At 60.1% G+C, this 125,076-nt stretch overlaps 2 protein-coding genes and 1 long non-coding RNA gene across 12 annotated transcripts in view; 1 reads left to right on the forward strand and 2 right to left on the reverse strand.

Moving 5' to 3' along the window:
• Nucleotides 1–46,862: 46,862 nt before the first annotated feature.
• SLC12A7 (solute carrier family 12 member 7) lies at nt 46,863–118,993 on the forward strand. Of its 10 annotated transcripts, none has more exons than XM_081280717.1 (26): nt 72,725–72,928; nt 85,487–85,639; nt 90,166–90,260; nt 90,694–90,816; nt 93,283–93,429; nt 94,473–94,527; nt 95,930–96,060; nt 97,746–97,987; nt 98,645–98,856; nt 99,615–99,782; nt 100,477–100,575; nt 101,162–101,219; nt 101,741–101,915; nt 102,713–102,831; nt 103,207–103,305; nt 103,610–103,729; nt 104,303–104,407; nt 105,521–105,689; nt 108,767–108,962; nt 109,317–109,486; nt 110,452–110,583; nt 112,350–112,457; nt 113,201–113,379; nt 113,922–113,936; nt 116,400–116,533; nt 117,559–118,993. In XM_081280717.1, exons 1-26 carry the CDS (start codon nt 72,805–72,807, stop codon nt 117,648–117,650), a joined length of 3,420 nt encoding a protein of 1,139 aa, XP_081136843.1. In that variant the 5' UTR covers nt 72,725–72,804; the 3' UTR covers nt 117,651–118,993. The 10 variants fall into 10 exon arrangements, with proteins under 10 accessions (XP_081136846.1, XP_081136847.1, XP_081136852.1 ...); XM_081280724.1 differs by having other exon boundaries at nt 72,799–72,928; nt 85,492–85,639; XM_081280720.1 differs by lacking the exons at nt 72,725–72,928; nt 85,487–85,639 and adding an exon at nt 46,863–47,100.
• LOC308642172 lies at nt 70,216–72,645 on the reverse strand. The gene is made up of 3 exons (XR_014020492.1): nt 72,081–72,645; nt 71,342–71,486; nt 70,216–70,304 (listed from the first exon to the last, which is right to left on the reverse strand). It is a non-coding gene; the product is annotated as an uncharacterized lncRNA (long non-coding RNA).
• Nucleotides 118,994–122,772: 3,779 nt separating the features above from the next.
• NKD2 (NKD inhibitor of WNT signaling pathway 2) overlaps nt 122,773–125,076 on the reverse strand; it is a 57,964-nt gene continuing 55,660 nt past the window's right edge. The window contains exons 6-7 of the mRNA XM_081280806.1: nt 124,167–124,294; nt 122,773–123,537 (exon numbers count right to left, since the gene is read on the reverse strand). Coding sequence (XP_081136932.1) covers nt 122,951–123,537; nt 124,167–124,294 — 715 coding nt within the window. The 3' untranslated portion in view covers nt 122,773–122,950. The remainder of the gene's footprint in view (nt 123,538–124,166; nt 124,295–125,076) is intronic.

The raw sequence follows: 125,076 nt of genomic DNA on the forward strand, positions 1-125,076 counted from the left end.
CTGTCCTGAGGGACTCTATGGTGTGTAGGACAGCATTCCTCAGACTGTCCTGCCCTGAGTGACTCCATGGTGTGTAGAACAGCAGTCATCAGTCTGTGCCTGCCCTAGTGACTCCATGGTGTGTAGAATAACAGTCCTCAGGCTGTGCCTGCCCTAGACTCCATTGTGTGTAGAACAGCAGTCCTCAGGCTTTGCCTACCCTAGTGACTCCATGGTGTGTAGAACAGCAGTCCTCAGGCTGTGCCTGCCCTAGTGACTCCATGGTGTGTAGAACAGCAGTCCTCAGGCTGTGCCTGCCCTGAGTGACTCCATGGTGTGTAGAGCAGCAGTCCTCAGCCTGCGCCTGCCCTAGTGACTCCATGATCTGTAGAACAGCAGTCCTCAGGCTGTACCTGCCCTGGTGACTCCATGGTGTATAGCACAGCAGTCCTCAGGCTGTGCCTGCCTTGAGTGACTCCATGGTGAATAGGACAGCAGTTCTCAGGCTGTGCCTGCCCTGAGTGACTCCATGGTGTGTAGGACAGCAGTCCTCAGCCTGTGCCTGCCCTGAGTGACTCCATGGTGTGTAGGAAAGCAGTCCTCAGGCTGTGTCTGCCCTGAGTGACTCCATGGTGTGTAGAAAAGCAGTCCTCAGACTGTGCCTGCCCTGAGCGGCTCCATGGAGTGTAGTACAGCAGTCCTTAGGCTGTGACAGCCCTAGTGACTCCATGATGTGTAGAACAGCAGTCCTCAGGCTGTACCTGCCCTAGTGACTCCATGGTGTGCAGGACCGCAGTCCTCAGGCTGTGCCTGCCCTGAGTGACTCCATGGTGTGTAGAACACCAGTCCTCAGGTTGTGCCTGCCCTGAGAACTCCATGGTGTGTAGGAGAGCAGTCCTCAGGCTGCACCTGCCCTGAGTGACTCCATGGTGTGTAGAACACCAGTCCTCGGGCTGTGCCTGCCCTAGTGACTCCATAGTGTGTAGAACAGCAGTTCTCAGGCTGTGCCTGTCCTGGTGACTCCATAGTGTGTAGAACAGCATTCCTCGGGCTGTGCCTGCCCTAGTGACTACATAGTGTGTAGAACAGCAGTCCTCGGGCTGTGCCTGCCCTAGTGACTCCATGGTGTGTAGAACAGCAGTCCTCACGCTGTGCCTGCCCTGAGTGACTCCATGGTATGTAGGACAGCAGTCCTCAGGCTGTGCCTGCCTTAGTAACTCCATGGTGTGTAGAAGAGCAGTCCTCAGGCTGTGCCTCCCCTGGTGACTCCATGGTGTGTAGAACAGCAGTCCTCAGGCTGTGCCTGCCCTAGTGACTCCATGGTGTGTAGAACAGCAGTCCTCAGGCTGCACCTGCCCTGAGTGACTCCATGGTGTGTAGAACAGCAGTCCTCAGGCTGTGCCTGCCCTGAGTGACTCCATGGTGTGCAGAACAGCAGTCCTCAGGCTGTGCCTGCCCTAGTGACTCCATGGTGTTCAGAATAGCAGTCCTCAGGCTGCAACTGCCCTGAGTGACTCCATGGTGTGTAGGACAGCTGTCCTCAGGCTCTGCCTGCCCTTAGTGACTCCATGGTGTGAAGAACAGCTGTCCTCAGGCTGTGCCTGCCCTAGTGACTCCATGGTGTGTGAACCGCAGTCCTCACGCTATGCCTGTCCTGAGGGACTCTATGGTGTGTAGGACAGCATTCCTCAGACTGTCCTGCCCTGAGTGACTCCATGGTGTGTAGAACAGCAGTCATCAGTCTGTGCCTGCCCTAGTGACTCCATGGTGTGTAGAATAACAGTCCTCAGGCTGTGCCTGCCCTAGACTCCATTGTGTGTAGAACAGCAGTCCTCAGGCTTTGCCTATCCTAGTGACTCCATGGTGTGTAGAACAGCAGTCCTCAGGGTGTGCCTGCCCTAGTGACTCCATGGTGTGTAGAACAGCAGTCCTCAGGTTGTGCCTGCCCTGAGTGACTCCATGGTGTGTAGAGCAGCAGTCCTCAGCCTGCGCCTGCCCTAGTGACTCCATGGTGTGTAGAACAGCAGTCCTCAGGCTGTACCTGCCCTGGTGACTCCATGGTGTATAGCACAGCAGTCCTCAGGCTGTGCCTGCCTTGAGTGACTCCATGGTGAATAGGACAGCAGTTCTCAGGCTGTGCCTGCCCTGAGTGACTCCATGGTGTGTAGGACAGCAGCTCTCAGGCTGTGCCTGCCCTGAGTGACTCCATGGTGTGTAGGACAGCAGTTCTCAGGCTGTGCTTTTCCTGAGTGACTCCATGGTGTGTAGGACAGCAGTTCTCAGGCTGTGCCTGCCCTAGTGACTCCATGGTGTATAGAACAGCAGTCCTCAGGCTGTGACTGCCCTAGTGACTCCATGGTGTGTAGAACAGCAGTCCTCAGGCTGTGCCTGCCCTGAGTGACTCCATGGTGTGTAGAACAGCAGTCCTCAGACTGCGCCTGCCCTAGTGACTCCATGATGTGTAGAACAGCAGTCCTCAGGCTGTACCTGCCCTGGTGACTCCATGGTGTATAGCACAGCAGTCCTCAGGCTGTGCCTGCCCTGAGTGACTCCATGGTGTGTAGGACAGGAGTTCTCAGGCTGTGCCTGCCCTGGGTGACTCCATGGTGTATAGCAGAGCAGTCCTCAGGCTGTGCGTGTCCTAGTGACTCCATGGTGTGTAGGACAGCAGTCCTCAGGCTGTACCTGCCCTAGTGACTCCATGGTGTGCAGGACACCAGTCCTCAGGCTTTGCCTGCCCTGAGAGACTCCATGGTGTGTGAACAGCAGTCCTCAGGCTGTGCCTGTCCTGAGTGACTCTATGGTGTGTAGAACAGCAGTCCTCAGACTGTGCCTGCCCTGAGTGACTCCATGGTGTGTAGAACAGCAGTTATCAGGCTGTGCCTGCCCTAGTGACTCCATGGTGTGTAGAATAACAGTCCTCAGGCTGTGCCTGCCTTAGTGACTCCATGGTGTGTAGAACAGCAGTCCTCAGGCTTTGCCTGCCCGAGTGACTCCATGGTGTGTAGAACAGCAGTCCTCAGGCTGTGCCTGCCCTAGTGACTCCATGGTGTGTAGAACAGCAGTCCTCAGGCTGTGCCTGCCCTAGTGACTCCATGGTGTGTAGAACAGCAGTCCTCAGGCTGTGCCTGCCCTGAGTGACTCCATGGTGTGTAGAACAGCAGTCATCAGGCTCTGCCTGCCCTAGTGACTCCATGGTGTGTAGAATAACAGTCCTCAGGCTGTGCCTGCCTTAGTGACTCCATAGTGTGTAGAATAGCAGTCCTCAGGCTTTGCCTGCCCGAGTGACTCCATGGTGTGTAGAACAGCAGTCATCAGGCTGTGCCTGCCTTAGTAACTCCATGGTGTGTAGAAGAGCAGTCCTCAGGCTGTCCTGACCTAGTGACTCCATGGTGTGTAGAACAGCAGTCCTCAGGCTGTGCCAGCCCTAGTGACTCCATGGTGTGTAGAACAGCAGTCCTCAGGCTGCACCTGCCCTGAGTGACTCCATGGTGTGTAGAACAGCAGTCCTCAGGCTGTGCCTGCCGTAGTAACTCCATGGTGTGTAGAAGAGCAGTCCTCAGGCTGTGCCTGCCCTGAGTGACTCCATGGTGTGCAGAACAGCAGTCCTCAAGCTGTGCCTGCCTTGAGTGACTCCTTGGTGTGTAGAACAGCAGTCCTCAGTCTGTGCCTGCCCTGAGTGACTCCATGGTGTGTAGAACAGCAGTCCTCAGGCTGTGTCTGCCCTGAGTGACTCCATGGTGTGCAAGAGAGCTGTCCTCAGGCTGTGCCTGCCCTGAGTGACTCCATGGTGTGCAGAACAGCAGTCCTCAGGCTGTGCCTGCCCTGAGTGACTCCATAGTGTGTAGAACAGCAGTCCTCAGGCTGTGCCTGCCCTAGTGACTCCACAGTGTGTAGAACAGCAATCCTCAGGCTGTGTCTACCCTAGTGACTCCATGGTGTGTAGAACTGCAGTCCTCAGGCTGTGCCTGCCCTGAGTGACTCCATGGTGTGCAGAAGAGCAGTCCTCAGGCTGTGCCTGCCCTGAGTGACTCCATGGTGTGTAGAACAGCAGTCCTCAGGCTGTGCCTGCCCTGGTGACTCCATAGTGTGTTGAACAGCAATCCTCAGGCTGCACCTGCCCTGAGTGACTCCATGGTGTGTAGAACAGCAGTCCTCAGGCTGTGCCTGCCCTGAGTGACTCCATGGTATGTAGGACAGCAGTCCTCAGGCTGTGCCTGCCTTAGTAACTCCATGGTGTGTAGAAGAGCAGTCCTCAGGCTGTGCCTCCTCTGGTGACTCCATGGTGTGTAGAACAGCAGTCCTCAGGCTGTGCCTGCCCTAGTGACTCCATGGTGTGCAGAACAGCAGTCCTCAGGCTGTGCCAGCCCTATTGACTCCATGGCGTTCAGAATAGCAGTCCTCAGGCTGCACCTGCCCTGTGTGACTCCATGGTGTGTAGGACAGCTGTCCTCAGGCTCTGCCTGCCCTTAGTGACTCCATGGTGTGAAGAACAGCTGTCCTCAGGCTGTGCCTGCCCTAGTGACTCCATGGTTTGTGAACCGCAGTCCTCAGGCTATGCCTGTCCTGAGGGACTCTATGGTGTGTAGGACAGCATTCCTCAGACTGTCCTGCCCTGAGTGACTCCATGGTGTGTAGAACAGCAGTCATCAGTCTGTGCCTGCCCTAGTGACTCCATGGTGTGTAGAATAACAGTCCTCAGGCTGTGCCTGCCCTAGACTCCATTGTGTGTAGAACAGCAGTCCTCAGGCTTTGCCTACCCTAGTGACTCCATGGTGTGTAGAACAGCAGTCCTCAGGCTGTGCCTGCCCTAGTGACTCCATGGTGTGTAGAACAGCAGTCCTCAGGCTGTGCCTGCCCTGAGTGACTCCATGGTGTGTAGAGCAGCAGTCCTCAGCCTGCGCCTGCCCTAGTGACTCCATGATCTGTAGAACAGCAGTCCTCAGGCTGTACCTGCCCTGGTGACTCCATGGTGTATAGCACAGCAGTCCTCAGGCTGTGCCTGCCTTGAGTGACTCCATGGTGAATAGGACAGCAGTTCTCAGGCTGTGCCTGCCCTGAGTGACTCCATGGTGTGTAGGACAGCAGTCCTCAGCCTGTGCCTGCCCTGAGTGACTCCATGGTGTGTAGGAAAGCAGTCCTCAGGCTGTGTCTGCCCTGAGTGACTCCATGGTGTGTAGAAAAGCAGTCCTCAGACTGTGCCTGCCCTGAGCGGCTCCATGGAGTGTAGTACAGCAGTCCTTAGGCTGTGACAGCCCTAGTGACTCCATGATGTGTAGAACAGCAGTCCTCAGGCTGTACCTGCCCTAGTGACTCCATGGTGTGCAGGACCGCAGTCCTCAGGCTGTGCCTGCCCTGAGTGACTCCATGGTGTGTAGAACACCAGTCCTCAGGTTGTGCCTGCCCTGAGAACTCCATGGTGTGTAGGAGAGCAGTCCTCAGGCTGCACCTGCCCTGAGTGACTCCATGGTGTGTAGAACACCAGTCCTCGGGCTGTGCCTGCCCTAGTGACTCCATAGTGTGTAGAACAGCAGTTCTCAGGCTGTGCCTGTCCTGGTGACTCCATAGTGTGTAGAACAGCATTCCTCGGGCTGTGCCTGCCCTAGTGACTACATAGTGTGTAGAACAGCAGTCCTCGGGCTGTGCCTGCCCTAGTGACTCCATGGTGTGTAGAACAGCAGTCCTCACGCTGTGCCTGCCCTGAGTGACTCCATGGTATGTAGGACAGCAGTCCTCAGGCTGTGCCTGCCTTAGTAACTCCATGGTGTGTAGAAGAGCAGTCCTCAGGCTGTGCCTCCCCTGGTGACTCCATGGTGTGTAGAACAGCAGTCCTCAGGCTGTGCCTGCCCTAGTGACTCCATGGTGTGTAGAACAGCAGTCCTCAGGCTGCACCTGCCCTGAGTGACTCCATGGTGTGTAGAACAGCAGTCCTCAGGCTGTGCCTGCCCTGAGTGACTCCATGGTGTGCAGAACAGCAGTCCTCAGGCTGTGCCTGCCCTAGTGACTCCATGGTGTTCAGAATAGCAGTCCTCAGGCTGCAACTGCCCTGAGTGACTCCATGGTGTGTAGGACAGCTGTCCTCAGGCTCTGCCTGCCCTTAGTGACTCCATGGTGTGAAGAACAGCTGTCCTCAGGCTGTGCCTGCCCTAGTGACTCCATGGTGTGTGAACCGCAGTCCTCACGCTATGCCTGTCCTGAGGGACTCTATGGTGTGTAGGACAGCATTCCTCAGACTGTCCTGCCCTGAGTGACTCCATGGTGTGTAGAACAGCAGTCATCAGTCTGTGCCTGCCCTGAGTGACTCCATAGTGTGTAGAACAGCAGTCCTCAGGCTGTGCCTGCCCTAGTGACTCCACAGTGTGTAGAACAGCAGTCCTCAGGCTGTGTCTACCCTAGTGACTCCATGGTGTGTAGAACTGCAGTCCTCAGGCTGTGCCTGCCCTGAGTGACTCCATGGTGTGTAGAACAGCAGTCCTCATCCTGCGCCTGCCCTAGTGACTCCATGATGTGTAGAACAGCAGTTCTCAGGCTGTGCCAGCCCTGGTGACTCCATGGTGTATAGCACAGCAGTCCTCAGGCTGTGCCTGCCTTGAGTGACTCCATGGTGAATAGGACAGCAGTTCTCAGGCTGTGCCTGCCCTGAGTGACTCCATGGTGTGTAGGACAGCAGCTCTCAGGCTGTGCCTGCCCTGAGTGACTCCATGGTGTGTAGGACAGCAGTTCTCAGGCTGTGCTTTTCCTGAGTGACTCCATGGTGTGTAGGACAGCAGTTCTCAGGCTGTGCCTGCCCTAGTGACTCCATGGTGTATAGAACAGCAGTCCTCAGGCTGTGACTGCCCTAGTGACTCCATGGTGTGTAGAACAGCAGTCCTCAGGCTGTGCCTGCCCTGAGTGACTCCATGGTGTGTAGAACAGCAGTCCTCAGACTGCGCCTGCCCTAGTGACTCCATGATGTGTAGAACAGCAGTCCTCAGGCTGTACCTGCCCTGGTGACTCCATGGTGTATAGCACAGCAGTCCTCAGGCTGTGCCTGCCCTGAGTGACTCCATGGTGTGTAGGACAGGAGTTCTCAGGCTGTGCCTGCCCTGGGTGACTCCATGGTGTATAGCAGAGCAGTCCTCAGGCTGTGCGTGTCCTAGTGACTCCATGGTGTGTAGGACAGCAGTCCTCAGGCTGTACCTGCCCTAGTGACTCCATGGTGTACAGGACACCAGTCCTCAGGATTTGCCTGCCCTGAGAGACTCCATGGTGTGTGAACAGCAGTCCTCAGGCTGTGCCTGTCCTGAGTGACTCTATGGTGTGTAGAACAGCAGTCCTCAGACTGTGCCTGCCCTGAGTGACTCCATGGTGTGTAGAACAGCAGTTATCAGGCTGTGCCTGCCCTAGTGACTCCATGGTGTGTAGAATAACAGTCCTCAGGCTGTGCCTGCCTTAGTGACTCCATGGTGTGTAGAACAGCAGTCCTCAGGCTTTGCCTGCCCGAGTGACTCCATGGTGTGTAGAACAGCAGTCCTCAGGCTGTGCCTGCCCTAGTGACTCCATGGTGTGTAGAACAGCAGTCCTCAGGCTGTGCCTGCCCTAGTGACTCCATGGTGTGTAGAACAGCAGTCCTCAGGCTGTGCCTGCCCTGAGTGACTCCATGGTGTGTAGAACAGCAGTCATCAGGCTCTGCTTGCCCTAGTGACTCCATGGTGTGTAGAATAACAGTCCGCAGGCTGTGCCTGCCTTAGTGACTCCATAGTGTGTAGAACAGCAGTCCTCAGGCTTTGCCTGCCCGAGTGACTCCATGGTGTGTAGAACAGCAGTCATCAGGCTGTGCCTGCCTTAGTAACTCCATGGTGTGTAGAAGAGCAGTCCTCAGGCTGTCCTGACCTAGTGACTCCATGGTGTGTAGAACAGCAGTCCTCAGGCTGTGCCAGCCCTAGTGACTCCATGGTGTGTAGAACAGCAGTCCTCAGGCTGCACCTGCCCTGAGTGACTCCATGGTGTGTAGAACAGCAGTCCTCAGGCTGTGCCTGCCCTGAGTGACTCCATGGTGTGCAGAACAGCAGTCCTCAGGCTGTGCCTGCCTTGAGTGACTCCTTGGTGTGTAGAACAGCAGTCCTCAGTCTGTGCCTGCCCTGAGTGACTCCATGGTGTGTAGAACAGCAGTCCTCAGGCTGTGTCTGCCCTGAGTGACTCCATGGTGTGCAGGAGAGCTGTCCTCAGGCTGTGCCTGCCCTGAGTGACTCCATGGTGTGCAGAACAGCAGTCCTCAGGCTGTGCCTGCCCTGAGTGACTCCATAGTGTGTAGAACAGCAGTCCTCAGGCTGTGCCTGCCCTAGTGACTCCACAGTGTGTAGAACAGCAGTCCTCAGGCTGTGTCTACCCTATTGACTCCATGGTGTGTAGAACTGCAGTCCTCAGGCTGTTCCTGCCCTGAGTGACTCCATGGTGTGTAGAACAGCAGTCCTCATCCTGCGCCTGCCCTAGTGACTCCATGATGTGTAGAACAGCAGTCCTCAGGCTGTACCTGCCCTGGTGACTCCATGGTGTTTAGCACAGCAGTCCTCAGGCTGTGCCTGCGCTGAGTGACTCCATGTTGAATAGGACAGCAGTTCTCAGGCTGTGCCGGAACTGAGTGACTCCATGGTGTGTAGGACAGCAGTTCTCAGGCTGTGCCTGCTCTGAGTGACTCCATGGTGTGTAGGAGAGCAGTTCTCAGGCTGTGCCTGCCCTGAGTGACTCCATGGTGTGTAGGACAGCAGTTCTCAGGCTGTGCCTGACGTGAGTGACTCCATGGTGTGTAGGACAGCAGTTCTCAGGCTGTGCCTGCCCTGCGTGACTCCATGGAGTATAGCACAGCAGTCCTCAGGCTGTGCCTGCCCTGAGTGACTCCATGGTGTTTAGGACAGCAGTTCTCAGGCTGTGCCTGCACTGAGTGACTCCATGGTGTGTAGAACAGCAGTCCTCAGGCTGTGCCTGCCCTGAGTGACTCCATGGTGTGTAGAAAGCAATACTCAGGTTGTGACTCTCCCCAGTGACTCCATGGTGAATAGCACAGCAGTCCTCAGGCTGTGCCTGTCCTAGTGACTCCATGGTGTGTAGGACAGCAGTCCTCAGGCTGAGCCTGCCCTGAGTGACTCCTTGGTGTGTAGGACAGCAGTTCTCAGGCTGTGCCTGCCCTGAGTGACTCCATGATGTGTAGGACAGCAGTTCTCTGGCTGTGCCTGTCCTGAGTGACTTCATGGTGTGTAGAACAGCAGTCCTCAGGCTGTGCTGCTTTAAGTGACTCCATGGTGTGTAGAACAGCAGTCCTCAGGCTGTGCCTGTCTTGAGTGACTCCATGGTTTGTAGAACTGCAGTCCTCAGGCTGTGCCTGCCCTAGTGACTGCATAGTGTGTAGAACAGCAGTCCTCAGGCTGTGCCTGCCCTGATGACTCCATGGTGTGCAGAACAGCAGTCCTCAGGCTGTGCCTGCCCTAGTGACTCCATGGTGTGTAGGACAGCAGTCCTCAGCCTGTGCCTGCCCTGAGTGACTCCATGGTGTGTAGGAAAGCAGTCCTCAGGCTGTGTCTGCCCTGAGTGACTCCATGGTGTGTAGAATAGCAGTCCTCAGTCTGTGCCTGCCCTGAGTGGCTCCATGGAGTGTAGAACAGCAGTCCTTAGGCTGTGACAGCCCTAGTGACTCCATGATGTGTAGAACAGCAGTCCTCAGGGTATACCTGCCCTAGTGAATCCATGGTGTGCAGGACAGCAGTCCTCAGGCTGTGCCTGCCCTGAGTGACTCCATGGTGTGTAGAACACCAGTCCTCAGGTTGTGCCTGCCCTGAGAACTCCATGGTGTGTAGGACAGCAGTCCTCAGGCTGCGCCTGCCCTGAGTGACTCCATGGTGTGTAGAACAGCAGTCCTCGGGCTGTTCCTGTCCTGGTGACTCCATAGTGTGTACAACAGCATTCCTCGGGCTGTGCCTGCCCTAGTGACTCCATAGTGTGTAGAACAGCAGTCCTCGGGCTGTGCCTGCCCTAGTGACTCCATGGTGTGTAGAACAGCAGTCCTCAGGCTGTGCCTGCCCTGAGTGTCTCCATGGTATGTAGGACAGCAGTCCTCATGCAGTGCCTGCCTTAGTAACTCCATGGTGTGTAGAAGAACAGCCCTCAGGCTGTGCCTCCCCTGGTGACTCCATGGTGTGTAGAACAGCAGTCCTCAGGCTGTGCCTGCCCTAGTGACTCCATGGTGTGTAGAACAGCAGTCCTCAGGCTGCACCTACCCTGAGTGACTCCATGGTGTGTAGAACAGCAGTCCTCAGGCTGTGCCTGCCCTGAGTGACTCCATGGTGTGCAGAACAGCAGTCCTCAGGCTGTGCCTGCCCTAGTGAATCCATGGTGTTCAGAATAGCAGTAATCAGGCTGCAACTGCCCTGAGTGACTCCATGGTGTGTAGGACAGCTGTCCTCAGGCTCTGCCTGCCCTTAGTGACTCCATGGTGTGAAGAACAGCTGTCCTCAGGCTGTGCCTGCCCTAGTGACTCCATGGTGTGTGAACCGCAGTCCTCAGGCTATGCCTGTCCTGAGGGACTCTATGGTGTGTAGGACAGCATTCCTCAGACTGTGCTGCCCTGAGTGACTCCATGGTGTGTAGAACAGCAGTCATCAGTCTGTGCCTGCCCTAGTGACTCCATGGTGTGTAGAATAACAGTCCTCAGGCTGTGCCTGCCTTAGTGACGCCATGGTGTGTAGAACAGCAGTCCTCAGGCTTTGCCTGCCCGAGTGCCTCCATGGTGTGTAGAACAGCAGTCCTCAGGCTGTGCCTGCCCTAGTGACTCCATGGTGTGTAGAACAGCAGTCCTCAGGCTGTGCCTGCCCTGAGTGACTCCATGGTGTGTAGAACAGCAGTCCTCAGCCTGCGCCTGCCCTAGTGACTCCATGGTGTGTAGAACAGCAGTCCTCAGGCTGTACCTGCCCTGGTGACTCCATGGTGTATAGCACAGCAGTCCTCAGGCTGTGCCTGCCTTGAGTGACTCCATGGTGAATAGGACAGCAGTTCTCAGGCTGTGCCTGCCCTGAGTGACTCCATGGTGTGTAGGACAGCAGCTCTCAGGCTGTGCCTGCCCTGAGTGACTCCATGTTGTGTAGGACAGCAGTTCTCAGGCTGTGCTTTTCCTGAGTGACTCCATGGTGTGTAGGACAGCAGTTCTCAGGCTGTGCCTGCCCTAGTGACTCCATGGTGTATAGAACAGCAGTCCTCAGGCTGTGACTGCCCTAGTGACTCCATGGTGTGTAGAAGAGCAGTCCTCAGGCTGTGCCTGCCCTGAGTGACTCCATGGTGTGTAGAACAGCAGTCCTCAGCCTGCGCCTGCCCTAGTGACTCCATGATGTGTAGAACAGCAGTCCTCAGGCTGTACCTGCCCTGGTGACTCCATGGTGTATAGCACAGCAGTCCTCAGGCTGTGCTGGCCCTGAGTGACTCCATGGTGTGTAGGACAGGAGTTCTCAGGCTGTGCCTGCCCTGAGTGACTCCATGGTGTATAGCAGAGCAGTCCTCAGGCTGTGCGTGTCCTAGTGACTCCATGGTGTGTAGGACAGCAGTCCTCAGGCTGTACCTGCCCTAGTGACTCCATGGTGTGCAGGACAGCAGTCCTCAGGCTTTGCCTGCCCTGAGAGACTCCATGGTGTGTGAACAGCAGTCCTCAGGCTGTGCCTGTCCTGAGTGACTCTATGGTGTGTAGGACAGCAGTCCTCAGACTGTGCCTGCCCTGAGTGACTCCATGGTGTGTAGAACAGCAGTCATCAGGCTGTGCCTGCCCTAGTGACTCCATGGTGTGTAGAATAACAGTCCTCAGGCTGTGCCTGCCTTAGTGACTCCATGGTGTGTAGAACAGCAGTCCTCAGGCTTTGCCTGCCCGAGTGACTCCATGGTGTGTAGAACAGCAGTCCTCAGGCTGTGCCTGCCCTAGTGACTCCATGGTGTGTAGAACAGCAGTCCTCAGGCTGTGCCTGCCCTGAGTGACTCCATGGTGTGTAGAACAGCAGTCCTCAGCCTGCGCCTGCCCTAGTGACTCCATGGTGTGTAGAACAGCAGTCCTCAGGCTGTACCTGCCCTGGTGACTCCATGGTGTATAGCACAGCAGTCCTCAGGCTGTGCCTGCCCTGAGTAACTCCATGGTGAATAGGACAGCACTTCTCAGGCTCTGCCTGCCCTGAGTGACTCCATGGTGTGTAGGACAGCAGTTCTCAGGCTGTGCCTGCCCTAGTGACTCCATGGTGTATAGAACAGCAGTCCTCAGGCTGTGACTGCCCTAGTGACTCCATGGTGTGTAGAACAGCAGTCCTCAGGCTGTGCCTGCCCTGAGTGACTCCATGGTGTGTAGAACAGCAGTCCTCAGCCTGCGCCTGCCCTAGTGACTCCATGATGTGTAGAACAGCAGTCCTCAGGCTGTACCTGCCCTGGTGACTCCATGGTGTATAGCACAGCACTCCTCAGGCTGTGCTGGCCCTGAGTGACTCCATGGTGTGTAGGACAGGAGTTCTCAGGCTGTGCCTGCCCTGAGTGACTCCATGGTGTATAGCAGAGCAGTCCTCAGGCTGTGCGTGTCCTAGTGACTCCATGGTGTGTAGGACAGCAGTCCTCAGGCTGTACCTGCCCTAGTGACTCCATGGTGTGCAGGACAGCAGTCCTCAGGCTTTGCCTGCCCTGAGAGACTCCATGGTGTGTGAACAGCAGTCCTCAGGCTGTGCCTGTCCTGAGTGACTCTATGGTGTGTAGGACAGCAGTCCTCAGACTGTGCCTGCCCTGAGTGACTCCATGGTGTGTAGAACAGCAGTCATCAGTCTGTGCCTGCCCTAGTGACTCCATGGTGTGTAGAATAACAGTCCTCAGGCTGTGCCTGCCTTAGTGACTCCATGGTGTGTAGAACAGCAGTCCTCTGGCTTTGCCTGCCCGAGTGACTCCATGGTGTGTAGAACAGCAGTCCTCGGGCTGTGCCTGCCGTAGTGACTCCATGGTGTGTAGAACACCAGTCCTCAGGCTGTGCCTGCCCTAGTGACTCCATGGTGTGTAGAACAGCAGTCCTCAGGCTGTGCCTGCCCTGAGTGACTCCATGGTGTGTAGAACAGCAGTCATCAGGCTGTGCCTGCCCTAGTGACTCCATGGTGTGTAGAATAACAGTCCTCAGGCTGTGCCTGCCTTAGTGACTCCATGGTGTGTAGAACAGCAGTCCTCAGGCTTTGCCTGCCCGAGTGACTCCATGGTGTGTAGAACAGCAGTCCTCAGGCTGCACCTGCCCTGAGTGACTCCATGGTGTGTAGAACAGCAGTCCTCAGGCTGTGCCTGCCCTGAGTGACTCCATGGTGTGCAGAACAGCAGTCCTCAGGCTTTGCCTGCCCTAGTGACTCCATGGTGTTCAGAATAGCAGTCCTCAGGCTGCAACTGCCCTGAGTGACTCCATGGTGTGTTGGACAGCTGTCCTCAGGCTCTGCCTGCCCTTAGTGACTCCATGGTGTGAAGAACAGCTGTCCTCAGGCTGTGCCTGCCCTAGTGACTCCATGGTGTGTGAACCGCAGTCCTCAGGCTATGCCTGTCCTGAGGGACTCTATGTTGTGTAGGACAGCATTCCTCAGACTGTCCTGCTCTGAGTGACTCCATGGTGTGTAGAACAGCAGTCATCAGTCTGTGCCTGCCCTAGTGACTCTATGGTGTGTAGAATAACAGTCCTCAGGCTGTGCCTGCCCTAGACTCCATTGTGTGTAGAACAGCAGTCCTCAGGCTTTGCCTATCCTAGTGACTCCATGGTGTGCAGAACAGCAGTCCTCAGGCTGTGCCTGCCCTAGTGACTCCATGGTGTGTAGGACAGCAGTCCTCAGCCTGTGCCTGCCCTGAGTGACTCCATGGTGTGTAGGAAAGCAGTCCTCAGGCTGTGTCTGCCCTGAGTGACTCCATGGTGTGTAGAAAAGCAGTCCTCAGTCTGTGCCTGCCCTGAGTGGCTCCATGGAGTGTAGAACAGCAGTCCTTAGGCTGTGACAGCCCTAGTGACTCCATGATGTGTAGAACAGCAGTCCTCAGGCTGTACCTGCCCTAGTGACTCCATGTTGTGCAGGACAGCAGTCCTCAGGCTGTGCCTGCCCTGAGTGACTCCATGGTGTGTAGAACACCAGTCCTCAGGTTGTGCCTGCCCTGAGAACTCCATGGTGTGTAGGACAGCAGTCCTCAGGCTGCACCTGCCCTGAGTGACTCCATGGTGTGTAGAACAGCAGTCCTCGGGCTGTGCCTGTCCTGGTGACTCCATAGTGTGTAGAACAGCATTCCTCGGGCTGTGCCTGCCCTAGTGACTCCATAGTGTGTAGAACAGCAGTCCTCGGGCTGTGCCTGCCCGAGTGACTCCATGGTGTGTAGAACAGCAGTCCTCAGGCTGTGCCTGCCCTGAGTGACTCCATGGGATGTAGGACAGCAGTCCTCAGGCTGTGCCTGCCTTAGTAACTCCATGGTGTGTAGAAGAGCAGCCCTCAGGCTGTGCCTCCCCTGGTGACTCCATGGTGTGTAGAACAGCAGTCCTCAGGCTGTGCCTGCCCTAGTGACTCCATGGTGTGTAGAACAGCAGTCCTCAGGCTGCACCTACCCTGAGTGACTCCATGGTGTGTAGGACAGCAGTCCTCAGGCTGTGCCTGCCCTGAGTGACTCCATGGTGTGCAGAACAGCAGTCCTCAGGCTGTGCCTGCCCTAGTGACTCCATGGTGTTCAGAATAGCAGTCCTCAGGCTGCAACTGCCATGAGTGACTCCATGGTGTGTAGGACAGCTGTCCTCAGGCTCTGCCTGCCCTTAGTGACTCCATGGTGTGAAGAACAGCTGTCCTCAGGCTGTGCCTGCCCTAGTGACTCCATGGTGTGTGAACCGCAGTCCTCAGGCTATGCCTGTCCTGAGGGACTCTATGGTGTGTAGGACAGCATTCCTCAGACTGTCCTGCCCTGAGTGACTCCATGGTGTGTAGAACAGCAGTCATCAGTCTGTGCCTGCCCTAGTGACTCCATTGTGTGTAGAATAACAGTCCTCAGGCTGTGCCTGCCCTAGACTCCATTGTGTGTAGAACAGCAGTCCTCAGACTTCGCCTACCCTAGTGACTCCATGGTGTGTAGAACAGCAGTCCTCAGGCTGTGCCTGCCCTAGTGACTCCATGGTGTGTAGAACAGCAGTCCTCAGGCTGTGCCTGCCCTGAGTGACGCCATGGTGTGTAGAGCAGCAGTCCTCAGCCTGCGCCTGCCCTAGTTACTCCATGATGTGTAGAACAGCAGTCCTCAGGCTGTACCTGCCCTGGTGACTCCATGGTGTATAGCACAGCAGTCCTCAGGCTGTGCCTGCCTTGAGTGACTCCATGGTGAATAGGACAGCAGTTCTCAGGCTGTGCCTGCCCTGAGTGACTCCATGGTGTGTAGGACAGCAGCTCTCAGGCTGTGCCTGCCCTGAGTGACTCCATGGTGTGTAGGACAGCAGTTCTCAGGCTGTGCTTTTCCTGAGTGACTCCATGATGTGTAGGACAGCAGTTCTCAGGCTGTCCCTGCCCTAGTGACTCCATGGTGTATAGAACAGCAGTCCTCAGGCTGTGACTGCCCTAGTGACTCCATGGTGTGTAGAAAAGCAGTCCTCAGGCTGTGCCTGCCCTGAGTGACTCCATGGTGTGTAGAACAGCAGTCCTCAGCCTGCGCCTGCCCTAGTGACTCCATGATGTGTAGAACAGCAGTCCTCAGGCTGTACCTGCCCTGGTGACTCCATGGTGTATAGCACAGCAGTCCTCAGGCTGTGCCTGCCCTGAGAGACTCCATGGTGTGTAGGACAGGAGTTCTCAGGCTGTGCCTGCCCTGAGTGACTCCATGGTGTATAGCAGAGCAGTCCTCAGGCTGTGCGTGTCCTAGTGACTCCATGGTGTGTAGGACAGCAGTCCTCAGGCTGTACCTGCCCTAGTGACTCCATGGTGTGCAGGACAGCAGTCCTCAGGATTTGCCTGCCCTGAGAGACTCCATGGTGTGTGAACAGCAGTCCTCAGGCTGTGCCTGTCCTGAGTGACTCTATGGTGTGTAGGACAGCAGTCCTCAGACTGTGCCTGCCCTGAGTGACTCCATGGTGTGTAGAACAGCAGTCATCAGGCTGTGCCTGCCCTAGTGACTCCATGGTGTGTAGAATAACAGTCCTCAGGCTGTGCCTGCCTTAGTGACGCCATGGTGTGTAGAACAGCAGTCCTCAGGCTTTGCCTGCCCGAGTGACTCCATGGTGTGTAGAACAGCAGTCCTCAGGCTGTGCCTGCCCTAGTGACTCCATGGTGTGTAGAACAGCAGTCCTCAGGCTGTGCCTGCCCTGAGTGACTCCATGGTGTGTAGAACAGCAGTCCTCAGCCTGCGCCTGCCCTAATGACTCCATGGTGTGTAGAACAGCAGTCCTCAGGCTGTACCTGCCCTGGTGACTCCATGGTGTATAGCACAGCAGTCCTCAGGCTGTGCCTGCCCTGAGTGACTCCATGGTGAATAGGACAGCACTTCTCAGGCTCTGCCTGCCCTGAGTGACTCCATGGTGTGTAGGACAGCAGTTCTCAGGCTGTGCCTGCCCTAGTGACTCCATGGTGTATAGAACAGCAGTCCTCAGGCTGTGACTGCCCTAGTGACTCCATGGTGTGTAGAACAGCAGTCCTCAGGCTGTGCCTGCCCTGAGTGACTCCATGGTGTGTAGAACAGCAGTTCTCAGCCTGCGCCTGCCCTAGTGACTCCATGATGTGTAGAACAGCAGTCTTCAGGCTGTACCTGCCCTGGTGACTCCATGGTGTAGAGCACAGAAGTCCTCAGGCTGTGCCTGCCCTAAGTGACTCCATGGTGTGTAGGACAGGAGTTCTCAGGCTGTGCCTGCCCTGAGTGACTCCATGGTGTATAGCAGAGCAGTCCTCAGGCTGTGCGTGTCCTAGTGACTCCATGGTGTGTAGGACAGCAGTCCTCAGGCTGTACCTGCCCTAGTGACTCCATGGTGTGCAGGACAGCAGTCCTCAGGCTTTGCCTGCCCTGAGAGACTCCATGGTGTGTGAACAGCAGTCCTCAGGCTGTGCCTGTCCTGAGTGACTCTATGGTGTGTAGGACAGCAGTCCTCAGACTGTGCCTGCCCTGAGTGACTCCATGGTGTGTAGAACAGCAGTCATCAGGCTGTGCCTGCCCTAGTGACTCCATGGTGTGTAGAATAACAGTCCTCAGGCTGTGCCTGCCCTAGTGACGCCATGGTGTGTAGAACAGCAGTCCTCAGGCTTTGCCTGCCCGAGTGACTCCATGGTGTGTAGAACAGCAGTCCTCAGGCTGTGCCTGCCCTAGTGACTCCATGGTGTGTAGAACAGCAGTCCTCAGGCTGTGCCTGCCCTGAGTGACTCCATGGTGTGTAGAACAGCAGTCCTCAGCCTGCGCCTGCCCTAATGACTCCATGGTGTGTAGAACAGCAGTCCTCAGGCTGTACCTGCCCTGGTGACTCCATGGTGTATAGCACAGCAGTCCTCAGGCTGTGCCTGCCCTGAGTGACTCCATGGTGAATAGGACAGCACTTCTCAGGCTCTGCCTGCCCTGAGTGACTCCATGGTGTGTAGGACAGCAGTTCTCAGGCTGTGCCTGCCCTAGTGACTCCATGGTGTATAGAACAGCAGTCCTCAGGCTGTGACTGCCCTAGTGACTCCATGGTGTGTAGAACAGCAGTCCTCAGGCTGTGCCTGCCCTGAGTGACTCCATGGTGTGTAGAACAGCAGTCCTCAGCCTGCGCCTGCCCTAGTGACTCCATGATGTGTAGAACAGCAGTCTTCAGGCTGTACCTGCCCTGGTGACTCCATGGTGTAGAGCACAGAAGTCCTCAGGCTGTGCCTGCCCTAAGTGACTCCATGGTGTGTAGGACAGGAGTTCTCAGGCTGTGCCTGCCCTGAGTGACTCCATGGTGTATAGCAGAGCAGTCCTCAGGCTGTGCGTGTCCTAGTGACTCCATGGTGTGTAGGACAGCAGTCCTCAGGCTGTACCTGCCCTAGTGACTCCATGGTGTGCAGGACAGCAGTCCTCAGGCTTTGCCTGCCCTGAGAGACTCCATGGTGTGTGAACAGCAGTCCTCAGGCTGTGCCTGTCCTGAGTGACTCTATGGTGTGTAGGACAGCAGTCCGCAGACTGTGCCTGCCCTGAGTGACTCCATGGTGTGTAGAACAGCAGTCATCAGGCTGTGCCTGCCCTAGTGACTCCATGGTGTGTAGAATAACAGTCCTCAGGCTGTGCCTGCCTTAGTGACTCCATGGTGTGTAGAACAGCAGTCCTCTGACTTTGACTGCCCGAGTGACTCCATGGTGTGTAGAACAGCAGTCCTCAGGCTGTGCCTGCCGTAGTGACTCCATGGTGTGTAGAACAGCAGTCCTCAGGCTGTGACTGCCGTAGTGACTCCATGGTGTGTAGAACAGCAGTCCTCAGGCTGTGCCTGCCCTGAGTGACTCCATGGTGTGTAGAACAGCAGTCATCAGGCTGTGCCTGCCCTAGTGACTCCATGGTGTGTAGAATAACAGTCCTCAGGCTGTGCCTGCCTTAGTGACTCCATGGTGTGTAGAACAGCAGTCCTCAGGCTTTGCCTGCCCGAGTGACTCCATGGTGTGTACAACAGCAGTCCTCAGGCTGCACCTGCCCTGAGTGACTCCATGGTGTGTAGAACAGCAGTCCTCAGGCTGTGCCTGCCCTGAGTGACTCCATTGTGTGCAGAACAGCAGTCCTCAGGCTGTGCCTGCCCTAGTGACTCCATGGTGTTCAGAATAGCAGTCCTCAGGCTGCAACTGCCCTGAGTGACTCCACGGTGTGTAGGACAGCTGTCCTCAGGCTCTGCCTGCCCTTAGTGACTCCATGGTGTGAAGAACAGCTGTCCTCAGCCTGAGCCTGCCCTAGTGACTCCATGATGTGTAGAACAGCAGTCCTCAGGCTGTACCTGCCCTGGTGACTCCATGGTGTATAGCACAGCAGTCCTCAGGCTGTGCCTGCCTTGAGTGACTCCATGGTGAATAGGACAGCAGTTCTCAGGTTGTGCCTTCCCTGAGTGACTCCATGGTGTGTAGGACAGCAGCTCTCAGGCTGTGCCTGCCCTGAGTGACTCCATGGTGTGTAGGACAGCAGTTCTCAGGCTGTGCTTTTCCTGAGTGACTCCATGGTGTGTAGGACAGCAGTTCTCAGGCTGTGCCTGCCCTAGTGACTCCATGGTGTATAGAACAGCAGTCCTCAGGCTGTGACTGCCCTAGTGACTCCATGGTGTGTAGAACAGCAGTCCTCAGGCTGTGCCTGCCCTGAGTGACTCCATGGTGTGTAGAACAGCAGTCCTCAGCCTGCGCCTGCCCTAGTGACTCCATGATGTGTAGAACAGCAGTCCTCAGGCTGTACCTGCCCTGGTGACTCCATGGTGTGTAGAATAACAATCCTCAGGCTGTGCCTGCCTTAGTGACTCCATGGTGTGTAGAACAGCAGTCCTCAGGCTTTGCCTGCCCGAGTGAATCCATGGTGTGTAGAACAGCAGTCCTCAGGCTGTGCCTGCCCTAGTGACTCCATGGTGTGTAGAACAGCAGTCCTCAGGCTGTGCCTGCCCTGAGTGACTCCATGGTGTGTAGAACAGCAGTCCTCAGCCTGCGCCTGCCCTAGTGACTCCATGGTGTGTAGGACAGCAGTCCTCAGACTGTGCCTGCCCTGAGTGACTCCATGGTGTGTAGAACAGCAGTCATCAGGCTGTGCCTGCCCTAGTGACTCCATGGTGTGTAGAATAACAGTCCTCAGGCTGTACCTGCCTTAGTGACTCCATGGTGTGTAGAACAGCAGTCCTCAGGCTTTGCCTGCCCGAGTGACTCCATGGTGTGTAGAATAGCAGTCCTCAGGCTGTGCCTGCCCTAGTGACTCCATGGTGTGTAGAACAGCAGTCCTCAGGCTGTGCCTGCCCTAGTGACTCCATGGTGTGTAGAACAGCAGTCCTCAGGCTGTGCCTGTCCTGAGTGACTCCATGGTGTGCAGAACAGCAGTCCTCAGGCTGTGCCTGCCCTAGTGACTCCATGGTGTTATGAATAGCAGTCCTCAGGCTGCAACTGCCCTGAGTGACTCCATGGTGTGTAGGACAGCTGTCCTCAGGCTCTGCCTGCCCTTAGTGATACCATGGTGTGAAGACCAGCTGTCCTCAGACTGTGCCTGCCCTGAGTGACTCCATGGTGTGTAGAACACCAGTCCTCAGGTTGTGCCTGCCCTGAGAACTCCATGGTGTGTAGGACAGCAGTCCTCAGGCTGCACCTGCCCTGAGTGACTCCATGGTGTGTAGAACAGCAGTCCTCAGGCTGTGCCTGCCCTAGTGATTCCATAGTGTGTAGAACAGCAGTCCTCAGGTTGTGCCTGTCCTGGTGACTCCATAGTGTGTAGAACAGCATTCCTCGGGCTGTGCCTACCCTAGTGACTCCATAGTGTGTAGAACAGCAGTCCTCGGGCTGTGCCTACCCTAGTGACTCCATGGTGTGTAGAACAGCAGTCCTCAGGCTGTGCCTGCCCTGAGTGACTCCATGGTATGTTGGACAGCAGTCCTCAGGCTGTGCCTGCCTTAGTAACTCCATGGTGTGTAGAAGAGCAGTCCTCAGGCTGTGCCTCCCCTGGTGACTCCATGGTGTGTAGAACAGCAGTCCTCAGGCTGTGCCTTCCCTAGTGACTCCATGGTGTGTAGAACAGCAGTCCTCAGGCTGCACCTGCCCTGAGTGACTCCATGGTGTGTAGAACAGCAGTCCTCAGGCTGTGCCTGCCCTGAGTGACTCCATGGTGTGCAGAACAGCAGTCCTCAGGCTGTGCCTGCCCTAGTGACTCCATGGTGTTCAGAATAGCAGTCCTCAGGCTGCAACTGCCCTGAGTGACTCCATGGTGTGTAGGACAGCTGTCCTCAGGATCTGCCTGCCCTTAGTGACTCCATGGTGTGAAGAACAGCTGTCCTCAGGCTGTGCCTGCCCTAGTGACTCCATGGTGTGTGAACCGCAGTCCTCAGGCTATGCCTGTCCTGAGGGACTCTATGGTGTGTAGGACAGCATTCCTCAGAAGGTCCTGCCCTGAGTGACTCCATGGTGTGTAGAACAGCATTCATCAGTCTGTGCCTGCCCTAGTGACTCCATGGTGTGTAGAATAACAGTCCTCAGGCTGTGCCTGCCCTAGACTCCATTGTGTGTAGAACAGCAGTCCTCAGGCTTTGCCTATCCTAGTGACTCCATGGTGTGTAGAACAGCAGTCCTCAGGCTGTGCCTGCCCTAGGGACTCCATGGTGTGTAGAACAGCAGTCCTCAGGCTGTGCCTGCCCTGAGTGACTCCATGGTGTGTAGAGCAGCAGTCCTCAGCCTGCGCCTGCCCTAGTGACTCCATGATGTGTAGAACAGCAGTCCTCAGGCTGTACCTGCACTGGTGACTCCATGGTGTATAGCACAGCAGTTCTCAGGCTGTTCCTGCCTTGAGTGACTACATGGTGAATAGGACAGCAGTTCTCAGGCTGTGCCTGCCCTGAGTGACTCCATGGTGTGTAGGACAGCAGCTCTCAGGCTGTGCCTGCCCTGAGTGACTCCATGGTGTGTAGGACAGCAGTTCTCAGGCTGTGCTTTTCCTGAGTGACTCCATGGTGTGTAGGACAGCAGTTCTCAGGCTGTGCCTGCCCTAGTGACTCCATGGTGTATAGAACAGCAGTCCTCAGGCTGTGACTGCCCTAGTGACTCCATGGTGTGTAGAACAGCAGTCCTCAGGCTGTGCTTGCCCTGAGTGACTCCATGGTGTGTAGAACAGCAGTCCTCAGCCTGCGCCTTCCCTCGTGACTCCATGATGTGTAGAACAGCAGTCCTCAGGCTGTACCTGCCCTGGTGACTCCATGGTGTATAGCACAGCAGTCCTCAGGCTGTGCCTGCCCTGAGTGACTCCATGGTGTGTAGGACAGGAGTTCTCAGGCTGTGCCTGCCCTGAGTGACTCCATGGTGTATAGCAGAGCAGTCCTCAGGCTGTGCGTGTCCTAGTGACTCCATGGTGTGTAGGACAGCAGTCCTGAGGCTGTACCTGCCCTAGTGACTCCATGGTGTGCAGGACAGCAGTCCTCAGGCTTTGCCTGCCCTGAGAGACTCCATGGTGTGTGAACAGCAGTCCTCAGGCTGTGCCTGTCCTGAGTGACTCTATGGTGTGTAGGACAGCACTCCTCAGACTGTGCCTGCCCTGAGTGACTCCATGGTGTGTAGAACAGCAGTCATCAGGCTGTGCCTGCCCTAGTGACTCCATGGTGTGTAGAATAACAGTCCTCAGGCTGTGCCTGCCTTAGTGACTCCATGGTGTGTAGAACAGCAGTCCTCAGGCTTTGCCTGCCCGAGTGACTCCATGGTGTGTAGAACAGCAGTCCTCAGGCTGTGCCTGCCCTAGTGACTCCATGGTGTGTAGAACAGCAGTCCTCAGGCTGTGCCTGCCCTGAGTGACTCCATGGTGTGTAGGACAGCAGTTCTCAGGCTGTGCCTGCCCTGAGTGACTCCATGGTGTGTAGGAGAGCAGTTCTCAGGCTGTGCCTGCCCTAGTGACTCCATGATGTGTAGAACAGCAGTCCTCAGGCTGTACCTGCCCTGGTGACTCCATGGTGTATAGCACAGCAGTCCTCAGGCTGTGCCTGCCCTGAGTGACTCCATGGTGTGTAGGACAGCTGTTCTCAGGCTGTGCCTGCCCTGAGTGACTCCATGGTGTATAGCACAGCAGTCCTCAGGCTGTGCCTGTCCTAGTGACTCCTTGCTGTGTAGGACAGCAGTCCTCAGGCTGTGCCTGCCCTGAGTGACTCCATGGTGTGTAGGACAGCAGTTCTCAGACTGTGCCTGCCCTGAGTGACTCCATGGTGTGTAGGACAGCAGTTCTCTGGCTGTGCCTGTCCTGAGTGACTTCATTGTGTGTAGAACAGCAGTACTCAGGCTGTGTCTGCCCTAAGTGACTCCATGGTGTGTAGAACTGCAGTCCTCAGGCTGTGCATGCCCTGGTGACTCCATAGTGTGTAGAAAAGCAGTCCTCAGGCTGTGCCTGCCCTGATGGACTCCATGGTGTGTAGGACAGCAGTCCTCAGGCTGTGCCTGCCCTGAGAGACTCCATGGTGTGTAGGACAGCAGTCCTCAGGCTGCACCTGCCCTAAGTGACTCCATGGTGTGTAGAACAGCATTCCTCAGGCTGTGCCTGCCCTGGTGACTCCATAGTGTGTAGAACAGCATTTCTCAGGCTGCACCTGCCCTGAGTGACTCCATGGTGTGTAGAGCAGCAGTCCTCAGCCTGCGCCTGCCCTAGTGACTCCATGATGTGTAGAACAGCAGTCCTCAGGCTGTACCTGCACTGGTGACTCCATGGTGTATAGCACAGCAGTCCTCAGGCTGTTCCTGCCTTGAGTGACTCCATGGTGAATAGGACAGCAGTTCTCAGGCTGTGCCTGCCCTGAGTGACTCCATGGTGTGTAGGACAGCAATTCTCAGGCTGTGCTTTTCCTGAGTGACTCCATGGTGTGTAGGACAGCAGTTCTCAGGCTGTGCCTGCCCTAGTGACTCCATGGTGTATAGAACAGCAGTCCTCAGGCTGTGACTGCCCTAGTGACTCCATGGTGTGTAGAACAGCAGTCCACAGGCTGTGCCTGCCCTGAGTGACTCCATGGTGTGTAGAACAGCAGTCCTCAGCCTGCGCCTGCCCTAGTGACTCCATGATGTGTAGAACAGCAGTCCTCAGGCTGTACCTGCCCTGGTGACTCCATGGTGTATAGCACAGCAGTCCTCAGGCTGTGCCTGCCCTGAGTGACTCCATGGTGTGTAGGACAGGAGTTCTCAGGCTGTGCCTGCCCTGAGTGACTCCATGGTGTATAGCAGAGCAGTCCTCAGGCTGTGCGTGTCCTAGTGACTCCATGGTGTGCAGGACAGCAGTCCTCAGGCTGTGCCTGCCCTGAGAGACTCCATGGTGTGTGAACAGCAGTCCTCAGGCTGTGCCTGTCCTGAGTGACTCTATGGTGTGTAGGACAGCACTCCTCAGACTGTGCCTGCCCTGAGTGACTCCATGGTGTGTAGAACAGCAGTCATCAGGCTGTGCCTGCCCTAGTGACTCCATGGTGTGTAGAATAACAGTCCTCAGGCTGTGCCTGCCTTAGTGACTCCATGGTGTGTAGAACAGCAGTCCTCAGGCTTTGCCTGCCCGAGTGACTCCATGGTGTGTAGAACAGCAGTCCTCAGGCTGTGCCTGCCCTAGTGACTCCATGGTGTGTAGAACAGCAGTCCTCAGGCTGTGCCTGCCCTGAGTGACTCCATGGTGTGTAGGACAGCAGTTCTCAGGCTGTGCCTGCCCTGAGTGACTCCATGGTGTGTAGGAGAGCAGTTCTCAGGCTGTGCCTGCCCTAGTGACTCCATGATGTGTAGAACAGCAGTCCTCAGGCTGTACCTGCCCTGGTGACTCCATGGTGTATAGCACAGCAGTCCTCAGGCTGTGCCTGCCCTGAGTGACTCCATGGTGTGTAGGACAGCAGTTCTCAGGCTGTGCCTGCCCTGAGTGACTCCATGGTGTATAGCACAGCAGTCCTCAGGCTGTGCCTGTCCTAGTGACTCCTTGCTGTGTAGGACAGCAGTCCTCAGGCTGTGCCTGCCCTGAGTGACTCCATGGTGTGTAGGACAGCAGTTCTCAGGCTGTGCCTGCCCTGAGTGACTCCATGGTGTGTAGGACAGCAGTTCTCTGGCTGTGCCTGTCCTGAGTGACTTCATTGTGTGTAGAACAGCAGTACTCAGGCTGTGTCTGCCCTAAGTGACTCCATGGTGTGTAGAACTGCAGTCCTCAGGCTGTGCATGCCCTGGTGACTCCATAGTGTGCAGAAAAGCAGTCCTCAGGCTGTGCCTGCCCTGATGGACTCCATGGTGTGTAGGACAGCAGTCCTCAGGCTGTGCCTGCCCTGAGAGACTCCATGGTGTGTAGGACAGCAGTCCTCAGGCTGCACCTGCCCTGAGTGACTCCATGGTGTGTAGAACAGCAGTCCTCAGGCTGTGTTTGCCCTGGTGACTCCATAGTGTGTAGAACAGCTGTTCTCAGGCTGCACCTGCCCTGAGTGACTCCATGGTGTGTAGAACAGCAGTCCTTAGGCTGTGCCTGCCCTGGTGACACCATAGTGTGTAGAACAGCAGTCCTCAGGCTACACCTGCCCTGAGTGACTCCATGGTGTGTAGAACAGCAGTCCTCAGGCTGTGCCTGCCCTGAGTGACTCCATTGTATGTAGGACAGCTGTCCTCAGGCTGTGCCCGCCTTAGTAACTCCATGGCGTGTAGAAGAGCAGTCCTCAGGCTGTGCCTGCCCTGGGTACTCCATGGTGTGTAGAACAGCAGTCCTCAGGCTGTGCCTGCCCTGAGTGGCTCCATGGTGTGTAGAACAGCAGTCCTCAGGCTGCGCCTGCCCTGAGTGACTCCATGGTGTGTAGAACAGCAGTCCTCAGGCTGTGCCTGCCCTGGTGACTCCATAGTGTGTAGAAGAGCAGTCCTCAGGCTGTACCTGCCCTGAGTGACTCCATGGTGTGTAGGACAGCAGTCCTCAGGCTGTGCTTGCCTTAGTAATTCCATTGTGTGTAGAAGAGCAGTCCTCAGGCTGTGCCTGCCCTGGTGACTCCATGATGTGTAGAACAGCAGTCCTCAGGCTGTGCCTGCCCTAGTGACGCCATGGTGTGTAGAACAGCAGTCCTCAGGCTGCACCTGCCCTGAGTGACTCCATGGTGTGTAGAACAGCAGTCCTCAGGCTGTGCGTGTCCTAGTGACTCCATGGTGTGTAGGACAGCAGTCCTCAGGCTGTGCCTGCCCTGAGTGACTCCATGGTGTGCAGAACAGCAGTCCTCAGGCTGTGCCTGCCCTGAGTGACTCCATGGTGTGTAGAACAGCAGTTCTCAGGCTGTGCCTGCCCTAGTGACTCCACAGTGTGTAGAACAGCAGTCCTCAGGCTGTGTCTACCCTAGTGACTCCATGGTGTGTAGAACTGCAGTCCTCAGGCTCTGCCTGCCCTGAGTGACTCCATGGTGTGTAGAACAGCAGTCCTCATCCTGCGCCTGCCCTAGTGACTCCATGATGTGTAGAACAGCAGTCCTCAGGCTGTACCTGCCCTGGTGACTCCATGGTGTATAGCACAGCAGTCCTCAGGCTGTGCCTGCCCTGAGTGACTCCATGTTGAATAGGACAGCAGTTCTCAGGCTATGCCTGCCCTGAGTGACTCCATGGTGTGTAGGACAGTAGTTCTCAGGCTGTGCCTGCCCTAAGTGACTCCATGGTGTGTAGGAGAGCAGTTCTCAGGCTGTTCCTGCCCTGAGTGACTCCATGGTGTGTAGGACAGCAGTTCTCAGGCTGTGCCTGACGTGAGTGACTCCATGGTGTGTAGGACAGCAGTTCTCAGGCTGTGCCTGCCCTGAGTGACTCCATGGAGAATAGCACAGCGGTCCTCAGGCTGTGCCTGCCCTGAGTGACTCCATGGTGTGTAGGACAGCAGTTCTCAGGCTGTGCCTGCCCTGAGTGACTCCATGGAGTATAGCACAGCGGTCCTCAGGCTGTGCCTGCCCTGAGTGACTCCATGGTGTGTAGGACAGCAGTTATCAGGCTGTGCCTGCACTGAGTGACTCCATGGTGTGTAGAACAGCAGTTCTCAGGCTGTGCCTGCCCTGAGTGACTCCATGGTGTGCAGGACAGCAGTCCTCAGGCTGTGCCTGCCCTGAGTGACTCCATGGTGTGTAGAACACCAGTCCTCAGGTTGTGCCTGCCCTGAGAACTCCATGGTGTGTAGGACAGCAGTCCTCAGGCTGCACCTGCCCTGAGTGACTCCATGGTGTGTAGAACAGCAGTCCTCGGGCTGTGCCTTCCCTAGTGACTCCATAGTGTGTAGAACAGCAGTCCTCAGGCTCTGCCTGTCCTGGTGACTCCATTGTGTGTAGAACAGCAGTCCTCATGCTGCGCCTGCCCTGAGTGACTCCATGGTGTGTAGAACAGCAGTCCTCAGGCTGTGCCTGCCCTGGTGACTCCATAGTGTGTAGAACAGCAGTCCTCAGGCTGCACCTGCCCTGAGTGACAACATGGTGTGTAGAACAGTAGTCCTCAGGCTGTGCCTGCCCTGAGTGATTCCATGGTATGTAGGACAGCAGTCCTCAGGCTGTGCCTGCCTTAGTAACTCCATGGGGTGTAGAAGAGCAGTCCTCAGGCTGTGCCTCCCCTGGTGACTCCATGGTGTGTAGAACAGCAGTCCTCAGGCTGTGCCTGCCCTAGTGACTCCATGGTGTGCAGAACAGCAGTCCTCAGGCTGTGCCTGCCCTAGTGACTCCATGGCGTTCAGTATAGCAGTCCTCAGGCTGAACCTGCCCTGAGTGACTCCATGGTGTGTAGGACAGCTGTCCTCAGGCTCTGCCTGCCCTTAGTGACTCCATGGTGTGAAGAACAGCTGTCCTCAGGCTGTGCCTGCCCTAGTGACTCCATGGTGTGTGAACCGCAGTCCTCAGGCTATGCCTGTCCTTAGGGACTCTATGGTGTGTAGGACAGCATTCCTCAGACTGTCCTGCCCTGAGTGACTCCATGGTGTGTAGAACAGCAGTCATCAGTCTGTGCCTGCCCTAGTGACTCCATGGTGTATAGCACAGCAGTCCTCAGGCTGTGCCTGCCCTGAGTGGCTCCATGGTGTGTAGAACAGCAGTCCTCAGGCTGTGCCTGCCCTGAGTGACTCCATGGTGTGTAGAAAGCAATACTCAGGCTGTGCCTCTCCCCAGTTTCTCCATGGGGTATAGCACAGCAGTCCTCAGGCTGTGCCTGTCCTAGTGACTCCATGGTGTGTAGGACAGCAGTCCTCAGGCTGTGCCTGCCCTGAGTGACTCCATGGTGTGTAGGACAGAAGTTCTCAGGCTGTGCGTGCCCTGAGTGACTCCATGGTGTGTAGAACAGCAGTTCTCAGGCTGTGCGTGCCCTGAGTGACTCCATGGTGTGTAGAACAGCAGTCCTCAGGCTGTGCCTGCCCTAGTCACTCCATGGTGTGTAGAATAACAGTCCTCAGGCTGTGCCTGCCTTAGTAACGCCATGGTGTGTAGAAGAGCAGTCCTCAGGCTGTGCCTGCCCTGGTGACTCCATGGTGTGTAGAACAGCAGTCCTCAGGCTGTGCCTGCCCTAGTGACTCCATTTTGTGTAGAGCAGCAGTCCTGAGGCTGCACCTGCCCTGAGTGACTCCATGGTGTGTAGAACAGCAGTCCTCAGGCTGTGCCTGCCCTACTGACTCCTTGGTGTTCAGAATAGCAGTCCTCAGGCTGCACCTGCCCTGAGTGACTCCATGGTGTGTAGGACAGCAGTCCTCAGGCTCTGCCTGCCCTGAGTGACTCCATGGTGTGACGAACAGCTGTCCTCAGGCTGTGCCTGCCCTAATGACTCCATGGTGTGTGAACAGCAGTCCTCAGGCTGTGCCTGTCCTGAGTGACTCTATGGTGTGTAGGACAGCAGTCCTCAGACTGTGCCTGCCCTGAGTGACTCCATGGTGTGTAGAACAGCAGTCATCAGGCTGTGCCTGCCCTAGTGACTCCATGGTGTATAGAATAACAGTCCTCAGGCTGTGCCTGCCCTGAGTGACTCCATGGTGTGTAGAATAGCAGTCCTCAGGCTTTGCCTGCCCTAGTGACTCGATGGTGTGTAGAACAGCAGTCCTCAGGCTGTGCCTGCCCTAGTGACTCCATGGTGTGTAGGACAGCAGTCCTCAGACTGTGCCTGCCCTGAGTGACTCCATGGTGTGTAGAACAGCAGTCATCAGGCTGTGCCTGCCCTAGTGACTCCATGGTGTATAGAATAACAGTCCTCAGGCTGTGCCTGCCCTGAGTGACTCCATGGTGTGTAGAATAGCAGTCCTCAGGCTTTGCCTGCCCTAGTGACTCGATGGTGTGTAGAACAGCAGTCCTCAGGCTGTGCCTGCCCTAGTGACTCCATGGTGTGTATAACAGCAGTCCTCAGGCTGTGCCTGCCCTGAGTGACTCCATGGTGTGTAGAACAGCAGTCCTCAGCCTGTGCCTGCCCTAGTGACTCCATGATGTGTAGAACAGCAGTCCTCAGGCTGTGCCTGCCCAGAGTGACTCCATGGTGAATAGGACAGCAGTTTTCACGCTGTGCCTGCCCTGAGTGACTCCATGGTGTGTTGGACAACAGTTCTCAGGCTGTGCCTGCCCTGAGTGACTCCATGGTGTGTAGGACAGCAGTTCTCAGGCTGTGCCTGCCCTGAGTGAATCCATGGTGTGTAGGACAGCAGTTCTCAGGCTGTGCCTGCCCTGAGTGACTCCATGGTGTATAGCACAGCAGTCCTCAGGCTGTGCCTGCCCTGAGTGGCTCCATGGTGTGTAGAAGAGCAGTCCTCAGGCTGTGCCTGCCCTGAATGACTCCATGGTGTGTAGAAAGCAATACTCAGGCTGTGCCTCTCCCCAGTGTCTCCATGGGGTATAGCACAGCAGTCCTCAGGCTGTGCCTGTCCTAGTGACTCCATGGTGTGTAGGACAGCAGTCCTCAGGCTGTGCCTGCCCTGAGTGACTCCATGGTGTGTAGGACAGAAGTTCTCAGGCTGTGCGTGCCCTGAGTGACTCCATGGTGTGTAGAACAGCAGTTCTCTGGCTGTGCCTGTCCTGAGTGACTTCATGGTGTGTAGAACAACAGTACTCAGGCTGTGTCTGCCGTAAGTGACTCCATGGTGTGTAGAACTGCATTCCTCAGGCTGTGCCTGCCCTAGTGAATCCATAGTGTGTAGAACAGCAGTCCTCAGGCTGTGCCTGCCCTGAGTGACTCCATGGTGTGTAGAACAGCAGTCTTCAGGCTGTGCCTGCCCTGAGTGACTCCATGGTGTGCAGAACAGCAGTCCTCAGGCTGTGCCTGCCCTAGTGACTCCATGGTGTGTAGGACAGCAGTCCTCAGGATGTGCCTGCCCTGAGTGACTCCATGGTGTGTAGAACTGCAGTCCTCAGGCTGTGCCTGCCCTAGAGACTCCATAGTGTGTAGAACAGCAGTCCTCAGGCTGTGCCTGCCCTGAGTGACTCCATGGTGTGTAGGACAGCAATCCTCAGGCTGTGCCTGCCCTGAGTGACTCCATGGTGTGCAGAACAGCAGTCCTCAGGCTGTGCCTGCCCTAGTGACTCCATGGTGTGTAGGACAGCAGTCCTCAGGCTGTGCCTGCCCTGAGTGACTCCATGGTGTGTAGGACAGCAATCCTCAGGCTGTGCCTGCCCTGAGTGATTCCATGGTGTGTAGAACAGCAGTCCTCAGGCTGTGCCTGCCCTGGTGACTCCATAGTATGTAGAACAGCAGTCCTCAGGCTGGGCCTGCCCTGAGTGACTCCATATTGTGTAGAACAGCAGTCCTCAGGCTGTGCCTGCCCTGAGTGACTCCATGGTGTGTAGGACAGCAGTCCTCAGGCTGTACCTGCCTTAGTGACTCCATGGTGTGTAGAACAGCAGTCCTCAGGCTGTGCCTGCCCTCGTGACTCCATGGTGTGTAGAACAGCAGTCCTCAGGCTGTGCCTGCCCTGGTGACTCCATCGTGTGTAGAACAGCAGTCCTCAGGCTTCACCTGCCCTGAGTGACTCCATGGTGTGTATAACAGCAGTCCTCAGGCTGTGCCTGCCCTGAGTGACTCCATGGTGTGCAGAACAGCAGTCCTCAGGCTGTGCCTGCCCTAGTGACTCCATGGTGTGCAGAATAGCTGTCCCCAGGCTGCACCTGCCCTGAGTGACTCCATGGTGTGTAGGATAGCAGTCCTCAGGCTGTGCCTGCCCTGAGTGACTCCATGGTGTGTAGAACAGCAGTCCTCAGGCTGTGCCTGCCCTCGTGACTCCATGGTGTGTGAACAGCAGTCCTCAGCCTGTGCCTGCTCTTAGTGACTCCATGGTGTGTAGAAAAGTAGTCATCAGGCTGTGCCTGCCCTAGTGACTCCATGGTGTGTAGAACAGCCGTCCTCAGGCTGTGCCTGCCCTAGTGACTCCATGGTGTTTAGAACAGCAGTCCTCAGGCTGTGCCTGTCCTAGTGACTCCATGCTGTGTAGGACAGCAGTCCTCAGGCTGTGCCTGCCCTGAGTGACTCTATGGTGTGTAGGACAGCACTCCTCAGACTGTGCCTGCCCTGAGTGACTCCATGGTGTGTAGAACAGCAGTCATCAGGCTGTGCCTGCCCTAGTGACTCCATAGTGTGTAGAACAGCAGTCCTCAGGCTACACCTGCCCTGAGTGACTCCATGGTGTGTAGAACAGCAGTCCTCAGGCTGTGCCTGCCCTGAGTGACTCCATGGTATGTAGGACAGCAGTCCTCAGGCTGTGCCCGCCTTAGTAACTCCATGGTGTGTAGAAGAGCAGTCCTCAGGCTGTGCCTGCCCTGGTGACTCCATGGTATGTAGAACAGCAGTCCTCAGGCTGTGCCTGCCCTAGTGACTCCATGGTGTGTAGAACAGCAGTCCTGAGGCTGCACATGACCTGAGTGACTCCATGGTGTGTAGAACAGCAGTCCTCAGGCTGTGCCTGCCCTGAGTGACTCCATGGTATGTAGGACAGCATTCCTAAGGCTGTGCCTGCCTTAGTAACTCCATGGTGTGTAGAAGAGCAGTCCTCAGGCTGTGCCTGCCCTGGTGACTCCATGGTGTGTAGAACAGCAGTCCTCAGGCTGTGCCTGCCCTAGTGACTCCATGGTGTGTAGAACAGCAGTCCTGAGGCTGCACCTGCCCTGAGTGACTCCATGGTGTGTAGAACAGCAGTCCTCAGTCTGTGCCTGCCCTGGTGACTCCATAGTGTGTAGAACAGCAGTCCTCAGGCTGCACCTGCCCTGAGTGACTCCATGGTGTATAGAACAGCAGTCCTCAGGCTGTGCCTGCCCTGAGTGACTCCATGGTATGTAGGACAACAGTCCTCAGGCTGTGCCTGCCTTAGTAACTCCATGGTGTGTAAAAGAGCAGTCCTCAGGCTGTGCCTGCCCTGGTGACTCCATGGTGTGTAGAACAGCAGTCCTCAGGCTGTGCCTGCCCTAGTGACTCCATGGTGTGTAGAACAGCAGTCATCAGGCTGTGCCTGCCCTAGTCACTCCATGGTGTGTAGAATAACAGTCCTCAGGCTGTGCCTGCACTAGTGACTCCATGGTGTGTAGAACAGCAGTCCTCAGGCTTTGCCTGCCCTAGTGAATCCATGGTGTGTAGAACAGCAGTCCTCAGGCTGTGCCTGCCCTAGTGACTCCATGGTATGTAGAACAGCAGTCCTCAGGCTGTGCCTGCCCTGAGTGACTCCATGGTGTTCAGAATAGCAGTCCTCAGGCTGTGCCTGCCCTGGTGACTCCATAGTGTGTAGAACAGCAGTCCTCAGGCTGCACCTGCCCTGGTGACTCCATAGTGTGTAGAACAGCAGTCCTCAGGCTGCACCTGCCCTGAGTGACTCCATGGTGTATAGAACAGCAGTCCTGAGGCTGCACCTGCCCTGAGTGACTCCACGGTGTGTAGAACAGCAGTCCTCAGGCTGTGCCTGCCCTAGTGACTCCATGGTGTTCAGAATAGCAGTCCTCAGGCTGCACCTGCCCTGAGTGACTCCATGGTGTGTAGGACAGCAGTCCTCAGGCTCTGCCTGCCCTGAGTGACTCCATGGTGTGACGAACAGCTGTCCTCAGGCTGTGGCTGCCCTAATGTCTCCATGGTGTGTGAACAACAGTCCTCAGGCTGTGCCTGTCCTGAGTGACTCTATGGTGTGTAGGACAGCAGTCCTCAGACTGTGCCTGCCCTGAGTGACTCCATGGTGTGTAGAACAGCAGTCATCAGGCTGTGCCTGCCCTAGTCACTCCATGGTGTGTAGAATAACAGTCCTCAGGCTGTGCCTGCACTAGTGACTCCATGGTGTGTAGAACAGCAGTCCTCAGGCTTTGCCTGCCCTAGTGAATCCATGGTGTGTAGAACAGCAGTCCTCAGGCTGTGCCTGCCCTAGTGACTCCATGGTATGTAGAACAGCAGTCCTCAGGCTGTGCCTGCCCTGAGTGACTCCATGGTGTGTAGAACAGCAGTCCTCAGCCTGCGCCTGCCCTAGTGACTCCATGATGTGTAGAACAGCCGTCCTCTTGCTGTACCTGCCCTGGTGACTCCATGGTGTATAGCACAGCAGTCCTCAGGCTGTGCCTGCCCTGAGTGACTCCATGGTGAATAGGACAGCAGTTTTCACGCTGTGCCTGCCCTGAGTGACTCCATGGTGTGTAGGACAGCAGTTCTCAGGCTGTGCCTGCCCTGAGTGACTCCATGGTGTGTAGGACAGCAGTTCTCAGGCTGTGCCTGCCCTGAGTGACTCCATGGTGTGTAGGACAGCAGTTCTCAGGCTGTGCCTGCCCTGAGTGACACCATGGTGTGTAGGACAGCAGTTCTCAGGCTGTGCCTGCCCTGAGTGACTCCATGGTGTATAGCACAGAAGTCCTCAGGCTGTGCCTGCCCTGAGTGGCTCCATGGTGTGTAGAACAGCAGTCCTCAGGCTGTGCCTGCCCTGAGTGACTCCATGGTGTGTAGAAAGCAATACTCAGGCTGTGCCTCTCCCCAGTGTCTCCATGGGGTATAGCACAGCAGTCCTCAGGCTGTGCGTGCCCTGAGTGACTCCATGGTGTGTAGAACAGCAGTCCTCAGGCTGTACCTGCCCTGAGTGACTCCATGGTATGTAGGACAGGAGTCCTCAGGCTGTGCCTGCCTTAGTAACTCCATGGTGTGTAGAAGAGCAGTCCTCAGGCTGTGCCTGCCCTGGTGACTCCATGGTGTGTAGAACAGCAGTCCTCAGGCTGTGCCTGCCCTAGTGACTCCATGGTGTGTAGAACAGCAGTCCTGAGGCTGCACCTGCCCTGAGTGACTCCATGGTGTGTAGAACAGCAGTCCTCAGGCTGTGCCTGCCCTAGTGACTCCATGGTGTTCAGAATAGCAGTCCTCAGGCTGCACCTGCCCTGAGTGACTCCATGGTGTGTAGGACAGCAGTCCTCAGGCTATGCCTGCCCTGAGTGACTCCATGGTGTGACGAACAGCTGTCCTCAGTCTGTGCCTCCCCTAATGACTCCATGGTGTGTGAACAGCAGTCCTCAGGCTGTGCCTGTCCTGAGTGACTCTATGGTGTGTAGGACAGCAGTCCTCAGACTGTGCCTGCCCTTAGTGACTCCATGGTGTGTAGAACAGCAGTCATCAGGCTGTGCCTGCCCTAGTGACTCCATGGTGTGTAGAATAACAGTCCTCAGGCTGTGCCTGCCCTAGTGACTCCATGGTGTGTAGAACAGCAGTCCTCAGGCTTTGCCTGCCCTAGTGACTCGATGGTGTGTAGAACAGCAGTCCTCAGGCTGTGCCTGCCCTAGTGACTCCATGGTGTGTATAACAGCAGTCCTCAGGCTGTGCCTGCCCTGAGTGACTCCATGGTGTGTAGAACAGCAGTCCTCAGCCTGTGCCTGCCCTAGTGACTCCATGATGTGTAGAACAGCAGTCCTCAGGCTGTACCTGCCCTGGTGACTGAATGGTGTATAGCACAGCAGTCCTCAGGCTGTGCCTGCCCAGACTGACTCCATGGTGAATAGGACAGCAGTTTTCACGCTGTGCCTGCCCTGAGTGACTCCATGGTGTGTAGGACAGCAGTTCTCAGGCTGTGCCTGCCCTGAGTGACTCCATGGTGTGTAGGACAGCAGTTCTCAGGCTGTGTCTGCCCTGAGTGACTCCATGGTGTGTAGGACAGCAGTTCTCAGGCTGTGCCTGCCCTGAGTGACTCCATGGTGTATAGCACAGCAGTCCTCAGGCTGTGCCTGCCCTGAGTGGCTCCATGGTGTGTAGAAGAGCAGTCCTCAGGCTGTGCCTGCCCTGAGTGACTCCATGGTGTGTAGAAAGCAATACTCAGGCTGTGCCTCTCCCCAGTGTCTCCATGGGGTATAGCACAGCAGTCCTCAGGCTGTGCCTGTCCTGGTGACTCCATGGTGTGTAGGACAGCAGTCCTCAGGCTGTGCCTGCCCTGAGTGACTCCATGGTGTGTAGGACAGAAGTTCTCAGGCTGTGCGTGCCCTGAGTGACTCCATGGTGTGTAGGACAGCAGTTCTCTGGCTGTGCCTGTCCTGAGTGACTTCATGGTGTGTAGAACAACAGTACTCAGGCTGTGTCTGCCGTAAGTGACTCCATAGTGTGTAGAACAGCAGTCCTCAGGCTGTGCCTGCCCTGAGTGACTCCATGGTGTGTAGGACAGCAGTCTTCAGGCTGTGCCTGCCCTGAGTGACTCCATGGTGTGCAGAACAGCAGTCCTCAGGCTGTGCCTGCCCTAGTGACTCCATGGTGTGTAGGACAGCAGTCCTCAGGATGTGCCTGCCCTGAGTGACTCCATGGTGTGTAGAACTGCAGTCCTCAGACTGTGCCTGCCCTAGTGACTCCATACTGTGTAGAACAGCAGTCCTCAGGCTGTGCCTGCCCTGAGTGACTCCATGGTGTGTAGGACAGCAATCCTCAGGCTGTGCCTGCCCTGAGTGACTCCATGGTGTGCAGAACAGCAGTCCTCAGGCTGTGCCTGCCCTAGTGACTCCATGGTGTGTAGGACAGCAGTCCTCAGGCTGTGCCTGCCCTGAGTGACTCCATGGTGTGTAGAATAGCAGTCCTCAGGCTGTGTCTGCCCTAAGTGTCTCCATCGTGTGCAGAATAGCAGTCCTCAGGCTGTGCCTGCCCTAGTGACTCCATGGTGTTTAGGACAGCAGTCCTCAGGCTGTGCCTGTCCTGAGTGACTCCATGGTGTGTAGAACAGCAGTCCTCAGGCTGTGTCTGCCCTAAGTGACTCCATGGTGTGTAGAACAGCAGTCCTCAGGCTGTGCCTGTCCTGAGTGACTCCATTGTGTGTAGAACAACAGTCCTCAGGCTTTGCCTGCCCTAGTGACTCCATAGTGTGTAGAACAGCAGTCCTCAGGCTGTGCCTGCCCTGAGTGACTCCATGGTGTGTGGAACAGCAATCCTCAGGCTGTGCTTGCCCTGAGTGACTCCATGGAGTGTAGAACAGCAGTCCTCAGGCTGTGCCTCCCGTGAGTGGCTCCATGGTGTTAGAACAGCAGTCCTCAGGCTGCGCCTGCCCTGAGTGACTCCATGGTGTGTAGAACAGCAGTCCTCAGGCTGTGCACGCCCTCGTGACTCCATATTGTGTAGAACAGCAGTCCTCAGGCTGTGCCTGCCCTGAGTGACTCCATGGTGTGTAGGACAGCAGTCCTCAGGCTGTGCCTGCCTTAGTAACTCCATGGTGTGTAGAAGAGCAGTCCTCAGGCTGTGCCTGCCCTGGTGACTCCATAGTGTGTAGATCAGCAGTCCTCAGGCTGTGCCTGCCCTATTGACTCCATGGTGTGTAGCACAGCAGTCCTCAGGCTGTGCCTGCCCTGAGTTACTCCATGGTGTGTAGGACAGCAGTCCTCAGGCTGTGCCTGCCTTGAGTGACTCCATGGTGTGCAGAACAGCAGTCCTCATTCTGTGCCTGCCCTAGTGACTCCATGGTGTGTAGGACAGCAGTCCTCAGGCTGTGCCTGCCCTGAGTGACTCCATGGTATGTAGGACAGCAGGCCTCAGGCTGTGTCTGCCCTGAGTGACTCCATGGTGTGTAGAAAAGCAGTCCTCAGGCTGTGCCTGCCCTGCGTGGCTCCATGGTGTGTAGAACAGCACTCCTTAGGCTGTGCCTGCCCTAGTGACTCCATGATGTGTAGAACAGCAGTCCTCAGGCTGTACCTGCCCTAGTGACTCCATGGTGTGCAGGACAGCAGTCCTCAGGCTGTGCCTTCCCTGAGTGACTCCATGGTGTGTAGAACAGCAGTCCTCAGGTTGTGCCTGCCCTGAGAACTCCATGGTGTGTAGGACAGAAGTCCTCAGGCTGCACCTGCCCTGAGTGACTCCATGGTGTGTAGAACAGCAGTCCTCGGGCTGTGCCTGCCCTAGTGACTCCATAGTGTGTAGAACAGCAGTCCTCAGGCTGTGCCTGTCCTGGTGACTCCATAGTGTGTAGAACAGCAGTCCTCAGGCTGCGCCTGCCCTAGTGACTCCAAGTGTGTAGAACAGCAGTTCTCAGGCTGTGCCTGTCCTGAGTGACTCCATGGTGTGTAGAACAGCAGTCCTCAGGCTGTGCCTGCCCTAGTGACTCCAAGTGTGTAGAACAGCAGTCCTCAGGCTGTGCCTGCCCTGAGTGACTCCATGGCGTGTGGAACAGGAATCCTCAGGCTGTGCCTGCTCTAGTGACTCCATGGTGTGTAGGACAGCAGTCCTCAGGCTGTGCCTGCCCTGAGTGACTCCATGGTGTGTATAACAGCAGTCCTCAGGCTGTGCCTGCCCTAGTGACTCCATGGTGTGTAGGACAGCAGTCCTCAGGCTGTGCCTGCCCTGAGTGACTCCATGGTGTGTATAACAGCAGTCCTCAGGCTGTGTCTACCCTAAGTGACTCCATGGTGTGCAGAACAGCAGTCCTCAGGCTGTGCCTGCCCTAGTGACTCCATGGTGTGTATGACAGCAGTCCTCAGGCTGTGCCTGTCCTGAGTGACTCCATGGTGTGTAGGACAGCAGTTCTCAGGCTGTGCCTGCCCTAGTGACTCCATAGTGTGTAGAACAGCAGTCCTCAGGCTGTGCCTGCCGTGAGTGACTCCATGGTGTGTGGAACAGCAATCCTCAGGCTGTGCCTGCCCTGAGTGACTCCATGGTGTGTAGGACAGCAGTCCTCAGGCTATGCCTGCCCTGAGTGACTCCATAGTGTGTAGAACAGCAGTCCTCAGGCTGTGCCTGTCCCCAGTGACTCCATGGTGCGTAGGACAGCAGTCCTCAGCTGTGCCTGCCCTAGTGACTCCATGGTGTGTAGAACAGCAGTCCTCAGGCTGTGCCAGTTCTAGTGACTCCATGGTGTGCAGAACACCAGTCCTCAGGCTGTGCCTGCCCTGAGTGACTCCATGGGTTGCAGTACAGCAGTCCTCAGGCTGCACGTGCCCTGAGTATTTCCATGGTGTGTAGAACAGCAGTCCTCAGGCTGTGCCTGCCCTTTGTGGCTCCATGGTGTGTAGAACAGCAGTCTTCATGATGTGCCTGCCCTAGTGACTCCATGGTGTGTGGAACAGCAGTCCTCAGGCTGTGCCTGCCCTGAGTGGCTCCATGGTGTGTAGAATAGCAGTCCTCAGGCTGTGCCTGCCCTAGTGACTCCATGATGTGTAGAACAGCAGTCCTCAGTCTGTACCTGCCCTAGTGACTCCATGGTGTGCAGAACAGCAGTTCTCAGGCTGTGCCTGCCCTGAGTGACTCCATGGTGTGTAGAACAGCAGTCCTCAGGCTGTGCCTGCCCTGAGAGACTCCATGGTGTTAGGACAGCAGTCCTCAGGCTGCACCTGCCCTGAGTGACTCCATGGTGTGTAGAACAGCAGTCCTCAGGCTGTGCCTGCCCTAGTGACTCCATTGTCTGTAGAACAGCAGTCCTCAGGCTGTGCCTGCCCTGGTGACTCCATAGTGTGTAGAACAGCAGTCCTCAGGCTGCGCCTGCCCGGAGTGATTCCATGGTGTGTATAACAGCAGTCCTCAGGCTGTGCCTGCCCTGGTGACTCCATAGTATGTAGAATAGCAGTCCTCAGGCTGTGCCTGCCCTGAGTGACTCCATATTGTGTAGAACAGCAGTCCTCAGGCTGTGCCTGCCCTGAGTGACTCCATGGTGTGTAGGACAGCAGTCCTCAGGCTGTGCCTGCCTTAGTGACTCCATGGTGTGTAGAACAGCAGTCCTCAGGCTTCACCTGCCCTGAGTGACTCCATGGTGTGTATAACAGCAGTCCTCAGGCTGTGCCTGCCCTGAGTGACTCCATGGTGTGCAGAACAGCAGTCCTCAGGCTGTGCCTGCCCTAGTGACTCCATGGTGTGCAGAATAGCTGTCCCCAGGCTGCACCTGTCCTGAGTGACTCCATGGCGTGTAGGATAGCAGTCCTCAGGCTGTGCCTGCCCTGAGTGACTCCATGGTGTGTAGAACAGCAGTCCTCAGGCTGTGCCTGCCCTCGTGACTCCATGGTGTGTGAACAGCAGTCCTCAGGCTGTGCCTGCCCTTAGTGACTCCATGGTGTGTAGAAAAGTAGTCATCAGGCTGTGCCTGCCCTAGTGACTCCATGGTGTGTAGAACAGCCGTCCTCAGGCTGTGCCTGCCCTAGTGACTCCATGGTGTGTAGAACAGCAGTCCTCAGGCTGTGCCTGCCCTAGTGACTCCATGGTGTGTAGAACAGCAGTCCTCAGGCTGTGCCTGCCCTAGTGACTCCATGGTGTGTAGAACAGCAGTCCTCAGGCTGTGCCTGCCCTGAGTGACTCCATGGTGTGTAGAACAGCAGTCCTCAGCCTGCGCCTGCCCTAGTGACTCCATGGTGTGTAGAACAGCAGTCCTCAGGCTGTACCTGCCCTGGTGACTCCATGGTGTATAGCACAGCAGTCCTCAGGCTGTGCCTGCCCTGAGTGGCTCCATGTTGTGTAGGACAGCAGTTCTCAGGCTGTGCTTGCCCTGAGTGACTCCGTGGTGTGTAGGACAGCAGTTCTCAGGCTGTGCCTACCCTGAGTGACTCCATGGTGTGTAGGACAGCAGTTCTCAGGCTGTGCCTGCCCTGAGTGACTCCATGGTGTGTAGAACAGCAGTTCTCAGGCTGTGCCTGTCCTGAGTGACTCCATGGTGTGTAGGACAGCATTCCTCAGGCTGTGCCTGCCCTTAGTCACTTCATGTTATTAAGCCGTGGCTCGCCCTGAGCTGCTCCAGTTTGATAGAGGGCTGTGTTAGAAGAAGTTTTGAGCTTGAACAAGTGAACAATAACCGTCTCCCCAGCGCAACCCAAAGGTACAAAATGCTAAGTAAATTATGTTAATAAACAGGATCAACACTGGATTTTGTATTAAATCAGATGCACAGGGCTGCACAGGACTCCAGGCCCGTGAGCTCTTCAGACCCAGCAGACAGGGCTGGAGCAACCCCCGCACCAAGACCATAAGGTGAAGGGCACCCAAGAAGCTGTCAGTGGCACACACCAACCTGTGGTCTTGTCAGACCGTCCAGTGAACCAGTCTGCAGTCCACTTGCCAGGAATTCTGACTCTGTCCCTGGGCTTCAGCATAGCTCCAGCTCCCTGCTTGACATGGTGCACTGGGAGACTGCCTGTGCTCTGACCCTGGACCAGCGTGAGTTCTGCCTGTTCCTCTTCTTATCTGACCACCTTCAGCATCCACTTTTGCTCTCATTCTGCCTCTTTAAAAACCCGTGGCCACTGTTAACCCTTTCTTAGCCATTATATAACCCAAAAAGCGCTGTGTGAAGGGTGATCCGGGGCTCAAGTGTCACAGACACTGGTGAGTAAGACGGATTGGAATAAAAAGACCCGCAAAGGCTGCTTTAGGCTACACAGTGGGTCATGAGTGGTGAGTGTGGTGGACTAGTGCTGGACAGTGAGGTGACTCATGTCCCTCTCCATGCAGCCCGACACCTGGAGGACACAGCAGGTCCCACTCACGTTGACGGTGCAGCTTGCTCACAAGGCCTCCTCTATCTCCCTGACTCTGTCCGTCTGTCCCTCTGTTTCCCTGACTGGCCCTGTCTTTCTGCTCTCCCCACCAGCCCTCTGCTCACCCTGAAGGCTCTCTCCTGTCTAGGGACTCCACCTGTGGAGGACCCTGGGCCATACAGCCCTGAGCTCTGCAGTGAGCCCTACCAGGTCTCCCCTTGGAAGGCCTGGCTGAGTGAGGCCATGGGAGCCCAGGTTTCACCAAAAAGACCCGCAAAGGCTGGAGGTACTGCAGGCCAGTGGAGGTACTGCAGGCCAGTGGGCCTCCCAGGCCTGGTAACTGGACCTCTGGGGCGTGGGAACCTGAGGGGCCAGCTCTGTGAAGCCAGCCCTGGTTCTTTAGTGGGGTGGGGAGGGGCCATCCTACCTCAAGGCCGTTCCAACACCTCCAAGGTGAGGCTCCGGGTTCTGGGGCCACCAGCCTCCCCTCTCTTTGTGCTCTGTCCCTGCTGTTGGACCCAGGATTCCCAAGGCCTGCAGTCTCCTCCCCAGCTCCATGGCTGCCACGTGCTGGCTGAACATGTCCTGCGGTCCCCATGGAGGCTTGCAGGTCAGGCCTCCAGGGCAGGCCTACTGAGGAGGGGGCAGCATGTCCCCGTGGAGCCCAGAGGGTGGCAGAGGTTGTGACAGTACAGCCCCCTACCAGGACCTCTGCTCCCCTCAGAGAGGCCTCCTGCCCATGCCTGGCCAGGAGGGCGTGTGCAGGCTCCCTCGCCATTCTGACACCTGGGCCCCACCACTCAAGTGGCACTGCAGCACACGGAGGCACTCAGGTGCCACCCAAGGAGCCGCTGTTGAAGTCTCTGGCTTGGAGAGCTCATCAGGGCCTTTGCCAGGGAGCTTCCAGAGCTGGACGGCATTTTACCCATCTGCCTTAGGTCGCGGAAGGGCTGCTGGGCTGTTGAGGTGATGAGGTCCTGTGCTGGGGAGCGCTGGCTGCCCAGGGAAGCACTCTGCGCCCGTGAGCATGGGGAGGTCAGCCGCCCTGAGTCAGTGAGGCTGAGTAATGAGAGTCTGCAGAGAAGGAAGGCTTTGAGCGGCCAGGCTATTTTTGGAGGAAAATATATAATCTGCAAAGTTTTCTTCGTTGAGTGTCAGATCACGACAGCAGAAGAGAGCCAAGAGGGCGCAAGAGGGGCTCCGACAGCGGGAAGAGGGCAGGGGTGGCCCCCTCCGTGTGGCTCCCTGTCCCTGCCTGCCTCTGCACCCTGAGCCTCGTCCTCCCTCCCTGTGCCTGGACTTCCCAGATCTCTGTCCTCACCCCACACACTGCTCAAAATCAGGAGTCGGCCTGGACAGGTTTCCTGTGTTTAATATTTTAAGGAACTGAATTTTTATATGTCATACAGACTAGAGCAATGACCAGGATCAACCGGGCTTCCCAGGCCTTGGGTCCCACCCAGGCCCAGCCCCACATAGGTCCGAGGCCCAGGGAGGCCCTGGCAGGGACCTCCTTGTGGGGGTGTAGGAGACAGTTCCTCTGAGCTGTCAGTGTGGCCAGTAGTTTCTATGAACTTCCAAATTCCTAGGAGCCCTCCAAAAGAGGGCCAGGGCCGCAGATGGTGTGGCAGGACAGGACAGGCTTAGGCATTTGAAATGAAAGCTGGAAATGGAGGCTGGTGTCCTGAGGGACCCTGAACAGGAAGAGACAGGTCGAGGCAGAGGAAGAACTGTGCTGTCAGCTCCCTCCTGGGTCATGTCCATCAGAGCTGCCTCCTCAGGCTAAAGGGGTGGCGTCCAGGGCCTGCCCTGTGGAGCGGAGCACGCGGCCGCTCACCTCCTGAGCCGTGCCTCTTGTGAGCAGATCCCAGGACCTCTCACACCAGCCCAGAGCAGACAGCAGCATCCCAGTCAGCAGGACTGGATATTGCCTTGGAATTTCTAGAAAATTCCAGAATAGAAGAAAGGGGTGAAAAGAAAACAGAAGAGGAAAAACAAGGGGAAAGATAAAGCTCACATTGTTTATGGGCTAAAAAAATTCCTTGCAGAATGCAGGGGTCGGAATGGAACATGGGAAGGGGCTCCCCCCACGGCCAGTACCGCCCAGGAAAGCCGGGAAGAGCCCAGTTCTGGGAGGCGGCAGTCACGAGGAAGCACTCAGAGCCAGCTCTGTGTCAGCACAGCGGCAAGTGGGCCACCGCAGCGGGCAGCGCAGAACCCGGTGAAGGCCCTCGTCCAGGCCGCTCTCGCGCAGCGGTGGATGCACCCGCCCTTCCAGCCGGAACCGAGCACATCTGGCAGGAAACTCTCAAAATGACCCTCAAGTTCCTCCTGGGGAAAAGTAGGATGACCCAGAAAGCAACAAAAAAGACAAGAGGGCCAAGGTCCTGCACAGAGCCCCTCCCGCCAGAGAGCCCCACCAGGCCCCAGAAGAGCCCAAGAAGATGTGGACCAGTGTGCACATGTAGGCAGGTGTGGACAGGTGTGGGTGGGTGTGGGCAGGTGTGGATAGGTGTGGGAAGGTATAGACAGGTGTGGGCAGGTGCGAGAAGGTGTGGGCAGGTATGAATAGGTGTAGGCAAGTGTGGGCAGACGTGAGCAGGTGTAGGCAGGTGTGGGTGGTTATGGGCAGGTGTAAACAGGTGTGGGTGGGTGTGGACAGGTGTGGGTATGGGCGGGTGTGGGCAGACGTGAGCAGGTGTAGGCAGGTGTGGGTGGATGTGGGCAGGTGTGGACAGGTGCGGGTGGGTGTGGGCAGGTGGGGTGTGGGCGGGTGTGGGCAGGTGTGGGCAGGTAAAGGCAGGTGTGGGTGGATGTGGGCAGGTGTGGACAGGTGTGGGTGGGTGTGGGCAGGTGTGAACAGGTGTGGGTGGGTGTGGGCAGGTGTGGGCAAGTAAAGGCAGGTGTGGGTGGATGTGGGCAGGTGTGAACAGGTGTGGGTGGGTGTGGGCAGGTGGGGTGTGGGCGGGTGTGGGCAGGTGTGGGCATGTAAAGGCAGGTGTGGACAGGTGTGGGTGGGTGTGGGCAGGTGTGGGTAGGTGTGGGAAGGTATAGACAGGTGTGGGCAGGTATGGGCAGACGTTGAGCAGGTGTAGGCAGGTGTGGGTGGGTATAGGCGGGTTGGACAGGTGTGGGTGGGTGTGGGCCTGTGTGTGTGTATAGGCTGGTGTAGGTGGGTGGAGGCAGGTTGTGGGAAAGTATAGGCAGGTGTGGGCAGGTGTGAGAAGGTGTGGGCAGGTGTGGATAGGTGTAGGTGGGTGTGAGCAGGTATAGGTGTTGGCAGGTGCAAGCAGGTGTGGGAAGGTATAGGCAGGTTTAGGCAGTGCGGAAAGGTGTGGGCAGGTGTGGACTGGTGTGGACAGGTTTGGAAAGGTGTCAGTGGGTATGAGCAGGTATAAACAAGTATAGATGGGTGTGGGCCTGTGTGGGTGTGGGCAGGTGTAGGCAGGTGTGGGCAGGTGTAGGCAGGTATGGACAAGTGTCATTGAGTCTGAACAGGTATGGACAGGAATAGGTGAGTGTGGGCCTGTGTGGGTGTGGGCAGGTGTAGGCAGTGTGGGCAGGTGTCAGTGGGTCTGAGCAGGTATAGACAGGTATAGGTAGGTGTGGGCAGGTGTAGACAGGTATAGGCAGGTGTGGGCAGGTGCAGACAGGTGTCAGTGGGCCTGAGCAGGTATGAACAGGTATAGGTGGGTGTGGGCAGGTGTGGGCAGGTGCAGGCAGGTGTGGGCAGGTGTGGGCAGGTGTCAGTGGGTCTGAACAAGTATGGATAGGTATAGGTGGGTATGGACAGGTGTGGGCAGGTGTGGGCAGGTGTGGGCAGGTGTCAGTGGGCCTGAGCAGGTCTGGACAGGTATAGGTGGGTGTGGGCAGGTGTGGGCAGGTGCAGGCAGGTGTGGGCAGGTGTCAGTGGGCCTGAGCTGGTCTGGACAGGTATAGGTGGGTGTGGGCAGGTGTGGGCAGGTGCAGGCAGGTGTGGGCAGGTGTGGGCAGGTGCAGGCAGGTGTGGGCAGGTGCAGGCAGGTGTGGGCAGGTGTCAGTGGGTCTGAGCAGGTATGGACAGGTATAGGTGGGTATGGGCAGGTGTAGACAGGTGTAGGCAGGTGTGGGCAGGTGTGGGCAGGTATCAGTGGGTCTGAGCAGGTATGGACAGGTATAGGTAGGTGTGGGTAGGTGCAGGCAGGTATGGGCAGGTGTGGGAAGGTGTCAGTGGGCCTGAGCAGGTATGGACAGGTATAGATGGGTGTGGACAGGTGTAGGCAGGTGTGGGCAGGTGCAGGCAGGTATGGGCAGGTGTGGGCAGGTGTCAATGGGTCTGAACAGCTATGGACAGGTATAGGTGGGTGTGGACAGGTGTAGGCAGGTGTGGGCAGGTGCAGGCAGGTGTCGGTGGGTATGAGCAGGTGTGAGCAGGTATAGGCAGGTGTGGACAGGTGTCAGTGGGTTTGAGCAGGTGTGGACAGGTATAGGTGGGTGTGGGCAGGTGTGGGCAGGTACAGGCAGGTGTCGGTGGGTATGAGCAGGTATGGGCAGGTAATAGGCAGGTGTGGGCAGGTGTGGGCAGGTGTGGGCAGGTGCAGGCAGGTGTCGGTGGGTATGAGCAGGTATGGGCAGGTAATAGGTGGGTGTGGGCAGGTGTGGGCAGGTGTGGGCAGGTGCAGGCAGGTGTCGGTGGGTATGAGCAGGTATGGGCAGGTAATAGGTGGGTGTGGGCAGGTGTGGGCAGGTGTGGGCAGGTGCAGGCAGGTGTCGGTGGGTATGAGCAGGTATGGGCAGGTATAGGCAGGTGTGGACAGGTGTCAGTGGGCCTTAGCAGGTATGGACAGGTATAGGTGGTGTGGGCAGGTGTGGGCAAGTGTGGGCAGGTGTTAGTGGGCCTGAGCAGGTATGGACAGGTGTAGATGGGTGTGGACAGGTGTAGGCAGGTGTGGACAGGTGTAGTCAGGTTTGGGCAGGTGCAGGCAGGTGTCGGTGGGTTTGAGCAGGTATGGACAGGTATAGGTGGGTGTGGACAGGTGTCAGTGGGTTTGAGCAGGTGTGGGCAGGTATAGGTGGGTGTGGACAGGTGCAGGCAGGTGTCGGTGGGCCTGAGCAGATATAGACAGGTGACCTGCCCTGTGAGAACGTGTGTCCTGGTTCCCCTCTTCTAGATGCCAGTGAGCGGAGGTGGGCCGGTGGTGAGAGGGTTTTCCGGGATGAGGGTCCGGTTCTCAAACAAAACCCCTGGCCTTTCCTCCTGGCTAGACATGCCTGAGATCCAACCCCTGAAGCCTCCTCCAGAGTGCCCCAACACTATCTGAGCACCTCTTCCAGGTTTCTTCACGCCAGGCCTGGCCAGGTACCTAGTGCTGTAAGCAAAGGTGCTGTGTGCCCTGGGAGAAACTGTGCGCTCTTCCCTTGTCCTCTCTCTACTGCTAGAATACAAACGTAATGGCAGGACCAAGAGTAGTTATCCGGCACCATGAGACACGCATGTGGATGGAAGCTACGCACAGCTGGCTTCTGACTTTTTTGATGCCACTGTTTGTGTCACCTGGAGGGTCTCCCTAACACCTAATTTCAGATGTTGCCCCTTCTCTGTTTGCTTCTTAGGGTTTTACTTTCTGCCTCCCCTGTAGAAGGCACACCACAAACGGCTGGGGTTTCTGCCTTACCATCACAGGGCCAGCACAGAGAGGCCCTCGGGTGCACGAGGGTTAAGTATCATAGTGCCGCATAAACAAACTGTCAGTCAGTACCCGTCAGATCTGAGCACACAGGCAGAGTAGTTGGTGTCCCTTTTTCCAGTGGTCAGGTCTCACCTCTGCCTTCTGCCCTTGTTTCCCAGGGGCCTTCCACTCAAGTCCAGGCCCAGGAGGAGCCTCGTGGGCTAAGTCCAGGAGCCCCAGAGGCCTGAGCTGGGGATGTCAGCACAGGGGATGCTGCTGCCCAGCCCCAGTGGTCAGCAAGGCTTCCCCTTCCTTCACTCCCAGAATCTCAGGTGCTGGCCCTCGTGGGCATCATCACCAGTCCCAGCCAGCTGACCTTGTCCAGCATCACAGCTCCGCGGCCCTCAGCGCAGCAGCTCCGGCTTGTCAGTCCGGCCAGTCCAGGGCAGCTCCCTGACCCAGGCCTCCTGGCAGTGGAGGCGTCTCCAAACCACGAAGTGTGACCCCGAAGGTCGCACTGAAGGGACTCCACTGGCCTGAAGACCAGAGCGTCTGAATCCCGCGGGCAGGTCCTCGGCCAAGGCCCGCAGCCCTCCAGCCGGCTGGCCGCCCCGCCCCGCGATCGCCCCGCCCCTGCCGCCCCGCCCCGCGATCGCCCCGCCCCTGCCGCCCCGCCCCGCGATCGCCCCGCCCCTGCCGCCCCGCCCCGCGATCGCCCCGCCCCTGCCGCCCCGCCCCGCGGACCCGGGCCGCCCAGCCCAGCTCGCATCCCTCAGCCACCTCGGCGCCGGCCCTCGGACGCCAGCATGTCCCTGCGCTTCGTGGTGACCCCCGCGGCGGGCGGGGCGGGGAACGCAGTCTCCGCCGCCCAGGACGGCTGCAGCCCGCGCTCCGGTCCGGACCCCGACCCCGACCCCGACCCCGGCGCCGGCCCCGGGGCGGCGCCGCAGCCGCCCAGCGTGGACGCACTGCCCATCCTGCGCTACTGCCGCGAGCCCAGCCGCTACGGTAGGTGCCGCCGCGGCGGGCGGGGCGTCCCATCGAGGGTCGCCCGGCAGGCCGTCCGCGTCTGCAGCGCAGCTGTGCCGGGGGCTCCCTGCAGCTGCCCGAAGGTCGCATCAGGAGGTGGCCATTGCTGCTCTGGCCTGGGGGACGGCTGCGTGTCGCCGAGGTGTTGCAGTGTTGTAGTAATGTCCCTTGTGCCCCGATGAGCCCAGGCAATCCCTGACCACTGCCTGCCCTGACCTGGGCCTCCAAAGTGGTTCTGCCCTCCAGTCTGTAGCGGCACCAGTGGCGACATGGTCACCCAGAACGGTGGGTGACAGCTCCTGAGGAGGCCCTCTGACCTCACCACTCCTGAATCTCCCACCCTCCAGACCAGTCACCTCTAGGACACCAAGGAAGGGAACTGGGCTCCTGTCCTGGCCAAGGGACCTCTGGTGTGACCACCCACAGGTCAGGGAGGCCTTAGGTAGGAGCAGTGAGTGGGACATCACAGTCCTCTGAAGGACACTTGGCTTGCTATCCTTTCTTGAAGTGACCCCCGCCCAGCCTAGACCAGCCCTCTGATCTTGTGTGGCTACAGTCTCAGGAACTGAAAATGTAAGTGACCATGGCCATGACTTGTGACCGTTCCTGACATAGGGACCCAGGACAGTGGCTCCTGACCACTGACTGCCCACATGGTGGCACCCCAGGTCCCATGGGACGTGGGGGGGAAGGGTCCTCCACAGCAGACTCCCCATTCCAAGTCCTGCTTTGGGTGGTGAGGGCAGAGGCTGCAGGGCCTGGCCCAGAGGACTTCGCCTTCCTGAGGTCTGCCCTCCCTTCCTGGACAGGCGTCTCCAGGGCCAGGCTGACGTGGGTGTGAAAAGTGGCAGGTCCTCCCAGGCCCAGTTGCCCTGCTCTGGTCAGTCGGGGAGGCACTGGTGTCCACCACGAAGGCCTCCGTGGGGAGGCATGCTGCGGTCCCATGTGTCCTCTGTGGAGGCTCAGTGAGGACGGCTCTGGTGCAGCACAGTTCAGGCTTCTCAGCCAGCGACTGTGCTGGAGAGCCTTGGTCACCCCGAACTCTGAGCAGCCACCTCCCGGTGTGAGCTTGGGCACTCGGTGGTTCTGGGGTGTGTGTGTGTGTGTGTGTGTGTACTGTATGTGTCTCTGTATGTAGTGTATGTGTCTCTGTGTGTGTCTGTGTGTCTTGTGTGCCTGTGTGTCTGTGTGGTGTGTGTGTCTGTGTCTAGATGTGTGTGTGTGTCTGTGTAATATGTGTCTCTATGTCCAGGTGTGTGTGTGTATGTGTGTGTGCCTGTGTTTCTGTGTGGTATGTGTGTATACCTGTGTGTCTGTGTCCAGGTGTGTGTGCACCTGTGTGTCTGGATCCGGGTGTGTGCCAGGACTGCCCCAGGGGTGCCGAGGGCTGGTGAGTGGATGGTGTCAGTCTGCCCCTACTCGGAGCTCTAGATCAGGGTGACAAGCTCTAGGCACAGGACAGATGGGTTGCCCATCCTGCTGGGGAACGCTGGCTCTTGGGCCCGCCACTGTCATCCTCCACCAGAGCCACTCCCTGGACTCATGAGTGTGCCTCGTGGCGCCGGCTGGATCTGAGGTCCTCACCCAGGAGGGGGCCTCTGCTCCCGTCCTGCCACGGCTGCTGCATGGGATCATGGCAGAGGGACGCCCAGTAGCCACCTGCCTACTCCCCACGGACACGTTTCTTTAGATTTTCTCTGTGGAACCTAAGAGTGCGTCCATGATTCGCCAGGCCACTACTGGTGTGAATTAGAGGCACTGATGGGGGCCACTGGCTCTGGGTCCAGCAGGTCCTGTGGAGAGCTGGCTTGGACAGTGGAGGTCAGCAGGGCCTCCCGAGAGGATGTGGGTGAGGGAAAGTGGAGAGCCCCAGGTGGTCCCCCAGGTGCAGCAGCCGTCCTCCACACTGCTCCCTGGGTGGTGGCCCCACCCCTCCAGGGCAGGGTCTGGCCACCTGAGCGGACGGGTGGTGTGTCCCACCCCCCACTGTGTTCCACAGAGACCTTGACCTGGAATTGCCTGCCCCCCACACTCCTCCCCAGGACACAACCTTGCCTCCTGGCTGGAACTGGTGCCTGGGTTACTGTCCACCCACCCCTGCAGGTCCCCCTCTCTGGGATCCTCTGACCCTTGCCCTCAGTGCCCCTCCTACTGGCCTGTGTGGGTCAGAGGCCCCTGGGACAGTGGCAGGTGGTGACTCGTCCTCCCTCCCTGCTAGGGCTGTTGATGTCTCTGTCCCCTGGTGGCATGGGGAGGGGCACTGCCCGCACATGGACGCAGCAGGTGGGAAAGGGGCTCTTCAGGGCCAGGAAGCCCCAGGCCTCTTCACGCTCCCCCCTCTTCTCTGACCTTGGCTGGAAGGCGGGGGGGGGGGGGCTCTGCCAGCTGCCTACCCGTGGGCTGGAGGATCAGCCCTGGGGACGTGGGGCCCTGTACTGCACCATGGCTTCAGCTGGGCTGCGCCTGGCTGGGCAGCCAGGTCTGTGACAGACACCTGAGCTCCCGCTGCGTGTGGATTTGGGTTCAGCCCAGCCACCGCTCAGTCAAGTTATTCTGTGTTGTGCCCACGACCTGGGGACAGAAGACTATGACTTGGCGCTGTCATTAAGACAATGAACTAAGTTTTGAAAGCAAGCAGATTTCTCTGGTCTGCCCGGGGCCCAGTGCTGAGCCAAGTCTCGAGCGCTGGGTGGGGCATGTGTCTGGAGCTGTTGACTGCAGATGTGGGCAGGACTGAGGTGAGCGCGGGTCCTCTGGAGTCACCAGGCCTCCTGGCTTGCAGCCCCGCCTCTTGCTGCTCCGCGGCCCCAGCCCCACCGTGGGAACCACCGCTGGTGATGGCTGACTGTGGCGCCGGTGCTGGGTCTCCCTCCACTCTGCAGAGATGTGTGAGCATGGGCCTGGGACTGGCTGAGCAGGCCCCCGCAGTGTGCCACAAGTGTCCTGTCTGTTATGAGGAGTGTGGCTGACGCCCCCCAGAGGCTGACAGTGGCCCACCACACGCCTGCAGCCAGAGCGACTCCTGCTCCCTGGAGGTGGCTGCACCTTCTTGGGAATCCAGGGACAGAGGCCAGGGTGACAGGGTGAGGGGAGGTGACCACAGCATCAGGTCAAACAGTACAGCACAGGGCCCAAGGGGTCGGGGCTAGGAATACTACACACGAGTCCTGGGTCTCCCCCCAGCATGCGGGGCTGCTGAGTCCTCAGTCGACAGCTCCAAGAGGGTCCCAGTCCAGCTATTGGGCATCGATGGACAGTCACCTGGAGCACTACAGGTCAGAAGGGAAGAGGATCGGAGAGGGTCCCCAGAGCGAGGACAACCCTGTGCAGAAGGACAGGGACGGGGCTGGGGCAGTGGCAGGCAGCACTCGCAGGCCCTACCTTCCAGTCTCAGACAGCCCCGGCTGTGTTCTGGGGACAGGTGGGCTCCCTACGCTGGCATTAGGGCTGTGGCCTCCCTGCAGCTGCACCGCTGGGAGAGGCGAAGACAGGGTGGAGGCCTGATTGGCGGCTGGCCTTGGCTTCCAGTGATGTTCTCAGGTGGGGGCAGCCTCCTGCAGACTGGAGGCTGCACCTGGAGGGTCTGCCTGGCGCAGAGCACCTGGACACCAAACACAGCCGTCTGAGGGTGGGGTGTCGCAGTCCCACTCTGCAGAGACCAGCTCCCAGAGGACACACCCTGCACCAGATGTTCCTTAGAGTGTGTGTGTCCCTGTGTGTCTTTGTGTACCTGTGTTGGTCTCTGTGTGTCTGTGCATGGTGTGTGTGGTACATGTGCGTCTGTGTCTCTGCCTGGGTCTCCATGCCACCTGCCTGTCTCGGTTTCGTCCCCCGTGAGTCTCCGCCTGTGTCTGGTATGGTCTGCGCGCGTCTCTGTGGAGTGTTCTGATTTTTTGTGCTGACCCTGTCTGAGCCCTGGAAGTGGCTCCCATGGAGGACAAGTTCAAGTCAGAGGCCTGCACAGGGGCATGTGCTCTGTGGTCTGGGATTCAGGGACCTGGAGGCTGAGCAGGGTGGGCCTGAGGACTGTCCTCTGGCACCAGCCAAGGTCCTGCCCTTGCCCGACAAAGAATAAGGCCCTGACCCTCGGCCTCTGTTCTGTTCCCTGAGAGCCCACCTCCCAGGCCAGGTGGCCCGAGGTCAGTCGGTGTCCTTCACAGGTCCAGGTCTCCTCTCTGTGTGTCTCAGGATGGTCCATCGAGGCTGTACCATGCCTCCCTCCTGCAGGAGCAGGGCTGGTGGCTGGCGCTTTCCTGCTGGGCGCTGGGGGGCGGAGGGTGCTGGCTCTGGTGTCTGGAACCCTGCTGCCATTGGGCAGACTCCGTTTTCTTTCTGCTTAAATATTTCATGGTGCTCGGCCCTGCTGGTAACCTGTACGCTGCCTCCCGCTCTCCGAGAGCAGGGCAGGCCCCTATCTGTCACCTCTTTTTTTTTTCCTAAATATTTGGTTTTTAGTTGTAGTTGGACACCACACCTTTATTTACTTATTTTTATGTGGTGCTGAGGATCGAACCCAGGGCCTCACACATGCTAGGTGAGCACTCTGCCACTGAGCCGCAGCCCCAGCCTTATCTGTCACCTCTTAAAGGGCCCTTGCCATCGCGGCCCTCCTCGGCTTACGGAAACCAGGCTGGACACAGATCTCCTTGCTGCCTGCCGCTGGCTTTGTGTCTTGTTTCCACTGCACTGGGCCCGGGCGCTGAGGCACCTACTTTCTTGATGCATCAGAATTGTCTTTAAATGTCCAAAAGGCCGAAGAGCACGGCCACCCAGGACGAGTTAGGGACTTGCAGGGGGTCATGGCCCAGCAGCATCAGGGGCTCCGACTCCCAGTGTCTTCTAGGTTCACACAGAGAACAAACCCCTGAGAATACCTGTGACCAGTGGACATGCTTCCCTCTCAAACCTGCCACGAGGTTGAAGACAGACCAGGCCCAGAGCAGGTGCCTGGTGAGATCCGAGCCCCGCCAACAAGGGCGTGGGCTAGGGGCTCCAGACAGGTGTGTGTGATCCAGCCACTGCAGGCAGGTGTCAGAGAGGTACCCAGTAAATGACAGCAAGGTAAGAAGCCCAGACAGAGCTGGGCAGGTGGCATCCACCTGGTATCCCAGCCACTCAGGAGGCTGAACCAGAGGATCAAAAAGGCCCCAAGCAACTTAGCAAGACCCTCTCAAAACAAAAAGTGAAACGGGCTGGGGATGTGGCTCCGTGGTGAAGCGCCCCTGGGCTCAGTTCCCAAGACACACACCCCAGCACAAACATGCTTCTGAAGAGGGGAAGGGACCCACAAAATAGGATGAAATACCCAAAAATCAATCGGGTAAGAATTGTGATCCGACTCTCCAGGACTTCGGTAATGCAACCAAAACACCAGACACGTCAGATCTGGGCAAAGGCTTGAACAGCCATTTCTCCAAAAAGACACACAGAGGCTGTAAGCACAGGACGATGTTCAGTGTCACCCGCTGTCAGGAGACAAAGACTGAAGTCAACAGAAAGATCCTCATGACCACGCGATGGCTGTTCTCAAAGACCACAAATGCTGTCGAGGACGTGGTGAGGTCAGAGCCTGGCTTTGCCGATGGAGGTGTGGAATGGTGCAGCCGCATGCTGAGTGGCCTGGTGGGCTGATGTGTGCCCAGAGGAGCACTGCACCATCCCGCAGCCGCACACCCAGGGATAGCCCAGAAGGGAACGCAGGAGCCCAACACAGGTGCATGTCTGTGCCACGCAGACTGCCACACTGGCAAGGGGAGCAGCCCTGCTCCGGGGGCTCCGGGGTGAGACCATGACACAGGCTATGTGCTGCAGGGCCCCACAGGCAGGCCAGACCAGGGGAGGCATCCTCAGGCAGCCCAGGCCACCGCCAGGCAGGGATGGAAGGAAGCAGGCAGGTCCCAAACAGAATAGAGTTTCCAAAGAACAGGAGGCTCCAGTCCCCGCTGTGAGCTAACCCTGGTAAAAAGCGTGACCTGACCAGGACCTCTCGGGCTTTCTATTCTGAGTCTTTGTCCCACCTTTCAACACCCACTGCTCTGTGCTGCCCAGCGGCTCTCGCTCTCGCAGAGTGGCGGCTGCCCTGGTTCTGAGTCACGAGTTAAAGCCAAGTGCTGTAGCCAACCGTGTGTGATCGCGTCTTTGGACACTACGCTCAGTGGAGCACTGTTCAGCCTTAAAAGGAAGGGAAATTCTGACACCCACGATGTCACGGACGGAGCTTGAGGACATGTGCTCACTGACAGAAAGGGACATATGCTGTAGGTCTCCAGGGAGGTCCCTGGAGTTGTCACAGAGACAGGAGGTGGCATGGAGGTGGCCAGAGGCAGGGGGTGTTGACTCTTTGGGTGCAGACTTCCTGTCTTACACCATGGGACAGCTTTGCAGCTGGCCACAAAGACACCTGCCCTCCTCAGAAGTGTCACTTAGGAACGGTCACGATGAGGTATGAGTCTAGGGTCCCGGCTGCTCAGGAAGCCGAGGCAAGAGAATCGCAGGTCCAGGGCCAGCCTGTGTGACATAGGGAGACTCAATCTTTAAAAAAGGAAAGGAAGTCAGGTGTGGCGGCCACGCCCATGACCCCAGCTACACAAGAGGCTGGGGCAGGAGGATAGCAGGTTCCGTCCAGCTTGGGCAACTTAGTGAGACTCTGCCTCAAAATAAAAAGGGTTAGGGTCAGTAGTAGAGTGTCCCTGGCCTCAATCCCCAGCACCTCAAAGGAAAAAAAAAGGTGATTTCATGTTATGTATATTCTACCACATACAGAAACAAGAAGAAGAAGAATAGAGTGCACTCAGGAGGCAGGGCCTGGACACAAACCTGGTCCTCCCTGGCCGCCCAGAGGGCGGAGGCGCCTGGCCCCAGCTCCTTTCCGGAGGATACCAACTTGATTGAATCAATTCACACCAAGGCGGTCCTTCCAGGAAGGGCCCATTTTAATCTAAATTACTCTCTGCAAGGTGCAATTGCAGGCATCTTGGAAGAGAGATTTCTGCCCAGGGACCTTCCTGTCTCAAATAGCATCCTTTGTGGGAGGGCCAGAGATGGGAGGGGATTGCACAGGGATTGCCGTCCCCCATCCAGCTCTCCTGGGACCGCATCCACTTTGGCCCACTTGTCCTAGCTGGACACATAGGGCTCCAGCAGGGCACCCCAGCCAGGACTCAGGGGAGGGGTGACCCCCCTTGGCCTCCTCTCCCTGGAGACCACAGAAGAGGAGTCTCAGTGAACGGCTGTTGTTGGCCATGCAGGCTACGTGGTAGAGGTGCTCCGGACTGGGATCCCAGAGCAAGTGGCCATCATGTTCTCCCTCCTGCTGCCACTGCCACCTGCCGGTCTAGGCAAGGCTGGGGGCTCTGCTCAGGCTCCCTGTGAAGAGGGCTGGCCAGGTGCTCTGACTGTCTGCCCGGCCAGCCTTCTGGGCCTCCTTGTCGTGTGCGGCCGGGTTGGTGTGTGCATGTGGTGTAGCCTGGCCACCAGCTGCTGCAGCTCCCTGCAGCTCAGGGCTGGTGTGTTCTATAGGGAGACCATCTGTGAGGGCCAGCCTCTCCCAGGACGCTCAGCCATCCAGGACACTGAGCACCTTCAGGCACCCAGGCCCAGCACCGAGGGAGCACTCAGTCGATCCATGAGCACCTCACTGAAAGACATGCAGGTGTCTGGGCACACCCCACATGCATGCACACGCAACCACACGTGTCCACCACCTGCTCACATAATATGTGCACATCTCACACTGACATACACACGCGCACACGGCCCATATATAATATGCACACACATACACATGTGTACCCCCACATACACACACCCATGATGCACATATCCACCCATGTGAACTCACCCATATACACATGTGAACATGTGTGCACATATCCACACACAGGTGTTCATCCACGCACATGTGCACACCCACACCTGCACACATGCACACACACCCAAAAGTAAGTCACTGCAACACCAACCAAACACAGACCTCGAGAAGGGGCCATGGGCCAGGGCCAGGGCCTGCCCAGCGGCCTCCCAGATGACCCCTGGCAAGGCTTTGGTTTCTCTCCAGATTCCTCTGTACACCGTGTGGCCAGGACCCCCTTCAGTGCCATTGCTGTGGGGGTCCCACCCGCATTGAGGCAGGTGGTGCCCGCTCCATAGCATGAGCCCTGCAGGTAGGCATACCACCCAGTGTCCCAGTGCGACCTCGTGGCTGCCAGGGAGGCAGCAGTGGGGACTGTGTCCCAACTACGGTGCTCACGTGCCACCGAATGCTGTGGTCAGTGTTAGTGACCACAGCTGCAGAGACTGCACAGGACTCAGAGCTGGAGCTGACCGGCATGTCATCGTGACATGTGAGACAGGAACAGCTCGGGGCATTTGGAAGTGACGCTGGCTTCGTGCCACACGTACCTCTTCCATCCTGACCTTGGGTTCTCAGCACTGCACCCCAGGCCTGGGGTCTGTGAGCCTGAAGACGGTGAACATGCCCACGCCGTAAGCCACCAGGCTCTGCGGGGTCAGCTCTCTCTTTCTGGCACTGGAGACTGAACCAGGGGTGCTCTACCCCCGGGCCACACGGTAGTCCACAGTCCTTTTCATTTTTTATTTTATTTATTTATTTTTAACACATTTTTTTAGCTGTCAATGGACCTTTATTTCATTTATTTATATTGTGCTGAGGATCACACCCAGGGCCTCACACATGCCAGGCAAGCGCTCTACCATTGAGCCTCAACCCCAGCCCCAGGGTCTGGCCAAGTGCCCAGGTTGGCCTGGAAGTTGCCATCCTCCTGCCCGGGCCTCCTGTTGATGGCACTGCAGACCTGACCACTGCGTCTGGCCTAGGTGTCCGCTCTCTCAGGCAGACGCCTTGTGGGCTGTGTGGTCTCCTCCTTGTCCTGTGTGTCTGAGCTGCAGGCCCCTCTGCTCTGTGGCTAGACCCCGTCTGAAACTGTAGCCGAAGGGTGGGAACCGTGGACGGGGGAGGCTGTGGTCATCTTGCCATTCTGAAGCTAGAAAAATCGGGCTCTTCTGCATGCCCTTGGAGGGGCGTCCTCAGGGAAGCTACCCTCGGCGACAGGCCCCTCCAGGGGACGTGACCCAGGCCGGTCTTCCTCTCCTGGGGCCCCCGGGCTTTCAGACATCTCCTTCCTGCTCCGACTCCACCCTGAGCACTGAAGTGACAGTTCAGGCGCTGGCGATGGGAGCTGGTAGCTGGCTGACGTGCCACAGGGGAGACCTTGCCTGGGGGGACCGGGGAGTGGGAGTGGGTGCCAGGAGGCACAGGGCCACATGCAGAGACCAGGGACTCCGTCCAGGGGCTCCCTGTGCTTCTGAGCAGACTCTGCAGGCACCAAGCCCTGGGGCAGGCCTGGGCTAGGTGGAGACCAAGCAGAGTGCAGATGCCAACAGTGTCTGCCATGCACGTGGGGCACAGGAGCCAGCAGAGGGCACTGCATGGAGGCACAGGCCTGGAATGGAAGGGGACGCTCAGAAACCCACAGAAGTGTCCACATGCTACAGACTGCTGTGAGCTGGATTGCGCCCCGACTCACAGGGGAGCTCTCCCTCCAGCATGAGTGAGCCCGATGCAGACTTTTAGGGAGAAATGGGAACCAGTGAGGTCATGCTGTATGTCCTGTCTGACAGAGGGTGGCCTCACGAGAAGGGAGAGGGGCCCAGGGACTCACAGAGGGAGCCACGTGAGGGAGGACAGAGAGGCAGCCCGTCCTGCCCAGCCCACGGCCCCTGCTGTCTGCCCAGAGCCCCCTCTTTGGCTCCCCAGTTTCTCCATGATCCACTGTGAGGTCTCTGAGCCTCTGTGGCCAGTGCTGGGCTCTGCTTCTCCCAGGCAGGTACTTTTCAATTGCTCACCGGGGCTCTCTCCCTCCCAAGAGCCACCTCTGCCAGGCTCTGCTGCCCCCCCTCCACCGGCCACCTGAGTCCTCCCTGGGGCCCTGGACGGCTCCATGCCTCCATCTTGTTGCTTGGCAACCAGAGCGCTCTCGTCCCCCTGGGCTAGATGGTGTACCACAGGGGCAATGCCATGTTCCTGGGCAAACGGAGGCACGGGGCAGCACTGGGCATGTTGGTGAGGTTGCTGGGCCCCGTTTCCCTGTTTACAGAGCCTCATCTCCTGAGGGACTCCAGGAAGGGAGAGGGAGTGAACCGTGGTGTAAGCAGCCTGGGCAGCATCTCTGCCCCCTTCACCTGTGTCCACCAGACCTGCAGGGTCACAGAACCAAGGGGTGCTCAGGACACAGGTGTCCCAGGTGTACAGACAAGCAGCCAGCAGGGCCCCGGGGCCCGGGGGACCACAGAGTCCCTTGCCTGGGACAAGCTGGTGGCCTGGGGCTGCCTTCCTCAGAGAAGGACCTGCACACATGCAGCGGGGGCCTGGCTGCCGACACTGGGCAGGTGGGCGAAGGGTCCCACAGGCCCGCGTCTCCTCTGTGAGCTGGACTGGGCGAGGCCTCTGCCTTCTGTGGACAAGGCCGCTCACACTGGCCTAGGAGGGGCCTGTGCACCTGCTCCTGCTCTGTGTGCCTGACCAGCCGCCCGCTGCGGAGAGCCCTGCCTCCTGAGGGCCTTCCAAGGACGGCACAGCTCCCTCAGCGGACTCCCGCCAGAGCAGACGGGTGGACCCCTGGTCACCAGGCCCCCAGCGTCTGGGAGCCCTGCGGGCGCGGCAGCTCTCAGGCCTCCGGGTGCTGGGCTGGGGTGCTCGGGAGCAGCAGCAGGTGGCGTGTTCTGGTGCGTTCCAGCACCTGTGACCTCAGAGGCTTGGGACCAGTGGTGAGAGCCCACGCCCAGAAGCACTGGCGGGAGACAGACCACTCCTGGGCTGGGTGTGGCCGATGGTAAAGCACTCCCAGCGAGCACCAGGCCCTCGGAGCCACGGCCAGCACCCCAGAAAAGCAAAGAAGGAAGGGAGGGTGGGAGAGCCACCCTTGGCCCTGTGCCACACTGCACCACGTGTCTGCCACAGTCAGGATGCAAGGCCTGGGACGGGAAGCAGAGCTCTGGACCTGCCCACCTGGCTTCACGGCCACTGGTGCCGGAGGAGACGCTGGCCTAAAGAAGGGAATAGCTGCCCACAGGGTCAGCACAGCCAGTGGAAAGGAGAGTTGGGCAGCATCTGTCTCCTCTGCAGGGTTGGAGGGGGTTCCTGGCCCGTCGGTGTGGTGCCCATGTCCTCTGAGGCTCCAAGGGTCCTACCCAGAGAGCAGGAGCAGGACCCTGCTCTGTTCAGGGTGCCACCACAATGTCCTGGAACAGGACAGCAAGCCAGGCCTGAGGGGGGGCTCGGGACCCGGCGACCAGAGTGGGGCGCCGACACCCATGGGCAGGCTCGGCAGAGGGCCAGGACCAGCCCGCAGAGGCCCCGCCCTCCTCATGCCCAAAGCCCCCCCCTTCTTCCATCGGGTGGTGCCGATGACCCTCCCCAAGAGACCCCAGCCTCGAGCCTCGCCTTGGGGTGCTGCAGACCTCTAAATCAGGGGCTGGGTTAAGGAGGCAGGTCTGGGTAGGCGGGTGCCCTGGGCCGGTGCCCTGGCCATGTCCCTGGGCAGCCCTGACTACATTCACCGTGGCGCCAGTGGACTCTGCCCACACCTAGAGACGGGCGTAACTCGGAAGCCAGGCTGGGGCTTTTGGCCCAGCTCAGGTCAATGTTTTCCTGGAGGTTCACTTCAGAAGCACCCAGACTTCCTGATGGTGATGTGGGGGGGGTCCCAGGAACCTGGACACGTGCAAGCCAGAGGGAGTGTGGCTCAGTGGGCAGCGGAGGCGCAGGCATCCCACTGGTGGGCCACATGCTGGCCTCTGCCCAGCTTGGGGGACATACCCTGGTCCCCATCTATGTCCATTCTTAACCCCAGTGTCACAGTGAGGTGTGGCCTTGGGGGGTCAGTGCCAGGAGTGCCCTTAGAAAGCAGTGCCTGCAGCCTGGACCCTCTGCCCAAGGACGAGGACAAGGAGGGCAGGTGGGTGAGCCAGGAGTGGCCCTCACCTGACCCCTGGGCTGGGCCCTGCGGAACCCTGAGAGAGGGCTGTGGCTTCCATGTTGCTAGCCACAGCCTGAGGGCCAGGCGGAAGGCTGTGCTTGTCTGTGTTTGAGGGGCCGGTGCAGGGCCTTCCTCACGCTGTGTTCTGGCTGTGGAGCGGGCTCCATGCAAACCCTTCTCCCCTGGCTGGAGCCCTGCTGTGGAGGAGTCCCTCACCGGGTGCCCGGGGACCACCCAGCATGAGAGTGGCATCCGCGAGCCTGGAAGTGGGTTCGCGGGGTCTCGTGCCGTGTGGCCGTTTCCTGGAAGAAGCCGGAGGGAGATGAACCGCTAACCTCCAGCTGTGGCTCATTGCTTTGGGGCGGGGAGGCCACCCAGGAGGGAGGTCCAGGATGGAGTGACAGGTGGCCAGTGTCAGGAGAGCAGAGGACACTGAGTGAGGGCAGCAGGAGGGCAGGGATGTCATGCCAGAGCCTGAGAGTGGCCAAGCCGCCAAGGGCCACTGGGCCCCACGGAATTGCTGTCCCAGAGACACCACAGACTGTTCTCTGATTCCTAGGAGTGGCAGTCCACGGCTCCTGCAGCTGCTGTGCGATGACCTGATGACCATCAGCACAGACAAGGAGAAGTGTGGCTCAGAGGGAGGGGCTTCTGCAGAACCCGCCGCATCACCTCGGGGGCATGGGGCCTCTGCGGCCTCCAGGACCAGGCACTGCGCGCTGTCAGAGCAGGGACCTTGGGGCTGCGAGGCTGCGCACCCTGATTGGAAGAGTGAGTCTCAGAGTGCAGATGTCCGCTGCTCAGGCCAGCAGGTGGGGCAGAGGAGGAGGCTCGGGGGTTCCCTTCGCCCCCAGGGCTCTGCCTTGCTGAATGTAATCTCGGCCTGTATCTTAGATTTCCTTCCTGTCCAATCCTGTCCAGAGGTCACCCTCCAGCAGAGCCCGGCTGCAGCTCCTCCCGGAGCCATGGGTGGCTCCTGAGCCTTCTGTGGTGCTCAGGAAGCTGGAGGTGCCCACCGCACTGCTGGGCACCTGGGGTCACGTCCCCCTACTCCTGGGCACACCAGTGACTTCCTAGTTGAATTGCACTTCACAGGGAGGGCAGAGGGGACAGGAGAGTCTGGTACCGCCTCTGCCCCTTCACCAGGAGAAGTCCTGAAGGTCCTCAGGTCCCCTGGAGACTGGGCCTCAGGATGGAGCCTGCTGGTCCTGACACCTTGAGCAATGCTGAGGTCCCAGGACACTCTACACTTGAGGGGGAGTGGGTGTGAGGCTGCTCCTTGCTGCCCCGGCTGGCCCATGAAGACAGACAGAGGGGCCAGCAGCAGTGGTCAGGGGAGGCCCGTTGAAGAAGTGTCTCGTGTCCTGAGCAGGCCCTGGGTGGGGGCCATGACTGCAGCTTGTAGGAGTGCGTTGGCTCTGAGAAGGGCCCAAGGTCATGGCTTGTATCTTGGAGGTCACCCCTGGCCCTGCACCAGCAGGCATGCCCGTGCCCTGGAGAGGGAGGGAAAGCCGGGTGCAGGCAGAGGGCAGGGAGCCATGGGCTGCCAGGGTGACAGGAGCCTTCCCTGTGCGGGCAGGCAGCAGGGGCAGTGAATGTGCATGCATGTGCACACTTGTGCCGGTTCCAGGAGAAGCCTGGGAGTCTGCTTTCTGCAGCCAGAGTGGTGGCAGAGTCCTGCTCCCGCACCACGCACTAGGGCTCTTCTCATGGCCCCAGAGAACCCAGGTGGCCCCCGTGGCTCCTGGCCAGCGTGGTGACCCCTCTTCCACCGACACTTCCTCACCTGAGGAGGGTCAAGTTTAAGTGCAGGACTCTGAGCCGCCTGCAGGGTCTGGTCCTTGTGTGGCAGGACTAGGATGCCCCATGTGAGCACTCAGCACAGGCCCATGTCCCGCTGCAGTCATGCAGATAGCGCCACATGCTCGCCATGCTACCTGCACCTGCACCGTGCCTCCTTGAGATTTGGCTTCAGTGCCCTGGTGACAGGTATGGCTCTGATGGCACACAGTGAGTGGAGTGACATTCCTTCTGCTTAAAAAATTCTCCAAGCAGAGGATCGTAAGTTCAAAGCCAGCCTCAGCATCTTAGCGAGGCCCTAAGCAACTGAGCAAGACCTTGTCTCTAGATAAAATATGAAAAGGACTGGGGATGGGGCTCAGTGGTTAAGCATCCCTGGGTTCAATCTTCAGCACCAAAAAAGAAAAAGAATTCTCCGTCCCCAAATCCAGGCCAGCCTGGGCAATTTAGATTAAAAAGTGAAGGTGGGGGTGTGTGGCACAGCCATAGAGCACCCTGGGTTTATCTCCAGGGCTGCCAAACAAAGACCCAAGACCCAATATGGTCCGCTTGGCCCTGCAAAGGAGGCCGTCTCATTCAGGGCTGGAAACTTGAGGAGAGGGGGACTACCCTCCCCAGGGAGGCCATATGAGGGCATATACAAAGGGCCCAGTGTGGGGAGAGGAGGAGCGGGGACAGTGGGCAGGAAGGCTGTGGACACAGGTGGCCTTCTTCCCTGGGCCTGGGCTCCTGTCTGCTGGAATACCTGCAGTTGCTCATCTCCGGGGCCAGCCCCACAGGCTCTAGACAGACACATTGTTTCCCTGCCAGTTAGACACCATTCCACCCCCTTCTTTCCTTTTGTTTCCCCGTACTGGGACTGAACCCAGAGTGCTCTACCCGCGAGCTACACCCGGAGCCTCTTTGTATTTTGTTGCCCAGGCTGACGATGAACTTGTGATCCTCCTGCCTGACTCCTGAGTCGCGGGATGACGGGGTGGCCGGCTTCACTCCACTTTTAGTTGCAGAACAAGGCTGGCAAGGCCTGGGCCATCGTGCTGCGCCCTCAAGATCTCCCCATCCTGGGCCTAAGGTGCTAGGGGAGGGTCTTCATAGGCTGAGTGTCCACTCTGGTGTGGCTCTAGATGGCTCCTTTAGCCTGGGTTCTTGGAGGTGGTGCTGATTTTCGGCTCCATTCCTCATGCCAGAGACCGTGTTCTCCGTTACCACTTCTTGGCAGCTGGCTGGAATGGCCCCTTGGCTCTTGGCTGCTGGAGGTGAGAGCTGTGGTGCCAGGTGCCACCACAGGCTTCTGTGAGCTGGGTCCCTGCTGCTCCATGCCGCCCCAGCTCCTCCGACTCCACCAGGGGCTGAATTTTGCACCTGTGTTAGAAGTGCTGCCAGCTCCGGAGCTCCCAGGGAAGCGCCTTTCTCTTAGCGCATGGGTTGGCTGTGTTGGGGCTGCTGCCAGGGTGCATGATTTGGGGCTGTAACCTGCTGGGGCCATCCTCCCTCTCTCCTGCTTTGGGTTAAGAGTGTATTCTTTATTGACATACATTCTATATTCTCAGAGTTGTGGCCCCAGCGTTTGTGTGAACAGAAGCCTGACTTGCTCAGGTCAGCTGTAAGTAGGACTTCCGCGACAGGTGAGCATCCCAGAGCTCCTGGGTGCTCCTGGGCTGTAGTTTCAGTCCTGTCTGCAGGCTGTGCGCAGAGATTCGGTGCTTGGGATATACTATCCCCCCGCTGCCTTGTTTGTCTGGAAATGTCTTGATTTTGTCTCCCCCACCCCCACTGGGAGTGGGGTACCAGGGATTGAACTCAGGGGCACTCAGTCGGTGAGCACGTCCTCAGCCCTATTTTGTTTTATTTAGAGACAGGCTCTCACTGAGTTGCTTAGTGCCTCGCTTTTGCGGAGGCTGGCTTTGAACTCGAGATCCTCCTGCCTCAGCCTCCTGAGCCACTGGGATGGGCGCCACCTCGCTGACTCTTTGCCTTTGTCTTGAATGAGCGTGTTGGTGGGTGGGAATGCAGGTTGGCAGCCGTCTCCTTTGTGTGCTTTGCCAGTATCTTTCCACTCTTGTCTGGACTCTGCCCTCTCTGGGACAATCTCAGGCAGGAACTCTGCTGTGGCCAGAGCTAGAGTCACAAACCTGTTTTTGTCTGTTTATTTTTAATTACATCCATTAAACTGATACCTAGGAACACAGACCCAGCCACGTTAATGGGGTGCCTTGTGTAATGTTCAAGTCAGAGTCAACACACCAATCTCGCAAGGCAAACACGCAGGTTCTTCACGGTGGAGCGTGCAGCCTGCCCTCCAGCCTGTGGAAGTGTGCCGCACGTTAACCTGTCCACAGTCGCCCTCCAGGGAGCCCTGGGAGGCTGGTCAGTGTCCAGCAGCACCCAGGGCTTCCTGCTGCATCTCCCTGTAGCTTAGGGCTCCTGGGTCAGCCTCCCACGGCTCCTGCCTTCCTGCCCGTTGTGCCTTTGCTCCTCCAGGCAGAGTGTGGCAGGCAGGCAGCCCCTGGGCCAGGGTTTGTTTCTTTTTGCGGTTGTGCTGGGCTGGAACCAGGCTCTGTTGCCTGGGGCAAGTGCTCTGCCTCTGAGCCGCACCCGGCCTGTCCCTGCTTGGGAAGGAGATTCTTCTCTGGAAACTCTCAGCACTCAGGGCCTTTGTGACTGTGGAGCGTGTCTCCGAGGAGGGGCAGGTTTGCGTGGTGGGCAGGTCTGCCTGGTGTTGTGGGTCGAGCCGTGAGCCGAGCCGTGAGCAGCACATGCTGTGGGTGGACTTCAGTGGACATCAAGGCCATTTTAAGCTGTATTTTTAACTCATTGCCCTGAGGAAATAGAAAGCAACGACTTGCAGCATTTACACCCCCAGTACTTCTCCGCCACTATTTAGCTGTGTCCATCCAACTGCTCTCCTGGGATCCAAGCCAAATGTTCAAGGTTGGAATAAGGTGACTGACCCCCCAGAGTCTCCAACTCAGCCACAGCGAGGCAACCTGCTCCCGTCCCTCTACTCAGAACAGAATGATAGAAGAAAGTGTTTAAAAACCTGATTTTCCTTAGTTTTTCCAAGCAAAATTTTAAGTTTGGAACTTGAGGAGGTGGGAAGCCGGCTTGGACGGCACCTGGCAGAAGCACCTACAGCATGCCCACTGGCCCCAGGCACAGGAAGGGATGTGAAGCTGCGAGCAGCAGGCCGCCAACCCTGGTGCCCGCATCCTGAGCTGGCCCTGTTGCCTGGCTGAGCAGCTGCGCCTCAGGGTGCAGGGTCTGGCTAGGTGATGCTCCTCACTATCTGGGGTCCTTCTGCTGGGATCCTGGGTGTCAGCACCTTGGGCTTGGAGGGCTACCCTGCAGGTGCCAGGACCAAGTGGCTCCCGTGTCCCCTCCTCTGGGCTGGGGTCCCTGCAGGACCTCTGCCCTGCACACTGGGGGTGCCTCTCTGGGTGGGTCCCAGAACCCCCTCCCTTGAGGGATTCTGAAAGCCCCCCTTCCCCTGCCTGCCCACAGCATGCGGAGTGGCCTTTGGCACAGATGTGTGCCACTTTATCTGTGCTGGGTAATAATAGGACAGAGATCATGCCGGGGGCACTGGATGGGGCCTGATTATCTCTGGACAGGGGCAGCTGCTTAATTTAAATGGTCATGAAGGGCTTTGTCTGACAGTGCTGGCCCACATTATGGATGGCGGAGGGTGTGGGAGGAGCCCCTGGGCGGGGAGGGGGGGTAGTCCCCCCCCCCGCCCCCAGCAGGCAGAGCCCCTGCTGCATCCCCATCCCTCTCAGACCAGTTGTGTGGGGGATTCTCTACAAAGGCAGTCCCATGCTTTAAACGCACCTTGGGAATCATCCCGCCATCACCCCAGGTAGGGAAATCATTCACACAGCCCTGGTGTGGAAACAATCCAACGTCCCTCACGGGTGAGTGTACATATGGAAGATGGGTATCGATTGACAGGGAAGGACACTCTGACCGTCCTGCAGCATGACAGGCCTCGAGGACATGTGCTGGAGAGCAGGCCAGCCAGGAAGGGACAGATGCTGTCCAAGTCCACTCTTGTGAGGCCCCGGAGTTGTCACATTCATGAGGATGAAGGCAGGCGGAGGGCTCTGGCCTAGAAGGTGGGGGAGAGATAGCAACGGGCAGAGTTCCTGTTTGGGAAGACAAAGCTCTCTGCAGCTGGATGGTAGCGACTTGGATCCTGGATGTCAGGGCCATGCCAACAACTGTCCACTCTGGAATGGTGAAGATTTCTTAACCATTTCCCCAAGTTTCTTGCAAATTTCATGTCATTTATATTTACTGCAATTAAACAGATAAATTTTGCATCTCACGATCCTCTTTGATTCCTGTGATTCTGAAGTCTGGTCTCTTGGCCTGGTCCCAGGGTTCTCCTACCTTCTGGGCACAGTACTTGTTTTCTTCAACGCTGTCAGAATGTCCCAGTCTGGCCCTTTGTCCTCCACTCTGAGATTCTGTCTTCTGCTGTCAGCTGAACATCTAACTTGATTTGTTGTGTCCTTCATTTGTAAGGTTTCTGTTCGGTTCCTTTTCAATATCTCTACCTCTTCACTGAACTCCTCGTTCAGATCCTGTGTGGACTTAATTCACTAGTTGTTTTTCTGTGCTGTCTTGGAATTCACAGATCACTTTAATAATCATGCTTTATCGGCTATTGTCAGTTTCTGTACCTTGAAGTCAGTTGCTGGCAGTCATGAACCTTGGGGGCTGTCATGTTACCAGGTTTTCCGTGTTTTATTGGAGTCTGTGCTGGGTTTTATGCAGCTGTTGGGATGGATTTCTCTTCCACCTGTATGCATGGCCTTGTTAAGACACAGGCTTCTCTTGGGGAGGTGTTCTGGGACATCAGGTAAGACGGAAGGGAAAGGGAGGTACTGGGAATGGGACTGACTAAATCTTGTGGTCATGTCATGCGCAAATACCTAGTGATAAGTTCCACTGTCATGTATGATGACAAGCACTGATGTAAAAAAATTTTTAGTTGTAGGGAACACAATACCTGCATTTTATTTATTTATTTATGTGGTGCTGAGGATGGAGCCCAGTGACCACACATGCAAGGCCAGCGCTCTACTGCTGAGCCCCAGCCCAGCCCCTGGGCACTGATTTTTAAAAAGAAACAATGAAACTGAAAAAAGGGAAACAGAGTCCGAGTGAGTGGACACTCCTCGGCAACCACCTGAGGCGGCACTGGGAGCAGTGTCCATGGCCACCCCGGGCTGCAGCCCAGTGCTGGATGACCTACACCGTGCAGTGGACGCTGGCCAACAGTCTGACCCTCAGTAGGTTTGGAACCGTCCCCTGGCCTGGCTCCTCCCTCCCACAGCCCTGCGAGCAGGCGGTTCTGGCTTCCCCAGGGCCAGAGGGCCACTCATCCAGGGGTCAGGCCCCCTTTGGAGAGAATAGGTGTTTCAGCGCAGATTTAATTATCCGAGAAACGCAGTCTGGAGGATGTGCAGATGGAGGTGGGGACGCCATCCCAGGAGGTCTGGCTGCCGGCTTGACCTCAGGCTTGCGGACAAGGCTCAGGAGTGGGGAGGCCAGGGCCACCCCCACAGGTCCTGAGTCCAGATGGAGCCCTGGTCCTGGGGCCCCACTCGTGTGCCCAGCGTGGAGCTGGTGCTGCGTGCAGGACTGAGCTGGGGGCTGGTCAGTGAAGCATATTACTGTGCCTACAGGTGCTTGCCATTTTCTCTTCCATGATTAGTTGAGTGGTGCTCACAAGGAGCTAGAGCAGCGTCTGCCGCAGGTGAGTGCTGCTGTGTTGGTAAGCCAGAGGGCTCGGGGCTGGAATGGGGGAGCAGGACACTCGGGTGTGGATGCTGGCCTCCACCCTGGCCAGCGAGGCTGCGAGCTATGCAGGGAGCAGGTGAGGCCCTGGCAGACTTGGTGACGGCCTCGGAGACAGATACTTACTGGGCTGGGGAAGGTTTCCCGGGAATGCTGTGTGGGGAACTCCAGGCCCTGACAGGCACCTCACTGGCTTTGTGACTTAACCAATATCGGCTACTCGCCCCTTCTGGTTGACAGTGGTGGGTGTCAGGAACAACCCAGATCTCGTCACCAGGAAAGCGAGGGCTCTGGGGATGTGCGGGAGGTGGTGCAGGGCAAGGTGAGGGTGCCAGGCAGGCAGTGCCCTGGAGGGCACAGGTTGAGCACCACCATTTCCCAGGCTGCACCCGCCCTCTCCTCCCAGCAAGGGCAGCCTGTTCCTGCAAGCATGTCCCAAGAGCTCCCTGCCCAGGTCCAAGCATCGCCCTGGCCTGCCCTGGCACCCACCGTGGAGCTGCTGCCCTTGCTAGCTAGGTCCCCTTCTCTGCTGTGGGTGGACAGTGCCACCCCTCAGTGGGGCCGTGAGGGAGTCCCCGCTGTGAGTGGCTGTGGCCCTGCTTGCACCACTGTGTGGGCCCTGCTGAAGGCTCCCTCTGTTCTGCTCGCTGCTGCCCTGCTGGTGACACTGTCCCAGTGGGGCGGATCCGGCTGGGGCTGCCAAGTGTCCTGGTGTCTCCGCCTCCGCTGGGGGTGGGATTTCTGGGTGGGCCGTGACTGACAGGTGCCTTCAGTGTCCAGGGTCCCTGCCTCACAGTGTTCTAGGGCAGCTGCACTTGGGGGAGGCCCTGCTGGTTCAGGGGCATCCACGGGCTCAGCACCCTCTCAGCACTCCCTCGGCTGGCTGCAGGGAGCTGCCCCGACTGTGGCCATCCCTGACTGGCCTGTGGGACCTTGCACGAGTCCCCTTTGGAGGGTCCTTCGGGGCTTGGCCTCTTCCTCCAGTTCTGGCTTTTCCTTGTGGCTCTGCAGAATCCAGCTCAGGCCTTGCTGGTCACCGCACGGAGGCACCCTGTGCTCCTGTGTCTGCTTCTCCGCCCTCAACAGCCTATGGGTACAGAGGGTGCCATTTTAATGGCCCTCCCCTGCCAGCTGATTGCTGGGAGGAGCGTGGAGGCCACAGAGGGTCCGCAGCCCTGCTCCTGAGGGAGTGCGTGTTTGGCAGCTCCCCCCCCCCGCCCCCCCCCCCCCCCCCCCCGCAGGAGTACCGCAAGCCTGGGCCCTCCGGGGGGCCTCTGCTCCAGGGGGCCTCCTGTGGAGCCCACAGGGTGGGCCGGCTTCCCTCTGCCCAGGAACATCCACTGAGCAGAGAAACTGAGAGCTGAAGGGCTTCACTGTGTCCCCTGTGGCTTTGAAACTTACAGGTTTTTCCAACCTTCTTCTCCATGATCTTCTGATCTCCTCCTCCCTGATCTTCTTTTCCCTGATATTCTTTTCCCTCACCTTCTCCTCTCTGATGTTCTTCTTTTCCCTAATCTGTCCTCACTAATCCCATTTTCTCGGAATCACCTCTACAACAGCCCCCTGTTCCCTTGATGGGCTGAGTCACAGCCTCCTCTGGGACAGGAGCCCCCTGTGTTTCTCTTTTGCTAGCAAAGCAACAAAACTTAGCTCTCCTTTCTCCCAAGACCTTGTCTGGATTGGCCTCAAGGATGAGGACGGGGCTTTACGTGTCCACTGGGTGGAAAGGCCATAGTTGACCCTAGCTACAAAGAGGTATACTGGAGACGTGCTGGGCAGTGTCCGAGTGTGCTGTGGCCAGGAGAGGGGCAGCAACAGGGAGCAGGTGGCCTACCGGAGGACAGTGGCCCCAGCCCACCCTTCACAGGCTTTGCCCAGGCCCCATCTCACCCATTCCAGGAACTCTCCACAGGGAACCCTGGAGGCACAGGGCGTGTTAACGGCCTGCTCCCTGAAGGCAGCCTTCCAGAGAAGGGTGGGGCCCAGCCTAGGTCCCTGCTGGGGTGGAAGGGTGGAGATGAGGTGTGGGAGCACAGCACCCGCCTCAGCTGCCCGGCAGTGCCTGCCCCAGGCCCTTGACTGCCTCAGGCCCTTGACTGCCTGTGTGACTCTTGCCGAAACCTTCGTCCTAGTCTCTGGTGCCAATCCAGTAACAAGGACATGGTTTATTGTTTTGTTAGCAATAAACTAAGAGAGACACAGGGGACTCCTGTGCCAGAGGCTGTCATTCTGCCCATCAGCAGGACCAGGGGGCAGTTAAAGGGTGACTCAAGGGCTACATTCCTGTGTTCTCTGTTGGAGTGTAATTCACTTGTTAATTTGGGAGACAGTCATTTCTGAATCTTCTGGTGCCATCCCCAAGTCTGGATGCCTTCATTCCTATGGTGGGTGTGTGCTCAGGGACAGGTAACTCTGCCTGGGATGGGGAAGAAAGGTAATGAGTTTCCCCTGAGATTAGGGAGGGGAGAGATTAGGGAGGAACAGGAAGAGAGGAGGAGAAAGAAAAGTGTCCATTTTAAAAGTAAGCTGCAGAGCTGGGGATGTGGCTCAGGTGGTAGAGTGCTTGCCTAGAATGCACAAGGCCCTGGTTCAATGCCCGGTGTCTCCCCCCCCACACTCCCCACCCCCAGCCATAATAAGTTGCAGTGGCAGAGCAGCAAGGGCTGTATTCAAAGCATAAAGTGTCCCTTCCCAGAGAGGGGGGAACCTGACTTAGGACAAGTGAGATTTATGACGTGACAAAGGAGTTTCAGCCTGCACCAGTGGGACACATTGGAGGGAGAATGTGGCTATCTCTGAAGAGGCATTTTTGGGGAAAAGTAAAACGTGCACATTCAGGGGACAGCAGCACCCACAGAGGAGGGAGCAACCCTCCATGTGGTGTGCTCCTGTCTACAGGGTCACGGCTCAGGCCTGGCCAAGGTGAGCCTGGGCAGAGCCCACAGGCCACAGTTTCCCCAGCCTTTGTGCCTGGCCCTCACTGTCCTTCGTAGTTGGATTGCTGGGGACTGTGAACCCTACCCCCAGCCCTTTTTTCACTTTGAAACACGGCCTTGCTGAGTTGCTGAGGCTGGTCTGGAACTCTCAACCCTTTTGCCCCCGGCCTCATGCTACCTCCCTCTGGCAGGCAGGGGCAGGGGCTGCCAGGGGCACAGGCTAAGGACACAAGGTGGGCTGCTTTGCTTGCTGATGATTGCTTTGCATTTCAAAGGTTCATGGGGGTTTCCTGCATTCCAAGGGCTCCTGGGCACTTCCCTCTGAGCCTGATGGCACTTTTGCTATGTCCCACAGTTCCTGTCTCAGGCCTTAGGCATTCCTCCCTTTCCTTCAGCCCTGCACCCAGGTGAGCCCCTTGGACTCTGTCTGGTGTGGCCTCCCCAGCTGACAGCAGACCTTTGTCCAGGACTTATTCCAAAAGTAGTAACTTAGGGGAAAAAAGAAAGAGAGAGAGAGAGAAGTGACTGCTGTAGCCCAGTGGTAGAGCATTTGCTTAGCTTGCCTGAGGTCCTGGGTTCCATCCTTGGCACTGCAGGACGCAGAAAGACAAGAACAGCACCAGAGGTGACAGTGTTTGGGTGGCCGACACTAAAAGAAATGAGATGCCTTCAATTTGCCCCCATTTACGAATGTCCTGCTGTGATACGAGTCTCAGTGCAAAAATTTAAATCACTTGACGTGAACAAGGACTGAAGAGAAGGCCAGAGGCCTGCGGGGTGGGGAAAGCCTGACCAGGGCCTGCTAAGGAGGGCGGCAGTGGGGCTGGCTTAGTGGGAGGAGGCTCCCTGGCCATTCTTTTGGAATTACTTGCTTTTCTCAAAAGCAAAGTAAAGCCCTGACAAGGTCTTCCGGGACAGCAGGCAGGGATCTGCCCTCTGTGTCCAGATTCTACTTCCTGCCTCTGGCTTGGGGATTTGATCCCTACTCAAGGACCCACCTGGAGGCCTCTGGCCAGGTGGATCTACGGGGCCCCAATTGCAGCAGGTTAGGTATCCGCCCCAGTGAGGGTCCTGCAGGCCCAGGAGAGCTGCCTGCAGAGCAGGGTGCACCCGGAGACCAGTGTTTTCAGGACCCAGTCACTGGCTACACTGAAATAAGGGCCATTTACCTGGAGTTATGCAATTATTCTACTTGGAAAAATTCTACACCCACCATAATGTACAGTGATAGTACAGTGAACCCCACATTCTATCACCTGTCCCAGTGGTGACCTTCATAGTCCCCAACCCCACTGGGGTACTTGGGGACAGTACTGTCTGCTTAGTACCTTGGTGAGGCCCACTTTTCATCTGCTGGTTTCCCTGGTGACAGCTCTGCAGAGCGCAGGCCAGAATTTTAGAGTCCACAGTCCACTAACTTCAGAGAGCAGGATGCCTTGTCCCTGCTGGGCCTCTGCTGCACCTGTCTGCTGGGCCCCTGAGCTGCGGCAGATGTGGCTGTCACAGGGCCCCAGGAGACCACCTGACCTTAGGCAGGAGGCTCCCACCCCCAGCAGGCCTCCTCAGTTGGAGTCCAGGTCTTGCAGGGCAGCCAAAGGCTCCTCCTGTCCCCACAGCCCTCCTGCTGGGAGGGTCTGTCCACCCCTTTTTGCTTTCATTTATTCTTCATTTTTATTGTAAACTGACCTGCATGGTTGAGCACACATGGGTTGCAAGGACAGTTTTAACATTCCATGTGATGATAAATCAGGGCAATTAGCCTTTCCTCCTCCTGAATCACTTCTCATCTCTCTCTACTGGGAAACTTCAAATCTCTCTCTTCTTTCTAGTTCTTGTAAAATACATAATAAATCATGAAATTCTTGTTTTTGAAAAAAACAAAAGAATAGCTTTGGGTAGCTGGGAGAAGGTGGTCAGTGCTGCACGAGGGAGCCCTTGTCTGGTGACCCAGGGCAGACCTGACCTTAGACTCAGGGGCGCTTCTGTTGCAGGGCCCTCAGCACCAGGTAGTCTTGCAAAGTCAGCTTCAGTGGCATCTTACGGTTCTTTCCATTTTCTGTCCAGCCGACCCTCACCTAACTCCCACTGGACTCCAGGGGCTCCTGACAGAGAGTGGGAATGGGCATGTGGCCCAGGCCACTGCACTGTGCCTCTGCAGAGGCTGGTGCTAGGCAGGGGACCTGCTGGGTGCAGAAGGGCTGTCACCCTGGGTGCTCCTGGCCTTTCCCTGGAGACGGCTTTTCTGAGTTTGTTTTCTATTGTTTGGGCATCAGAGAGAACACAATGCAGAGCCCTGTAACTCCCACGCCCCCGACAGCTGCTAGCTTGGCAGCTGCCTCTGGTGCACCCAACAGCTCTCCACTAAACAGGTGCTTCCCAGTGCACCCTCTGGCCACCCTGCTGCACTCGTGCTACCCAGCCTAACCTTCTCTGGGGCGCTTCCTTGCACCTGAGCACGTGGCATGTTAGACCAATCCTCTACTGTTGGGCATCTGGTTGTTCCCACTTCTCCACCAGTCATTCACTGAAAAATCGACCAGGTGCCGGCAGGGGAAGGCCAGTGGTGTGACCTGGGGTCGGGAGCCCGGGGTTCCTTTTCGTGGAGCTTCTTTAGATCAAGGCGGGAAGAGATGAAGGAAGCTGTATCCCCAGGACACGGAGCAAGGGTCCCTTAGGGCGGGGTCGCAGGGCATTCCCGCCGCAGACACAATGAGTCTGGGGCACGGGGGCGGTCCCGGTCACATCCCTCTCGGGAGTATCTTAACAGGGCGCGGGGGCGGGGCAAGCTCCAGAGGACCCCGGCCCCAGGGCTCACCCAGGATCCCTTGCTCTGGCAGGCTGGGAGGGCCCCGAGCCAGGCCAGGGGCCTGACCAGGTCCGAAGCGGGAGGGGTCGGTCTCGCCAGCGCGGGTCTCGGCCTAGAGGCGGGCGTGGCCTGCGGCGCGGGCGGGGGAACCGCCCGTGGGGGTGGGCAGCGGGCGCGGGCAGCGGCAGCGGGCAAACTTTTCCGCGGGCCGCGGGGGCGGGCAGGTGAGGTCACGTGCGGCCGGGGCGGGGCGGGGCGGGCCGGACGGACCCCGCCCCTGCGCCCGAGTCCCGGCGGCAGAGCGGCGGCTGCGCCCGGCCGGAGCGCGCAGGGCAGCGGCGCCATGCCCACCAACTTCACGGTGGTGCCCGTGGAGGCGCGCGCCGACGGCGGCGTGGACGAGGCGGCCGGGCTGGCGGAGGCGCCGGGGGTCCCCGAGGGCGCGGAGCCCGACTGCCCCAGCCCGGGTGAGCGCGACCGCACCTGCCGCCGGACAAAGACGGAGGCCGGGCCTCCCGCCGGTCTGCCGCGCTCAGCGGCCTGGGGCGGGCGGTGGCTGGCGGGGCGGCCCAGCAGGAGGGGTGACCGGGCCGCGCAGCCCCCACCCCGAGGCGGGGCGCAGGCTGCCGCCCTGGCCGCCACTCTCCCTCGGCTCCTTTCCCGGTGTCCCCTGCCTGCAGATCCCCTCGCCCCAAGCCCGGCGGCCGGCGCAGGGCCTGCCAGGGCCGGGACCCAGGCTCCCCAGCGTGGCTGGCCCGTGGGCACCCGGGCCAGGGGCACCGGAAGCCACTTTTCTCTCTCAACTCTGGCTGGGACGGGGGAGGAGGGGCAGAGCTGTTGGAGGTAGCCATGGAAACGCGGGTGTGTGTGTGTGTGTGTGTGGGGGGGGGGTGGGGTGGGTGCAGGCCCCTGGTGGCACCTGGTGGGTGGGAAAGGGGTGCGTACCCCTGGGTGGTGGCATGCCAGAGTGCTTCTTAACCGTTGTCTTGCCTTCCCTCACTCCTGGACCCGGGCCACAGATAAGTCCCGGCTGGGATCCCAGCTGTGCCTCTGCCCGACCTTGGACAAGCCAGACCTCCCCTGGGGTCACCTGAGGAAGGACAGTAGTCCTTGGGGGACTGAGGAGGGGGCCGCTGGCCCAGTGTCCCCCTTCGCTCTTTGTTCTGGAATCCCAGCTCTCTGGCACTTTCACTTTCTGTGGGTGGGGATGGCCTGGAAGTCTCCCCATGGGGTCCCTCCATCCCAGCTCCCTCCATCCCAGCTCCAAGTGTGGCTTCCCTGCTGCAGATGGTGGGTCACCTTGGGCTAGCTACTTCATCTGTGGGTCTCAGCTCCTCTCTGGAAATTGGGGCCCCAGGGCCTTCCTTCTGGGGCTGTTTAGAAGTGAGAGGACCCAGTGCACAGTGTGTGGACATCATGCTGGGGACTCAGCTCCCTGCTCCAGAGGTGGCAGAGGAGGAGTGCAGGCCCGTCAAGTGACAGGTCCTGCAGCTCCTTGGCCTCAGAAGCTTTGCTGCCCCTCTTGGGTGCTTCCTCTGGACACACCTCAGGAGCCTGCAGATGTCGGATAGGGGTACGCGCTGTGAAGTGGCCCAGCACACAGGGTCAGTCCTGCCACCTCCTTTGGTGCCCTCTCCCTGGGATTGGCTGTCCAGGCTCTTCTGCACAGACAGCGGTTGATGCTTCTTGCTGGAGCTGGTCAGGGCTGTTGCCTGGCTGAGGTGTAAAACTAGGTGAGAGTCAAGGCAGAACCTGTGAGTCCGCTCTTTCCTGGATATGCTCTGTCCAGGCTAAGCTCACTCTGGCATGTCTCTGAGGCTGCACTCTGGGTTCCCAGAAGAGCCTCAGTGACCCTCCCTGGGTATCCAGGAGCCTAGGGAAGGCCACCTTCCCTTCTCTCCAGAACTTGAGTGTGTTTGTTTCAGTCGGAGGTAATTTCCCACTGCTCCTGTTCTTGTCCCTTTTCAGCTCAGCTGTCATCTGCCTGCTCTCAGTTCCCGCTGAGGGCTCACCGTGGGTGCTGGCGGGAAGTGTGGGCCTCCCGTGTGCTTGTTAATGCCCCTTTTATGGTCTGAGCTGGACTTGTGAAATTTGGCGGAGCTCCTGTAGGACTTGCATCTGGGGCTTGGGGCGCTTCGCGTTTCCATGGAGAGGTTTTTGGAACTCCGCTGCCTGTGCCCCTGGGAGTGGCTGTGCTGTGGTCTTTGAATCTGCTTGGTTGGGTCCTGATTTCAAATAGGGGCTGCCAGCTCAGAGTTGGTGCTCAGGTGTGCCCCATGCCAGCAGGGGAAGGGACCACATGCTTTTCTTTTTGGTGGGCAAGTCCTGCCGAAGCTGGGACCAGCCTCCTTCCAGAAGCCTGTGGTATGGGGTCCTTGCAGGACAGGGTCAAGCCCCCTCATGGTGGGAGTCATCCGTGTTCACCGCAGGTCTTTCCCTCCTCTGGCAGCCTCCTGGGGTGGTGGTGGGGAAGGTGGACCTTGGAGGCACCATGCTGTGGGGGATTGGGACTCAGGGTCCTGTGTGAGCCGACTCAAGCCAGCCGGGGCCTCTTGCACTGTGACGCGCAGGGCTGGAGGAGCAGGACAGCCCTGCGGGGCTTCCGGCAGCTGCTGTTCCTTAGGACATGATGGCCAGGGTGATTTCTCAGAGCTAGCCATGGTGGAAGCGTTACTCTTGCCTCCCCGCTGCTTGGACCCAGGTGGGGCCTGCCACTGGCACCTAAGAGCCAAGAAAGTGGTGTCCCCTTTGCCTGAGTGGTATCTGTTGGTAATGGAGCCCCCAGGCTCCCCCACAGGAACCTGCTCCTCAAAACGGATGAACATTGATGGGGAGGGGAAGGGGCAGACAAGGGACGTCCACCCCCATACTTTACTTCCCACATCCTTAGCTTCTGCCCACCCCTCCTGTGCTCTGGCATGGCCTGGGGTCCCTTGCTCCCGGGTCCCACCCTGTAGTAAGTCCTTCTGGCCTCCCCCCGCCCATCAGCACTTCTGCAGGACAGCATGTTCCTGAGTTTTATTTTGGTGTGAGATCTCTCTTGAAAGTGAGAAGGCTCAGTAGTCTTAGCTTCTGGTGGGAGTGTTGCAGCGTGTAGGAGGGCGAGGACGGTGCTGGGGCGGGGACTTCCTCTCTGACCTCAGAGAAGGGCCAGGGCCTGCTGCCTGCACAGACTGGCCGTCCCCAGGCATGTGCCACCGCTGAGGTCTCGGGATGCTGTGGGGGATTGTGGGGAGACTGACCGGGAAGGTCCCAGGCCCTGGCAACGTGTCCCCCAGGCCCTCCCTCAAAAAGGAGCCTCCATGCTGGCCCTTGGCAAGGCTTTGCTATGTGGTCGGCTCTGTCTCCAGCCTGGCCTCCTAGCTCAGTCTTCCTCTCCCGGAGTTCCAGTTCCTCTTTCTGGATCCCTTTTCTGCCTGGATCCCGTTTTCATGGTTTTGTGCTCCATTGTTGAATTCACGTGGGTCACCTCGGGGCTCTTGCCTCCCTCTGTAAGTGAGCCCTGCTCCTGACACAGTCCTCAGTCACCTTTGTCCTGTTGGGGGCAGGCTGGCAGCAGGTGATGCCCTGTGCTGCCCTGGAGGGGTACTGCCAGCCGTGATGAGAGGCTGCGCCTGTCTGGCCAGTTAGGGAAGTGGGGATCAGGGGACCCAGCACAGGGGTCTAGGTCCTGTCCTGCTGAGCAGGGTCAGGAAGTGGCAGCTCTGATCTCAGGAGGACTGCATCACAGTGAGGTCAGAGGTGGTCTGAGCAGGGTCAGGAAGTGGCAGCTCTGATCTCAGGAGGACTGCATCACAGTGAGGTCAGAGGTGGTCTGAGCAGGGTCAGGAAGTGGCAGCTCTGATCTCAGGAGGACTGCATCACAGTGAGATCAGAGGTGGTCTGAGCAGGGGCAGGTGGGTATGGACCCCAAACCACCCTGTTGTGAACCCTTGGAGCTGGGGTTGAGGGTGGCATCTGGGGAGACAGTCTGTGAGTATGGGGCCAGACAGGCGGTCCAACGTGCCGTCACCAAGTTCTGCCACAGCCAAAGGAGGGATTGGGGTGTAGCTCAGTTGCAAACCCTTGTCCAACAGCCAAGGCTGGGTCCCAGCACCAAACCAAACCACGGGAACAAAGGAGGCCCCTGAAGCAGGTGGCCCTGGAGGCACTCCCTGTGTTCCTGGCTGTCTGTCTGTCTGTCTGTCTGTCCAGGCAACAGGCTGTGCCCTTAGGAGGCGGTGGCACTGCGTCTCAAGGCGTGGCAGGGGCATGCATGTGTGTGCGTGCGTGCACACCAAGGAGAGAGAGGAGCATGCGTGTGTTGGATGCTGTCCCCTGCCTGTCCCTGTGGCCAGGTTGTCTGTCCAGTAAGCAGCCCTGGTGCGGGGCAGGGGTGGGGGTGACACTCTGCCACAGGTCTGAACTTGTGCCTGGCCATGGTCCGTTCATCAGTGTGAGGAGCCTCCTGGCCTGGGATCCATGGTGTCCTCTTGGGAACTCTCCCAGGTCTCCTGGTCTCTGTGTGCAGGAACCGACCTCTGAGCTCCATGGCCAGGAGAGTTTGCTGCCCAAGGGAGGAGTTTCAGGTGCCTGCAGAGAGGGAAGGGCCCTCCCAGGGTCCTGCATGGATACCTGCGCCCCTTCGGGTGGGGCAGGCTCAGGGCTGGCTGGCCACTTGTCACTGGCCATTGTTGGTTCTAGGAAAATCCTTCTCCAAAGCCATGTCCCTCATGGGTCTGGGGTGCAGTTGTGAGCAGTCTCCCTTCCCACGCTAGGGGACAGCAGAATCTCATACGGCCTGAGGTGTCATGAGTGAGTCCTGAGGGGGTGGGGGTCAGGGTGGCGGCCGAGAAGGAGGCGAGTGCAGAATGCTGGGATGGTGGGGCCAGGTGCTAGCAGAGAGGTGGGTGGGGGTGGCGAGGTGCCATGTAGAGCCCGAGCAGGGATCCCTTAGTGACAAGGATGAGCAGCTGGCCTCCCAGAAGTGCAGACTCCAGCCCCAGATGAGTGTGAAGTCCCTGGCCTGGGGTGTGTCAGGCCGCAGCCCTGGCGCTGAGGTGCCCAGGGAGAGAAGGTCGGAGCCCGCCAGGAGGAGCCTCTGCACATGTGACACCACGGGGGTTCCAGGGTGCCCCTGTAGAGCAGGGCCCCCACCTGAGAGGAGGCCTCTCTTGGAGGAGGCGCCCTGAGCTGTGAGCAGCTGCTGGGCCAGGCAGACCTGCGGGTGGCTGCTGTCCCCAGCCCCTTAGGTGTGCACTGAGGACTCCGTGGCTGGGCAGCCAGCCGCATGTGTGCACACTTAGCATGCACACACATGTGTGAACACCCACGTCCCCTGAGCCTCAAGGGACCCTGGGAGGCCACTGGGGATCATGTGGCTGTCCATCACTCTGTGGGTGGTACTGCGAGGTTTCATAAGTGGAGGGTCCTGGTTTTCTTCAGGTAGCTGACCCCAGATGTCCCCTCCTGTGGTCGGCAGCAGCGTTTGGAGAAGGGGTTGCCCAGAGAAAGGGTGAGGTTGTGTCCAGGGCTCTGGGCAGCAGCTGTCATGGGAAGTCCTTGCTGTGGCCAGTGAATGTCACAGACCTTGGCAGGGGTCCTGGGCTGTGAACCCTGTCCTCGGCGCTCAGGGAGGTAGATAGGAGTGAAGATGCTCTCATCAGGACCTCTGCCCATTGGACACAGAGCAGCCTGCTGGACCTGCCGTGGGGACTCACAGGCGGGCTGGTGACCTTGGGTCAGAGGGCTTTCCTGGGGCTCCTGTCCTTGGGTGCTGTGGATGGAGGGGTTCTCCTGTCTGCAGCACAGCTGGGTGTCAGTTGGGTGGTGGTGGGTCTGGTGACCTCCCAACAGCAGGGAGTGGTCCAGCGGGCGTGCCATCCGGGGTCCTGTGTTGCTGGCAGGCAGGCAGGCCTGCTGAAGTGTGAGGGCCAAGCTGCCTGCGGCCTAAGCCCTGAGAGCAAAGTTTGAAGTTCAGGTTAAGTATTAACCGCTCTCCTGGGGCGCAGGGCAGCTGGGTGGGGTGGTCCTTCTGCAGTGACAGCTGCTCTGGGCTAGGAGCCCTTGGTGGCTGGGGCCTCAGGAAGGAGACCCTCCTCTGGGGTGAGGGAGCTCTGTAGCCAACAGCCTAGTGGGCCTGGAGTGGACGGCTTGAGGAGAGGACAGTGTCCAGGCAGTGGGCAGGGTTGGGGTTCCTGGGCGTGGTGAGCTCAGGCTCTAGGAGTGACCACAAAGAGTCAGAGGGATCGCAAAGGGGGTCTGACTGCAGATCAGCCAGCTGTCCACCTGGGTGGGTCCACAGCTGGGGGTCTTTGTCCCTCCTGCCAGGAGAGCCGAGCCTGGTCCAGGGGTCCTGTGTCAGAGTCCCATGTCAGGAGGGAACCAGAGGGCTGTGCTGCTGGTGCGGGGCCCTCGGGGGTGTGGGGTGCCTGTGGGGCGCTCTCCGGTGGGTCCCTGCTTTCCCTCTCCTGGGTGGATTCTTCAGAGGTCTGATGGGTGCAGGGCTGTGGGTCTGGGTTGGTGTGTCATGGTGCGAGCAGGGAGGGCCGTTTACTGCCTCCGCCTTGGAGAGCCCCATTAGGGCCACGTCCCTCATCTGGCCCTCTGGGGAGGGTCTGAAGGGGTCAGCTGCTCCATCCTGTTTACAGGTGGCCAGAATAACTGGCCTGAGGCTGGGTCGTTGGTGTCACATGCACGCTGGCCTGTTGCTTGGTCAGTGCTCCTGTGTCCTGGGGCTGTCCTCATGCTGGGGACGCTGGAGGGGTTGGGGCCACTGTCCCTGGGTTTGTCCCCACCTGAGCTTCTGTCAGGGGATGTCTACCTTGGGCTGCTGCGTCCTTGAGGACATCAGAGTGGCCCTGAATGTCTGCCTTGGTTTCCCTCAACAGGAGTGGCCCGTCTTGAAGGTGGCTGTGACCTCCCGTGCCTTGGCTCTGGCTGCAGGTCCCTGGCGCCGGCGGGTCGGCAGGCTCTCAGGGAGGATCGAGTGTGGTCGGGAGCAGAGCTGGGCTGCGCCAGGCCTCTCTTGGGTTTCCTTCATAAGTGGAGGGTCCTGACCGCAGCCAGACGGCCTGTAACGGGAGCTGGCCCCAGGAGGGCCCCGCTGGTGCCGGCGGGGCTGGGGGAGGCACAGGTGTGACCTTGCCCCCATTTTATCCCAGGGCCCTTTCCTTTCTGCGCCTCCACGGCTCTGACGCATCCTTGTCTCTGGGGAAGAGAGGCTGGACCAGGACGAGCCCCAGCCGCGTGACGAGGGGGTGTCAGGGCTGCAGTCACCAGAGGCTGCCTTCCCCTCAAAGGGTCATGTCCTCTAGATGGAAAGTCCCAGAATCATGCGGCTGTGCACTCACAGGGCTTGGCCCCTCCTGGGCCTGCCTCTTGGTAGCACAGTCTGCGGCTCCCTGCAGGTGTGTGTACCACGAGGGCACATGAGCCACGGGCCTGCGTGGGTGTGTGTGGATGAGTGTGCAGGGTGTGTGCACAGGGACTGCCGTGTGTGTGAGCGTGGGTGAGTGGGAACTGTCGTGTCTGACACTGTGTGAGCACGCATACATACACGCATGTGTGTTCCATGATGTCCGTGGCTGTACACGTGGGCCTCTGCCTGCACTTGCTGGGCTCTGAGGTCCTCTACTTCTGTATGTAGAGCGGGCACTTGGCATTGTGCAGCCCGCTGAGCATCCTTGGGCTTCCCTGCCCACCTGGCCTCAGCCTTGCCCCTGTGCCTGGCTGGCCGATGTCTGCTGGCCTGCCCTGTCCCTGAGGAGGGTGGGGGCCAGCCTGCTGCTTGGGCAGACCCTGCGGGGCTGGACTCATATTGGTGTATTGTGGCCTTGGTGCTAGGGCACCCCAGCCACCATCTCTGCTTGAGAGCCCCTCAGTCCTGGATGGCTGCCTGGGTACCATTCAGGGCAGCAGGTTTGCAGGAAGGCCGCGGCTGCGGGGAGCATGTAGGTGCAGAGGTGACCGTCCGATTTGCTGACCTGGTGTGTGTGCCCCGGGGGCCAGGGCCTCTGGGCACCTGTCTGAGTCTGGGTGATCGGGAGGGTCAGGGGGGGCGGCGGAGAAGGGGTGTTCCGAGGGTAACCCTTCACTCTCTGCAGGCTCAAGGTCGGGAGCTGGGCGGGCCCTTCCCGGGGCCCTCACTAGAGGAAGGAATGCTGGCCAGGAATGCCCGAGATGCAGACCGGCCCTCTGGGCTGGTGGGCTGGGGGTGGTTCTTGTTCCTCAGTACTTCCTGTTTGTTCTTCAGAAGTGTGTGGCCGTTTCAGCCAGAATCTCACTGTCAGAATCCCCACACTCTGGGCTGGAGCTGCTCAGCTCTTCTGGCTGAAGGCAGAACTCTCTGTGCTGCGCCCTGGGTGCTTCATGGCCAGGATTGGCCAGGTTGCTGGGTTTTAGGGTGCAGAAGTACCAGGCCTGGGGGACAAAGGAGAGGTCGTCATCGCCCGTTTCCTGGAGCCTGCAGACGCTGTCCCAGCACTTACATTTCTGAGAGCACTGTCACCAGGAAGTGGCTTCCGGAGGTGCTGGGGGTGGGGTGGGGTGGGTGGGACTTCTGTGTCTGGCATTTGGGGGCTGAGTGCAGCTCCTGAGGTTGCCAGGGGGGCTCTTCTGCTGTGGGTGCCCTGTGGTGTGGTCCTGCTGGCCACTGCTCCCCCAGGCCTGCAGCCTCTGTGTCCAGACAGGCCGCCGTGTGACCTGGCCAGGCCTCCACTGCTGCCCAGCCAGGCAGACTTCCTGCCCGCACTTGGTGGCAGGAAGGGGCGGGGGGCGCTGGGCATCCTTGGCCAGCCCGCACCACTGACCGCAGGGAGTGTTTCTGGCTGTGTTTCTGGCTGTGTCTTGGAGAGCTCTCTGCCCCTCCCTTCAGCCATCCTGAGAGACCCGCACTAAAGCCTGGACCCAGCGGGGGAGCGATGGGGGAGGAGGCTGGACAGGCTGCAGCTGGTCACCCAAGAAGGGGTCTCCCTGCCGGCTGGGGGTCCTTCCCTGGCCTGCATGGCTGGGAACTGAGGGTCTGAGCAGGTGTCCCAGAGCAGACCCCCGGGGCTGCGTCGGGCTTGGCAGGACTGTGAGTCTGGGGTCTGCCCGCTGGGTGCGCCTGTCAACCTCAGAGGTCTGCTCACACCCAGTGTGTCTAGAAGAGTGGCCGCCCCTCCCTGGCCAGGGGGCCTGCCACCTCTGTCTGAAGAGAGCCCCCTCAGGGCAGCAGCCTGAGGCCTCACTCTGGAGGGGCCACTGCCTGCTGCGCACACCCCAGAGGCCGCTGTGGGGTACGTGGGGAGTCCGACCAGGGCCGCCCTGGCAGGCAGCTTTCTGGTGGCGAGGGTGAGTCTCTGCCAGCGGGTTTCCACAGGGAGGCCATGGGCATGCCTCAGACGACGACGTTGCGGATGGGCCTGCACCAGTCCTGGAGGGTGTGGGCGTCAGCCTGGGCTGGACGTCTGAGGGCAGGTGGGTGCAGGAGGACCGTCCGCTTTCCAGTCTGGATGTTCTCTTGACGCAGTGGCAGAGGACGAGGTGAGGCTCCAGCCCCCAGACACCCAGCAGCCTCAAGGCAGGAGGACCAGCCCCTGGCGTTCCCACAGCAGCATTAGGTCTGTCTGTGCAGCTCCATGGCCTCTGCTGGACCTGCTGACCAGAGGCAGTGTGCCCTGGGGTGCTTCAGGGTCTCCCAGGACGTCTAGGCATCCGACTCCCCTGGCTCCCAGTGACCATGGTGAGGGCTCTGTTGATGACCTGGAGAGGCCTGTTGAAGGGCCGTCTGATTCTCTGCAGCGGTCCCTGCGTGACTCGGAGGAGGGGCACACGCTGTCCCTGCACCTTGTGCTGCTGACCCTGCCCACCTGCAGAGAGGCCGGCTGGTTGTCCCCACGTGGAGTGGCCCTGCTCTCATGCCCCTGTGGTCGCCCACCCAGCCCTTGACTTTATTTGAGCAAGTGGCACGGGGCTGTGAGGGATATGGTCAGCGTCGTAGCTGGTTCCCACTGTTGGGTGCTGGGTGGAAGGGGGTGGGGTGATGCGGCAGGGGGTGGGGGCCGACTCCAGCTGCCAAGGACTCAGGCTGGGCCTTGGGGTGGCCAAGGGAATTTGGGGCCACTTTCTGCAGGAGCTGTTAAGAGCACTCAGTCTGCCTTTTAAGGGCTTTAAAGAGACAAACTGCCCAGTAATCCCAGTGACTCTGGAGGCTGAGGCAGGAGGATCTCAAGTCTGAGGCCCTAAGAGACTTAGACCCTGACTCAAAATAAAATATAGAAAGGGCTGGGGATGTGGCTCAGTGGTGAGCACCTGGGGTTCACTCCCTGGTGTACACACACAAGGACTGATTGCAGGATGTGGCTGTGCAGGCCGACAGGCAGATGGTGAGAAGTGAGCGGGGCAGAGGGGCTGTGTCGAAGCATGGCTGACTCCCGGCTGCCTTCCTGTGCTACTCCAACCAGGCTGCAGGGGCCATCGGAGGCTCACGGCTGCTCCTCAGGATCTGCCCGGTGCTGGCACTGCAGGTGCCGGCCCTGGGGCAGCGACAAGCCAGAGCGGCTTGACAGATGTACGCACCTCGGTGAAATGGCTCCACACTGGCCCCCGAAGGGAAGTCCCCTGGCTGGTACCTTTGGTTGCAGCCTGGTGGCCCTGGGGACTCTGGCAGGACCCACCCTGTCCAGGTGGCCTCCCTGTCCTGCAGTGTTCCGGCTCTCCTTTGTTCATCCTGTTTTAAAACCCTGCTTGTCACATTTCTCAGTGACGGAGCAGCTGGCACAGTCACAGTGCAAGGCAGGAGGGACAGGGTGACCCACGGTGCACCCCGTCCTGGTGCACAGCCTGGGAACCCAGCACCCTGCACCTCCGTCTGGTGGGGGTCACGTGGTTGCGACTTTCTCTTGGTGCCTCTCAGGTGGGGTCCCTGAGAATGGTGGGTGGGTGGCTGGTCATTGCCTCTGACGGGGAACTTGGGGTTGCCTGTGTGGGAGGATTGTGCCAGGGGGGTTCGCTATCTGGGTAGGACGTGGGGATGAGTTTGGGGCTGTTGTGCTCAGTCCTGCGACTTCCCAGCAGCACCATGCTTGAGCTCCCAACCCCCATGGATACCAGCCTGTCCTCACAGAGTGACCTGGCCAGCAGGGCTGGTCCTCAAGCCTGCCTGGAGACAGCCAGCGTCCAGGTGCTGCTTACCTGGCTGGCAGTGGTGTCAGTTGAAGTGCTTGGTCAAGGACACTCCATCCGGTCACCCACTGTCTCTTGGCATGCCATCCCTCTGCGTCATTCAGTGGGCAGAGGCCACCCTGGCAGAGTGCCCTGTCCTGGGGCCCACCCCAGAGCACACAGCAGGTCCCCAGCCCCGCTCCTGGCGGCTGTGCACCAGCTCTCCTCTGTTCATGCTGGTCCTCTGGTGCCTCCATTTGTCGCAAACGTGCTGACCAATGGCGAAGGGGACACTGAGGCTACTGCAGGTGAGCAGATTCACCCCTAGCCCAGCGGCCCTTCATGCTGCCTGGCAGTGTGGCGCCCAGTGATGCGGATCAGGCCAGGGGACTTGTGTCCGTCTGTGGAAACGCAGGTGAATCCCCAGGTGCCCCAGGTCGACGTATCTGGGTTTTTTTCTCTTGACTCTGGCAGAGTGGGGCGGCTGTGTTCCTCCTGGGCTTTGGGTCCACCTGCTGTCCGGGTCTCCCAGATGCCTCTGGAGTGGGTATTTCCTTTCTGCCTAGGACCCGAGCTTGTGGTGACTGAGTGGATACTTTTTTTTTTATAAAAAGGAAGGGGATTGGTTTTGCTTTTTCCCTTCTTGGGCACTGAGGCCCGAGCCCAGGGCCTTGCACCTGTGAGTCAAGTGCTCTCGTGCTAACCCACACCCAGCCCTCTTAGCTCTTGTGAGGCAGGTCTTGCAGAGTTGCCAGGGCTGGCTGGGACTGGCCGCCTCTCACAGCCTGATAGCTGGAGGACATGTGGCCCCGTGCCCGACTCGAATACCTTCTTTTCAGGCTGAATGCTGTGGGTCGTGGCTCAGGACTTGGGCAAGAGCGTGCTCAGGGTTGGTGCAAACGCAGTGTGTTCAGGGGTTGCCCCAGATTGGAGGGATTTACCCAATTCCGATGTTTGTCGTTCTGAGGCTCTGTTCCCGTCTTCTGCACCGTGCTGTTTCAAGAGAGCCTCCTGCCCGCCGCGCAGCGCCCTGTGGGCTGGCCCTGGCCTGGACTTGTAAGGTCAGCCTTCATGGTCATTCTCTAAAGTAGATAATGACCAGCGCTCACCCCGCTTGATCACGCTCCTGTGCTTCAGCCTCGTACTGTGCACCTTGGAAGTGAGGTGTCAGGCGGGGGCTGAGTCTGAGCCCTGCAGGAGGCTCTGTGCCCAGTACGCTGTGTGGTACTGCCCAGGAGCCCCGGCCCCAGGAAGGGTGGTGTCCTTGGATCACACGCCCGCAGCAGTGTGTGCCCGAGTGGCTCGTGGTCTAGGTCAGCAGTGTCTCACAAGTCTCAGTGGCATGCTGAGAACCCAGCCACAGGCAGGCTGTTTTGCCCTTCAGAGAGGCCAGTGGTGGCCCTGACCCAGAGCTGGGGTGGAAGACAGAGCAGGGACAGACTACAGACCACCTACCCTTCCACCTCCTTCTGGGAGGCAGGAACCTGAGCCCAGCCAGCTGGTGACTTGGTCTAAGGGTGTGAGCTGGGTTTGGCTCCAACAGTGAGAACCTCAGGCCCTGTGTCCATCCCTTCATGGGGACAGTGGGCTCAGCGCTCGCCCCACGAGTCCTCCCAGGTGTGCTGTGGTCCAGCGGGTCGCTGCCTGCAGGTCCCTGAACTGCTCACTGAGCCCCACGGCCGACAGCAGGCATCTCCTTTAGGCCTGGTTCTGAGAAGAGTTGCAGGAGCACAGAGTTCCACCTCCCAGTGCCCGGGTTCCCCTTGACGCTGTCCTGTGTTGGCTCTCGGTCCCTCCTGCCCCTTCTCTCCTCCTGTCTCCGCCACGCCCACGCTTCTCCCTGACCTGGGGAGAGGGCGGCAGAGAACATTCCTAGGACAGTACGTTTTCTCTATGTCTAGAGCAGGCTGGGGAGGTAGCTTGGTGGCAGAGAGCTGGCCCAGCACACACCAAGCCCGGGTGCAGTCCCCAGAAACAAGCAGGACCAAAGAGAATTTCCAGAGTGTCGGCGCCTGACCCAGGGATGGGCACAGCAGAGGTCTCCCTGCTGCCTGGTAAGGCTGCCCACTGCCTGGTAAGGCCGCCCACTGCGGGACTCTGCCTGTCTTTCCAGCTGTGTGCCTGGCTGGCTTGGGTCTTGCTGACGTCCCTTGGTTTGGATTTGCTTGATTCTTGCTTGTGGTCAGAATCAGGTATCGTCCCTGGCCAGAACACTCCCAAGGACGCCTCCTCTTCCCTGGGTGGCAGATCAGGAGCCTCTGGGGACCAACTGAAGCTGATGGGGATGTCAGTTGTGTCCCCTACCCTGTCACCTACCCGTCAGGAGGTATAGTGGACTGTCCATGCCCAGCCTCTCATTGTCCTTGGGGCCTTGGAGGGTTCTGCTTCTGCCACTCAGTGTGGAATGGCTGGTGTTGTGCAGGAGGAGCCCCATCTCGCAGGTCCCTCAGGCGAGGAGGACCCCTGCCCTGTGCCCCTCGTATGCACCTTGGGGAACTCCCTGTCAGTGCACCTCTTAACTCTGATGGGTGGAGGTGGGAGACCATCGTGGGCTGCACCAGCCTCTGGACTGCCTCTGCCCCGCTCCACACACGTCCTCAGGCTTGGGGCGCATGTCCTGCACGAGTGCTGGAATCCCCTCCTCCAGGGCTACCTGCACAGGGGCTCCGGGAGCTGAGCCCAGGTCGCTCCTGCACGCCTGGCTCCAGCGACGGGTTAGGCAGCTGTACATACACGTGTGTGGTCACGTGCACTGTGCACACGTGTAGAGGTGGAAAACCTCTGTCGCTCTGACGTGTGCCGTGGCGTCATGGCCAGCTCACTCTGGTCTGAGCTCCCTGGACAGTGGAAGCTGGCCCAGTTACCCACAGTGCCCTGAGAGCTAGCTCAGACCTCCTCCGCCCTTGGCAACACACGAGGTCATCGTGGTGTGGCTCACCCCCGCTCTGTGCACAAGGAACTGGGGACTGTAAGGTCACATCTGGGCCGCCAGCCGGGGTTGGTCTGTGTTCAGGGTGCAATACCCCTCACCCCTGCTTGGGTCCTGACCTCTTGGGGTCCCCTCTGAGCACATGAGACATGAATGCCGTTTCAAAGACGCTTCTCCCTGGATGACAGCCGGGGTGGCGCAGCTTGAAAGGCCTGGTTCTGCTGCTCGTGCAGAATAGAGCTGGCCTGGTGGAGGGGAGCCAGGCCGAGTGAGGAGGCTTGCTCCCCAGAGGAAGGCAGCCACGTCCCTGCAGCTGGTCCTGGGGACCTTCGGGGGTGTCAGGTGGAGGGGCACACCTGCAGCAAGGGTGCTGCACCCAGGCTCTGCATGTCCAGCATCTTTCTCCCAGAGTTGCCTTTGTTTCAGAGCACGCATGTGTGTGTGCGTGTGCGTGCGTGTCCTCTGTGGATGTCCTGGCCCCACATCTGGGTCATGCACGTGGCAGCTGCAGCTGGGAGCTGCCCGAGAGCTGTGGTCAGGGACTGTGCAGAGGGCATCTCTGCTGGTGCTGCGGGCTTCTGTGGAGGTGGATCACACGTGGGGTCAGGTGGCCTGGCAGGAAGGCCAGTGTCCCTCCAGAGTGTGTCCACCCTGCCCTGCTGTCCTCGCTCCTGAGTCCCCCTGGCCCTGGCTCCACCAGCCTGGCTCCCCTTGGGCCTGGCCCTGCTACCATGTGTCCGACTGAAGCATGCCCACCTGATGCATCTTGTTCCTGGTCTGTGGCTGCGTAGACAAGGCCTGGGTTGGTGTCCACTCTGTGGCAGTCCCTGTGGAGAAGCACATCTGGGGGAAGCACGCTGCAGAGCCCTGGACATGCTCACAGGCATGCATGGAAGTGCATGCATGCATTTGTGTGTGTGCATGTATGTGCACATGTGTGTGCACGTGTGCCTGTGTATGTGTGCATGTGTGTGTGCACGTGTGGGTCTGCAGACCTGTTCTCTCTCACTTTCCACTCACTCTGGCACAGGACCAGCCCCGTTCTCAGTTCTCGTCTGTGGCGTGAGGCGTAGCCCACCTCCCTGGAGGTCCTGGGGCTGGAGCTGTGCCTGAGGTCCCCATTGGGCCAGTCCAGGAAGAATGGGCAGAGTGTGCAGGTCCTGGGGTGACCTGGGGCTGGGCTCAGTGGGAGGTGCCTCCACAGGTCCTGCAGGGTCCTCATGCGGCACCTGGTTAGATCACAGGCAGGCCCTGCGTGGCTATGGCCCCGCCCCAGCCGGCAGCTCTTGGCAGAGGACCTACCCTCCTGTTCTCACCTGCCATCCTGAGGGCCCTGGGGCAGGGATGAGGGGAGCCTGGGGTGCCCAGGGCAGCGGGTGCCCGGTGATACCCGGTGGGGCCTCTGGTCAGTGGCATGCTGGCCCTGCCAAGGTTTCCCCTGCTCCGCCTGTGTTTGGGACATGTGACCAGGTGCCACATTTCTGGGCCTAGGAGTGGCTTGGTGTCAAATTCAGGACTGGTTGCTTTGTGTGCTTTGGAGGCCTGGGCCCTGAGGGCCTTGATCATTCACATCTGGGGCTTGGGGCCTCTGTCTGGCCTCTCCTGAGCCACAAAGGCCAAGGTGGGCCTGGACACATCAGGGTGGGCCAGGTCCGCAGGGTCAGGTCCGTGGGGGTCCCTGGTGACAAGCTGTGCTCTGAACAAACAGAATCACTGTAAGGCCAGTATAATCTGCCAGGATCTAGGGGATCTGAAACTCAAAGCTGCTATCAAACCAAGAAGAAAACTGATGGGTGTGCCCTGCGGCTATAGCGCAGGAGCAGGAGTCACTGACGGTTGGCCACCTGCAGGTGGGATTCTGGTTTTTAAAATGTCTGTCCCCAGTGTGTCAGAAAAGCACAGAGGCACCTCATGACCAGGTCCAGCTGAGGGCTGTGTGGGGGCCCAACAAGCAGATACCCTTGCAGGGGTTGCTGCCTTGTGCAGCCTGGCCTCAGCTCGCTCTGCAGGAATGGGTGGCCTGTGAGCACGGGCCAGGTGCTGACCTGCCCTGCAGTTGTGGTTCACCTCGGGGTGCCCCCTGCACCCTTTGTCTTTGTTTTCTGAGGCCGGAGTCTCTTCCTAGGGCTCCCAGGGGGCGCCACCTTTGGTCTGTCAGCTTCGAGATGCACTTCCTCTGTGCACCGCTAGACCGCGCTGCCCAGGACCTCTAGTGTACAGCGGGACACCCCTCGTGACCTTGTGTGCCCCACCGCAGGCCCCTGTCCCTAAACAGAGGGGGCGAAAGAGGCCTCCTGCAGTGCCCAGGGCCTTCCAGTGGGTCATGGCAGCCCCTGGAGTTGGGTCCCCAATGTGTGGCCCCTTTCTTCCAGGACTGTGACGTGACCGAGTCCCCAGAGGTCGGGCTGATATCAGGGCCTGCTGCTGGGCCTTCCCTGGAGAGTCCCAGTTGGGTCTGAGCCCCTCCAGGCATGAGCTCTGGGCTTGGTGGGGAGGCAGCTGCTGGCTGAGGCGGGGCAGCTGGGGACCCGCCTGCCAGGGTGAGCCAGAGCCTCCTGCCTTCCCTGTGGGTGCCTCTGTGGGCACCTGCAGGGTCCTGGGCCCTGGCGTAGCCTCCCCGGGGCGTCCCCTTCTGTTGCTGAACCTGCTCCTGGTCTCCCACCCCTGCCTGTTCAGGGCCACCCCGGCAGCTCCCGCTGCCTCCCTGCACCTTCCCGCCAGGCACAGGGTGGACGCAGGGAGGAGTGCTGCCCAGCCCCTCCCATGGTCCAGTCCGGCCAGTTTCCTAAGTGGTCACAGTGTGCCCGGCAGGGGCGGTCCCTGAGGTCATCGCGTGGTCTGGGTCCCATCTTGTGTGAGGGGACCCGAGGCAGTTCTCGGGCTGGAGGAGCACCTGGCAGCCAGGCTTGTGCTTGTCCCCGGGGATGGGGAGTCTCGCACTCCACGGACCCCAGGAGGGAGCGGGTGCCCGGGATCCCCTCTCACCATCTGGGCCACTGGGGTTTGTCCTGGGCAGGGCGCGGCATGGCCTGGGGACAGTTGCCCTGGTTTCTTGTGGCTGGAGTGTGGTAATCCAGGAGTCCTGCGTCCCCTCCCAGGAGTCCTGCGTGTGCTGTTCAGGAGCCCCCAGGGGTGGACAGGGCTGGTGACACCGCCTGCGGGGTTGGAGGTCAGAGGCAGAGAGGGTCTGGTCCTGGTGTCCGCGTCCCACCATGAGGACCCCTGAAGGCTCACAGCTCTGGTCTGAGGATGCCTGTGACCTCAGGCTCCCGGCACCTGCAGTCTGGTGACCAGAGGTCCTGACCATCCAGTTTCTGCTGGGGGTGAGAGGTCCAGCCTCCCCCAGCTTCGGAGCGTGGGGTCAAGGCCTACCAGGAGTCCTGGAACTCGCCAGGAGCCCCCCACCCCAGGGAGGGCAGTGGGCCAGCAGCGAGGGCCAGGAAAGCAGCTCCGATGTACTGACCCAGGGTCAGACGGGAGACCCTTGAGGCTGGGGACGCACGGCCATGTGACCACGCTGGGGTGAGGGCCTGAAACCAGTTGTTTGGGGGAGCCTCCTGGGGACCTCGGGATGTGGACGTGCGGCCAGAAGGAGAGTGCACTATCGCCCGCGCTGCCCTTGGCCCTGAGGGACGCCGACCTTTCCTGCAGGAGATGGGAACCCCCGGGAGAGCAGTCCTTTCCTCAGCAGCGTGGAGCTGGAGAGAGAGAGTCACTTGGAAGGGAAGAACATGGCGCTTTTTGAGGTAACTTAGGTGCTCAGGGCAGTGCCTTTCACCCAGGAAAGTAAAGCAGCCCCAGGCTGGCGATGGGTGCGGGTCCAAGGCCAGGGCCATCCCCCTCTTCACGCTGGTGGGCAGAAGCTGGGCAGCCCTGCCCGGGCCTCTTCACTCCTCATGCACACAGATGCCAGGGGCCCTGGTCTGGGCCGCTGGCCCTCTGGGAGCCTTTGAGCCCTGAGCCCAGACCATCTCGAGGGCCCTGGCCCCCCCCGTGGGTGTGGGTCCCCTGGCCCTACTCTGTGCTGACCCGACTCAAGCCTGCTGGGCAGGCCACCAGGGCCTCTCTGGCTCCTTGCAGCCTGTGGCTCGGCACCAGCGGTGGGCGGAGGGGCCTGCTGGCCTGGGGTGTCGGAGGACCTGACTCACGTGCCTGTGCCTGGCACTTCCCGCCTCACAGGAGGAGATGGACAGCAACCCCATGGTGTCCTCCCTGCTGAACAAGCTGGCCAACTACACCAACCTGAGCCAGGGCGTGGTGGAGCACGAGGAGGACGAGGACAGCCGGCGGAGGGAGGCCAAGGTACTGCCACGCTGCCCTGCCGCCTTGTCCCCGCCCATGCTGACCGCTGGCCACAGGCAGCCCTGGCAGTGTCTAGTCAGGATGCGCTCAGTGTCGCGTTCAGTGTCATGGCAGATCAGCCTTTCTTTCCCGAGGTGCCTGTCACCTTGGCTCCCCTCGGGCCTCAGCCAACACCTAGAACGTGGGCCACACCTGGGTGTGGTCAGGTGGTGCCTCCCACCTGAGTCTGTCCAGACTGCAACCCAGAGGGGAGCGGCCTTCTTCCCCTCTGCCCAGGGTCCTTCAGGGCTGCCCTCCGCCCCCATCCTCTGCCCCCTGCCCTCCGCCCCCATCCTCTGCCCTCTGCCCCCTGCTCCCTGCCCTTCGCCCTCCGCCCTCACCGTTCCCCCTCAGCCACTGCCCCAGCCTCTTGGCCTTTTCCCAGGATGCATTGCTTGAAGCTTTCTCCCTAGGAATCCCTCCTAAGGAAGAGTGGAGCCCCAGGGAGGGCTCTCGTGGGGGACGGCTCCAGGGGGGTCTGGTCTTTCGATATGGGAGCCACAGGAGGAAAGGTCCCTGACCCCAGGACGGTGCCTCAGCAGGGACGCTGGTTGGCCCCCGGGAAGGCCGCAGACTGGGGCAGAGGCCCAGATCCTCGCAGGTGTCCGTGCGTCCCTTCCCTCAGCTTCTTGCAAACAGATGCAACAAAGAGCCTTTGGAGCAGGCCCACCTCCCGAGGACATGAGGGCTTGACCGGTCAGGAGCCCCAGGCTCCTCAGAAGCCAGCGTCCCGGGTCGGCACAGGCTCCCCCAGTCGGGCCGGGAGGAGGTGTGTCCACTGGTGGTACTTTTCCACCTCGCTCTCAACCCACCAAGGCCCGGTTTCCTGTGGAGGGTGGGGTCTGTGGTGCCAGGAGGGCTGCTGAGGCAGGAGCTGGGTGCTTCCATCCCGGTGGTCCCCCTGTGGGGGTGACGGCCAAGGCCCTAGGGTGTCCAACAGCCGGAGGCCCTCCCCAGTCACATCCTGAACACCTCCCCCGTGAGCGTCCAGCCTGACCTTGGCCTCCATAGCCCTGGGAAGTCAGGCCTTTACGAAGTGCCGGACGTCCGCCTTCCTTCCTCTTAACATAAAACACAGCAGAACCAGCACCGCAATTCTGAGATGTGGGACCAATGGGCTGTGGGGACCTGGCCACGTGACCCCTGGGGGCAGGCACAGGGGCAGTCCTCAGAAGCCTCTGGACCACATCTCTTGAGGTCCCCTGCGGGGGCCTGCCCCACTGCCGGGCACAGACTTTGCATGGGGGAAGGAGTCATGGTGGGGACTGGGGCCTGAACGTGTTCTGGGTTCCGTCCCTGCCCTGGCACTGCCTTGTGACACACAAGTGGCCTCAGGACGCAGGCCTGCTTGGTGCAGACAGATGGGTCTGACCCCATCCTGTCTACTGGAACCTGTGTCGGGGACACCTTGCCCCGTGCAGCGTGTGGGGCCTGGTCTGAACACTCCGGCCCGCAGCCCGCAGCCTGCAGCCTCCTCCCACCCAGCTCTCCGGCCAGTGTCTAGTTGGTGGACTTGTGTACAGAATGCCCAGGTCAGGCCCTAGGACATCCCCATCCCACCCAGGCACCCAGCTCTGGCTGCAGTGCCCTTGAGGATGTGGTGCTGGTCCCTGGGCTAAGTTTCAGTCGATGCCAGGATAGGGCCACCTGTGCTTCTCTGCAGAGCCCCTGTGTCCTGAGGTGGTCATCCTGCTCAGGGGACCGGTGAGGTCCCGGGATGGAGGGTCTGGGGCTTGCCTGGCCCCCCCGCCGAGCACACTGCTTATTAGAGGTGGACACTGGCTTCCAGCCAGGACCATAGGTCTGGGCACCTTCTCAGCATGTCCATCTCCTGAGCTGTGACTGGTCAATGGACCTCTGCAAGCGGCCTTTCAGGAGTAAAGTGCTCTTCTAGAGGACGTGGGTCCCGGCGCTGGCCACAGGACGAGCTCCAGGATGCTAGGACCTGGAGCTGTCCCAGCATGGCTCTGCCTGGAGGGCTGCTCTGTGTCCAGGGTCCGTGGGCCATCCACACCTTGGGTCAGCCTTCCTGGGGTCGGCCGTGGCCTTGTGTCTGGGGCATTTTACACTGTTCTTGCTTTTTCCCAGCTGAGAATCCCAACGCCTGTCTCTGCCCACTTGACTTGCAGAGCTCAGAGCAAAACCACCTCTGTCACCTGTACCACAAATGCTGTCACCCAGGCCTGTGGCGGGAGGTGTGGGCCAGCTCTGCCCTGGCCCGGCTTCCTTGTGTGCAGCTGCCCAGCCCAGCGGGGGCCTCACTGCCGGGTCATCCCGGGGCTCAGAACTAGGCTCCTACTCTCAGACCAGAGCTTCCCTTGCACCCAGGACCCCCAGGGCCTGGGGCTCCCTTCCACCCCATGGCCGCCACCCCATGACCACGAGTCCCCCTGGGTGGGCTCCCTGGACAGCAGTGCTCTCTTGCAGGCCCCACGCATGGGCACCTTCATCGGCGTCTACCTGCCCTGCCTGCAGAACATCCTGGGCGTCATCCTCTTCCTGCGCCTGACGTGGATTGTGGGCGCGGCCGGTGTGCTGGAGTCCTTCCTCATCGTCTCCCTGTGCTGCACCTGCGTGAGTGGCCGGTCTCCCTGGAGGCCTGGGGGTGGTGTCCTTGCCCGCGGGAGCCTCTGTGGCGCTGGGTCCCTGTGCGTCCGGCTGGGGCTCTGTCCAGGGGAGGGAGGTCCTTGGAGAAGCTGGCCATTGTCCCACGGAGCCTTGCCTGGCACACTGTGGGGAGCTGACAGCCCCCACCCCCGTGTCACGTGCCAGTGTCGCCGGGATGCCACGGGCCTGTCCCCATCAGCAGGGCCTGTGGTTTGCAAGGTTGCTGTCCAGTTCAGAAGGCCTCAGGCACTTCCAGGTCCCCGTTGGAGGGACCAGGACCCAGGCTCGTAACCCCTTCAGGCCAGACGTGGGGCGCCAGGGCTTCTGCCTCCCTGTGCTGGCTTCTCTGCCACTGCGGCTGCCTGGTCCGGTTGGTCCTCTGGGTGCCCAGCCCCCCAGCCCAGCTCCTCTCCCCTGCTCTGGTGAGGAAGAGCTGCTCTAGTCACGGGGTGACCTGGGGGTGCCCTCTCTGGGAAGGACTCCGCAGCACAGCCGAGCAGGAGTCTTCTTTACCCTCCCCCTGCCCCAGACCTTGCTGTCTGTCCCAGCTGGTCACTCCTGGTGCCCAGAGACAGGCTCTCCTGAGCAGGGGTGGGTAGCTGGAGGCAGGGCCCTCCCTGGCTAACTGGACACCATGATGCCCCCGGGGAAGTGGGCACTAGATGGGGCCACCTGTATCCTGCTGGGTACACACCTAGAGGAGTATCCTTGTGCCCATGAGTAGGCATAGGTGGACCCCTGTCTGGGTCCCTAGAGGAGGTGAACACCTAGATGGACCCTGCCTTTAGGGCTGGGCAGTGTCCCAATCCAGGGTTTGCCTGCGGGTGCGAGGTGAAGCTTTGTGGTGGGCAGGAGAAGGCAGTGGCCAGGCCTGCGCCTCTTGATCCTGGTCACTCCTGGGCTCCTCTGAGATGAGGAGCCCAGGAGTGAGTGGCTGGGCCCCAGGCAGCCCAGGGTCCGTGCCTGGGGCAGCTTGGAGTTGTCCTCCCAGGCTGCCTGTCTCTCTACAGACGATGCTGACCGCCATCTCCATGAGTGCCATCGCTACCAACGGTGTGGTCCCAGGTAAGGGGCGCCTTACCTTACCTTACCAGTGTGGTACCTGAGCCACGTGCACGTGGAGGTCGAGTCCTGTCTGCTTCATGGTGATGGTGACTTGGACCTTAACCCTTCGACGGAGGGTGGCCTGGGCATTGTGCTGCTCAGGGATTGCACAACGTGGGCCCCAGGGCAGACACACCTCTACCTGCCTGCTGTCCTCTGTGACTGAGGATGGCGTTTTGTGTCCAGGAGGCAGCCTGGGCTCTCCTGGAAGCCATGCTGCCCTGTGTGCGGGCAGTGGCTGGCCTGTAGTGCCCTGCCCAGGCCGGGGCAGGTGTGTTGCTGCGTCTGTATGTGCTGCTGTCTTGGCTGCTTGCTGGAGCGGGCTTGGAAGGTGCTGGACTCGGCCTCTGCTCTCTGGACAGAGGCAGGTGCTCACCATGGGCCCAAGGCCTTTTTGGTTCTGAGTTTTAACTTGCCGTGGACCATGTTCTTTAGCATGCAGTAGTACTAAGCAGGCGAGGTGGCCCAGCCCAGGGTGTGGGGACGCCTGTGTGTGGACTGGCCTGGTCCTGTTCCTTCTTGCTTCTCTTTGTCACTTGAGCCCGTGGAGTCCCACCTGTTCACTTGTCCCTGCGTCACCATGTAGTTACCCCTGCAGGGAGCAGAACGGGGTCTGGAAGGCCTGCAGCCTGGGACCTGCGTCCTAAGAAGGTTGGTCCCAGCTAGAGGGGCAGCGGAATGCCCCCTCCAGATGAATAAGGGAACGATGACGTGCTAGTAGACACACGCGTGATAATTAACCAGCACGTCAGTTCATAGCCCGGGTCGTGACCACCCGCGGCCCCTCCTGTCCCTGAGTGGGCAGCTGAGCTTGCTTTGCACTGAGGCCCTGGATTCCGCCCTCTCCCAGCCTCTGCTGGCTGAGCTCAGGACAAAGCTCCGTGGCCTGGCCGTGGTGCTGCCTGGGGAGGGAGGTGCGGGCAGGATTGGGGTGGGCGAGGGTGCACCCCAGGAGTGCTCTGGACCTTCCTGATGTCCTGCTGAGGTGTGATGGTCTGAGTCCACCCACTTGTTGGTGGACAGACCAGGGAGGGGTGGCAGGCCATGGCCACCACCATGCCCTGAGGACTCTGTAGGGTGATGCAGAACGCACCCAGCAGCTCCTCAAGGACTTGGCTCCCTGATTTCTTTTTTTAACTAAAGTCACATGGACCTCTTGGTGGGAGCCACTTGGACTCTGGGCGGAGTGGCTCTTGACTGCCACCCACGCCATCCTCTTTCCACAGGAGGGCTGGCACCAGGGCTCAGGGTCCCCTACAGTTTTGAGGGTGGGACTGGGCCATGTCCCTCCGCAGGGCCACACTTTGCCATCTGGTCCCCAGGGGTGCGCCCCCTGATGGTCTACTCTCTCTGCTGCTTGTAGCTGGAGGTTCGTACTACATGATATCCCGCTCGCTGGGGCCTGAGTTTGGAGGGGCCGTGGGTCTCTGCTTCTACCTGGGCACCACCTTTGCAGGCGCCATGTACATCCTGGGCACCATTGAGATCTTTTTGGTGAGTGTGCGGTTTGCAGTGTCCTTTGCAAAGGCATTCCACCCAGGGACCGGTTTGCATGCTGCTGAAAGGGCACCATCCACGCCTCCCCCTTGGCACCATGCTGCCCCTCTGACTGTGCCCTGCCCTACACGCCTCCAGAGCCGGACCCCAGCCCCCTTGCCTTGGGTTGTGGATGGAGCACTGGGTGCCAGCTGCTGTGGTAGGTGTCCCTCGGGACACCCTCACGTCCTCTCTGTGAGGAGCACCTGGTGCTTCCTGAGCGTCTGAGCCCTGGGTGGCAGTGTGGCCTTGTGGTCTGTGTGCTCAGGAGAGAGGCCTGGACCCCCCCTGCACGGCCCCTTGACAGGATCCTGGCCCCACCCTGTTGTCCCTGCTTCTTGACGCGCCTTCTGGGCGGTGTGTTTGCTCAGCGGCTGCTGCTGGCTGGTGGCCGGCACCCTCAGGGCGAGGCTTTCCCCAGGTTGGAGCTGGAGTGCCCGCCTGGGTGTTTGGACTGAGCAGGGACAAGGTGCTGGCCTTGAGTCCTGGACCTTGCCCTCCCCCTGCTTGCTGGACCCCAGAGCTGGGGTGGGGCTGGCCTCTGCTCCGAGCGGCTCCCCTGCAGAGGAGGCCCTCCTGCCTTCTCACAGGGGGACAGGAGCCTGGGCCCCCACACATTCTGACTCAGGTCTGGGCCAGGGCCTGGGACTGCTGCTGGTACCCCAAGCTGGGTCCTTGTCCCCAGTGCCAATCCAGTAACGAGGACATGGTTTTGAGAAAAAGGAAAAAGAAGGTTCATTGCTCTGTCAGCAAAGGAGAGACCCAGGGGGTGCCTGTCCCAGAGGCTGTGATTCTGCCCCTCAGCAGGACCAGGGGCAGTTAAAGGGTGACTCAAGGGCGACATTCCCGTGTTCTCTGTTGGAGTGTGATTCACTTGTTAATTTGGGAGACAGTCATTTCTGAATCTTCTGGTGCCATCCCCAAGTCTGGATGCCTTCATCCCTATGGTGGGTGTGTGCTCAGGGACAGGTAACTCTGTCTGGGATGGGGAAGAAAGGTAATGAGTTTCCCCTGAGATGGCCCGAGCAGCAAGGGCTATATTCGGAGCATAAAGTGGACACTGTTACATTTCTAGCAAGTTCCTCAGGCACCAGTTGGTGCTGGGCCATACCCATACTCTGGGCCATACCCATACTCTGGGCCATACCCATACTCTGGACTGTCACCCTCTGCCTGGCCAGTGTCTGCTGGTCCTAGGCAAGCCCCAGGTGAGGCTGCCGGGTGGCAGGCTGGCCACCTGGTGGCTCTCTGGAGGCTGCAGCCAGTTAGAGCAGCCACAGTGCAGGACAGTGAGCTGCCTGCCTCTCCCAGGGCTGTGGCTGGGACCCTGCCCCTCGCCACTCTGGCCTGTCTGCCAAGGAGGGCCTGGGGCAGGGCGACCACTCTGGAAGGTGAAGGGCAGCCTTATCCTGGTCCTAGAAGCACCACAGATCACAGGCTGGCCCAGTTGTCGGGAGTGACTCAAGGACATGGGACCTGGGGCCGTGTCCACTGCCTGTGATTTGTGCTGTGGGCCTCCCCCAGGGTCCTCGTGTCTCAGTGCCTGATGTGCTTTCTCTGAGGCTCCAAGGGGTCTGTGTGGGGTCCTGGACGGGGGGCCCTCTGGGCCGGCAGGCTCTGCTGAGCTGCCTCGCTCCCTGCAGACCTACATCTCCCCCAGCGCGGCCATCTTCCAGGCCACGGAGACAGGCAGCGAGGCCGCGGCGCTGCTGAACAACATGCGCGTGTACGGCAGCTGCACGCTGGCCCTCATGGCCATGGTGGTCTTCGTGGGCGTGAAGTACGTCAACAAGCTGGCCCTGGTCTTCCTGGCCTGCGTGGTGCTCTCCATCCTGGCCATCTATGCTGGTGTCATCAAGACGGCCTTCGACCCGCCCGATATCCCGTGAGTGGGGGCCGCTGGCCGTGGCCCTGGCGGGGGAGGCCCTCGGGTTCTGCAGCCTCTGCCCTCAGCCCAGGCCTCAGCTGTTCTCCAGGCTGGGCGTGGCCCCGGGCGGTCCCTCCTTCCCTGGAGGAAGCTGGGGTGCAGCCGGTTCCTGTGCAGGGAGCGGGTCTGGGCACACCATAGGGACGGAGGCTGGTGCGGGCCCGGCTCACCACTGGTGGCTGGCAGCCCTGTGGATCACTGGGCAGCGGGCTTCTCCAGAGTCTTCCTGCACCCTCATGGAAGGCCCTCCCGTTGGGCCCTTTCCTTGTTTCCCTTGTGGATGAGGAGGTGGCGGGGGGTGGCCAGCGTCAGAGAGCAAGAGGGCCTGTAGGACGGGCCACCACCCGTCCGTGGAGCAGGACTGAAGGAGCCTGGCCCTGTGGGCTGGCCGAGTGGGGCCCAGGGCCTGGGCTGGTAGGGACTGGGGCAGGACTGGACTGGACCCTGGCACTGGGCTGGGTGGCCCCTAAGAGTCCTGAGCTGCTGCAGCTGGAGCAGGAGCTGTCCCTGGTGTGTGGCCCTGGCTGCCATGGTGGCTGTGGCACGTCAGAGCCTCGGGAGACTCCTGTGGTCAGCTGTGGAAGTGGTGAGATGGGGGTCTGCCTCCCCGTGCAGGGTGTGCCTCCTCGGGAACCGCACCCTTGCAAAGCGCACCTTCGAGGCCTGTGCCAAGACGCACGTCGCCAGCAACGGCACGGTGACCACCGCGCTCTGGAGCCTCTTCTGCAACAGCTCCAGCCCCGGCGCCTCCTGCGACGAGTACTTTGTGCAGAACAATGTCACTGAGATCCAGGGCATCCCTGGTGTGGCCAGCGGTGTCCTCCTGGGTAAGGAGGGCGGGTCCGGCCAGGGAAGGGTGCGGGGTGCTATCCTGTGGACATGGCCAGGATGGCGAGCCCTCCCCAGCTGCTGCCAACCAGCCTGTGGGCTCCCGTGCGGCCCCCGACCCTCCCCGAGCCAAAGAAGCCACATGTGTGTTAGGCCAGCAAGTTGGCTCTAGGCTGGTGGTTGTCTGTACCCCTGCCCCGGGGATGGGCCTGGTGTGTGGGGGACAGCATGAGCTGGCACTGGGCTGCAGCCGCCCTGTCGTGTTTGGCTGGGACTGTATGTGTCCGTGCTGGAGCCTGTGCTCAGCCCCTAGGAAGCGGCCCTCAGAACAGGCCTCGGCGGGGGCTTTGTGGGGCACAGAGGGGCAAGTCTGGCCATGAAGTCTCCCCGGTGGGGAGGGCCTACAGTGTATGCAGGTGGCATGAACCTGTGCTGGCTCAGCTGGGGTCTGCCTGGGAGGTCTGCGGATAGTGGGGTCCCTGGAGCACCTGGTCAGCACTGTGCAGGCCCTGGGTCCTCCTGCACTTAGTGGGCCTGTGTGAGCTTTCCTGCTGCAGTCTTGGCTCAGAGGTCTGGGGAGGGGGTCCCAGACGTGGTTCCCACTGGGCATCCTCCTTTAAAGGTGGACCTGGGTGGACCTGGGTGGACGAGTGTGAGCCTTCCCAGCCTCCATGCTGGCCTGTGTGGCCCCGGGAGCCCTGACAGAGGGTTCCAGAATCTCGAGGACATATCCTTGCCTGACCTGTTCTTCCTGCAGATAACCTGTGGAGCGCGTACTCGGACAAGGGGGCATTTGTGGAGAAGGAGGGCGTGCCGTCCGTGCCTGTGTCCGAGGAGAGCCGGGCCAGCGGGCTGCCGTACGTCCTCACGGACATCATGACCTACTTCACCATGCTCGTGGGCATCTACTTCCCCTCCGTGACGGGTGAGCCTCCTGTACTCCCTGTCCCTCCCTCCCTCCGCTCCCCCGCCAGCGCAGAGCCCCCAGGAACGAGCTCAGTGGCCCAAGGTGGCTGCTGGGTGTGGGTGCCCCACCCGGGTCTGCACGGCCCTGCAGTGCCCTCTTGGTGCAGGCCAGCCAGGTGTGCCTGTGGGTGCATGGACCCACCACAGCTGGGCTTCCCCACGCACAGGCTGCGGTGCAGCTGCTGGTGCGGCTGGGGCAGCGTCAGGCACTGGGTGGCTGCTCCCGGGGGTCTGGTGGGAGAGGGCTGAGGGCAGCCTGGCATGGCCAGAGCTGTCTCAGGGCCATCCCTGCAACCCTGGTGCCATCAGGCTGCAAGTCAGTCAGCCCTGGGCTCCGTCTTCTGGAGTCTGTGACCTGGGACCAAGGGTGAACCGAGGTGGCAGGATCCTGGGCATGCTGGGGACCCGCTGGCCCTGCTTTGCAGCTTGGAGGAAGTTATTGAGACCTCCATCTCCCACAGAGGGCATGTGGGGTCCTCAGCCTAGCCCCTGTAGCAGCCATCCTGCGGAGTGGAGAGAGGAGGCCTGGGCCCCCTGGGCCAGCTCGTCCATAGTACAGTGGCTTGGGTGCCTATGGGGGCAGCTGTGGCCTGGCTGGCCCTTGCTGAGGGTCTCGGGTGTGCCTCACCAGGGCTGCCTGTCTGCCTCTGCAGGGATCATGGCAGGATCCAACCGTTCCGGGGACCTCAGGGACGCCCAGAAGTCCATCCCCACAGGGACCATCTTGGCCATTGTCACCACGTCTTTTATCTGTATCCTTGAGTGGACCCTGGCCTCCCCTCTTACACAGCAGCAGCCTGGGAGGGCTTTCCAGGTCCGGTGGGTCCTGGCCGTGCCTCTGCCCTCCCTGGTGCTGTGGGTGCTGTGGTGCGATGCACCCAACCAAGCGCGACAGCTGGACTCCCTCAGGGTGGCCATGTGCCACGATGTTGACCTTTGGCTTGGCAACCCACAGTGTCATGTCTGACGGGACATGTGTGGCCACAGCTGACGGTAACTGGTGTGCACACTGACCCGGGTGGGCTAGGATTCCAGGCGTCTTCCTTCGAGCCGAGGTCTGACCTCCTGCCAGGTCTCCTGCTGTTCCCCAGAGCACACACTGCAGGCCAAGCGCACCCTGACCCCTGGGAGCCCCCGACAGAGATGGAGAGAGGGGAGGACTGAAGACCATGGGGTCTGGACACAGCAGTGGGTCAGGGTGTGGGGATGGGACTCTGGGAATACTGGCCCAGGAGGCCCACTTGGAGCCTGGGATGGGCCCTGCTGGCCAGTGGGCCCCCCTCCCCCGCGGCCTGCTGTGCTGTCACTCTGGACTGACCGACCTTGACCTGGCGGCAGATCTCTCCTGCATAGTGCTTTTCGGGGCCTGCATTGAAGGCGTGGTCTTGCGAGATAAGTGCGTTGGTTTCCACGGAGGCCTGGGCAGGCGTGTGTGGTCAGCACCCTCTTTCCTGAGGGCAGCTTTAAAATCAACCTTCCTAGAGCGTCTCGGCTCCACGTCTGAGCTGAGAGCCTTGTGCTGGGGTTGGGCACCCTTGGCCTGACCGAGGCGCTAACAAGGCCCCAGCTTGGGCCCAGAGCCTGGGGGGCCGCGGGGTGCAGCCACGGTGCCTGGCGGGCTGGGGCGTGGGGGCAGGTCCAGGACGGTGAGGGGCGGCTGCTGGGTGGGGAGCAGTGAGTGGAGATCTCGGGGCCTTGCTGGGTTGCCGACAGGAGGCTGGTGCTGCGCGGCCCGTGAGGCGTGGCCCGGCAGCGAGCCCCTCAGGGTCCTGGTGGGGTCTCTGGTCGGGAGGGGTCTTGGGCCTGACTTTCCTCCTGAGGAGCCCCCTGCCCTTCCACCAGTCCCACTCGCTTGGGTCAGGGTCTCCGATTCGTCCTTGGGAAGCTGTACCAACTGCCCACCCTGCTTGCTCACAGGTTTGGGGAAGCCCTGCAAGGGAACCTGGTCATCGGCATGCTGGCCTGGCCGTCCCCCTGGGTCATTGTCATCGGCTCCTTCTTCTCCACCTGTGGTGCTGGCCTGCAGAGCCTGACGGGGGCGCCCCGTCTGCTGCAGGCTATTGCCCGTGACGGCATCGTCCCCTTCCTGCAGGTGAGCCCTTGGCCCAGGCCGTGGTAGGTGGACATCGAGTGCCTTGCTGAGGGAAGGAGCCCAGGGAAGGTCAGGTCCTGTGTGTGAGGTCCCTGAGGGTCTGCTCCCTCACCCTCACCCTAACCCTTAGGGTAAAGAGAGTAGACACGTGTTCCACCCCAGCCAGTGGTCACTATCCCTCTGGATGCGGGGCTAAGTGTGTGGTGTGGTGGGCAGAGCAGCCCCTGCCCTCCAGGCCTGCAGATGCCTCTGAGATTTATTCTGCGAGCAGCCGTGAGGCCCATGTTGGTCCTCCTCGCCTGAGGGGGACGCTCCCTGCTGTCCCACTGCATGTCAGCCAGGGCCTGGGTGTCTGGGGACCTCCTGCCGAGCATAGGAAGTTGGTGGCATGCAGAGGAGTGACTGGGCCACAGGACTGCACCACACCTGCAGTGAGACCTCAAAACAGAAAGTCACGGGGACAGTCAGCGGTAGTACTTATCCAGCGTGAGTGGGACCTGGGTCCATCCTTAGTGGTCCCCAGGCCCTAGCGCACGTGCACACACAGGAGAAAAGATTATTTTCTCTGAGCTATGGAGCTATGGAGGCTGACGTCTGAGCTCGAGGTGTCATGGGCTGGCTGTCAGGGCCTCTCCTTGTTGGGACTTCTTCCTGGGCCCAGGTGGTCTGTCCTGGTGACGCGTTGTGGAGGTTGGGCTTCTGGTCTTGCGTCTTTGGCGACCCCTGCTGGCAGGCGCTGGGTGGCTCACCCGAGGGAGACCCTTCGTGCCCCCAGCCCACGTGCCTCCTCCCTGCAGGTGTTCGGACATGGGAAGGCCAACGGGGAGCCCACCTGGGCCCTGCTGCTCACAACCCTCATCTGTGAAATGGGCATCCTCATTGCCTCCCTGGACAGTGTGGCCCCCATCCTGTCCATGTGAGTGGCCCCGTGAGGGCACAGGGCTACATGCATTCGGGAAGGTGCAGGAGACAGCAGGGCAGCAGGCTACAGGGTCACGTGGGTGCCGAGCTGTCTGGTCACCAAGGCTGCGTGGCTGGCTGAAGGCTGCTCTGGTGGACACCAGGGCTGTGCCACACGTGGCTATCGGTGGCAGGGCGGGATGTGTCCACGAGGCCGGTCAGCTACTGGAGCTGGACTTGGGGATGAGTGAGACTCCCATGGTGGGGGGACCATGGTGTGGACAGGGGACCCCAAGGAGTGCAGTCGTGAGCAGAGTGTGGACAGGGCAGCCAGTTGGGGCCACCGTGGGCTGAGTGGTTGGTGGCCCCTTGTGCTGCCCACCTGTTGCAGGTTCTTCCTTATGTGCTACATGTTTGTGAACCTGGCCTGCGCTGTGCAGACCCTGCTGCGAACACCCAACTGGCGTCCACGCTTCAAGTACTACCACTGGTAAGGATGCCTCAAGGCTGGCGGTGGCCTGGGCCCGGAGCCCCCGTGGCCCTGCAGAACCAGCCTGCAAAGCCCAGAGCCTGTGGCCTGTCTGCCTCCATGCTCTTTGTCCACCCCAGGACACATGTGGGCCTCTTGGGCCCACCTGTGGTCAGCCTGGACTGGGAGGGCCCGACAGGCAGGTGGCCAGCATGTTTTCCCAGCACAGAGGAAGGGTCATAAAGGGAAGGGCAGTTTCTGTGGGCAGCCGCACGGGTGCTGGACCAGGAGCTGGGCAGCGGCACCTGAGCTGTGTGCCCCCCAGGACGCTGTCCTTCCTCGGCATGAGCCTGTGCCTGGCCCTGATGTTCATCTGCTCCTGGTACTATGCCCTCTTTGCCATGCTCATCGCCGGCTGCATCTACAAGTACATCGAGTACCGCGGGTGAGTGGCGCCCCACGCAGCTGTGACCTGCCTCTGTGGCTTCCCTGTCCCTGTCCAAAGTCCCGAAACCAGCCTGGCGCAGAGTGGGCTGCCTGAAAAAGTGAGGTAGCCACCGTGGCCCCACGTGGCGACCTTCTTCCTCTTGAACTCTGACCTGTTGTGGTCAGGTCCGGCCCCTTCTGTATCCTGGCTCCTGGCCCCCTGGGCTTTCCCAGGAGACCCAGCCTGTTGGATGGCCCACCTGGCCCTGATGGAGGTGGGTGCCAGGGCAGAATTGCCCTCCCTTTCTTTCCTGGCAGCTGGACAGGGGCTGGGGTCCCTGGCCAGCTCTGCCCAAGGTCACTGTCTGCTCTTCAGAGCACCATTTCCTTCACTTGAACTGCCCTCTGTCCCTGATGGCACTGTTGGTCAGTCCCACACAGGGGGCTGGTCCCTGCTGCTTCCACCTCCCTGTTCCCCCAGGGTCCCCATGTCCCTGTCTGCCTCCGAGAGCCTCTGTTAACTAGGGTCGCAGAGACCCCACGGGTGCCCTGCCAGAGGCACTGCTGGGCCCACCACCCGCTCTGCCCACAGGGCTGAGAAGGAGTGGGGAGACGGTATCAGGGGCCTGTCTCTGAACGCTGCCCGCTATGCCCTACTGCGCCTGGAGCACGGGCCACCCCACACCAAGAACTGGAGGTGAGTGGGACCAGCCCTGGGGCAGAGAGGAGCAGCGGGGACAGAGAGGAGGGAGGGCAGAGGAGTGGAGGGGGCAGAGAGGAGGGAGGGCAGAGAGGAGGGAGGGGCCAGAGAGGAGGGAGGGCAGAGAGGAGGGAGGGCAGAGAGGAGGGAGGGGCCAGAGAGGAGGGAGGAGGCAGAGAGGAGAGGAGGAAGAGAGGAGGGAGGGCAGAGAGGGAGGGGCCGCAGAGGAGGGAGGGGCCAGAGAGGAGGGAGGGGGCAGAGAAGAGAGGGGGAAGAGAGGAGGGAGGGCAGAGAGGGAGGGGCCGCAGAGGAGGGAGGGGCCGCAGAGGAGGGAGGGGCCAGAGAGGAGAGGGCAGAGAGGAGGGAGGGGCCGCAGAGGAGGGAGGGGCCAGAGAGGAGGGAGGCCAGAGAGGAGGGAGGGGGCAGAGAGGAGGGAGCGCAGAGAGGAGGGAGGGGGCAGAGAGGAGAGGGGGAAGAGTGGAGTGGGGATAGAGAGAAGGGAGGGCAGAGGAGTGGAGGGGGCAGAGAGGAGGGAGGGGCCAGAGAGGAGGGAGGAGGCAGAGAGGAGAGGAGGAAGAGAGGAGGGAGGGCAGAGAGGGAGGGGCCGCAGAGGAGGGAGGAGCCAGAGAGGAGGGAGGGGCCAGAGAGGAGGGAGGGGGCAGAGAGGAGAGGGGGAAGAGAGGAGGGAGGGCAGAGAGGGGTGGGGACACAGAGGAGGGAGGGCAGAGAGCAGAGGGGTCAGAGAGGAGGAAGGGCAGAGGGAGCGGTGGCAGAGGGGAGAGGGGTCAGAGAGGACGGAGGGGGCAGAGAGGAGCGGGTTAGAGAGCAGAGAGGAAGGAGGGTAGAGAAGAGCGGGGGCAGAGAGGAGAGGGGACAGAGAGGAGCGTGTTGGGGGCAGAGAGGAAGAAGGCCACCCTCACTGGGAAGCTGTTGTCCTAAAGCTTCTGCCCTTAGCCCTTGGGCGGGGTCTTGTTGGGGCCACCACAGAGGCTGGGTCATGAGGGTGGGTCCCCAGTACCCCCCACCCCCCACAGGCCCCCTGCAGAGTTGCTGGAGAAGGGCAGAGTGTCCCTGCGGGTCCATGTTGCCATGGTCACTGCTGTCCCTCAGGCCCCAGGTGTTGGTGATGTTGAACCTGGATGCTCAGCGCTGTGTGAAGCACCCCCGCCTGCTGTCCTTCGCCTCACAGCTGAAGGCCGGCAAGGGCCTCACCATCGTGGGCTCAGTGCTGGAGGGCACCTACCTGGACCAGCACCTGGAGGCCCAGCAGGCTGAGGAGGTGCGTGGGCAGGTGGCTGTGTGTGCAGAGGACGGGGTGTGGCACATGGAGGGCCACCAGTGTGCCCTCTGCCTCGACGGGGGAAACAGTCCTGTATGCCGGGGGAAACAGTCCTGTATGCCGCGTGGCCATTCGAGTCACAAGGGCAGGTTGCAGGTCTGAATGGGCAGGTGTGAGAACCAGAGGGACCCAGTCCTATGCAGCGCAGAGACCCTGAGGGGCTGTGCAGAGACCCTGAGGGGCTGCCCAGCCTTGACCTCTGCACCTGGAGCCCCTCACCACAGCCCAGCCTTCCTCCAAGGTTTGGACCACCAGTTTGACCGAGTGAGGGCCTCCGCTGCCCGATTCTGCCCATCCCAGCTCCGTGAACAGAGTGGGGTGTGGGACCTACGCCTCCCAGGCTCAGTGCTGTGCTGACTCCTGCTGGCCCTGGTCTGGTGGCTCTGTGACACCTGGGTTCCCATTTCCTACCTTTGCACCTGTGTGTTGGGGGAGCCACAAACCTCAAGGCATAGGGGCCACCTGCCTCGGCTGCCTCTGCAGCCCGGGTCCTGTCACCTGCTGGCCCCTCCCTGTGACATGTCATTTGGAACTGGGTCTGTTTGTGGAGCCTTGGTGCCAGACCAGCTCAGGCCCTTCCTCTGTTCCCTCTGGGTCAGTAGGTGTGTGGACCTTTTCCCTAGGGGCCAGGAGTGCCTGATCTTGCTGGCATGTCCTCAGGGCGCCCTCTGCTGTCCACGTGCTCAGCCCAGCACTCAGTTCAGTCCAGGCTGGTGGCCTGTGGAGGGGAGACTGGGAAGAGGGTTGCTGTGGACAAGCCTGGGGAGCTGCAGAGCTCAGGCACCACTGCTCCACCAGCCTCGGGCCGCTCCAAGGCTCAGAGCCTTTGGGGAGGCAGGAGAGGCCAGTGGCTCTCAGCTCATGGCACTCTGTGGGTCTGGACCCCGGCTGCCCTTGCTGTGAACCCAGAGTTAACCCAGGGCTGTTGTCCCAGAGCTTGACCAGCTCCTGTCGGGTCCCAGGGGGCTCCTCTGGTGGCTGAGCCTGGTGGCTCCCTGCATCTGGCCCGACAGTTGGCCCTGTTATAGGAATGGCCTGGGCCCATACCTGAACATGGCCTTTCTTCTGGGGTGTTGGGGCCGGCACCAGGGCCTCACGCAAGCGTCTGCCATGCACCACACCTCGTCCTGGGCAGCTCAGGTGTTTAAAGGGCCTGAGCGGGCAATGTGCTTGGTTCAAGTGGAGGCCCAGGCCGGTGGCCCTGAGAACCGTTGGAAGGTGCCGGCCACCTGAGAGCTGGCTTCCTCATTGATCAGCAGAGGCAGGAAGCAGCCGTCCAGGGCCCATCTGTCCCCAGGCCAGCGTCAGGGGCTGACATGCTTTCCCTAGGAGCTGTGTGCTCTAATCCGACTTTAAGTCAGTGGCATAAAATTGAGAACGATTTCAGAAAGTCTTTAAGTCACAAAAGCTTCTACTCCATGTGACTCGTGGAACCCTGGCGTCAAAGCCCTCTTCCCTGCTCTGCTGGCACGAGGAGAGGGCGTGGTGTGGTCTCTCTGCTCACCTAGTCCAGAACCCCGTCTGCGGACACCTGTCCAGAGCCTGCCGCAGGGGCACCGATGCACTCCGATGGCCTCCTGGCTGAGACACGGCTGGTGGGCGTCCTGCTCCATCCCTGAAGACCCTGGGCTGCCCGCGGCCGGCTCCCCTTGGCAGTGTGTTGGGCAGCTTTTGACTTGAGCTAATTCTAAGGGGGAGCATGTCTGTGGTCCCCACATTTCTGCCCTGCCCTGGGGGGTCGGTGTGTGACAGAGGCATCCAGAGAGTAGGCCTGGAGGTGGTGGGAGGGAGAGGGAGGGTTTTGCTGGATACGTGGCTGGGGAGCCCCCCATGAGCTGTGAAGCCCAGTCATGTCACTGCAGGGCTGGTGCAGGTGGCAGCTGGAACTGCACAGAGGAGGCAGAGAGGTGGCCGTGGCTCCCACGTGAGCCTCATGTGGCCCGCAGTAGCTTGTCGAGAGTCTGCAGACAGTGTCTGAGGTGCAGGGTGGCCAGGCTGCATCCCGAGACTGCCTCCTGCCGGGTCTGGCTCCAGGCTGGTCTCTCCAGTCTGGCCTCCGTCTTCCCTGCTGCCAGCCCTTCTCTGCGTCCATCTCTGCCAACTCCTACACGGACACCTGCTGCTGGATTCGGGTCCAAGTAGGTGATCGGCATTCTCACCATGAGAGTTCCAGCCACATTTGCAAGGACATCTTCCAAATAAGATCACATCTTCAGCTTCTGGGGTTGGGACATGGCCATCTCTTTGGGGGACCATTTAACCCTCTACAGTCCACTTTATGACCCCCCAAGTTCACATCTCATGTGTGCAAAATGTTCATGATATTGAGACGTCCCCAGAAGGTCCAACTGCTGCTGCGTCAGCTCAGCCGCGGTCCCATCCAGTCCTGCCTCTGCACCCGCTGGGTGTCCTGCGACTCGGAGGGTCTCCGTGTTGGAGATGTGGACGGCAGGTCCCCGTGGCAGGCACTACTGTTCCACAGGGTGAGGCTGGGGGGACCAGGAGCACGAGTTTGGAGCCAGCCCGCCAGAGCCCAGCCCCATGGGTCCCAGGAGTCCAGTGGCTAGGGCAGGAGCCACGGCTTAGGGGTACATATCATGAATCGTGCGTGTCCAGCCTCCCCTTGATGTCTGGCTGCTGGGGGTCGCTGCTGGGCAGACGCAGCCCTGGCAGAAAGGCAGTGAAGTGGTATTGTCCAGCTTCTTGTTCTTGGACCCCGACACATTCTTCTGCAGAAGTCATTAGGTCCTGCTGACCCACTCAGGTAGTGTCTGCCGGCCATGTGGCCCGTGGCCCAGATCCCCTGATGGTGATGTGGGGCGACGCAGCTCTGAAGAACCGCCGGGGGCAGGTGACCCTCCTTGGCACCTGTGCCTGGTGGTGTCGTGCACACCTGCTTGCTGTGCCTGTCTTCCTCACTGTGCGTGCACAGCTGAAGGCTGAAGGCCAGGGTCCCGTGGGGGCCCCTGGTGTGTGCTGGTCTGGCCGCCCTTAGGCATCCCTTCCGTCTCCTGCAGAACATTCGGTTCCTGATGGGCCTGGAGAAGACCAAGGGCTTCTGCCAGCTGGTGGTGTCCTCCAACCTGCGGGACGGCATGTCACACCTGATCCAGTCGGCCGGCCTGGGGGGCATGAAGCACAACACGGTGCTCATGGCCTGGCCTGGGTCCTGGAAGCAGGAGGACAACCCTTTCTCCTGGAAGAACTTCGTCGGTGGGTGTGGCAGCCAGCACCCCTCGGCCCTGCTGGGTGTGGTCCCTCCCCACTCGGGTCTGTCTCCAGGCCCGAGCGTGTTCCTTGGGGCCATGGAAGGCTTGAGCTACACTGTCACCAGCCAAGTAAATGGCCACTGGGCAGTCTTGAGGCTTTCCCTTCCCTGGAGCCCTGTCCCCAAGTTGGGGGTCCCCAGCCTCTGACACATAGTGTCTGCATCTGGGCCAGGAGGACCCGGTGATGTGGGGGCCCTTCAATGCCTGCCCTGGGCGGGGGCTTCATGGAGACCCTGCCTCCATGCGGTCGTGGGTCAGCCCACCCTCAGTGACCTGCTGCTGCCACTTCTCTCCACAGACACTGTCCGCGACACCACAGCGGCCCAGCAAGCCTTGCTGGTAGCCAAGAACATCGACTTGTTCCCGCAAAACCAGGAACGCTTCAGTGAGGGGAGCATCGACGTGTGGTGGATAGTGCATGATGGGGGCATGCTCATGCTGCTGCCCTTCCTGCTGCGCCAGCACAAGGTGGGCAGTGCCCGGGGGCAGGTGGGGGGCACGCTCATGCTGCTGCCCTTCCTGCTGCGCCAGCACAAGGTGGGCAGTGCCCGGGGGCAGGTGGGGGGCACGCTCATGCTGCTGCCCTTCCTACTGCGCCAGCACAAGGTGGGCAGTGCCCGGGGGCAGGGGGGGCACGCTCATGCTGCTGTCCTTCCTGCTGCGTCAGCACGAGGTGGGCAGTGCCTGGGGGCGGGTGGGGGGCACGCTCATGCTGCTGTCCTTCCTGCTGCGCCAGCACAAGGTGGGCAGTGCCCGGGGGCAGGTGGGGGGCACGCTCATGCTGCTGCCCTTCCTACTGCGCCAGCACAAGGTGGGCAGTGCCCGGGGGCAGGTGGGGGGCACGCTCATGCTGCTGCCCTTCCTGCTGCGTCAGCACGAGGTGGGCAGTGCCTGGGGGCGGGTGGGGGGCACGCTCATGCTGCTGCCCTTCCTACTGCGCCAGCACAAGGTGGGCAGTGCCCGGGGGCAGGTGGGGGGCACGCTCATGCTGCTGCCCTTCCTGCTGCGTCAGCACGAGGTGGGCAGTGCCTGGGGGCGGGTGGGGGGCACGCTCATGCTGCTGCCCTTCCTGCTGCGTCAGCACAAGGTGGGCAGTGCCTGGGGGCGGGTGGGGGGCACGCTCATGCTGCTGCCCTTCCTACTGCGCCAGCACAAGGTGGGCAGTGCCCGGGGGCAGGTGGGGGGCACGCTCATGCTGCTGTCCTTCCTGCTGCGCCAGCACGAGGTGGGGGGCATAACAGGTGGACATCATGGGGGATGGGCGTGCCCACACAGGTGGGCCTAGTCCAAGGTGTGGGGTGGCAGCTGTGCCTGTTCAAGGTGGGCTGTGCCCAGGGAGCATGGGGTTGGCCATGCCTGCCAGGCTCCCCATGCATGTGGCAGCTGGGGCAGGCAGGGCTTGCCCAGGTCTAGGGACCCCTGCTCCGTCCCAGGTGTGGCGGAAGTGCCGGATGCGCATCTTCACAGTGGCCCAGGTGGACGACAACAGCATCCAGATGAAGAAGGACCTGCAGGTGTTCCTGTACCACCTGAGGATCAGCGCGGAGGTGGAGGTGGTGGAGATGGTGCGTGTGGCTGCCGGCCTGAGGCGCCGTGGGGCTGGGTGTGGCTGGCGGAGCTGGGCTCGCAGGGACAGTGCAATGTCCCCAGTGCCTCTGGCTGATGTCTGTGGCCTATGTACGCCTCCTCACCAGGCACCCCGTGGTGCTCCCTGCCCCTGGCCTCCAGCCTGCTCAGGCCTTGGGTGTGGCCACCTGTGGGAGATGGCCTCACAGTCCCACAGCTGGAAATAACCAGCCATCTCTGTCCGCACAGGTCATCAGTCAGTGAGGTCAGCCTGGGGCAAGGTGTAGGACAAATGGGTCATTTGGTGGACAGTGTCTACTGAGTCCCAGGCACCTCCAGAGAGCGAGGTGTGGAGGCGGCCTGGGCAACGGGGGCATCTGTCCCAGCCACGGCCCCTGGACCCTAGGTGCCCTGCGCTGCGGTGGCCTGCAGTGAGGCGCCTGACCCCCAGAGCCTCTGGTTGCCCTTGAGGGGGTGGGGTAGCGGTTTTGCAGTCACACCAACAATTCCCGGTTGTTGATCCTGGGTGACGCCCAGTGAGCATGGGGCCTGCCCAGCTCGGGCGAGTCTGCAGTCCAGTCTCTGGAGTAGAGCTGCTGGAGGGGACCACATGGAACTGCCCCCGAGGGGCTCTGCTCCCGCTGCAGTGATGTGGGGAGGCCCCTGCTGGGGGTACGGAGGTCCAGTGCTGGCCGACAGCCTCCAGCATCTTGTCTGGATTTGCGCCTCTGATCTCGAGTGAGGTCAGCATCTCCTCGGGCATCACTGATGACCCTTGGTGTTTTTCTCTCGGTCTCCATGGGGCAGTGTTGTCCGTGGGTGGTTCTCCCCCTGCTCTGAAGGAGCTTCCGAGGCCGGGAGCAGGTTGAGTGCCCCTTCCTGTTCTCGTGACGGGGCTCTCTGTCCAGCACTGCACATCTGCGTCAGGACAAGATCCAGCTGCTGGGAGCTAGCTGCCTGCATGGTGGCCTTAGCTCACGCAGCCCTTGCTATGGGCTTGCCCTCGGGGTCCAGCTGCTCTGAAAAGTGGCACACATGTCACAAGAGCTGCTTGGGAGGAGATTAGGCCTCAGGACCACAGGGGCTGGGCAGGGAGGCAGGCAGAGCCAGCCACACCCCCTGACCCTGCAGCACCTGTGGGCATGACCACCCACCCCTCAGCCTGCAATGCTGGCTGGCTCAGAGTGCCGCAGAGGGCCACTGTCCTGTGCCCCACCAGTGGCCCAAGATGACATCATCAGCTGATGGAGTGGGGCCCTTTGATGGTCATGGTTCAGGATGATGGGCAGTTCTGAGTGAGCGCAGTGGGCAGGGCTGCTCTGGACGTGGAGCGGAACCCAGGGTCCCTGGGCAGTGGCACTAAGTGCCGTCCCCTGTGGGTCTCGTGGTGTGAGCTTGCGTGTCATAGAAAGGCGCACCAGTTGCTGGTGAGCCCCCGAGGTACCAGCTGGATGACCTGTCCAGGACCCTGTGCCCTGGGTGCTGGGTCAGGGTGTAGAGATAGGTTCTCTTCTTGCTGTCCACGTGTTGATGGCAGAGGGCCCGAGAGGGGCACAGGGCAGCAGAGCCTGCCTGCTGTGACTGCCGATCACACCTGACACTCAGGTCCACATACTACCCCAGCTGCTTGGGGCCCAGCTGCAGGTCCCCAGGGGCCCTGCAGGGCTCGGGCTCAGCTGCTCACCAGCTCAGGCCGCAGAGCGCCAGGGACCCCGTGCGCCTGCTGTTGGGGCGCTCTGCTCACCTGCGTGCTGTGCACCTCTAGGTTGAGAACGACATCTCTGCGTTCACCTATGAGAAGACCCTGGTGATGGAGCAGAGGTCCCAGATGCTGAAGCAGATGCAGCTCTCCAAGAACGAGCGGGAGAGAGAGGTGTGTGGGGCCCGAGCCAGACCCTCCCAGAACGCGTGGGCTCCGCGTCCTGGAATGCACACAGGAAGGCGTCTGTGGGGGTGAGGGCAGTGGTCAGGGAGGTGCCCCCTGCCCCCCCAGAAGCCCGTGGAGTCTGGCAGGAGTGCTGGGCAGGTGAGCCATACGTGGCCCGGGCTGCGTGGATGACCGTGCGTGTGGCACACAGCCTGGGGCTTGGGTGTTGGTGAGGTGCTGCTGTGGCCTCTGGTGCCCCTCAGGGTGATGTGACCTGAGCATTGGCATCTCTTGGCCACTCCACACTTGGAATGGCCAGCAGCGTGACTTCTGCCTGAGAGGCAGTCTCCTCCCTGGGCTCTGCGGACACACCTGCCAGGCCTCACACCCTAGCCCTGCATCAGAGGTTTGGTAAGAGGGGGTGATGCTCTGTGGGGTCAGCGTCAGCTCCCTGCGGTCACCGGTCACACGACGGCCCTGCTCCAGCACCTGGCTGGCCCTCTGTGGTTGGCCACGGCTCCATGTGGTTTTGGGGGCCAGGACAGGGAGGCAAGGCTGGGGGGGTTCAGAGACGGGAGGAGTGAGTAGCGCTGAGAGCCGGGGGACTGCTGTCCCAGGGCTGGGGTGACCGGGGGTCCCGGGCCACTGCTCTGAAGTCCTTTTCCATGGCCAGCCTGGCTCATCAGCTGCTGTCCACTGGGGTAGCTCTGGTGAGCCTCTGGCTGTGCTGAGCCCTGCTCGTCCTCCAGGCCCAGCTGATCCACGACAGGAACACTGCGTCCCATGCCGCGGCGGCCACCAGGCCCCAGGCCCTGTCGGTGCCTGACAAGGTGCAGATGACCTGGACGAAGGAGAAGCTGATTGCGGAGAGGCACAGGAACAAGGAGGCCAGCACCCCTGGGTTCAAAGACCTCTTCAGCCTGAAGCCGTGAGTGTCGTGAGGCCTTGGGCAGAGCCAGGCCCTGCAGCCCCTGCCCCGGGCGCCCCACCTGCGCCCCCAGGGCCCGCAGGTCCACAGAGACTCCTCTTGCTGCCTTTCAGCACCAGTGGGTTGGGCGGTGAGGCAGGTCTGAGCCCTGGGGCTGCCCTGCTCTGGTGACGGCCGCACACGGCTGCAGCACCTCAGTTGTGCCCAACTTTCCACCAGCCAAGAGCTCCAGCAGGCCTCTGGGCCACCTCTCCCCGCGTTGTGCCAAGAGCCCTGGGCCCGGCCGAGGCCCTTAGGGCTGCCGTGGGTCCCCGGGGGTACAGATGTGGCTCGGTCCTGTGTCCAGCCGTGGCCGGCTGAGCCTGCAGTGGTGGAGCTGACCCTCAGGGCCCGGGTTCTCAAAGAGGGCAGAGGGGTTTTACATGCCCTGTGGGGGGCCCCAGAGGGGCCCAGGACGACTTCTGCTGGCTGGGGGTGCAGCCTGGGCGTGGTCAGCAGGGGTTCCGTGGAGTAACGTGCTCTCCGTGTTTTTCTTCCTCTAGAGAATGGGGAAACCTGTAAGTTCATGGCTTTGCCACCGCTTTACGTGGGCCACCTCGGTCCAGTTGCTTGCATGTCTGTGCTCGGCCCCTGTGTGTCCTGTGTAGCCCCCTCCTCAAAATGGCCCTGGGCCTACTGAACGTCATTCCCTGAGTGATCCCTGAGGCAGCCCGAGGCTGGTCCTGAGGGCGCACAGGGTGGGCCTGTGCTTGCCACAGGAGTGACCCTACCCACACCCCCAGGCCAGAGCCCCCTCAGGAGCGTCCTCCTTCTCCAGGGAGTGGGTGAGGATTGAGTCCCGCTGTGGCTGGGGTCCAGGCTGCCAGGCTCAGGAGGGCCATCCTGGCAGGACCTGCCTGGGCTGCTGCTCTGTCCCGCCACCCATCTGCCGGTCCTCAGCCCCTCTACAGTGACCTCCTAGGCTGTTGGGTTTAAGGCAGGTGGTGCCCAGGGCAGTGTCAAAGCTGGGCACTGGAGAGGGCACCTCAGCCATGCGACTGGAGAGGCCGGGAGGTGGGGTCACGGGGAGCAAGGCCAGCAGATGTGTGGGGAGCCCCCGTCCTGCTGTCTGAATCTGAAGGTGCCTCAGATGGCTCAGTTAGAAACAGTAGGTGCCGGAGCACGTTTGACCCCTGCCCTCCTTGTGCCCACGTGCACACACCTGGGTGGGTGCATGCGTGTGCGCACGTGCAGGCACACGAGACTCCTTCCAGTCTTGGGCTTGCCTCTGCTAGGAGGGTTAGGATGCTCTGGAAGGTCAAGGCCAGGCCCCCCTTTGGATCAGTCTAGATGTGAGGTGTGCTGACGGCTCACTGCATGTCTGCAGCACACTTTGTATGCACGCTCGTGTGTACCCACGTGCACACCTCTGTTTGTGTCATGCTGGTGTAAGAGCGTGTTGGTGTAAGAGCGTGTTGGTGTACGCGAGTGTGCATACGTGTGCCTGCTGGCATGGACCTTGCCTCATCTCCTCTGCCCCTGGCCACCCTGTCCCGCCCCTGTGGCTCCCAGCTGGGGATACAGGTCTGGAGAGCCACCAGGTGCAGATGTCCCTGCAGGTGTCGTGTTGTGGGTTTGCATTCACGGGGAGCAGAGGGCCTCTCCTGTCCTCTGACCTCCACGGGCCACCTCCTGGGAACCCAGCCTGGCCTCTGAGGCTGAGGATGTCCTGTGACGCACGTCCCGCCTGCCCACACAGTGACTGCCCCCGGGTTGTGGACTCGGGTTCTTGTGGAGGCCTCCCTGGTGCCATGGGGAGACCGACTGTGACCGGGCCAGGTTCCAGGGGGTGGGGCCTGCTGCTTTCTTTCCTCCAGGTGGGTGGTGGGTGTCAGCAGATGTATTGGCTTGAGGCTTGTATGTGGTGGAGCTGATCAGAGGGTGCTAGCACAGGACATCACGGGGCCTTTCCCTGACCTACTGGTGGCCCTGCCTGGCCGTCTGTGTCTGGGGCACAAGTGACCTGCACAAGGCTGTGGAGGACACCGGGTGGGCAGACTTAACGGAGGCCTGCACAGGTCCCACCCCGTGACAGGGTCAGCACGTCGGCTGGGTCTTCTAGCACAGACACCAACACCGCGGCAGGAGTCCTCTGTGGAAGGGCTTCTCCACGTGGCTTCTGGGAGGGCCAGTTCGGCAGCTGGCTGACCCAGGCTACCTAGAGAAGGGACTGTGGCCTCCTGGTTGAGGGTGGGTAAACAAACATGTGAGGCCTCTGTTCTCTGGGTGCCTACGTGTGCCTGTGCCAGTCTACAGTGCCCCAGAGTTACATGATCACCCCTGGGCCTGGCCACCAGGGACGCTGAGGAATGCAGCACCAGCACTTGGTGGGAATGTACTGCGGGCAGACCCAGGCCTGCACCACCAAGGCAGGAAGCCCTGTCCACCATCCGCCCAGGTGCAGCATTGCCCAGGGGCTGAGGCCGGGGCTGGAGGGGCCCAGTTGTGGCTGCAGGTTCTCTGCTGAGCCCGTCCACATTGCAGGGCCTACGAGTGGCCGCCCTGCAGTGGCTGCTTGTCAGCTGGGGCACTGTGGGCGCTTCCCTCCTGAGCACCGGCCCTGCCCAGACCCAGAGCCTCTGCTCCGTTTGGACCCACTCAGCCAGGGGTTTCAGCAGGGTCGTGTCAGCCCCGAGAGGCACAGGCCCGTGGCCCGTTCCCAAGCCTGTAGGACAGCTGCTCCCTCACACCTGCTTCCTCCTGCGAGCTCTGCTTTGTGGATGTCCTGTGCTTCTGTAGTCACCAGCCGCTGCGTAGACTAGAGGCCTGGTGGTAGTGGCGCTCAGTCTAGAATGCCGGCAGGTGCTTCCTGCTGCTCCAGAGCCGCCTGCCTGCCACCAAGCGCTTCTCCTAGGGGCCTGCCCCCCCCCCGGACCCCTCGGGCCACAATCCTCCTGGCCCTGCCCTGCCTAGCACCAGGAGCCAGGGGTGGGTCAGCCAGGCTGAAGGCCTCCTGCCCACTGCTGCCGCCCCACCCGCAGGGACCAGTCCAACGTCAGGAGGATGCACACAGCTGTGAAGCTCAATGGTGTCGTCCTCAACAAGTCCCAGGACGCCCAGCTGGTCCTGCTGAACATGCCGGGGCCCCCAAAAAACCGGCAGGGGGATGAGAACTGTATCCTTTCCTGTGATGTTGCCTGCAGGGACGTGGGCACCGTGGGGGCTGTCCAGTGGTTTCTGAGTTAGGGGCTGTGGCTGGGCTTTGTGCTGCCTCTTGTCCAAACAGAGGCCCCCAAGGCAAGTAGGCAGGGGCCCACCTGGGGTCACCATGCCAGACCACATGGTCCCCCTGCACTGCCCCTGGAGCTGGGGGAAGCCTGGGACAGAAGGGGAGTGGGCTGGTCCCTGTGGGTGACATAGACCTGAGAGTAGGCGTGGGTAGGTGGGATGGAGCCCTCCAGGGTTTGGAGAGAGGACGCTGCGGCTGAGCCAGTGGGGCCCAGGGCAGTGCTGCCCCATGAGGTGCTCTTGGCTTACATTGGGGGTCAGTGCTAGGCTACAGCAGGTGGTGTGGACATTGGGCCTGGACAGTAGCGAGTCCATATGGTGCTTTCTGTGGCTGGCCCATGATGGAGTTAGGGCGAGGAGAGAACAGAACAGAAGCCAGCCCTGAGCACCCGGCCTGGTGGGGGTGGGGGCAGCTCTCACCTGCCCAGGTAGGGCATCTTGCCTGCTGTACCCTGGGCCATCCTGAGCTTCAGCTTGTCCTGCTCAGGAGGGCAGGCAGCGAGAGCCCAGCTTCCCGGGCTGGAAGTTCATGTCCGCTGACCCTAGCTCAGTGGTTCAGCTGTTGTAATGCAGGCCTGATGCATGGGGTCCTGCTGGACTTCTCCCCCAGGTGTGTGGGGTGGGCATCTCCTGGCTTCTGGGTCAGAGACAGACCCTGGGTTCTAGGTGCTGGCTCTGATCCGGTCACCTGGCTGAGGTTTGCGGTGGGGTTGGTGGCCACTTCCTTCTCTTTCCTGGCCAGCAGCCCCTCCGTGTCCTCCCCACTCCCTGGGGTCCCCCATCCCGCCCCCCAGCACGGGGTCTTTCTTTGGCTGGCCTTGGCCCCTTCCCAGGTGTACTCTGCGTTGTAATAGAGGGTCTCCCCTGCACGTGGCCCAGGTGAGACCTGCCTGGCCTTAACTCTGCACCCAGACATGGAGTTCCTCGAGGTCTTGACCGAGGGGCTGAACAGGGTGCTTCTGGTCAGGGGCGGCGGCCGGGAGGTCATCACCATCTACTCCTAAGGCCTGATGACGGTGGGCGTGCCAGAGGGGGTGAGGACGGTGCCAGCCCAGCTCAGACTGACAGACGCCACTCAGGCCTCCTGACCTGCTGTACCTGGCTTCCTACAGAAGTTTCTAGAGCCACCACCTGGGCTCCCTCCACACAGAAGGCATTCTAGGAAGTGCTGAGAGGGGCCGCAAGTGACTGGAGAGCCCCCTGTATCTGTCCAGGGCAGAGCTCCATGTACCCAGCAACCTGGGATTGACCACTGTCCACTGCCCAGCCTCAGCCAGACTGTGACTTCGCATGTCATTGACACCCCGCACAGAACACTTATGGCAAAGCCTACTTGTCCCCTGGGCCAAGGGCAGAATGTCAGTGTGGCCGTGGGGCTCCGTGCCTCCCAGTCTCCCATGAACAGCTGGGCCAGTGCACACTGGGCAGGGTGCTGGACAGAGCCTGTGTCCCGGTGGGGGTGGGAGTGCCAGCTGCGTCCCTTCTGGGCTCCCCTGCCGAGCTGCGGCTGTGTGGGGGTCCCAGCTGCTCTTCGTAAGCACCCACAGGGCCCTGCCAGTGTGCGCCTGGGCTGCGGGGGCCTGCTGCCCTGAGTGGCCAGCTGTGGGGGTGTGCGGGGACCTAAGAGCCGGGAATTCTGCACATGGCCCACGTGCAGAGTGGAGTGCCGTCCCACCCCTTGCCCTCTGAGGGAGAAGGCAGCCTCAGCTGGACGGGCCCCCTGCTGTGCGGTGAGGCAGCGACAGCTGGGCACCCTCACCACCTCCTGCTGGTTTGCACTTTACCTTGGAGCTTTCCGATTCTAGGTCAGTTGTGTTTGCAGGCTGTGGGCTCACTTGGCCTTGCTGGCCTCGCTGTCCGCTGCGTGGGTTATTTATTTATTTAAACACCCTGGGGCCTTTTGGGGTGACCCCACTGTCCACAGAGCCTGCTTCCTCGGAGGTCCCACACCCAGGCCCTGGGCTGCCTCTGGCTTCCAGGGCTCCCTAGCGAATAAGCCCGTCCACAGAGTCCAGGTCAGGGCAGAGGCACTGTAGGGCACAGGGGGGGGTCAGCTCGCCAGTGACCACTGTTCGGCTCATGTCCCACACAGGCAGTGGGCCTGCCTGGACTCGGCAGCCCAACTCACCTGCCCGCCGAGGGCAGCCAGAGCCGAGCCGTGTGGAAGGCCCCTGCCTCGTCCCAGGAGGGGCCTGGGGAGCCGGGCTGCAGCTCCGCCCCGGCCGGCTTTTCCTTTGTGAACCTGCCTTGTCACTGCAGCCATCCAAAATCGACTTCATGGTTTCCTTTTATAGATCCCTTGTCTTTGTATGACTTTGTTTGTAGAATAAAGTCCTATGAAACCTGAGGTTTGGGAGAATTTCACGAGTCTCATTGAGCAGAGTCCAGCAGCGGGAGGAATGTGCTCACCCTCCCTCCTCTCGGAGGGGCTGTCGCAGGACGGGTCCACCAGCTCAGCCCCGGGGCTTGGGTCCTTGCCGGCCTGGCCAGGAGGAGGCAGGCCAGGGCCCCGCTGCTGGGCAGCAGCCCCAGGAGCCCGTGGCTCAACCCGCAGTCTGCACCAGGGAAGGCCCGACCAGAGTGCTGCTCGCTGCAGCAGGTGGGCAGACGGCAAGGTGTTGGGCGCAGAGGAATGGGGACCCTGGCATGGGCTTCCTGGAGGTCACCGTGGTGACACTGTCAAGTCACCCTGTGGGCCACAGCTGCCCTCCTGGGGACACACCTGAAGGGGACATCAGTCTGGACTTCACAGAAGCACTGTCCATAGCCGAGTCTGTGTGGTGGACCTGTTCAGTTGTGAAAAGGCAGCATGTCCTGGGAAGGCGGCCTTAGAAGGAACCTCGGGGTGTGACCCGCCTTAGCCGTGGGGTTCCCCACACAAAGTGCCAGGAGAGGTGGGTGCCCATGGCTTGGCTCACGGGAGAGACCCCAGCCCCAAAAGTCTCAAGGGGTTTCTTAAAACCACAACATCCGAGGAGGATGTGGGCCCCTGCAACAGGCCCTGCTGGCCAGAAGCCCAGCTTCCTATGCCAGCCAAGGTCTATGCACCTGAACACCAGGCCCAGTGTTCCCTGTGTCCTGAGCTGAGTGGGGGGTCTGCAGTTTTTGTTTGGGGTTTTCTCAGAGCAATGTGGTGGGAAAGCCTTCGCAGTGATGTGATATGCACTCCTGTGTGTCTTGCAAGTTCCCTCTCCACTGCATAAACCCAGGCAGACATACTGTCCACACAGCCCCCACCCTGTGGGCTGCGCCCGGGGCCACTTGGAATAGGTGCGCTGACTGCAGCTCTCTGGAAAACTTTTGGTATGCGGTAGCATGAGGCATCACAAAACGCGTGCTTTTCTTACACCTGGAAGAAATTCTCACAGACCAGCAGGCCACCAAGTGGCTTTATCCTCAAAAGCAACCCAAGGAGAGAAAGCCCATAATCCCGGCAGACAGGCTGGGGGAGGGATCACACGGCCTCTGCTCGGTGGAGCCGCCGCAGCCCCTTCAGGCCAAGCTCCCGTCCTGCACCTGCTCACCTGGGGAAGACACTTGCTTGGGCGAGACAAGTGTGAGACTCACCTCCTGACCCTGCACCTCTCTGCTGGTGCCCACCCAGACACTGGGGACCCACATGCTGCACTGTCACAGAGCACTTTGCCACCACCTCTTCTCTGGCCCCAGCACTGGCACTTCTTGCTGAAGCTGGCAGCCACCCCTCTCCCCATGACTTATGTTTGGGGAGGACACTTGGTGTGCTCAGGAAGGCCCTGCACCTGACTTCACAGAGAACACATGTTCCAAGAGGCTTCATCTCCCTCCACCTGGCCTTGCACAGGGACAGCCTGACTCGGAGGTGACACCCTGCCGGAGGGTGTGCTGAGAGCCACACAGCAGACCCCTGGTGCCCTGGGCCCGCTTTGGATGCATGAACAGCAGCAAGTGAAGTGCATTTCCTGTGCAGTTTTCATGATCACAGACAACTGCTCATCGCAGGAACCACAGTGGCATCCGACCACCTGCATCCATGGGAAACTGAGCAGAGCCCTGCCTGCCTATGTCTGTCCTGGTGTTACCCTGGCTGTGCCCACCTGACCTCTGGAACCAGTGCAGGGTCAGGACACCAGGCTCTGCACCAGACTTCACACAGGGCACTTGAGCTGCATCCACAGGACCAGGGTGGATAGGGGACAGGGCGGGCCCTAGGACTGGAGGAGAAGGTGGTGGTGGTGCCCAGAGTGGGTGAGGGCAGGCGCTAGGAAGGGAGGAGAAGGAGATGGTGGAGGTGGTGGAGGAGGAGGTAGTGGTGGTGGAGGAGTTGGTGATGGTGGAGGTGGTGGTGGAGGAAGAGGTGGTGGTGGAGGTGCTGGTGGTGGTGGAGGAGGTAGTGCCCAGGGTTAGTGCTAAGATGGCAGGAGGAGGAGGTGGTGGAGATGGTGGTGGATGGAGGAGGAGGTGGTGGAGATGGTGAAGGTGGTGGAGGTGGTAAAGGTAGTGAAGGTGATGGAGGTGGTGGTGGTGGGAGAGATGGTGGTAGTGGAGGTGGAAGAGGAGAAGGAGGTGGAGATGGAAGAGGAGAAAGGTGGAGGAATAGGGGTGGTGGAGGAGGAGGTGGTGGAAAAGAAGGTGGTAGAGTTGTTGGAGGAGGAGGTAGTGGAAGAGGTGGTGGTGGAGGTGGTTGGAGAAGGTGAAGGAGGTGATGGTGGTGGTGCCTGGGGTAGGCAGGGCTGGCACGAGGACGGGAGGAGGAGGAGGTGGTGGAAGAGGAGGTGGTGGTGGTGGTGGTGGTGGTGGTAGTGGAGGAGGATGGGTGGAGGAGGTGGTGGAGGAGGAGGTGGTGGAGGTGGTGGAGGAGGAGGAGGTGGTGGTGGTGGTGCCCGGGGTGGGCAGGGCAGGCGCTAGGACAGGAAGAGGAGGTGGTGATTATGGAGGAGGTGGTGGAGACAGTGGTGGAGGAAGAGGTGGTGGTGGTGGTGGAGGAGGAGGTAGTGGAAGAGGTGGTGGTGAAGGTGGTAGAGGTGGAAGAGGTGGTGGTGGTGGTGGCAGTGGAGGAGGAGGTAGTGGAGGAGGTGGTGAAGGAGGTGGTGGTGGTAGTGGTGGTGCCCGGGGTGGGCAGGGCAGGCACTAGTACAGGAGGAGGAGGTGGTAGAGGTAGTGGTGGAGGAAGAGGTGGTGGTGATGGTGGAGGAGGAGGTAGTGGAGGAGGTGGTGGAGGAGGAGGTGCCTGGGGTGGGCGGGGCGGGTGCTAGGACGGGAGGAGGAAGAGGTGGTAGTGGAGGAGGAGGAGGTGGAGGAGGACGTGGTGGTGGTGGCGGAGGAGGAGGTGCCTGCATGGTCGGGGCGGGCGCTAGGAAGGAAGGAGGAGGAGGTGGAGGAGGAGGTGGTGGTAAAGTAATGGTGGAGGAGGAGGAGGTGGAGGAGGAGGTAATGGAGGAGGTGGAGGAGGAGGAGGTGGTGGAGGAGGTGGTAGTGGAGAAGGAGGTGGTGGTGGAGGAGGAGGTGCCTGCATGGTCGGGGTGGGCGCTAGGATGGGAGGAGGAGGAGGTGGTGGAGGAGGAGGTGGTAGTAAAGTGATGGTGGAGGAGGAGGAGGTAATGGAGGAGGTGGAGGAGGAGGAGGTGGTGGAGGAGGACGTGGTGGTGGTGGAGGAGGAGGTACCTGCATGGGCGGGGCGGGGCGGGCGCTAGGATGGGAGGAGGAAGAGGTGGTGGAGGTGGTGGAGGAGGTGGAGGAGGAGGAGGTGGTAGAGGAGGACGTGGTGGTGGAGGACGTGGTCGTGGTGGAGGAGGAGGTGCCTGCACAGGCGGGGCGGGCGCTAGGATGGGAGGAGGAAGAGGTGGTGGAGGTGGTGGTGGTGGAGGTGGTGGAGGAGGAGGTGGTCTTGGAGGACGTGGTGGTGGAGGACGTGGTGGTGGTGGAGGAGGAGGTGCCTGCACGGGCAGGGTGGGCGCTAGGATGGGAGGAGGAGGAGGTGGTGGAGGTGGTGGAGGAGGTGGTGGAGGAGGAGGAGGTGGTGGAGGTGGTGGAGGTGGTGGAGAAGGAGGAGGTGGTGGAGGAGGACGTGGTCTTGGAGGACGTGGTGGTGGTGGAGGAGGAGGTGCCTGCATGGGCAGGGTGGGCGCTAGGATGGGAGGAGGAGGAGGTGGTGGAGGTGGTGGAGGAGGTGGAGGAGGAGGAGGTGGTGGAGGTGGTGGAGGAGGTGGAGGAGGAGCAGGAGGTGGTGGAGGTGGTGGAGAAGGAGGAGGTGGTGGAGGAGGACATGGTCTTGGAGGACGTGGTGGTGGTGGAGGAGGAGGTGCCTGCACGGGCAGGGTGGGCGCTAGGATGGGAGGAGGAGGAGGTGGTGGAGGTGGTGGTGGTGGTGGTGCTCGTGCTGGTGATGGTGGTGGTGCTCGTGCCGCTGGACCACGGGCACCACGTAGCCCTCGGCCCCCGGCATGGCTGGAAGGTCCTGCCAGGCCTCGTGCTCCACCACAGGCTGGCCGTGCGGGGCCTTGAGTGGCGAGGAGCCCTCCCTGCCCTTCTGCCGGTATCGCTTGTGGCCGTAGGGCTGTGGTGGGGGCTGTGGAGGGGGCTGTGGGAGGTGGTGGCCGTCCTGAGGGGCCTGGAGGGCCGAGGCAGCCGGCAGGTAGTAGCCAAGGGCCTTCCCCGGCTTGCTGCTGCCTGCCAGCCCCAGTGGCTTCCCTGGGCCCTTGGGGGACCTGAGGAACTGCTTCTCCTGCCCCTTCAGCCGGGGCTGTATGTCCAGGGCCCTCACAGTGGGCTCGGGAACCAGCATGGCATGGTCGGCCAGCATCTGGGACCTGCGGTGATGGGCAGCATGGGTGTCCGGCTCCTGGGAGTGGGACCTGCTCTGGAGATAGGTGGCCCTGTCCTGCTGCTCCTGCCTTGCCTGCTCCGGCAGCCCTACAGACAGGGGACAGAGGATGGGCCCACGCGGGGCCCAGAACAGGGGTCAGTCCTGTCTCCTCTTCCTGGAAGTGACATGTGCTCAAGGTCCACAGGGGGGGCCTCACCAGGGGCTCCCATCCAAGGCCAGCCTGGTGGCCAGGTCAGAGGTCAGACAGGCACAGGCCCTGAAGCCCAGCCCTGGACTTCTGCTGGGAGTCAGTTCCCAGAGTCAGGGTGTCAGGGGACCCAGGTCACCCCTAGGACAGGGCCCAGGCACCATGGCAACCTACTGAATGCCACAAAGGGTGCTACGAGTCAGAAGGAACCAGTGGTGGGCAGGCCTCCTTCTGTCCACTCTGTGGGCTGCCCAATGCTTCTGAGGGAGCTGGTAATTCTGCACTAAAACACCCCTCCCCCATGGGGCAGGGCTTCCTGGATCCCCTGAGGTCTGGCCTCTCCAGGGCTGGGTACATCATGCACACCTGGACAGGCACAGCCTTGCTCCAGGCACTGGCTGGTGCAGAGGAGTGGGCCAGGTCCTCTGAGTGGGTGGGGCACCCTTGGCCCCAACCATGTGGGGGTTCCAGAGCCCTCCGCTTGGCTAGCACCTGGGCCCAGGTGGTGTAGGGTCTTCCGTTACCTACCTGGGCCAAATTTAGAGGTGTAGTTCTTGATCCCAGCCAGGTCCAGGTAGTGGTTTCTGCGCTCGGTGTTCTCATCCACGTAGTAGGACCCCCGCACAGAGCAGGACTGGGGCTCGACGCTGGGCCTCCTGCAAGGGCAGAAAGGAGGGGCCTGACCAGGCACCCCTGGCCAGACCCTCACTCCTTTGACGAGGGGGCATCAGTAGAGGCAGCCAGGCCCCGGGTGCTCTGCCCAGTACCCATGGCCTGGGGCAGCCTGAGGAAGGTTGGGCACCATCCTGAGGAACAAGGCCGATGGTGGTGGTGGTGGTGGTGGAGGAACAAGGCCCATAGTCCATGATGGTGGTGGTGGTGGTGGTGGTGGTGGAGGAACAGGTCCATAGTCCATGATGGTGGTGGTATTGGTGGTGGTGGAGGTGGAACAGGGTCCATAGTCCATGATGGTGGTGGTGGTGGTGGAGGTGGAACAAGGTCCATAGTCCATGATGGTGGTGGTGGTGGTGGTGGTGGTGGTGGTGGAGGAACAAGGTCCATAGTCCATGATGGTGGTGGTGGTGGCGGTGGTGGTGGAGGAACAAGGTCCATAGTCCATGGTGGTGGTGGTGGTGGTGGTGGTGGTGGTGGTGGTGGTGGAGGAGGAACAAGGCCCATAGTCCATGATGGTGGTGGTAGTGGTGGTGGTGGTGGAGGAACAAGGCCCATAGTCCATGATGGTGGTGGTGGTGGTGGTGGTGTTGGTGGTGGTGGAGGTGGAGGAACAAGGTCCATAGTCCATGGTGGTGGTGGTGGTGGTGGTGGTGGTGGTGGTGGTGAAAGAACAAGGCACATAGTCCATGATGGTGGTGGTGGTGGTGGTGGTGGTGGTGGTGGAGGAACAAGGCCCATAGTCCATGATGGTGGTGGTGGTGGT

Source organism: Spermophilus citellus (genome assembly GCF_964194105.1).
Source record: "Spermophilus citellus genome assembly, chromosome: 1".
Classification (NCBI taxonomy): Eukaryota; Metazoa; Chordata; class Mammalia; order Rodentia; family Sciuridae; genus Spermophilus; species Spermophilus citellus.

What these genes read in the sequence shown, in the direction of transcription:
- SLC12A7 (XM_081280717.1), top strand. Translation starts at nt 72,805, where the DNA reads ATGCCCACCAACTTCACGGTGGTGCCCGTGGAGGCGCGCGCCGACGGC. An exon ending in AGAACATGGCGCTTTTTGAG is followed by an intron (nt 90,261 to 90,693) that starts GTAACTTAGGTG and finishes CCCGCCTCACAG; the next exon opens with GAGGAGATGGACAGCAACCC. An exon ending in TCCTGCTGCGCCAGCACAAG is followed by an intron (nt 109,487 to 110,451) that starts GTGGGCAGTGCC and finishes GCTCCGTCCCAG; the next exon opens with GTGTGGCGGAAGTGCCGGAT.